The following is a 128,811-nucleotide window of genomic DNA, read 5'->3' on the forward strand; positions in this document are numbered from 1 at the left end:
AGAGAGATAATGTGTTATTAAGCACTCAAGGACTCAATAAAAGTGTTTCAAGTGTTACGTGTGATGATGACTGTGCTGGTAGTAGCAAAAATGATTAGGAAGATTTGGACCTAAAAACAGCCCTAGAAGAACAGAAACAATCCAATATTCTGTTTCAAAAGAAGAAAAGCAGAAACTTAGAAGCAAGACATGAACACATTCACATTTTCCAATTATTAGAACTGAAAGACATTACAGATAGTCCTCAATTTATGACAGTGGAGACCAGAGTTTCCATTGCTAAGCAAGGTGGTTGTTTTAAATAAGTTGTATCCAATGTTATGATCTATTTTGTTTAAAAGTCTATTTAACAGTTATTAACCAAATCACTGCTGTTGTTAAGTGAACCAGGCAGTTGCTAAGTGAATCTGGCTTTCACTTATTAACTTTGCTTGCCAGGCGACAGCTGGAAGGTAATAAATGGCAATCATGTGACTTCAGGATGCTGCAATCGTCATAAATGTAAACCAGTTGCCAAGTACCCAAATTTTGATCATGTGACCATAGGATGCTGCAATGCAATGGTGGGTTCCACTTACCTTTGCTACCAGTTCAGAACTGCAAGCACAAGTGCGCACTCGCTTCCCTCACACACGTCACTTCTGCACATGCACAGAACCTTCTGCGCATGCACAGAGCGTCTGTGATGACGTCCGGGCGGGTGGGCCGAGCCTCCCACCACTACCACTACTGGTTCACCTGAACTGGGGCAAACCAATAGAAACCCACCACTGCTGCAATAGTTGTTAAGAGTGGAGACCAACTGTAAGCTACTTTTTTTCAGACAGTTTTAAATTCAAACAGTCACTAAACAAATGGTTGTAAGTCAAGTACTACCCATATATTTCTGATACTGTGAGTAGCATAGAGTCATTGTGACACTGAAATCCTTACCATCCACAGAGTTGATGGTTTTTTGCTTGTTTGTTTTTTGTTCCTTCAAGTCAGTCTTGACTCCTGAAAACTGCCTGGACTAATCCTTGTGGTTTTCTTGGCAAGGTTTTTTGGCAGTGCTTTGCTATTTCCTCCTAAGATTGAAAGAAAGTGACTTTATGCCTAAAGTGGGATTAGAATCCACAGTCTCTTGATTTTCCGCTTGATGCCTTAACCCCTAGAGATGGCTATCTCTAGAGTTGTTTAATCATCCTTTAAAATAATCAAACCTGGCAGTTATCATTTCATTTTATGGCATAATTAATGTGTAAGAAAACTTTCTCCTGTTGTATTAGCACTTTCTTTATTACATAACTTCAAATTCTACTACAGAGGGAAAAAGGAGGTCTCCCTGTCCATTTATTCCACATCATGCATAATCTTACATACCCATACACATAAGACCAATTCATGTGTCCATCTCTTCCTAAGTTACAAAGCTCCGTATGTATGTATGTATGTATGTATGTATGTATGTATGTATGTATGTACGTGTACAAAATTATTAAGACTTATGGGGGATGAAGTAGACAATATATTTTTGTGTACCATGACTGATAGCTAGTGTCATCCAATTTGCAAAACAACTAGCCCACTATTGAAAACAATTATTGGGATAACAGGAAACGATTGAAATACTGCAGAAAGACGAAGTTTGGGAATAGGCATTTAATGTAATATATGTTCAGTTGAACCAAGGGGATACAAGTACAATGCGCAATGGATGATACCAGAAGAATCCCGGAAATAGCTTCGGCAAAGAGAAAGAAGATGCAACAACTGCAAGGAAGTCCTTGGGGAAAAAATAGAGAAAGATGGACGTTGCCATGGGAACTAGAAAGGATGTGTTCCAGGAGGGAAAAGACTATAGGCAAAAATGAAATGGTAAGCTCTAACAAGGAATGAGAAATGAAAAGTAGAGCAAAGTATGTAACAGCAGCTTTGACTAAATGGCATCAAGTACTGATTGTTCTTTTCTGAACCTAAATTGTAGAAGGCACTGGCCCCATTTTCCTGCACTGTGGCTTACTTTTCTTTTCATCTGGATATCCTAGAGAAGAATAAGTTCAGAAAGTATTTCTCCCATGTCTTGTGGAACCTTTTTGATTTCTGCTGCCTTCTGATTGTTATGAGTGAGTAGTTTTTGTCATTTCTCTTGACTGTGTAGATCATGAGCTTCTCTAGTTCAAACATGGTTCCAATTGCCTAAGCATAGTCATATAATCTTTTTATAAATATACTATCAATGCACATGATCTTGAGAGGACAGTCATATCAAAAATCATATCCATGTCCTAGGAAAGATGTGCTCAAGATGTAAGAAGAGGAAAAATAGGATGGGTGTCAGCCCTGGAGGCCATCTTTTTCTTTGGATCTTCAGGGCTGCCACACTTAGTGCTGTGGGAAAATGGGAGGGGGGGTTGCATAGAGTTGGTGGAAATATACAGCCATAACAACATTCCTTTCTCTGGGAGTCAAGGACATTCAGCCTGTACCTGGAGAGGCGTGACTGGGGGAACATCTCTGGTTGAAACAGGGAAGGGACTTTGACTTTCCTTTAGGTGGGGAAAACCTAATTGGAAGATATGCCAATATGACATCTCTAATAAACTTTGAGGAACTGCTGTCCTTCGAGTCTTCATTGGTTGGGGGTGTTACTTGGAACCCTGACAATGGGAGAGTCAGAAAAAGGGTGAAAGTCAATTGCAATCATTCCAACTTGGTGCTTTCCAGTTGTAGCCATTATTTCCAATCAGGAATTGTTAAGTGAAATGGTCAGGAAAAAAGCAAGGGAAAATCTGAACTACAGAAAATTCAAAGGTGAGCACAATCATGCCACATATAGGAAGCTAGAAGATTGTCCAAGGAAGGATCTTCTTAGCAGCATTGAAAAACCTTGCCTTGAGGATGATGTGATAGTACATGTGTATGAGCCAGACTGGTACAGATGGTCTAATGCTCAGGATACTAGGCTAGAAAGTGGGAAACCAAAAGTTCTAGTCCTACATTACCTATGAAAGTGAACTAAGTGGCCTTGGTTGGGCCAATCACTCTCTTTCAGCTCAATCCACCTCACAGAGTTGTTGCTCTGGGGAAAATTGGAGGAGACTATGTTGAATATGTTTGCTGTCCTGATTTATTTGTAAAATAAAGGCAGGATACAAATAAATAAATATAATGTGAAGTGTTTATAAGACCTTGGTAAGATACACTTGGAATAATGCATCCAGTTTTGGTCATCACAATATAAAAAAGATGTTGAGATGATTAGGGGACTGGAGGCTTAAATATATGAAGAATGGTTTCATGCATTGGGTATATTTAGTCTAGTGAAAAGAAGGCTAAGGATGACATGATAACAGTGTTCCAATATTTGAGGGGCTGCCACAAAGAAGGGTTCAACCTATTTGCCAAAGCACCAGAAGGCAAGAAGCAATGGTTGGAAACTAACCAAGGACAGAAACAACCTAGAACTAAGGAGAAATTTCCTGACAGTGAGAACAATAAACTAGTGGAATGGCTTGCCTTCAGAAGTAGTAGGTGCTCCATCACTAGAGCTTTTAAAAAGAGATTGGACAGCCATTTGTCTAAAATGGTATAGGGTCTACTGCTTGAGTAGGGGGCTGGATTAGAAGACTTCCCCTTCCAACTCTTGTTATACTGTTATTCTATATATTTGACTGAATAACTAGTTCCTTTTATAAATAGAAAACGGTCATCAGAGACCATGCAAGCATACTTCTCTTGTAATTGTTGTGATTTGCTTTTTTCTGACTTTTTCTGACATTAGGAGATCTGATTCCTGGGTTGTAATAACTTTCAAGTGACTCAAGCTGAAGTGATAGGACATTAAGACATAGCTTACGTGCAACCCATCTCAAATAGCAGAATTAAAAAGAATTAAAAATACTTTTTAAAAAAGAGAAGTATTATTTAGTTAAAATTATTTTGCAATATAAAAAAAGGGAAAATATTGACTTCAGAAGCAAACCCAGCAAATGAAACAGCACATTATATATTATATGGAGTTTAAGTAAATCAGGGACTATTAAGACAAAATTATTTCAAATCCCATGTGATTGTGATATGCAGAACCCATATTACATTATATAATTCAATTTCACTCCAGTGCTGTTTTCTAATCTATTCCATTCCATTCTATATAATTTATATTATTAACAGATTGTTATTGAAGATGCATGTAATGTAAGAAAAGTCAGGAAGAATTTGCAACTGAATATTTATTCAGTTTGGGGATTGTTATGTGTGTTGGACCTGGTCTTTGGGTGTTAAGTGAATTACGTTGTATGGGTGTATACACGTACAATGACAATAAAGTTGTTGTTGTTGTTGTTGTTGGTTAATCTTTGGTGAGATTCACAGCCTTTGAGGCTGGTTAATAGCTCAGCAGCTCGAGTCCTAACCAAGGACCTAGGAACTGTTAAGGTATCGTTGGAGGATGTAAGATATTCCGAGTAAGGTGGTTTTTTGTAGAGTCAAAATGTTCAAGTCCAGTAAATTTAGAATTTCTAAATAGCGAGGTAGCCCTTTGGGTATTGCTCCAAGGGCTCCAATTACAATCGGGACAACACACATTTTCTTTTTCCACAGTCGTTCAACTTCAATTTGCAAGTCCTGGTACTTTGTGATTTTTTCTTGCTGCTTATTATCTTCAATCCGTGCATCACCAGGTATTGCAATGTCAATGAACCATACTTTTTTCTTTTCAACTATTGTTATGTCAGGTGTGTTGTGGACTAAGTGCCTGTCCGTCTGAATCTTGAAGTCCCACAAGATCTTGAGTTTCTCATTCTCTAAAACTTTCTCAACCTGATGTTCCCAGTGGTTTTTGCTCTACTCAAATCCAAACTTCTGGCACAATTTCCAGTGAATGATCTTAGCAACGCGGTCATGGCGTTGTAGATAATCAGTTTGTGAAATTTTGCTGCATCCACTGATCAGGTGGTCGACTGTCTCATCTTTCTCATTACAGAGGCGGCATTTGCTGTTGGCGGTAACATGTTGAATTTTTGCCTTCATGCAGTTTGTGGCTAGGGCTTGTTCTTGAGCTGCCAAAATAAAGCTTTCTGTTTCTTTTTTCAGTACTCCTGATCTTAACCAGTTCCAAGTTAGTTTCTGGTCAGCTTTGCCTTCAATACTTTTCAAGTATTAGCCATGCAGAGCTTTGCTTTTCCAATTTTCAGCTTGCTGCTCAATTACTTCTTTCTTATATTCTGCTTTTGTTTTAGTTGTCTTTAAAAAGCCTCCTTTATTTACTTCCTTAATCATTGGTTCTTCACTTTTCTGGATGTAATCATTCAAGCTGGGTTTTTCTTTTTTTTATTATTATTATTATTATTATTATTATTATTATTATTATTATTATTATTATTATTATTATTCCAAAGAGGGATGCAAAAGGGATCTATCAACCCTGGACTTTCCTAGAAGAGGGAAAATAAAACCTCCACTGCCTGTAGTTTACAAAAGCAGGAAAAAACTAAAACCTCTAGCACTAGCATTATCTTCACCCCTGCCTACCACTAACTGAAATTAACCCACATGAAAACAAAAGCAAGCTTAACTTTTCAGGCAGGCAAATGATTCTTGAAACCCAGTTGGAAAGCTATTGGGATCTTGCTTTGGTATGCCAACAGACAGTTTTTCCCCATTCCCCTTGACCCCAGAAAATGGAATAGCGGGTCCATCTAGTCATCAGCTGAATGCAAAATTCAGGAGCCTGTAGTACAGTGGACTAAAGCACTGTTATTAACATCTGCTGCTTGCAATTACTGCAAGTTCAAATCTCACCAGGCTCAAGGTTGACTCAGCCTTCCATCCTTTCAAAGGTAGGTAAAATGAGGACCCAGATTGTGGGGGCAATAAGCTGACTTTGTATAAATATACAAAAGTATGAAGGCTATTGCTTAACGCATTGTAAGACGCCCTGAGTCTCCAGAGAAGGGCAGCATATAAATTAATGCAAAAAAAATTTTTTTTGAAGTGTTCTTGATTAGTACTACTGTTTAGATACAAAGAGTGAAGACTAAATAAAGTTTGATGTTTAATTAGATCCAAATTTGGCAATACAAGACAGGTGGATTAGAAAATATCTAACTATAAACCTGTGTTTTTAATTATTTGGAAAACTTGCTTAATAAGTGGATGACAATATGAAAAACATGATCTAAGTCTATTATTAAAAGCAGTTACATTTAAGTAATTGTTTATATATATTTGTACTTAGGAGAGAAGCATCTGCCACTATCTAGGACTGAACTTTCAACCTTCCTAGTGGAGAGGCTAGTGTCTTCATCACTAGGCCACCACACCACTCTCTTCAAAATTATGTATTTTAGAGAATATTGTAGAGAAATGAACTTAAGTCTTTAAGTTGTCATGGGACCTAAGGGCTGTTATTCAAACATAAACACTAAATATAAGACAACTAGTTTTGTATTTCTATTTTCTGCTTTAAGGGATTCCATCACATGTTAAGACAACCTGCAGATACCAGATCTCTTCCCCATCCACCAGAGCCGTTTCCCACACATGGATTTGACTTTGGGAAAATAAAAAAAATCTTTTGAAGAAAATTGTTGTAAATTTCTATTATCTCGGCGTCCCAGACGCTCCCTTTTTTTGTCCCCTTTCTTGTTTACCAATAAATACAACCAATCTTCGTTTGAAAGCATGACCATAAGTAAAGAGTGTAATTTTTAGAAGCCCCAAAAGACAGATAACCTGCCGTCTGCCTGGCACCGGTGATTGCGGAAGGGGGTGAAGAAAGCGGGGGGGGGGTGGCGCGGGAATCGACGCTTTGGGGCTAAGAGAAAAGAATCGTGCATCGCTCCCGCATCCGTCGCTCACAACATAATCCCTACTTGCTCCCCCTTCACTCCACCCAGGGAGAGCCCGGCCGGCCACCACGTGAGCCTTTGCCTAGGACGTCCTCTTCGTGAGCATACAGAGTAGCGGGGTGGAGTTTAGCCCGCTTTTTCTCCTCCCCGACGCCAGTAATGTCAGATCCGCTGCAGAAGCGCGGCAGACTCTGCAAGGGAGGAGAAGGAGGAGGGGTGCCCGCCGCGCGGCTGACTCGGGTTCCCCCCACTTCTGTTGTCGAAGAGGTGAGCTAAAGGGCAGGACGCCAGGCTCGTTAAAGAAGGTCGCCCTCTTTTGCGCCAAGAAGAAGACAGCTCTCCAACCCTTCCCTCAGCTCGCTTTCTTTTTTCTTTTTCTTTTTTTAAATCCCGAGCGTAAACGCCTCCAGTCCAAAACGGTCCCGGCTGCCGGCTTCCAAGCGGGAGAAGCCCGAGGAGGAACAAAGGAGAGGAAGGCAACCAGTGCCGCTTGCTACAAACGCGGTTGAAGAAGGAGCGCCGCTTGCTAGCGGGGACATTTTCCAGCAGACCGACATTGTCGAGCGGCGGAGCGGAGCGGGAGGGAAACTGCCTTGGGATCCCTCCTCTCCCCTCGCTGTGCTCTGCGCCGGTGGGTGGGTGATTTTTGATTCGCGCAAAAAGAAAAGGGAGGGGGTGTGTGTGTGGATGATTCTTGGATAGGATCCCGTTTTTATTTTCGGTCAATAAGACCTGAAGGTTATTGTGAAGGCGAGGGGCCTCCTGCGGTACCAGCAGCGTGCCTGCGCGAGTGGGCGGAGGTAAAGGGGGCTGCTGGGGGGCCTTCCCCTTCTTTTCAACTGGGGAATTCAATGGCCACGGCCGCGGAGCTTTGGTGATTCCGGGAAAGGCGCTTCGAATGCTGCAATGCTGCCGGCGGCGCTGCTGAAAGGAGGGATCTGAGCGGCGGGGAAAGAGGCTGGGGGAGCAATCCGGCCAGAAGTACCATCCAGACCGCATCCCCCCCTCCCTCCGTCCTTCCAGCTTCCTCTGTTTCGATCGGCTTTGGAACTCCGGGGGATTCGAGGTCGCCGGTTTAATTGGCTCGGACAGGTGGCCGATCTGAGGTCCGTTTTCCCCTTCCTGTTTTGCCTAGCCGCGTTTCGCCCTGCCGCTTCGGCGACCCCCCAAAGGCCGTTGGAGAATGGCTACCCTACTCCGGAAAATCGGGCTGATTCGTCTTCACAATAGGGACACGGAGGACCCCAAGCACCACCATCACCGGCGCGGCAGCCTCCAGCAGGGCTCCTCTTTGCGAGGCAAAAGCAACCATAAGAATAAGCAGCAGCTGCAAGCCACGCCGGCTAGCGGCTGCGGCAGCCCCAGCAGAGAGAGCTGCAGCAGCCGAGGCGGTAGCCCCGCTCGCAACAAGCCCAAGAAGGTCTTGGAGCTGGCGAAGCAGCAGCCGGCGGCCCACGACGCCGGGAAAGAAAAAGCGCAGCAACACGGAGGCGGCAAGGAGGCGGGCTCTGGGAAAGAGCAACCTTCAGGAGGGGGCAGCGGCGTTAGCCGCTCCGGCTCGGCCTTGGTTTCCACGTCTTTGGTGCCGGCCAGCCGGCAGGCGCACTGCACACAAGTGCGCACCCGACGGCTAATGAAAGAGCTGCAGGACATCGCCCGCCTGAGCGACCGCTTCATCTCGGTGGAGCTTGTGGACGAGAGCCTCTTCGATTGGAATGTGAAGCTGCACCAGGTGGACAAGGACTCGGTGCTGTGGCAGGACATGAAGGAGACCAACACTGAATACATCCTTCTCAACCTCACCTTCCCAGACAACTTCCCCTTCGCGCCGCCCTTCATGCGGGTGCTCAGCCCGCGCTTGGAGAACGGCTACGTCCTCGATGGCGGAGCCATCTGCATGGAGCTGCTCACTCCCCGAGGATGGTCAAGCGCCTACACCGTTGAGGCTGTCATGCGCCAGTTTGCCGCTAGCCTTGTGAAAGGCCAGGTAAGGAAGTTTCTCCTCGCTCCTGAGGAATACTTGCGGTGCTTGGGGGGGGGGGGGTAGGTAGGAGAGAAAGAGAGGTGGCCTTGGTGGAATTGGAATCTGGTCGGATGAAACATGGGAGCTTTCTCTGATGGGCCCTACAAGTAGTGCAAACGTATTCTGGCAACTTAATTCTGTTTGGTTTTCCTGTTTAGTAAGGGAGATTTGCTGGATTGGGAATGGCTTGATCTTTATGAGTGCTTGAGCTGGATTATCTAAAATGCTGCAGCAGCTCTCTTACACCATCTCCAGATGTGGCTCAGCTTGCTTTACTGCAGCATTATAGAGGACGCTCATCACTTCATTAGTAGATATATCAATATTGATGGGCTACAGATAAGCCCGCTGGTGACCTTATATAAGACATTTAATCAGGGGCTGGGTTCATAGAGTGTGTTAAATAGAACCATATAACTGGTTTGGCTTTGACTTTGGCTTAGTGTTTTGTGTAAGACCAACCCTTTAATGTTTATACATTGAAGTTTATGAAGTAGTAAATAGCACGTATCCAACAGGTGGAGTCTATAATCTATAAACTATGCTTGAGGTACTGATAGGTCAGGTCAAAAACTGGCACTATTAGGACAGAAATGGTACCTTATTGTTATAGGATATGAGAACAGATTCTTGAAAGCCTGTCAAAGTTTACCTTCTGTCTCCTCTCATACCAAGCAGAATCAAGGCAGGGTTGTTCTAAGTTTCTTTCTCATGTTGTCCACTTCCCCAAGACTAAATTGTCATTAAGCCTCTCTTAATGGCTCCTGCATATCTTCATCAAGATTATCTTCATACACCTCTACATTCTGGTTTACTTCATGCTGGCTGGCCTTTGCAATTACGGAAGTGGGAAGAAATGTCTGTTGTGATCCACCACTTTTTGTAAAAGGACAGGTGGATAACCTGTGTAGTTATTTTTTTTTTATACAATGCTTCAAGGATTTTTCTTTTGATTTAATTAAAAGGAAATTTGTGGCATACAGAAAGAACAAAAATATTGTAGTTATAATTAATCTGACACAAGTAAATAAAGACGAGTTATATACTTATCTCCTTTTACTTTCACTGTGTCTCAAAGCACAAGGATTTAGCAAATAAAGTTTTGATTGATGGAATATAGACTGTAGAAAAATAACTTACACAATTCTTTACCACAAGGTCACCACTACTGTGGTGGCTAAAAATGGGGGGGGGGCACATTCATGTGTACAGTTCTGGGCATAAGAACCAGGATCTTGAAATTAGGTGAAGGTGATTAGCTTCATGCAGTAAAGTAGTCATTTAATTGGTTCCTTTTGGAAGGACAGAGCCACAACATCTTTGCTCTAAATCGGGAATCCACAAATGTTTTCCCTAAGGGGCTAAATCTTCTCCCTTGGTTAGTAGGCCAAGGGGCACAGAAGCCACTGAACAGTGCTAGCGCATCAGCAAGGAGGCCGCTGGTAAGCCTCTGCCTAGGATGCCCCAGCCCTCAACCCCACCAATTACCTGGGACCTTGGTTGAGGCTCAGATCTGGAGAATTGCCTCTTTATCCATTGAATTTTTTTAAATCCATAACACAGATAAGTTTGTGAATAGGCATTTAGTGTAATATATGTTCAGTTGAACCAAGGGAGTACAAGTACAATAGGCAATGAATGATAACCAGAAGAATCCCAGTATAATGAATACTTCAGCTTAAATCCCATTGAAATGGAGGAAATGTCTTGGTGCAATCTTTTGAATTTTTTTTCTGTTACCTTTGTTTTTTACATATTTATTTATTAGATTTATATATCTCTTCAATTCAAGAGCTCACAGTATTTGAATACATAGTGTTTCTTCCTATTGTCTAGAACAATTACCCTGCAGGTTGAGCTGAGAGGGATTGACTCAGATTCCCACAATGAGTTTCTATGGCTGAGAGTGGACCACAAATTCAACTCTCCCCTGTGCCGGTCCAATATCTAAAGTGCTATACTAGACATTTAGCATAAGACTTGGAAGTTTTAACCTTTAAAAACTTCAATCTACTTACAAAATGACTATAAACAGGTGACTACTTTTAAATCGTTTTTTAAAAATTCTTAATTGTTAAATTAGATAGGTGTATTTTATTATATCTACTGTGAACTGACCAGAGTCTGAGTGGATTGAGGCAATGTATAAATTTTAGAAATTAAAAAAAACAATTAAAATAAATATTTAAATATGTTAAAAATTAAACTGTGTTAATGCACATTAAGCCTATTAATCTCTTAAGACTAAATCAGTTACTCTTTATTAACCTATTAAATGAAAGGATAGAATCTTAAAATTGCATTGAAATGCAGCTCTGGCTGCAGTCTTGTATTATGTATTATACCACCATGCAAGGAGGAGGTCATTCTTTTTGCCTTCACTCAAGTACCCTACTATGGCAATTTATCCCAAAAGTCCACAAATTCCCTGAAACATCTTTGGAGGCTTTAGTGAGAAGGCTGATTTCTTTGGTCAGCCATGTCTGTTCTGATGGCAGACACTACAGCAATCATCACTAATACTTTGTAATTTGTAATATACAAACATCTATTTATTTATTTATCTCATTAATATCTGCAGGATCTGCAAAAAAAAGTTGGCCCTCTGCCAAAGCTACCCTTATTAATACACTAGAGTTAAGGTTTGCATGTTAACTGGTAAGAATAGGATACCCAAACAGATATTTTCTCCTATTCAGTTATTCCTGGTTATTTACAGATATTCATTAGCATCAATCAGTAAACAGTTTCCCCCCCACTATGGTGCCTATTCTCCTAATGCTTTTTCCACTTACCCCTCATCTCCCCACACAATAAAATAAAGCATGCTGTGATTTGCTGAAAGCATCTCAGGATAATGCTGATGCATTGTTCGTAGTCATTGCTTATATTTGATATGTTTTATCATATTTTATATTATATTTATTTCAAGTTGATGTTTTACACTGAGCAGGATATTTTACATAATAGTAAATATTTAGCTAAAAAATTATAAATTACCTGAAACTCTCAATATATAAGATCCAGAGTGGTTATCTGAGGTGTTTTTTTTTCCTTTTTAACTACCTTGAATGACCTCTTTCATTTATGTTAATTTCCAAATGGAGAATTTAGATGATTGTTATAGATCTACATAGTATTTAACAGTTTAAGTTCTGTGTTCCTATGTATTCCAACCAGTTCGCCGGGAACTTTACGACTAGTATGTTGGGAGTACGGAAGACAGTACTCAAGAGTACTGTCATTGATTCCTATGTGTAGCCAAAAATCTTGCCAGATTATTAAGTTTACACCATAGCTCTCAAATTCTTTGTAATAGGGTCATTGTAGTCCACATAAAGGAAAAATCCACTGTATCTTATTACAGGCTTGGGTTATAATGGCAATTGGGACTGGAATTTCCATTGTTAATCAGTACAGTCATAAAGCATGACATCATGTGGTTGTGTTGCTCAGTAATAGCAATTTCAGCAGTCCCAGTTGCCATTTTTAAGTGAGAGCCGCACAGATTGTTAATGTGATCACGACTTCCATCTTCCTGCCAACTTTCCATTGACTTTGCTTGTGAGAAGCTGGCAGGGAACAATGGGAATAGAATAGAATAGAATAGAATAGAATAGAATAGAATAGAATAGAATAGAATAGAATAGAATAGAATAGAATTCTTTATTGGCCAACTGTGATTGGACACACAAGGAATTTGCTCTCAGTGTACATAAGGAGAATAAAATACGTTCATCAAGAATAAAAAGATACAACACTTAGTGATATTCAAGGTTACTAATAAGCTATTAAATCATAGTAGGAAACAAATAACAATATAATTGAAAGATACAAGCAACATGGTTATAGTAATAGGTGGGAAGAGATAGATACTAGTAAGGAAAAGAATAATAATAGTAATACAGTCTTAGTAAATTATTTGACAATGTTGTAGGAATTAGTTGTTAAGCAGAGTAATGGCATTCGGGAAAAAACTGTCCTTGTGTCTAGTTGTTTTGGTGTGCAGTGCCAAACTGTGATCATATGACTGCAAGAAAACTGCAACAGCTGAAACCCCAAGGACTGATCATAAGTACCATTCATTTAGGACTATCATAACTTTGAACAGTCGCTGAACAAATAGTTGTAACCTGAAGATTATCTGTGTATCAGAGTATCTCCAAGGTGGCCAGCATTACAAACCAATTTAAGCTCTCTTACGCCAGCCCCTTTTATGGCACAGAAGAGGTAGCCAATTCCCTGTGGTTGTTGAGAACTATAAAGATCAGGTCAGTCTCCCACTTGAAATAATGTTCTTCCATTGAGAGACAATGTCAAATGGTTATTGGTTGCCTTCAGCTTTTTAGTAGGAGGGTTATATAGAATTAAATCCAACTGGAATTAGTCTGTTAAAAGTAAAATATTTTCAAGTAATAACAAGAGAAAACATGGAATAATTGAATAATGACAGATTGCAATTTAATATAAATTCATTATATGTGTATCATTATTAGAAATATATAAGTTGATTGAATGTAATAACTATGATTAATTCTACTAGTTTTATTTGTATTAGAATGTATGACAACCCAGGTGCCACACTGTTCACGCACTGATTTGATAACTTTGTAAAAAATAAAAATAAAAAACTTGAAAAGTAAAATATTTTAGAAAATAACCTAAAAATTGAAACTAACTAGGCTACCAGGTGAACATACTACATGATAAATTACTAAGTTAACACTCTGAATATATTATTAGTGCACCAATAAACAACATTCCATTAAATAGTGGACTATGCACTATTTTCTAAGATGAGTAAAATTATCAATTCAGTCACCAAGACAATAATTTGTGTATTGATTTAAATCAAGTTTCTATTAAATTATAACTTTTCTGAAACAACTGTATGTATTACTTTAATTGGAACTGTATATCTTCCATACTTAAAAATATGAATACATTTATCTAGTTTTTGTCTGCCAGAACATAATGAAATTATATTCCATTAGTGAGAAAATACTTTTTTTGCCTGGTGAACAATATACAATATGAGTTTCTTAGATTTCAGAGTGATTGATATTTCATTTATCAAGAACTAAAAATGAAGCAGTGGGGTTTTTTTTGTCTCCCTTTATGAGAAAAACCTTGGGGAAATAGATTTTCAAGTTTTAGAAAATATTGTACGTTTGGTTCATAATATTCCATTCCTGCAATCCTTGATCCTCATCCAAGATTATGATAGATGCAAGCAATCCATGCTCATTTTCCACAAATTGTAGGACATTGAATACAATCCTATTTCTCCATTTCCAAAATTCTTCAGTAAAGAACTGTGGATTTTGTTTCCCTGATATAAGTATTATAAATATTTATATTCTGTAAATATTTATTCATTTTGGGGAGAAGTGTTTGTATATTTAATTAAACAAATGTATTGTGTCATATTTCATTACTTGACTAAATTCATATCCCTTTATAATACGTAATGTAAATTGGTTGTGCTTGAGTTTTTTATAGCCCGGCAAATACCGGTAGAAAATAGGCTTCTACTTAATTGCTTTCTGTGACTCAACCATTACTCTTCCAAAAACAGATAATGACTTTTGTGATACCTTAAAGATAAATTAACTTTATCTCCTTAATCTTAGCTTCAGTTCATGGCTTTTATGCTTCTTATTTTAATGAGATTATGCTTTGCACTGTATTGCCCAAAGAGATCAGATTCCATTGAGTCCCTGGGATCAAATAATTAGCTATCACTGAAAAAAGAGACTGAACTAATAAATTTACAATTCCTTAACAATGTAGTGGCTTACTCTTTTGTTGTAGCTTTACTCCATCTTTTAATGGAAGGTTATCTTTCACAAATACATAAATAAAGAATGAGCATTTTAAAATTAAAAATTGAATCGGATGGTGACTTAAATATGCATTTTTAAACATAAGCTTTCAATATTTCTTTAATCATTGGTAGAAGGGAATCGGAAATACTCTAAAGTTTATATGTTGTAACTGAAAAATACTTTCTTTAAATTAAAAATATTACAAACTAAAAACTCCTTAAAGTTGATCTCAACTGCTGACTTTTCATGGCAACAGTAGATAATTGATTGGCCCTTGCCTTCTGGGATATTTTTTTCAGCATGCCTATATGGACTACAGCTGTGGCCTTTTTTAAGGTCTTCTAAATAGCACAGACTGCTTAGATTTTCAGGATGAGGCAAAGTCTAATAAATAGAAGGCTTTTAAAGTTTATATGCTAAAGATGTTTACTAATGAAAAAGACTGCTTTAAATAAATGGCTCTTCCTTCGGAACAGACCAGAATGGCATATTCAGTTTCTGTTAGTGTTATTCACCCTGCAATATTTCACTAGAGAGTTCAATCACTGGCTTTTATTTCCTATATTTTTAATAGAAAAACCAGGTACCTGTTTTTATACAGTATTATTAAACAATCAAGGGAGACTAATGAAATACATTACTGCAAATAGGTACAAAATATTTTATTCTTACTAAAAATGGTATCAGTATTAAAAGTTCAGGGTGGTCAATGATTTCATGATAATCTGAGTAACTGCTGTCAAGCATTTAGAGCTGCTCTGTGTTATATAACGGAGATCATTTTGTTGCTAAGACAGGCTGTATGTACCAAAGCTCTGATCGGTGTGAGAAACACTGATTCTGTTACAACTCTCTTTTCTCATCTGCCAGGAGAGATGTTGAAATGTACAGTATTGTAGTCATTTTTGTGTTATCTTTGTAAGTTGACATCTTGCATCCCTTTATAGTATCTTTAGAATAATTTATCATCTTAATTAGGCAATGCTGATGGGTTTTTTTAAAAATGCATAAGACAAGAAGATCATTTATCCCAGGTTTTGCCAACTAGATACCTTCCTGAGTTTTGTATTTCACCTCTTAAAAGACTTCCCAGCCAGCACCATCATATTGGCTGAGAATTCTGGGTGGGAGCTGATGTCCAGATCATCTAGACTATAGATTGGGGAGATCAACATGCCCATCCAAAAATGGCCAGGTGTAACTGGGGGAGCTTATTACCAGGGCTCAAAAGAACCTAGTGATCTCCAGAAGTTCCCATCAGCTCTAGTCATCATATCCAATGAAAGAAGATTATTGTAGAAGGATTGTAATCCAGAACATAGGCAGAATATTATATAATTTATGATTGCCTCTTCCATGGAGTGCTCTCTTTGTTTAACAGTCAAACTATACTTGGAATGTTAAAGTGTCATTTAGTTATCGTGATTAACATTGGCCATGGTCAACAAGCTAATGCCCACGAAATTATCTTGACAGCAGAAGGGTTGCAATGCATGTATATTCAGAATTTCCATTTAAGTCTATGTTATTTCTGAATAAGTGTATAAAATAAGGAGTAAAATCTGGCAGGAAGTTCTCTGGTACAGGCAGCACTGAAATGAATGGAAATTACATAAAATTTGGTCTCTGGTGTAATATCTCCAGAGACCTCCCATAATACTTGCCAAGCTTCAGAGTCCATTAGATTTTGTTTTAGATTTTTTTAAAAGAAAAATATACTGGGAAGTTATAACATATGGCAAGGCAAAGTGCCAACTTCAAAAATAATCTTTATTTCCAGAATGCTTTTGGGTACTACAAATATCCTGATGGCTTTCTTTAAAAAAATAAAAATGATATAAGCCTGCAGCCCATTCTTTCACTAGGTAACCATTCCAAATCTAATTTTAGGATCAAGTCGTGGTTTGGTTGAATTGCAGGTAAAACTTAATGAGATTGGAGTAATGTCTCAAGGACCAACTTTGTAATAGCAATAGCATTTAGACTTATATACCATTTTGTAGAGCTTTACAGCAGTCTCTGAGCAGTTTACAAATGTCATCATATTGCCCCCAACAATCTGGATCCTCATTTTACCGACCTTGGAAAGATGGAAGGCTGTGTTGTAGCCTGTCAGGCGCAGGCCCCTCCAGCAGCCAAATCAGAAGAAGAGGCGGTGTGGGAGTCAGGGCCAGCTTCAAGGCAACCTGAGAGCTCTGAAGGGGAGGAGGGGATGGAGCAGTCAGAGATAGAGATAGAGGCAGAGCCTGGGCCGTCCATCAGCCCTCAGATGGAGAGTCAACACCCCCAGGTATGGAGATGGCTGATGGGGAAGAGGAGGAACAGCTGGGTCCAGTGCCTGACGCGTGGATGTACAGAAGGCAGAGGAGAAGAGAGCAGTGGAAATCTATGGGCCGATCATTGGGACGGAAGAGCAACTGCTGCTACCGAAGCCTGAGCCTAGCTCTGAGGATAAAAGGCAGAGAGCAGAGATGAATAGGTATGGCAGACAACTATTCATCTCCCTGCCAGACAGACTTGTTAGCCTGCTGTGAGAGGGAGAGAGACTTTTTGCTGGGGCTGCTGGCACTTCTGATAAAGGAATCATTGATGTAACTACAGAGGGCTTGTTGGGTTTGGGAGCCAGGTCAGAACAGGCTGAGTCAGCCTTGAGCCTGTCAGGATTTATTTGTTTGTTTATTTGTTCAACTTGTATGCCGCCTTTCTCCGAAGACTCAAGGATCAAACTCCAGGCTGTGGGGTGGGCAGAGTTAGCCTGCAATACTGCATTCTAACCATTGCACCACCAGCACTCCTGTAGTGTTGTTTTCTGCCTAAAAGGACTGTGTCATAATTAATTTATAAAGCAGAGTACAGAATAGAGGGGAGTAGAATCATTCTTCCTCTACAGAACAAAAAAAGGAATGCAGATAATGGTATTTCAAGAAAGAGCTTCATGGCTCAAGGGAGGGAACTATTTTATTTTTGTTTGTTTTTTTTCTGAATAAAGCTCCAAAAATGAGTAAAACGTCTATAGTAAGAAGGGTTGCAAGGAACATAGAAAGCTGATCAATTCAATAACATTTGTACATATAAACTATCATTATTATGCTTGGCTGAACCATGCTGAAAATAGCAGGATTTATACACAACTGATTATAGATAGGTTTTATTGGAATTAAAAAGAACTTGAAACTGAAAGAACTTGTGTGTTTGTATATGTGTGTGTGTGTGTGTGTGTTTGTATATGTGTGTGTTTGTGAATATACATGCACACACACATAGACATATACACAAGCACCAATAAATTCTTCTTACTTTCCTCATTTTCAAGGGCATAAAATTCTACACCATATTCTAGTAAATAATGAGCGTAAGCAAACATTTTTTAATTATTCACATTTTAGTATTCTGATCTTTCGTTATGTAGCTATGATGTAAAGTAAATTTCAGAACAAGATAAGATAATTTGGAAAAAAAAACTACTTGCAGAATCAATGAATCAAACCAGCCAATATATTTCAGGCAAATTGTTGAAATGTCATTGGATATGTGTATTGCTGAATCTAGCAAAGTTTCAGCAGTTTAAAAATGTTTAAATAGTTTGGGGGTCCTGCAGATGCCACACAAACAGAATTTGGGAGTTGTCTGATCTCAAGCTTTTAGCTTCTGAAGGTGGGTTTCTGAATAACATGAGTGTGATCAAGAGCCTTTCCAGCATAGGCTTTCTGATTAGGGGAATGTCATATCTTCCCTGTTGTACTTTAGATCAGGGGTCCCCAATTGGGCCGCAGCCCATTTGAAACCGGGCCGCACAAGCGGAGCAGAGGAGCACCCATGCATAGCTCCACCGCGTGAACAGTGGGAAACATGCATGCAACTCCACTCATGCACGAGTGACGGGCACTTGTGTTTGCACATGATGCTTCATGTGTGTTGTGGGCACTTGTGTTCATGTGCAAAGCTCCACTCGTGCGAACAGCAGGCACTTGCGTCAGTGCTGATTTGTGTAGGCACGGGCATCTGCTGCTTGCATAAATGAAGCTGTGCACATGTGTTCACGTGCTTACAACTTGCATGGAGCAGTCCCCTCTCCTCCCACACCGTGCTGGGCCACCAAGCCAGAAAGGTTAGGGATCACTGCTTTAGATTGTCTCTTTACCCTTTGCTTCCATGTTTTTGTTAAATACCTATGTTTCTAAACCTGGTTTTAAATAGATAGCTCAGATAGCAACAATCACATTTTATGTGTTATCATTTTTTTTAATAATAGTGTGTCAGTCCTTGTTCGTATATGCCTTACCCTATTTTGAACATGTTCAGGTAATTGGGGGTGGGGGTGGGGAATCAAGTTAATGCTGCAATCAAGTCAGAAATCACCAAAAATATAAGATTTACAATTCGCTTTAAATAGCAGGAGAATCAAAGTCTGACAGGACTAAGTAAGCAATTCTGCTTTTATGGAATTCTCCTTTTCAGATAACTTTTAAAAAGTTAACAAAGTTACGATAGAGGAAGCTGTAATATTTTTTTTTTAATTTAATTATGCATTCAACAGTGCTTAAATATGAATATTCAGCTGTTGTCAGCTATCCTGGAAAATTGCAGGTGGTCTGCTTAATGCATGGGCCTTTATGCAGTAACACTGGGAGTTACTACAAGTCATAACATCCTAGGAATAACCTGCTGAGAAAAGGGAAGTGGGGGGAGAGCGCAGACAGGAACACTTCCAGCTTGTTATTGCAAATTGGATGCAATGGGACTATTTCTGCAGGAACTGCCTTGTCATGTGAGTTCTAGGAATAGACTAATAAGGGGGAAGCAGTGAGAGAGAAATTGCTCCCAGCGAATGCTAGAAGGTATCTGATGGCCTGGAATTTGAGTTTATGAGCAGAATTGCCAAGAGGGTTTCATATTCAAATTAATAAGATTAGGGAAATTAAAAACCAAATTAGTAAATCAAGCCATCTTTCTGGTTCCAGTATATAACTAAGTGTATATGTGTGAACTGCTCAAGATGAAAAAGGAAGGGGCTTTTTAAACTATGCAATATGTCCTTTATTTTCAAGGATTAAATATTGAAGTCCAGGTCTTTTCTTATTCCACATAGTGTTTTATTATCAAAATCTTACTGCTTCATTATGCCTAAATAGAAATCTCATTTAAAAATTCATTTCTTCAGCAGAGAGCAGGGGATTTATAAAACCATAGGTAAAGGTAAAGGTTTCTCATGTCCAGTTGTGTCCAATTCTAGGGGGCAGTACTCATCTCTGTTTCTTAACCAAGGGAGCCAGCATTGTCCGAAGACCCTTTTCCATAGTCGTGGCCAGCATAATGAGGCGCACAGAACACTGTTACCTTCCCATCAAAGTCGTACCTATTTATCTATTCACAGTTGCATGCTTTCAAACTGCTTGATGGGCAGGATATAAAACCATACAGAAAAGCCAACACACATGTCTTTTGTGAAACAAGCACTTTTCCCATAAAGAACTTTATGATGCTAGGGACATATAAGCAGTAAAGTCAGTACATTTAAAATCCTGAACAGTGGTGAGTTCTTCCTCCAGTCAACATGCCCCAAAGTCAGTGCAATCATTGTAGAACCTTCTCCAGGATTTTCATTACAGATTAATTCACAGTTTGGTGAGAATAATACTTTTAGAAAGGTAGAATATTTCCAGTCAATCAAACAGCTCATAAGAATGCAGATCAGTTACTCCAGCCACTGCTTTGAAAAACAAAACTGACATTGAATTTAAGAGATTGAATTTAACATATGTTGGAAATGACTAGTACCAAGAAACAATGGGGAAACACCCTGGAAGAGTATATTTGGAAATAGTGGATTAATAGATAAACATATTGAAAAGGTAATACTTAAAACAAGATATGCTGGTTATCAGCTAAATAAAAGATGGAGATGTGGAGGAGAATAAGATGGAAATCAGCTAAAATAAATGATGCTGGTAAATCAGCTTAATAATTGTTGGGAGTAAGGAGGAGTATATGCTGGATATCAGTCAAAATAAAGCATGCTGGAAATCAGCCAAAACACTGGAAAATGCTGGAAATCAGCCAAATAATAGGAGTGATGGAGGAGAATATGCTGAAAACTCAGCCAAAATAAGTAATGCTGGAAATCAGCCAAATAATAGGTGGAGTTATGGAGGAGAATGCTGAAAATCAGCCAAAATAAATTATGCTGGAAATCAGCAAAATAACAGTTGGAGGTATAGAGGAGAATACATTGGAGAACAATTATTAATAAGGGGTGAAAAAGAAATTGTTGGATGACAACTAAAATGAAATGAAAAATTTTGAGATGTCTGTGTAAAAGTTCAAGATTTAAAGATTGGATGAAATGGTCTAGAAACAAGAAGAATAGAAAGAATTTTGATTAATAAATTGAAATAAAAATTGAGTTGTATACATTTGGAAATTAAGATTTGTGGTGATAAAATTGTAAGGTAAATATATAGATTAAGAGATTAGATCATTTTTGTGTTTTAATGTTGATGTTAAAAGGAGCAATGGAGAAAAATTTAGAAAGCTGTATTGAATTTTGATTTATAATTGAATATAAAAATGAGCAATGTTTAGTAGGAAATTAAGATTTATGGCGATATAATAGAAAGACTTAAATTAGGATGTTCGAATTTATGTTAAAAATATTTGTTTTTATCTGTAAAATCAGTCTACCTATTTGTGACCGGACCAAGACTTCGTTCTTGAAACATTTTTTTTTTTATGTCTATGTTTGAAAAAAAAAAACATTCCAAAAAAAGAAAAGAAAAACCAAACTGACAACTGTGCCATGAACAAGCAATTATCATAAAGTGATTATTTCACACCCACACCCACACACATGGCAATTCTAAGAGGGATGACAAGTTCTTTGAAGCATTTATCACTTTTGATGAGGTTTGTTTGATTTTGGCCTAATATGAAGTTGGAATTGGATCATTAAGTATTGTTGGTAAAACACAGTGTTTTTAATCTAGGATTATGTATGAATCTGGCATGGTTTAAATAAGTCGTTTCTGAAAGGTAAACCTTTTTAGGAAGTTCATAGCATTTGTTTATGAGCAGCCAATTTCTCTTCAAAGGTCCCCAAATATAGAGAATGTGAAAGCAACTTTCCATACTACCATCCCTTTTCTCTGATCCCTTCTATATCCAATCAATTCAATCCAATTCTACATCCAACCCATTGTTTGCTTCCTTATTAAGTCTCCCTCTTTTCAGCTAGGAGAGGAGTAGGTAGGAGAGGTGTTAACATTCAAACACCAGTCCTCATTCATTTCACTGCAAATTCTGAGTCACTCTTGGGCCATGTCCCTACTTCCATCTACCCACAACACTGACGCTCCTTGGCAACAGAATGTTCTCCCACATTTCCATGATGTCATCTCCAGCCCTTTGGGAAACAGCCTAAGTTATCATAAACTGAACTGTCACTAAACTAGTATTTTTCTCCTTATTCCAAACCTGTCCAACACCTTAAGTTCAACCTTAAGGGGTGTGTATCTATGAGGCTTCATTTCCTGATGAAAGTGGTGGTGCTGGGGGAATGTACCTGGGAAGAAACGGTACAGATTCACATTGAGGAACAGCAATTTCATGCCTTCTGCCAATTGAAGGATCCATGGATAATAATTTAATTCAGTAGTTGGAAAAGACCCATAGAGATCATAGAATACAGAGAAGCAAACAGAGACAAAGTGGTTTCATAAATTCAGAGTTTCCTATAGGCTTCTAAACTAAAACTACAGTGCCAGGGAAGATCAATTTTTGGTTTGGTGGGATTAAGCAGAGATGAACTGGGTTTGACCCTGGTCATAGCCAAAAAGATGGAGCTGGGAGGAATAGCCTCCATTTGTTTGTTCAATTTATTTCTCCATTATACTTCCTGTAGGATATTGCCTCATACAGGTAGTAATTTTGTGTGCATGTGTATGTAACATTTCTAATTTGTTGGTTGAATAAACTGGCTGTCAACTTTGCCTTACACTCTTTATTTCTTTGTTTGTTTACTTGTCCCTTCTCTTTGCCTCTTAACTGTATCCTACCTTTCTGAAATTCATGTCTCTGAACATCTCTCCTTTGTAATAGATTTACTAGGCATGATTGCACCTTAGACCTAAGGATAAGATTTTCTTGGGGAATTCTGGATACTGTAATCCTCTGATGCCAGGGGTCATTACAAAATTCTTGCATTCTAGCAAACAGCAGTTTGAGGTTTCTTTCAAAGTGGCATAAGACTGAAGTAGTATACATATATTAAACAAAGTGGGCTTTATATAAACCTTGACTCTTGGACTTCATGGACATGCCCAAGAAACACTTTTCCATTGCCTTTGTCCAGGATGATTGTTTAACTTCTCAGTCTACAACTTTTATATTTTCTGGAAATCTCCCATCCAAGTATTAAACAGACCCTACTGCTGTTTCAGAACCCAAACCAGGTTAGCCAGGTGCTGTTTCCTACTAAGATCTATTTATAATTGTATAGAAAAACAAAAGAAAACTTTAATCAATGTTGTTGGGATTTGCTGAGTCAGTCTAGTGTTTTTAAGATACCCCTCTCTACAGAAAAAGAGTTGTGTATTCTGCATCTCATACTTGGGTGTTCTTAATCTTTATATTCAAGGGTCTTAATGTTTTAGTTGATAACCAAATGGTGGCATCTATCTGATTTTAGTTGATCAAGAATGGTAATCGGGTTGGCTTTCATTAGTAGTGGATAAACCCTATCTGGAAGGTCCAAGGCTGCAGATTTGACAACATTTAAAAAATCCTGAAAAAAGGAGGTTGCAAGCCATTGCTATATCATGTGAAAAAACTTGAAGAAAGTTGATCAAGTTTCAGTTAAAATAGACTTCTTCCTTCACACCGCAAAAAATGGCTTACAAAGATATCAAGGGATGAAGAACGTGCAAAGAATAAAGATTGGGTTTTTTTTGTTGCTGTTATCATTCCAGCTGTGGGTCTTTTGCATAGAATCTTCCATTTCACAGATAAAACTGTCTTACGCTGCCCTTTAAAAATGACCAACTTTTTAAGAAGCCAACATTACAGTTTAAGAAATTTCACATATACTGCCAGCATTTGCACACAGAATTAGAGGATAGTGTATTTTAAAGAACTTTATCTTTTTCCAAATACAATTTTGAAGGAGCAAGAAGGGGATAATACTTTTATTACGCCTGTTCTTACATTCCAAGGGAGGAATAATGTTGAGTGGGTTACTAGCAGATGTAACATGGGTGTTAGGTGGGCAGAACATAGTGACATTGAAGCAAAGGCATGGAGGCCTGGAGATGACTGTTGAGGGTGTGACGTCTTATTTTCTCTAAAGACTTTCAGGACAGATGGTAGAACTATGAATTAATGCCTTTTTAGAAATATGGGTGAAATGTTTTTTAAAGTTCTAAATTACTGTGTTGTTTCCTTCTGATTCTTTCCACATAGTCTTTGACAATTGTGCAGTAATAATACAAAACAGTCTACAAAAAGATAGGCAACAGGGTGCATTTCCACCCAATTTCATGTATTTGGACTTCAAAATATGCAAATAAGAAACTGGCATAATACAAAGTAAAATAACAGTCTCCAGCATTCTTTTCTATTTATAATAATAGCTCTCTGGAAGACTTAGAAAGTAAATGTGGTAAATAGTTGTACTCCCATGCATTTTCTGACAGTTTCTCCAGGAAAAAAAAAAAAAAGGCAGAAGTGAACCAGAATCATAGAAAGTAATGGGTGGGACAACTAGAGAAATTTGTGGGGGGGAAAATCATCAATGCGTTTTCTGGTAAAGATAAGTTTTGCAAATAAAAAGCCCCAATATCTAATACATTGTGGTATTATTGCCAATATCTGTGGAATACCAATTCCTAATTTTCTTCTCTTGGTTATTTTCTTTCATTCAGGGCCGCATCTGCAGAAAAGCTGGAAAATCTAAAAAGTCCTTTAGTCGTAAGGAAGCTGAAGCAACTTTTAAGAGCTTGGTGAAGACCCATGAAAAATATGGATGGGTCACTCCTCCTGTGTCTGACGGCTGATACAACTTGCAACCCACTCATCAGACGCTAAACAACACAACTCAACCACAAAAATGAAGTACTTTTTGACATTTTCTCGATGCTGTATACCACATCCATCCTTTTCTACTTCAGCTTCTGTTAAGTATCATGAATGTCATGGAGACATCCAAATTATTTATGAGCAGATCTGTTTACAAAGGAAAGGAAGGGAAATGCTGTAGAAGATTATATTTTGAAACTGGTGAATGATCGATGGATCATCTTACGTCACTTTAGTGCAGATGCTGAGATCACTTGCCCCTATCAACCATGTCCCCCTTCTTCCATCTGAGCCACATTGTCACCTGCTTTTTCCCATGGCAGAGCAACAACAACTGGTGGTAGTGGAAATTCCATCCATTGATGCTTAATTCATTTAAATGTGAAATGAAGCCGTTAATATTTAATTAGGGAAACAGTGCATTGAAGATCCATGTTTGCTGTGCTGTTTTTAATCTCTTTTTTCAAGCAGGTCAACCTACCTTGAAGATGTGTTTTCTGTGGAGCTGTGGTCTGCTGTGGCTGAATTTTAGACCTCATTTGTGCTCTGTAACATGACCTTATGTTCATTTTTTTTTTAAAAAAAAAGTCAGGATTCTAGCAAAGACACCAAGACTAGTATTTAAAACAAAAAGCACTCCGTTGGTCAAAATATGCTAGCTACGTGATATGTGGAGTGCAATTGTTCACCAGTAAAATTGGTCTGATCCCATGAAGGTCAGGTAGAAATTAGAGGAGCCCATAAGTGGGAGATTGCAAGGAACTGGTGGCCAAATAATTCTCATCTTCCCAGTAGGGTGAGCATATTTTCCTGTTCTCTTCTGCAATGGCCAAAAGTAGATTGCGGAAGGCTTAACCTTAAATGCATGGTATTCAGCTTGAAATGGTAGACCTGTTACAAAAGCTAAGTCAGGTTGGTTTTTTTTTGTTTTTTTTAATGAGGCATCTTTAGGATTATTTGCATGCCTGGATTTCCTTTTGACAACATAAAAAACAAGTACATTTGAGTCCCGTGACAGAAACGTATATAAATGTCCAGCAGGTACTAAGGATTCACATTCCTTCTTATATTAAACTGATTTTTAAGACTTCCTATAGTGTTCTGAGGAATACAAAGGGTGAATCTGAAATGTGGAACCCAAATGGAAAATTGCATTGGACCCATTCTAAATAAAATCAGTTGAACCATTTGATTGTCTTGATATTTAAATCATTCTACTTTAAATCATTACATTACAGAGTAACGTTGGAAATGTTACAGCTATAATACTCCCTAATGAGTAAATTCCAGGCTGAGGCTTTGGTCTGCAAAAAACTTCATGTTACACAGATTGTAGCAATGCGTATGTAAAAAAAGAAAGCTTATGGCTTAATACCATTGCTGCTTTGATGATATTAATGCTGAATATTATTTCTTTCTGCTTGAACACCTAATTTCTTTTTATACTGGAAAAAGGTCTATAGCAAAGAAATTTAATTTTTTTTTCACTGCTCTAAAAGATATGGAGAGTAATTCGCTGCCTGAAGGGAATTGTATCCTCTTGGCTGATAGCCAGAAATCAAGACTTAACAAGCAAAGTGGGGGCAGGGAAACATCTGAAGAAATACTACCTCTAATCGAGCATGGAAGTAAACAGCATTGTGTGGTTGTGAAAGCTGGGTGACATACATACAAAAAACACTGCACATTACGGCATTTCAATTATATACTTTGATGTGAGCAACTTCAAAAGAAAAGAACAGAGTCTGCACATTACTGCACTCCTTTATATATCATAGGGTGGGCAACTTATAGCCTCCCCATGATGGTCTCCTCCCTTAAGATCACTGCCAATATTTGACTTTAATTTGAAGGGGGGGATATGGTTCTTGCTCTGTTTATGGGGTGGCGTGTTTTGCGATAGGAATCGGAACATGAAACAACTGTGAAATATAACACTCTCATCTCTGTTCTTAAATTCTCTCCAAACAAAGCTTGGAGAGACTGAAATGATATATTCAAATGATATTCCTGTATTGCATCACCAGAAAAATTGTTTCCAGTGATACTATGTATCACCTGAAAATCTTGGGTTGTCACCAGACAAAAATCTATCTTGTGGCCTCCAACACAGAATAAATGTAAATATCTAAAATAATATAAGCAAAATCTTTTCTATTTATTATACACAGAAAATTAGGTATACAAAAACACACAGTATCAACTGTATTCCTCCACAGCACATCAGCTTTTTCATCGGCACCACATTGGAAGCTGGGTTTGGATGAAATTCTATGATTTTGGCTTGGCTCCAGCCTCGGATTTTGAGCCCCAAGGCAGCATTTCATGTTCTCTGAATAAATTCCTGACTTAGGAAGAGAGAAGAAGGGGAAAACGTGTTGCTCCCTCCCCAGCTGATCCTATTTAGCTGCCCACAACCTCCTCTTGATGCAGAAGATGAGGAGGAAAGGGAACAGCCTGGTAATAATAGCAAAGCAGCAGAGCTGCAATGCTGGGATGTGCTTGTTTAACAGGCAGCACTGCCGTCAGTAAGAAGAGCTATGCCAGATGTTTGTCCATTAACTCCTCTATCTCAGGCCAGTTGCTGCCAGGCAGAGTTACAAAGCAGCAGCTGAACATATTCATCTGCCTAACTATATGGAAAGATGGGGTGGGGGGTGGGGGGGGAAGCATCAACATAACCAGTCTGCAAGAGAGCTGGAAGGGCCACAGTGGGTTGAACCATGTGTTGTGCAAGAGAACTATGTGCATAGATGGAGGTCAATACAGACTGTATAAAGTTGGACTGGGGTAAGGTTTATGGATATTGATTGATTTATTAAAGCAATACCCAGCTCCATCTGGTGTCTCTGGATAGGTTTGTAAGGATGCATTTGCATACAGTGAATAAATAATGGGAATAAACGTAAGCACATATGGCTAAGATCAGGATGACAAGCTTCAGTATAGAATTTACAGAAAAGGAGCCAGAGGCTGTATATGATTGAACTTTTTAATTGTAAGCTTCCCGGACTCATTCAGAAGTCAGGCAGCCTTGAAATTTGATAAATAAATTTGCATTTCACTCAGTTATATTAGAAATCCCCCCATGCAAAACTTGCATAGATACAGAATAAATGCAAAAAATAAATACAGGCAAGATATGTAACTAAGAACTAATATGTGGCACTTCATATCCTACAAAAAAAAAATGCAAGTACAGGAAGCAGTTTTTTCCCATTCATATATACATCCCTCAGTTATGTGCCGGTTTTTCAATAGACACCTTGTACATCAAGAAATGAGAACACTCCTTCTGAAGATGTCTACAGCTAGCCAAAGGGAACTGGGGCAGAGGTAGGGCAAGCTAGTAGGGCCTTGCACATTTCACTTCATTGTGTGACTGGACGGATTCACAGAACTAGTGTTGCTCATTTGTCATATGCTCCAGTTGGCTCTCTATTCTACTTCATTAAAAATAGTTTGAATTGTTAAAGGCACTGACATTCACCATGATTTTACTTCTTTATCCTAAGTTCCTTGAAATAGAATCCTACTATAAAAAGCAGTGACTAATCTCATTTCTGACCCACAGGCATACAAGTGACCACTACAGTGTTGGGCCAGGAACAAGAAATTGCCCTTCCTCTACCTTCTCCCCTACAGCACTTAGACTTGGGGAAAACCTTTGCCTTGGAGCCAATGGGGAATTTTTTTTTTCATTTCTAATTACTGTTGAAGCTGATGGGGAGTCACAGCTGGAGAGGGAGGTACTCAGCCTGCCAGTTTGCATACTGGCAAGGCTAATTTTGAACTGTTGATTATAAGTGTTGAGCCAAAAGTTTTTAGCAAATCTCAGTGGGCTGGAACAGAGAATAAAGGCAGAGAACCACAATCTCTTTAATAATCAGGAGTAAAATGTAACCATTTGAGCCTAGATGATGGATTTTTTTTTAATGGTTTGTTAAAAGCTTTTCTCTATATTCTTTACAGGATAGATAACTTTGGAGACAAGCCTTTTTTTAACCTCTCTTTTTTATTCCTTGTGGAGCTGCATCTATACCCGTGATGGCGAACCTATGGCACGCAAGCTGTTGTCCCAGTTCAGCTCCACCATGCATGCACACACGCCTCCCGCCAGCCAGCTGGTCTTTGGATCTGTGCCACGCATGTGCGGGGGTGCGTGGTGCGTGCAGGGTGCCGTGCGCGCGTGCACGGGGCAAGGCACATGCAGGGGGCCCACATGCATTGCATTTGGGGGGTTCAGGGGCAAGCGCGCCCTTTCGCATGCATACTAAAAGGTTAGCCATCACTGATCTATACTATTTGTCCTTTTAAGTGTTTTATTTCAAATCAACCCACTATACCAGCCATCCTAGCTGGCAAAGCAATTTAGATGTTCTTTGATTTCTATATATTAGCTCTGCCCAGTTTCTAATCCACATTTCCATCTTCAGTAAGCATTGTATTTCTACAGTCCTCTGCTCATCCACTATCTCCTGCCCATTATAATATTGTTGTTTCTGGGTCTTATGACAGTAAAAGAAGCTATCATTTGCCATGATATTTTAACAACAAGAATTCGTAAGGACATGAGGGTCCTAAGTTAATATGCTCGATACCGGCATAGAGGAATATTTTTATTCCTGAAATAGATAGATGTAGACAACTTCCAATGCCTCGAGGAATGCCTCTATACCTTTGCACTTCTGATATAAAGAGTTCTATTTCTGTGGATTAGTCCCATTAGAACAAAAATAGAAATAGAAATTAAACAAGGAGGGATGACATTTTGGATCTATCCCCTCCAGTCAAAATTAGCTGCATGGTCTATGCACACAATATTGTAGAAACAAAAAGAAGGAAGGAAGACAAGAAAACTCTTATTCTACTACAGTATTCTCAACGTGGGTGGCTTCCAGATATGTGGGCTCTCAGAATTCTCAGTAGTGGCTATGCTGGCTGGATAATTCTGGGACATCCAGAATTCTGCACATCTGGGAATTGTTAAGGTTGAGGAATCCTATTATAATTCTACAGTACTATAATAAAGAGCCCTCCTTGGAATCCCGGCATTGTCTATTTCTTGACCCTGCCTACCCTGAAGGGCTGTCATCAGTCTTGATAGCCTCTTTATGCATTTCTCTGCCTCATACTAAAGAAAATCAAGGTGGAATTATTTTGAGTTTCTTTTTCACACCGTACTCTTTCTCAGGACTGAGCAATCTTTTCTTAAAATTCCCTCTGAACGGTTCATTCGTTCCTTCTCTAGTCTGAAGGTTAATGTATATTCTTTCACACCAGGATAAGACACACTAAGTTTAAGCAATAGCAGGCAGGTGCTACAATTGCCACTTGAACTAAATCAAATTGTCCCCTTGAAATCTGAAGTGCTGCACAGCTCTAGGGGAAGCATTATCAGTCACAAACTTTATTATCATTAAATATCAAAGAGTTTGCAATTATCTCCACAATTGTAAAACATAAGATCTGAAGGTTGTAAAAAGATTAAGTTTATATAAACAATGGATTGTACCGTCGCAGAAGTAATACATGCATACATCAATATTTACATTTTGAAATACTTTGGTTTTAATCATTTTCCACTTTGGAGAACAAATTCTAAGTCAACTCTTAAACAAAAATACAAACAAATAATATCAGCTAAATCCATTATTCATCAGATTTAATTGCCTTTTTATATTTGTCTTTTCCACAACAATTTAAGTGGAACTGGTACAGTTCAGCAGCAACTAATTCACATTTAAAGCCAAATAATGGTTTGTTACATAAAATGCTTTGCTTGCTTCGCTGGAAACCATTTCTGTAACAATAGCAGAGAAAGTATGGTGGATAGAAAAGATATTTTAAGTCCCCTGTTTTCTGTTTTGTTTAGGATCCTCAGGGGTGTTGTATCTAAATCGAAGTTAGTCATTAATCCACCTACATTTTAGGATTTTAAGAGAAGAAAGCTGGGGGAGAAAAAACAATGGAAGAGACTTGCACTAAAAAGAAAGGCACAAATGCATATTAATCCTAGGTTTAAAACCGTTTCTCCAATCTGCTGTGATTATTTCAGCTTGATCTGCTCTCTCACCTCTGCTGCCAACTGATCAGTTCTGATGCTGTGTTCAGATAAAGGGCAAATGGAATAAATGGATTAGCCCTTTATAACCGCAATTCCTCACATCAGTTCTGCAGATCTGAAGCTTTTAAATTAATAAGCTTCTATCCAGCCATTTTCTGTAGGGCAATTTTGAGATATATACATAGGAACCTCTGAATACAACTTCTTGTCTTAATTCACAGTATGGCTCTACACATGTATTTGTTCTGCTGCTTTTATTCATGTGCAGGGAGGCTGTAGTTTAGAGAAAGAATGCACATGTACACAGAATGTAGAACAATTAGTCAACAAGAAAGCAAGTAGCACTGCCAAATAAGTACCTTTGCAGTAAACGACAGGGAAAGCTCTTTAAATCTCAGTTGATTTTGTCATCTGCCCTAGTACAATTCTATACTAACATTGCAATACATTTTATAATAATATGGTGTTCCCTCTCTCCCAAGTCTAAAAGGGTGTCATTGTTGGAGGTTTTCAATTGTTATTCTTTTTTTATTGCCACTACAGTTATATATGTCTTGTATGACTTAACCAGTGATAAGTCTTAAATTCGGAATGAGTGTGATAAAGGAATTTCATTCTTCTTGTCTACGTGACAGTGTAGAGCTGATTAATTCATTTTTAAAATGTAGGTAAATATGTGGGCATTGCAAATATAAAATATTTTAGATGTCTTTCTAAAAAATATGGAAGAAATTGTACAAGTCCATTCAAAAAGATAAGCTTCAATACTTCATTTAGCTACTATAGCAGAACAAAAGGCAGTGTGTATGGCCTTAATTCCTTATGCCCTTGAATTAAAACCACCTATCCTCATACTGAAAATTGGACGCCTACTGGTTAATTGATGACAACTTTGGCTGATTAATTTATTAAATTAATCCTGTGGCTAAGCTCAATTAATTGTTGTATCTTAGAAGCATTAGAATCTGAAAGAACAGAATGCTTGGAGATGCATTCACATTTAGCTCTGGATGTCTAAGTATGTGTTTGTGTCCCTGTGTGTGCAACCAGGCATATACACAACTCTTATTCAATAATACATTTTACTGTTTGAAAGGAAGGGCAGGTTCACTTCCTTTTCCACAGTGGCACAAGATTTGATAAGTGAAATCTTATCTCAACACAGAGGAAAACACAATTTCCTCCTAAACAACTGAGATCACCAAGTCCAGGGTATAGGGTAAGGAACAGGGTACATGGCAAATACAGCTGAAAGAAAGACATCACAAAACTTTACATTTAGAAAGCTGTCCTTTATTTTAAAGGAGCTCAATTAGTATAGAAAAGTGTTAAACAGTTGATTAGTCTTTATTAGTCAGTCCTAAGGATTGTCATATCAGAGTTGCAAAAACCCAGGATGCTTCTTAGGGTTTGCAGCAGGGATGAAATCCAGCAGGTTCTGACAGGTTCTGGAGAACTGGTAGCGGAAATTTTGAGCAGTATGGAAAACCGGTAGCAGAAATTTTGAGTAGTTTGGAGAACTGGCAAATATCACCTCTGGCTGGCCCTAGAGTGGGGTGGGAATGGAGATTTTGCAATATCCTTCCCCCAGGAGTGGGGAGGGAATGGGGATTTTGCAATATCCTTCCCCCAGGAGTGGGGAGGGAATGGGGATTTTGCAGTATCCTTTCCCTAGAGTGGGGTGGGAATGGAGATTTTGCAGTATCCTTCCCCTGCCACGCCCAGCAAGCCACGCCCACAGAACCGGTAGTAAAAAAAAATTGGATTTCACCACTGGTTTGCAGAATTACTACAGCCCTGATATGCAACCTAGACAATCCTCTCAGTAATTTTCGATTAGCAATTTCAAAATTCATCTTTATCCCACCTCCAATTTTTGGCCTAATTTTTTTTTTTTTTTTTTGCACAATAAGGTATCTTGCACTGATAAGATCACATAAAAGTGGATGAATGGGTACTGCTTTTTAATTTACAGAATAATTAGAAAACACCATTGCTCACAACAATTGCTCCTCAGCAGTTTAATACTGGAATTTGATTAGTATGAATTTCAGGATCTTTTGAAATAAGGTTCATGAACAAAACCCAAGACTGCACCCAAATGGATGGAATCACTGAAAGCACCGCCATTTTATTTACCTATTCTGACTCTTTATAAGTGTTGTTTTTTCTTCCAATTTCCTTTACTTCAAAGGAAAAGATTAAGAATACAAGTAGTGTACTTTCAAAGATAAATGAAACTAGGGCTTATGAAAGGTGTAATAAGTACATTGATGGCTATATTTTAAGAATACTTGTAACTCTAGAAATGGTATGGTTGCAGGTCAGATATGTACACTTAAAAAATAATAATAAAGACATCTAAGTCTATGTATATCCCAACAGAACCAGCTACATTCTATTAATCTAAGTTTATATTCTTTCAGGACATTTAAAAAATCTTCCAAATACTATGTAAGGGTATGGGAGATGGAAAGAAAGAGCAGTTTGAAGGGAAGGTCCTCCTCTGAAGTAGTCCTTCTGCAGCCTAAGAACAGATGAGAAACGTAGGAAACATTTTCCTGACGGGAAAATGTAGGATTGTGAGATGGTGGCATCAGGTGATTTATGTCCAAAGTACACGTTTGGAAATTTTTTTGTCTGACTGGTAAGAATGGATGTTTTTCTTTTCTTTTCCCAGAATAGTATCCACAGAAGAGAATGAGAAGCCCAACAAAGCAAATATTTAAAGATTCATTTATTTTCACTAGAAATAGTAATTCATCAGAGAAACCAATAATAACCTAGTGAGATGGAGAGCTGTCCTGTGTGGCATCTCTTCAAACAAAGTTTAAACAATCAATTCTTGGGGATACACTTATTTGAATTATGTACATTAAAGGTAAGGGCTGGATTTGATGGACCATTCCAGTTCTATGATGTTATATACAAATGGTTAAAAATATGCCGTTCATTTTATGTTGAAGGCAATCTCTAAAACAAATAGTGGATACTAATATGATCTCAGCCCCCTGTGCATACTTAAGCCTTTTGTTCTTTTTTACTTATTTAGCGCCATGTTCAGGGATTGCCCTTGTGCTATTTCATTATATGGTAAAATAAATATTAATCCCCTGCCAAGGGAGTGAATTTTTGAGAGGAAGAACTTTCACAACAGCCAAGTGATGATTTACTTAGCAATGTATATTTTGCTTTACTTCTCCAAGGATTTCTGCTATTTTTCCTATGCTGTGCCATGATTAGCAATTTAATTTCAGCTTAGCCCCATGGAACATTTATGCAATCTTTGTTTGCAATAAAATATGTCACTAACATAAATTGCTGAAGCCCTATAAAAAAGATTAGAATGAGGTGATTATTAGTTGAGGGACTCAAAGAAGCTTTTAATGAATTTTTCCTGACCATTCACCTTACTCATTTACTTACATATTATGCAGATTTATATGGATTCTGGGTGGCTAACAATGCATAAAACAGAAACACACAGTATATATCAAAACTATAGAAATAGACTTCTTGGAATGTCACTTTTACATCTTTAACCTCACCCATATTCTGAAGCTCAAGGTCATTTGTTTGCAGGTTCTGGACAACTGAGCAGACAGCCAGTTTTCTTTGGTACATCCTGTGATGGAACACCAAAGCAATTATTTTCTTGGTCCAAAGCCTAGAAATAGGGATTGTGGTTGTTGGAACTGGGGGTGAAATGACTAAATTCTTGCAGGACACCAGACCAGAGCATTTCCTATGCATATCCACTACTGGTAGATAAGAGCATTGGAGAGAAAACATGGATGTAGTTTACACTTTGCTCAACTATAAAGCCATAAGGCATGAAGAATAAAATACAAGTTAGCCTCTTTAAGTTGAAAGTGAATCTATCATAGCAGGATATATAAAATGTGTCACTGTGTTGGGGCACATGCATTCATAGGGTTTGGTGGATTGGGGCCTGCAGACCCATTACAAGTCTCTAACCCTGTTACTTATTTTGATCTCTCTTCTGTTATCATGTACATTATTTTCTCTATGTTCCTTAAGAAAATTGCATCAAGACCCGTAGTTCCCAAATATGATCTAGGAATTATCTCCAATATTTTAGGGATGTGCCATAGGATATTTTGTCTAATAATAGTTTGTATCTGACAACAGATAAATTCAAATGGTTACATGAGTATTACTCAACAACTCAGTTACATGAATATTGCCCAGTTACACCATATAGAACAGGGGTGTCAAACTCAAGGCCTGTGGGCTGGATCTGGCCCGTGGGGTGCTGGAAACAGCAAAGAAACGGCCCGTGGTGCCTCTGCCAGTGAAAATGGAGCTCAGGAGCTCTGCCAGCGTGTGCCCCCCCCCCAGCTCCAAATTCGCTGGCAGAGGCTGTAGGAGGTTGTCATGGCTGAAAATGGAACTCGAGAGCCTGTTTTTACAGGCATCCCTGACATGAGTGACCTCAAGCTGGCTATGTCCCCCCCAGCCACGCCCCCTGACCTTCCTAGGTCAAGCACAACCCTGATGTGGCCTTCAATGAAATTGAGTTTGACACCCCTGATATAGAATGTATTTGAAGATATCCTTGTTGATTACATAATAAACTGGCGAGCAAAAAGGAACAAGAGTTCAAACCAGATCCCATTCAAATTCCTACATCTTGTAGTGTCCATTGTATGCTGTTGACATGAAAGAGGCAAAGAAAAGAAACATAAAAGCAAAACATGTACATATTGGTGAGCACTGTAACTATCACACTATCCACCTTTTTTTCTCTTCAAATTACTTCCTAAACCTTTTTACCTGTAGTGAGGTTGGGACACCATTCCTCAGCACAGAAAGTGGGGAAACAGAAGCACCAGCAGTTTTATTATTAATTGTTCAAGCTAGATTGCCCCATCCATTTGGGCCCTAATTTGTACAGAGGAGGCAGGATCGGATAAAAATATTGAAGAATTATGTTAGATATTCAGTAAGCATGGATTGGCTTGCACATCTCAAAATTACAGATGCCTATGGGCCAAAAACAAATGGCATCTGGTTCCTTAAGATGCCATCACAACTTCAGGCCAATTTTTCCATGCTTGTGTCCCACAATTGTTTTCATTTAATTACCATTTATAAACAGAATGCAAGAGGAAAAATAATTAAAGACTGTGCTATAATATTTCATGGCAAGATAGATTAGATCAGGGGTGTAAAACTCATGGCCTGTGGGCTGGATCCGGCCCGTGGGGTGCTTAGATCTGGCCCGTGGGGCCAGCCTGGAAACAGCAAAGTACAGGCCCGCAGTGTTTCTGCCAGGAGCCTTGATAGTACAGGGGTTTAGTGCACCCTGTTATTAACACAGCTGCCTGCAATTTCTGCTGGTTCGAATCTCTCCAAGGCTCAAGGTTGACTCAGCCTTCCATCCTTTCTAAGGTAGGTGAAATGAGGACCCAGTTTGTGGGGGCAATAAGCTGACTTTGTATAAAATATACAATAGAATGAAGGCTATTGTTTAACGCATTGTAAGCCGCCCTGAGTCTCCGGAGAAGGGCGGCATATAAATCAAATAAAAAAAAAAAAAAAACAGGGTGCGGAAGGCCGCACCCCCTACCCCTGGGCTCCATTTTCGCTGGCTATCAAAACAAACCAAAAATAAAACAAAAGGAGAAATGTTTCCTCTTTTGCATTTGAGCATGCAAGAAGGGGCAGGAAAGGGAAAGAGGAAAGAAAAAGAAGGAAGGATGGGAAGAGAGTAAGGAAGGAAAAATAAGGAGAGGGAAGAAAAAAGAAGGGAAGGAAGGAAGGATTATAACGAGAGTGAGTGAGAATCTCAGGGAAGTCCTGCCTTAGCACTTGGCCACCACAGGTGCCCCTGACACGAGTCCCGTGTCACGCCCACCATGGCTACGCCCCATGCCCCCCCAGCCTCCAAGGTCAAACACAACCCTGTTGTGGCCCTCAATGAAATTGAGTTTGACACACATGGATTAGATAGACAGATGATAAGACAGACAGATGATAGACTCTTTCACAAAGAAGACTAGGAAGGGTGATCTATTGGGATGGCTTCTCTCCCTGTTTATAAAAAAACTTGAATAACATTATATTGGAATACCGGTATTCAATTATTTATTATTTTATTTTTTATTTTATTAATTTAATTTGTATACCGCCCTTCTCCCAGAAGGGACTCAGGGCGGTGAACAGCCAAAATTAAAAAACATACAAATGCAAAAGTTAAGATAATTACAAGAATTAAATCATTGGCTACCCAAATTTAAAACCCCAAATCCAAAAAATTTAAAATCCCAATTAAAAAACCATTTAGGCTAGGCCGGCTTGATGAAATAAAAACGTCTTCAGGGCTTTACGGAAGGTCCGGAGGTCCGGGATCAATCGTATTCCAGGAGGCAGCTCATTCCACAGGGCGGGTGCCCCCACAGAGAAGGCTCGCCCCCTGGGGGCCACCAGCTGACATTGCCTGACCGACGGCACCCCAAGGAGGCCCTGTCTGTGAGAGCGTATTGGCCGGTGGGAGGTTATCGGTAGCAGCAGGCGGTCTCGCAAATACCCTGGCCCTAAGCCATGGAGCGCTTTAAAGATGAGAACCAACACCTTAAAGCGCACCCGGAAGACCACCGGGAGCCAATGCAGCTTGCGCAGGAGAGGTGTTACGTGGGAGCGCCACGTCGCTCCCATAATCACCCGCGCGGCCGCATTCTGCACCAGCTGGAGCCTCCGGGTGCTCCTCAGGGGGAGCCCCATGTAGAGAGCGTTACAGTAGTCCAGGCGTGACGTAACCAAGGCATGAGTGACTGTGCACAAGGAGTCCCGATCCAGAAAGGGGCGCAACTGGCGTATCAGGCGAACCTGATAAAAAGCCCCCCTGGCCACGGCCGTCATATGCTCTTCTAAAGACAGCCGTGTATCCAGGAGGACGCCCAAGTTGCGAGCCCCCTCTGTGGGGGTCAATGACTCGCCCCCAATAGCCAGCGATGGCACCAGCTGGCTATACCGGGACGCCGGCATCCACAGCCACTCGGTCTTGGAAGGGTTGAGCCGAAGCCTGTTCCTCCCCATCCAGACCCGCACGGCCTCCAGACACTGGGACATCACTTCGAGGGCATCATTGGGGTGGTCTGGGGTGGAAATGTACAGCTGAGTGTCATCAGCGTACAGATGGCATCGCACCCCAAAACCACGGATGATCTCACCCAGCGGCTTCACATAAATGTTGAACAGGAGCGGCGAGAGGACCGACCCTTGCGGCACCCCGCAAGCAAGGCGCCTCGAGGTCGACCTCTGCCCCCCTGCCAACACAGACTGCAACCGGTCAGAGAGATAGGAGGAGAACCACCGCAACACGGTGCCTCCCACCCCCAGTCCCTCCAGCCGGCGCAGCATGATACCATGGTCGATGGTATCAAAAGCCGCTGAGAGGTCTAACAGGACCAGAACAGAGGAACAACCCCTGTCCCGAGCCCTCCAGAGATCATCCATCAATGCGACCAATGCCGTCTCCGTGCTGTACCCAGGCCTGAAGCCGGACTGGCACGGATCTAGATAAGACGGTTTCATCCAGGAACTGTGGGAGCTGTCGCGCAACCACTCTCCACAACCTTTGCAACAAAGCGAAGGTTGGAGACCGGACGATAGTTTGGCAAAACGGCCGGGTCCAGAGAAGGCTTCTTGAGGAGGGGCCTCACCACCGCCTCTTTCAAGGCGGGAGGCAAGAAACCCTCTCTCAGAGAAGCATTTATGATCCTCTGGAGCCAGCCTCGTGTTACCTCCCGGGTGGCCAGTACCAGCCAGGAGGGGCACGGGTCCAATAAACATGTGGTTGCGTTTAACTTCCCCAGGATCCTGTCCATGTCCTCAGGAGTCACAGGGTCGAACTCATCCCAGGTAACATTCTCAAGACCAGCCTCAGTCACCCCGCCGGGATCTACCCAGTCAGAGTCCAAGCCTTCCCGAATCTGAGCGATTTTATCGTGCAGATACTGTGCAAAATCCTCAGCCTGCCCTTGCAAGGGGTCTTCCCGCGCTCCCTGATATAGGAGGGAGCGGGTCACCCTAAACAAGGCGGCTGGGCGGTTATCTGCCGATGCAATAAGAGCGGAAAAGTGGTTACGCTTTGCCGCTTTTATCGCCACTAGATAGATCTTAATATGAGACCTAACTAGTGTTTGGTCGGATTCGGAGCGACTAGCCCTCCAACCACTCTCTAGGCGTCTTTTCCGGCGCTTCATCTCCCTCAGCTCCTCGGAAAACCAAGGGGCCGGGCAACCATATGGGAGCAACCATATCCTAGGGGTCCATATAGAAGGTCCAGGGGAGAGACATGGAATGGGAGTCTCAAGAACATTTTCAACAGGACCGGTCCACTGTCCCCTCACAACAGAGGACGAAGTCAAGTTCCAGGTCGACCACAGTCCAAGGGGGGGAAGAGGGAAGACCCAACCACCCTCTCACGGAGGTCCGATCAACCATTCGACCCCCTCTTGTGGTGAGATGGCAGCGATGAACCAATGCAGATAGCACAGCATCCGGGGCTCAGGTCCAAAAAAACCGCCCTCTCACGGCGGTTGGTCCGATGGTCAGGTCCCCTCTGCTGGCAGATGCAAGAAATTCAATATCATTAATCATACACTGGTCACATCTGGACAATGAAAATCCCAATTACTGCTAGATGGCAGGAAACAGAATCTTCACTGGTGCCATCGTATGAGGCCTATTTTTGTACCCCTGATATTAGGATCATATTACATATTATTAAACATAAAATATAATTTTGCCGAAAGACATTAACAGAAACCATCTTTCCATAAACAGCCACCAACTAACATACATTTTATTTTTGCATTTATTTCGGTTGTATAATATATTGCATTTATGCATAACCAACTATCCAGTAAAACCAGGGAAGCTTTATATCAGTACGATATATGCTTCAAATGCAACAGTTCCCAGTTTAAACCCTCCCTGGTATTTTCAGGTAAAAAAAGAATATTTCACGTGCTTGTCAGAGATTTTGAGAATCTTAGTGGATTCAATAGCTGTCACATGGCTTTGCTCTAAAGTGAGGTTTTTCATTTGTATGCTTTCTCCTCCATCACACTTAGTTTACTAATCAACATCTTATATGTCATGGATTAATGATGTGAAGTTATAAGAAGGCTCATTCTAGTTGAATGGCTCATTTGGTTCGTTTCTGGTTCATTTCCAAATAGTGTAATAACAATGTAGGAAGATGATGAGCTTCATGAAAAGATTGGAGTTTGGACAGTCAGTTACAGATACTTTCATGTGGATTTCAATCCTGTATGAAGCAACAAGAGGGCTTAGTACCCGGCAAAATCCCCTCCAACTCTGTGATTCTACAAAGAACACAATTCGCTAAACTGAATACCATTTTCTCAGCCAAAATATTTAATGGCAAGATCAAAACACAGGCAAACTGTATGTTCTTGTTAATTACAACTTTCATCCCCAAAGTTGTGATTTGAGTGTTTCTCTCAATTCAGAGCAGCAGCTATATACAGTACTTCATAAATTTTTTTAAAAAAATATTCCTGACTTGTGTTGTGCTGCCCTCTGCTGTTCTAATATGTAATACTTGAAATCAAGAATGGTAAAAAAAAAAACCCCAAACTCTCCAAAGTTGTTTGTATATAGATGAAACATCCTTCTGAAAAATCCCTGGATGTAGCCAACATTTCATTTCCAAGAGAAGGCTTGCTAGAACTAGAATTTTTAATCATGCTTTCCAATTACTATTTCTTATAGTCTTAGATTACAAAAACTATTTTAATTTGTAAACTGAATTTACAAGAATACTGGCTTGTCATTTTTAAATTATATCCAGATCTCTGATTCATCTATTTACTGTTGGGCAGATTAGAAATAGCAGATATAAATTACGTTTTTCTTATTTTACCCTACCTTCTTTTTACCGAAAATGTATGCCATCAAATGGGCTGTAGGCCAAAAAAAAAAAAATCTGTCATAATAAAAATTCCAGTCTTAGATTTTATTTTATATTTACTTTTGTTTGCTTTGCAATAGCAAATAAGTTTGGTAAATAAAAATCAACAGAAAGCAGTTTTATGAAAAATATTACATATCTTTTTGTTGATGCAATAGTGTTAAATTAGTCTACCAATTTAAACAAGTTGGCATAAACATTGATGGGTTTTATCTACGGCAGGATGGTACTGGATTTTACCCACTACAGCAAGGGTGTCAAACTCGATTTCATTGAGGGCCGCATAAGGGTTTGTTTGACCTCGGGGGGGGGGGGGGGGAGTAGGCAGGCCCAAGCACTCTGCCAGTGAAAACAGGCTTCCAAGCTCTGTTTTAAGCTGTGGTGGCCTCCTGCAACCTTCTGCCAGCGAAAACAGAGCTTAGGAGTGCCACCCGTGGCCCTTGCGAGCTCCATTTTCGGCTGCGACCACCTCCTGCAACCCTCTGTCAGGTGGCCCTCCCAAGCTCCGTTTTCGGCTGTGATGGACTCCTACAACCCTCTGCAGGCAAAAACGGAGCTTGGGACGGCCACACGCAGCCCTCCCGAGCTCCGTTTTTGCTGGCAGAGGTCCCACAGGCCCCTTCGCTGTTTCCAGGGCGGACCTGCGGCCCAGATCTCAGTACCCCACGGGCCAGATCTGGCCCCCAGGCCTTGAGTTTGACACCCTTGTACTAGAGAATCATAACCCCTTCTCTGATATTTTTCTCATGCCTAATTTCTGCCTAATCTGAGAATCCCTGCTCCTCCCCATGAAAGAATAAACAATGAATTAATTAAGGCATTGACAGTCACTCGATGTTTGGGGCATTCTGGGATGGGTAGCTGTAAAAAACTTGGGGCAGTGTTACACATGGTCCCAGGTTCGGCTTATGGTCTCTCACTCACAGCCCTGATCAACAGTTACACTGAAATCACTTTCAACCAAACACGGAGGCACAACCAGTTCTTTGGAATACATGGAGACTCAGTGAATTTAAAGTAACAGCAAAACTTTACTGGTTACTATGTACATTTGCTCTCTCACACACACATGCATACACACAACACACTCTCATCCAACTGTGAAGTCCTGATGAGCTATAAAATACCTCAAAGCCAACATGGCCTAACCCCAAATAATCACCTACATTTCATTTGTAGCATTTTTTTTTAACCAAAGCCTTTTGTGTTTGATTCAACTACACTCCCACAAAAGCTTAACACCAGTAGAGAAATAATTTAATGCAGTGTAAATAGCACTTATTTGTTATCGTTTACTTACTGGCAGTTTTGCTGTGATTGAGGATAAATGTGTGAATAGTTTTCCATTCAAATGAAGACACACAAAGAATTGATGACTGTTATTAAAATAAACCAGCAAACATTAAAACCTAAATGTCTAGAATGTCAATGTTAAGATACATAATTATTTGAAATGTACTTTAAACAGCTATTTCCATTAGCAATATCCTGGAAGTCCAATCTGGAGGGAATGGATTTAGAAAATATGTCTGGTAATGTTGTTTCATTTAATGAACTAAATTGTTCAAGAAATGATAATTCAAGATCTGGGGGGAGGTTATATTGTAGGCTAGAGGGGTTGAGGGTGAAGGAACCCTTAAATCTCAGAAATCAAAAGAACATGAAAAATAAGGTAGTACAACTATACAAATACAAAGAGGGATAAAAATATTATCAGATTAATCATTATTGTGGCTAGAAGTATTTGCCTGTATAGGCTAAAACCTGTATTTGATGAGGCAATGCAATATTTAACTCTGGCTTAGGTTTTGGGTGAATATAGCAAGATTGGGGTTTTAAGTATATCTTCTGAACCGAGACATTTAATTGTAGTGGTACAAAATCCAGGCAATCATAGCATCTTAAAACCCCAGTACACAACCTTAGCATTAATTTGGGTAAACAAAAACATGTTATTTTAATATAAACTGTATAACTCACTCTGGCAACCCAAAGTTAGTGGAACAAATCATTAAAAAAAATTGGCACAAATTTTGGATGAATATAGTGACATCAATTTTTCATGTTTTTCTGAATCCCAATCTAAAATCAATTATCAGGTGTAAAATCCAGATTTGGGGAAAAGAGAATGGTATAAAACTAATACATAAATTTGGAATGGAAATTGAAGTTTAGGACTTAAAATTACACAGCTCAAATCTAGGCTACTGTATACTGTCAACATGGTTCATTTTTATTGCATGAATTCAGAGGAACAATAACAATTACTAAGAGTGTATGAAAGATAAAATTCTCTCCCAAAGATAGAAGAAAATCATAATCATATTTATAAATTATATCAATATCTCAATAAAGCTATTTAATTTCTAGAATGACACATATCATTTTATGATTCAAAATCGATTGATAGAAACAAATTCACTGAAGTGATTGCAATATGCTGTTCATTTGGTTAAAAAAATTATACTAAAAAGATTGGGGAAAAACTCAAAATAATAATAAAATTATTTTATTATTTTATAATAATAAAATAATTGTGTACCACATTTCTCAACAACTGGAATACTTTCTTTATTACAATTATTTTAAATCCTTTGCAGTACATAATTATAAAAATGCACATGAAGTCAATGCAAATTGACTTTTTAGTCTTTTTTCCCCATAATGTCAAAATTAGTTTTGCTTTACATATTTTTGGTATTTTCATCTTTGTCAGTGGAAGAAAGGTTTTCTACTGTGCTGGCTTCCAATAATATTTTTTCATGCTGTCCATTCAATTCATCTTCTATTATTGTTGGTAATTGATTGGTGTTTTTGGTTTTACATTCAAGTTCCATTTCTTCTAGCACTTGCCCCGAAGTATCTATAGATGCTGCTTCCAACTGACCTTCTAAATTTTCTTCTTTCCTTTTTGCTTTGAATACCTCAAGTCCCATCATTCTCAGGTAATGCAATTTCTCATTCTTGGGCACGAAGGCACGAAGGGATGTCTTACCAAGCCAACCACATAGCAAAACAGAGCATTGATGGGTATCTTCTTTGCTACAAATAGACAAATGCACACTCTGTTAATGCTTCAGTTTTACTTTCTTCAAAGGATTCATTAGTAATTTTAAACAATACTATCGGCTTGTTTGTTCTAGGATCCTAGAAATCAGTTTCTTGAAAGCATTAAATTAATCCTTTTATGATTTCTGTTCAGTTTCTATTCAAAAGGATCTGTACATCCACATGCACATTTGCATAAACTGAATACAGAGGTCACTTACCTTTGGTCTGGTTCATATTTCAAGACTATGCTCCCCATAGCTGAAACAAAGAGAGTATAATGTTTTAAAGCAACAGATTATTATAATACAAATAACATTAACCCTTAGCAATCCAACCTATGACCCACAGTTATTCTCCATACAGTTTGTTGAACACAACCATCTTTTCTATCAAAGCAGATGTTGTTAGGAAATTATTAATATTCTTGAGCTACTATTAAAAATGTTGGGATAGTGATCTTCACCAGATAGAGGAATCTTTAAATTTCACTAGCTCTTATTCGTACAGTGAACTTGATTACTGGGTTATTTTTAGTCCCAAAAGTAAGTTTGGGCCCAACATCAGTCTCTGAGGCATTCTTAGAAAATAAAAATTATGGATGGTAACAATCTACAAGTCATTTCGGTCAAGTGAAAACACGAACAGTAACGATGGGATAGCAAAAAGGATTCCAGAGAGGTTCAAGAGTTACCTTCTGACAAATGGGCACTTATGAATAGTAGCCATCAGCTTTGACCATTAATATAACAAAAGGTAACCAGCTAGAAATCAACTTCTCTAAAACTAAATAAACAATGTAAATCAAATCTTGAATCTCAAATAACTACTTAGCAAGAATGCTCACTTACCCATTCCATTCAGCTGACTGCGTGATTCATTACTGAACCTGCTTAAGAATGGATTTTCTTCAGTTAACAAAATTTTAATATCTTCTATGCCAGCCTTAATACTTCTGGCACTGATGAAAGGATGCAATGTATATATGCCCTGGAAGTGAAAGATATGATTTTTAAAATGCAGCCATTTCTTTCAAAATTCAAAACAGAAATCTATTTTTAAGAAAAGTTTTTCAGCACTAAATGGAATATAATAAGAGACTGGAACTTTCTGGCTCTGTAATACAATAGTATGAAACAAAATATACAGGCAATTAATCGAATACATCAACAGTACAGTCTTCTAACTATACAGTGTGAATTAAAACATCCTCAAACTTGTTATTACTTTCATGTTAAAAATATACATACATACAGATGTGCACGAACATATGCATAAATTTGCCTAGACAAGTTCCGGCAGTTTCCTGTCAAGGTTTTTTTTCAGAAGTGGTTTGGCACTGCTTTCTTCCTAGGGCTGAAAGACAGTGATAGCCTAATGTCACCCAGTTAGCTTCACATCTAAGTTGGGACTACAATTCACAGTCTCCTGGTTTCTAGCCTAATGCCATAAATGAAATGAAGATACTTTAAAAAATCTAACACAGAAACCTCAAGAGATTGCCATTCCATTCCATCAATCCTACTACCCCAATAAAAATATACAGCAATTTAGGCAGAGATGGTATTCTCAGTTAGCATGTACAGGTAATCCTTGACTTACAACAATTTGTTTGATGACTGTTCAAAGTTACAAAGGCACTGAAAAAAATGACATACAACTATTTTTCACAAAATCATTGCAAACATCCTTTTCGTCACGTGATCAAAATTAAACAGCTTAGCAACTGACTCATATTTATGAAAGTTGCAGTGTCCCAGGATCATGTGATCACCTTTTGCAATCTTTGACAAGCAATGTTGGGGAAACCGGAAGCGTCGCAGTGAGACCGGCTGGAAAAATAGCAGGCTCTGAACAGCTCTGCGAAAATCCAACTAGACAAACCACTGTTGGGGGGTCTTCAGACCAGAACCGTCCTATAGGAATGGTGAAGAAGGAGAGGTGCCTCAGATGACCAAGAGGAACAGGCAAGTTCCTCGAAAGGTTGGAAGCTGCCCTTTGAACTGGCGGTGGGGGTGGTGGCCATTGAAAAATGACCACTCTGAAGCTGGGGCAACCGGACTAAGTTTTTTGTGCAGGAGTGGTGTCTAAACAGAGTTCTGGTACTGGATGAGTGATTGGCCAACTCACAGGTAAAAAATAAAATTTTTAATAACTTTAAAAAGTGTCCCGGAGCGGAAATGAGTGGCTAATTGGCACTTGGGAAAGTTAATGGAGGGAGAAGAACAAAGAGGAGGTTAAAATACCAAAGCCCAAGAAAGAACTTTTTACAGGATTTAAAATTGGATTTGGAAAATTAATAAAAGAAAAAGAAACCAGAGGGAAAGAAAAAGAAACCAGAGGGATTAAAAATATTTTTGATTGTTTTGACATTTGAAGGAGAGGAACAAAGAGGAAGTTAAAATACCAAAGCCCAAGAAAGAAAATTTTATAACTGGATTTAAAATTGAATTTGTTGAAACAAAAAATAATAAAAAAAAAGAGACCCGAGGAAAAGTACTCTTTATGTGGATTCAAAATATTTTTGATAGTTTTGATACTTGGTCTGAGAATATTGTGGATTTAAGAGAGACATCTGCTGGCGGAAAGAGAGAACTGCAGTTTTCGTTGGAAAAGAGAAGAGAAAATAGCAGCTGTGACCTTGACTAATAAAAGATAATTCAGAAACTGTGAGAACTTTTAAGGAGTATTTGTTTTTCTGAACTACTTGGTTTCGACTTTCAACGGTTATGGAAGATAATAAAGCTTTAACTTGGAGTGGATTGGATAAATATTCGAATTGGATACTATTTGGAATTAAAAAGAGACTATATGGACTTTAAAATGTTAATTAAATATAAATCTAAAGTTTTAACAATTTTTTAAAATTGACAATATGGAGTCTTGGATGTGTGAGGAATTAATTAAGATGTTTAAAAACATGCATGAATCACTAAAGAATAATAAAAAGTCAGAAATTTTGCTGGAACACACAGAACAGGAAAAAGAGAGCATGAATGAGGAGCAAGAAAAAAATATTGAAGGAAAAGGAATTGAATGCAAAAAGCAGTTAGATGATTTCACTGGGATTAACCGTGGCAAAAAAAGAGTGGATAGGGGGAATATCCTCCCAAAAAGAATCAATCAAAGGGAAAAGAAGGAAAGAGTGGAAAGAGATTAGGAGAAAGCTTGGGGAGAATTACTTGAGTAATATATCTAAAAGTGAGATATTTTTCAGGAGAAAAGATATAAATAAATACAAAAAGAAAAAAAGAAAAAGAAGAAGTTAAAAGAATGTGATAAAAGGAGGAAATTATTAAGAAGTGGAATTTTGGAGAGACTAAGAGAAAATGGTTAAAGAGGGGAAGAATAGTGGAAAGGAGGAAGGGAAATAAGATATATATTAGTAGATTTAAGGGAACTGTATTAATACTATTAATTGTGGGTCAAATAAGTTAAAGGGTTTCAATGTAAGAAGTGAATATGATGATGTATATTGCTTATAGCAAAACAGAATAGTAGATGAAATATGAAATGGCAATGGGGTTTAATTAAGTAGACAAGTTAAATTAAGAGATAAAACTGAAATGTTAAAAAGTGGGATGGGGATTTTGAAAAATATATACTATAAATGAAGAAATAAGAATTAATTGATGTTATTGTAAGAAATTAGGAATTAAGGACGGATAGTGATACTGTTTATGTATTATATATTAAGAAGAGATTAAGATAAGATGTGGATGGTTAATTAAGTTAAATGGTTTCAATGTAAGAATTGAATATGATGATATTTATTGTGTATAGTTAAAAAGTGGGATTGGGATTTTGAGAAATATATTCTGCAAATAGAGAAATAAGATAATTAATTGATGTTATTGTAAGAAATTAGGAATTAAAGGGGGGATAGTGATACTGTTTATGTATTATGTACTAAGAAGAGATTAAGATAAAATAAAGAAATATGTAAAAAGAATATTATGGCTGAAATTGGAAATATGTAAAATGTACTTTGGGGGGTGGGGGGGAGATGAAATAACAAGATATGGTGAAAAATGATAAATTTGTGTTAAAGAATTATATAAAAGGGATGAGTTTGGGAAGATTGGAATAGATTTTAAAAATTAAGATATATAAGATGTATAAGATGTGACCCAGTCAACACTCTGTTCATAATGAAAGATGAAAGATGAAAGAAAAATTTTGATGAAAGAAAAATTTTAATAAAACTTGTTTACAAAAAAAAAAAAAAAGTAAAAACAATCGTAATGAAGTGAATATAAAAGCATATGCAGCAATAACAAAGGAGAAATCTAAATACTGCAAGTTGTTGATGTTGTTTCAGGAGGAATATGAAAAAATATAATGTAATAATAATACATTCATTCTTACCTCTTGTGCTAATCTGAAGGCACAACCATCTCCATCATTATTGCGGCACCACACTTTAATTCCTGTATTAATAACCTATATGGGGTTTTAAAAAGTAGGATATTTCAGCATACCTAAGCATTATAATAACAATTAGTAATTTGAAGTAGTTTGGCAGGAGTCAGCACCAACAATGATGGAACAATATACCAATATATATTGATAAAATGAGATATGAGGTAGAACAGGCATTTAATAGAGTTCCATTAATCACATGAGGATTATATTCAATTATGTATTCAATACTATATTAAATATAATAAATATTGAAATACACAGAGAAAGGTATGATGCCTCAAAGTAAAAACTCAAAGGAGCATAATTTACTGAAAGATCTCATGAGGAAATTGTTACTAATGATCCATTTAGGGTCTAGATCTAGGAAGCTACTCAGAGGAAAAAGGACTCAGTGAAGACATGCAAACTAAATGCTAGCAGCTGCCCTCAAGAAATGTAAATCAAAAGCTCCAACAGGAGAAAGGGCTGCTGGGAGAAAAACTGCTCAAGTTTATTGCAAAGACTAGTTAGTCTGAGTGGAGTTCTTGCTGTCATCTTCCATTTTACTGAGGAGGAAATGGACATTTTCAAATACTGTAAGCCTATTCTCCCACCACCCGCTGGTGGGATTCAGCCGGTTCTCACTGGTCGGGGAAAACCATTAGCTAACTTTCTGAGCAGTTCGGTGAACCGGCTGTTGGAAGAAACAGCCTTTTGTTTTTCCCACTTTACAGAGTTAATCCTGGTAGGAAGGGGACATTCTGGTGTGCCTTTTACTGCCTGTCTGATTTTTACTGCCTTTCTGGGGGCATGTGATCTTTCCTTAAATGTGGATGATTTCCTTAGGATATCTTGTGAGGTGAGTGAGACCAGCCGGTATCTTTAAGTGGTGCAAATGGATCTAAGGATTGCTTCTCCTGGGTGGGAAAGGGTGCTTTGTCAGTTCACTGAGAACAGGAGTCTTTTTTGTCTATGGAGATTTGTCAGTCATCCAGGTCATGATTGTCCCAAAGGTGCTTTTTTCAAGAGGCAACTGGACTTTCTTGGTTTCCAGAAAGTCGTTGCCTCTTGAAAAAGAACCTTTGGGATAAGAGTTCCTTGCATTGCTTCGGAGTGGCCATGGTACATGATCGCTCACTGATAGTTAGATTTTTAAAAAATAGGAGGTAGGGGTGTGGATCCTCCCTACAATTCGTTTTAGTTTTCTCTCATGATAATAAGACTTAGTAATATGGCATCAGGCTTGAAGTTTATTTAGATATCTGTAGCATGTACTAATTTTATTATGATCCTGACAAACTTGAGAGGGCAGAGACTTGAACCTGGGTCCCCTATATACTTTGTTAATTTGTCTCTTTAGCTCGGCATTTTGTAGCTGAAGTGTGCTCACCCACTTTCTGGAGAGCTTAAATGAACTCTTTGCTAAAGGGTTTCATTTTATGAGCAAGAGTTGGCTGCTGATAGTTATCGTTGCATTTTAACTATTTTAATTCCTCAAGATGCTTTGATACCCTGCCTGATTTGTAACTCCGGGTTGTAGGTATTGCTGATGAAAAGGAAGGTATCAAGACAGAATGGTTTAGGCTTTCATAATGGCTGTGACTGTCATTGATCTTCAATGTGTATTATCCCATTTCTAATCTAATGATTGGTATTTAGGGCAGCTTTTTGCAAGCAAAGAAGCTTACAGGTGATCCTTGACTTACAATAGTTGATTTAGTGACCATTCAAAGTTACAATGGTACTGAAAAAAGTGATTTATGACCGTTTCTCACACTTACAACTGTTGTAGCATCCCCATGGTCACATGATCAAAATTCAGGTGGTTGACAACTGTCTCATATTTATGACAGTTGTAATCTCCCAGGGTGACTACAACTGCAGTGATTCACTTAACAAATGTGGCAAGAAAAGTCATGAAATGGGGCAAAATTCACTTAATAAATTTCTTACTTAGCAACATAAATTTTGAGCTCAATTGTAGTTGTTAAGGCAAGGCAAGGCAGGGCGAGGCAAGGCTGGGTGTGACAAGGAGTGGCTGGGAGGGGAGGGGTGAGGCGGGGCCAGATGCCCCTCAGTGTGTGATGTCAAGTTGGCCATGCCCCCCCGGTCACATGCCCACCCAGCGACGCCTACCCAGCCAGTCATTAGGGCAGAGAACCGGTTGTTAAATTATTTGAATCCCACCACTGCCACCACCCCATATTGGTTTTGTGTCCTGGCAAGAAATGTGTCTGCAAACTATTCATACATAGCTGGGGGGAGGGGAGTGGGCATGATTGTATCTTATGCACATGGTATAATTAATTAGTTAAGTTATACTCTAAGTTTATTCATCAGTAACTTGTGGCAATCCTGATAGAGAACAGTTTTTACCAGATGCTATTTATTTCTTCCTTGGTACCTTTGCTCATTGGCAATTCCTGACTGGAAGTGAATTGCTGGGAGAAAGCAGCATCTTCTTGAAGGGCCAATTACAACTTGAAATGAGTAAAGAGTGATTTAGCAAGGTGGCAAAAAACTGTAATGGCACCACTGCTGGGTTCTCACATTCTTACACCGCATAAAATTTTCTTCCTTTATATAATGTGAGAATATATCTCTTTATGTAGAATCTATCTGGGACTATTAGCAGTAGAGTGGGGGAAACTACTTCAAGATTGAAATTGTTGATAACAGTGCAACCGTTGGCACTGATTAATACAAATTAATCAAGTCAATGGCTGACGTTATTATCACAAAAGATATCAAAACTGTGGGAAATGTTAAATACCTAAAACATGCTACCTGAATATGCCTATGTACAGCCTTAACTGGTATTGATATTGCAACTTAAGATACTTGAAAAGCCTGTTCCCAAACCAGAAATCAAAGCTGAGAGGAACTGAAGTGCGTCTATATGTGATAACATTTTAATAACAACAAAACATCCTCCAAAGCACAAAAGAGACAGCATCTGATTCAAAGGGGAAGTTTATTCCTGCATTTGACACATTTTTCTAGCCTTCAAAATCATGACTATATGCCCAAAGCACATGGAACACTGTTACCTTCCCACTGAAGTGATATATGTATTTACCTACTCACATCTGCATGCTTCCGAACTGCTAGGCTGACAGGAGCTGGGGCAGGAACGGGAGCTTACCCCATCACACAATACTCAGGTCTCAAACCAGGGCTTTCAGTGTTGCAGCTGACAAGCTCAGCATCTTTAACTGCTGAGCCATCACACTTCCCAAAATACCCAAAGGCATGCTAAATATATAGCACTAAGATAACAGCATAGTTTTTAATGTAAACTCTAGCACAAAACAAAATAATGAAATATGCATACAAATATAGACTCTATCTCAACAGAGAAGGTTGTTTGAGATTCTATGCCATTTTATTGACAAAAAAACATTTGATATAAATTACATTAAGTCCTACTTATTTACTGTACCTATAACCTACTCCAAACCCAAACAACTGGATAACATATAAGAGTAAACAAAAATAAATATGCAACAATAAATAACTAAATACAAATCAATATTGAAATAAAAAAATAACACAAAAGAAAGGCTAAGGTAAGTGCCCACATTCAGTCAGCTGGGACTGACAAGTTAGAATAAAGCAGATTTAACCTGATTATGAAATTCCAGCCAGATGGGGTTACATACACTTCTCTGGAAAGTTTATAGAGTTTATAGGTGGAGAAACTGAGAAGACCTGCCCTCTGTTGAGCATGCAGAGCAGAGAAGGCATTCTATGTGCTCATTAATAAGCAATTCAACCTTAAAAAATATAGAGATACCTGCAGATACACATACAAAAACTATATGAGTAGTGTACAGACAACACAAGAAAAAATTGTCAGGACATGCCTAGTTTTGAGAAAAACCTTTCTATACAACAGCATTAAAATAGATAGGGAAAGTGCACCTTTGGAATCAAGTTGTAACAAAAGACAGCAATTTTCAAGAGAAGATTCTCAAGTCCTCTTAATAGCATTTTGAATAAGAATTTTTACTGAAAACATAAATACAAATCAAACCTTTAGCTTTTCACTGTTGTTCAACAGTACATCCCGTATCTCCTTGGAAACCATATACACCTGTCTTTTCTTTCCTTCTTGAGTACGAGTTAACAAATTCATCTTAGGAAATGAAGGATCCAGTGCGTAAAAGTTCCTGAAAATAGTTACAAGTATTAAATACAATCATCCTATTGTAATTTTACATAACACAGACAATTCTGTGGGGTTTTTTTTCAGAAAAGATTTTAATGGAACTTACTCAACTGTAATTGAATGAGTAAAAGCAGTATATTTAAAATAAGCTCTAAAATACATTCTACTTTATTGGGACTCATTTTCTTTCTTTTCAAAATGACATTATTTGGATTCAGTGAACACGAAGTACAGCATCCTATTATATGAAACAAACGTGCAGTACCATGAAAACTGGAAATGATGGGAGGTCATTGTACCTACATACCTGTATTGTAAAACTGTATTTTACAATATACTGTAAAATATGGAGACCAAATCGTCATGAAAGCTGCATAACAGATGTTGCAGTCTTACATACATGGAATGCAATAGAGAAAGGGTACTTTTGATGGCTAGAGAAATCTAGCAATAGGTTTGCCCAAATAGAAACTCTTATCTGATACATATTCTCCATGCTTTTTCTCAGAACAAATAATGCTTTTTTATTAGCAGAAAGGCATCTCTGGACACAGAGCTATGATCAAATAAAAAAAAAATCCTTTCAGAAATATTGACTTAGATGTTTAAAATTTTGTATCATCCTTTAGGATTAAAAGCACAAATTATGTATTTTAAAAATATTGGCTTATGGCATTTCATTTGTATATTTGTCCCTTATTATGTTTTTTACTTTCAATGTTTTATTGATGCTCTGTTTATTTAAAAAAAAAAATCTTCCTAGAATCACCCAGTCAACAGGCTGAATCTTATATGAAATAATTAAAAATAGTAGGACTATGGGAAGATTTTGATTTAATATATATTAAAAGACAATCAAGCCATCTTTAGATTTCAACCATATCTCCACAGCATACATCTTTAGAATTTACTTTCAGTTTCCAACAGATTATCCACCTATTTATTAGATTTCTACTTGCCTTTCATTCAAGGAGTTCAAGAAGGCATATACTGTACATTATGCCTTCCTATTTTTTCCAACAACCATCTTGTGAGATAGGTTTGACTGGTCTAAGATCACCCAATTAACACACTTCGTATAGAAATATTTACCGTATTTTTCAGAGTATAAAATGCAGCTTAGTTTTTGGGGAGGAAAATAGGGGGAAAAAAATCTGCCTACCAGGTATTCATCTGGATAGTGTCCTTAGTCTGTTCAGCTTCAGCACATTAGTTTGCTGGTTTTTATTCCCTGCTTCGGGATAAAAAACAGCTTCTAAAGCACAACTGATCTTTGGAGACAGAAGCAATGAGAAAAGCAGACAAACCACGAAAAAGCTACATTCAGAGTATAAGACGCACCCAAATTTTCAGCCTCTTTTAGGAGGGAAAAAAGTGTATCTTATACTCCGAAAAATACGGTATGTTCCATTCCACTTTATTTTCCTCAATATGTTAAATGACATTCATAAGCTCTAGAATTTAGTAAGCAAACTATTATAGAGAAAATAAAAATATATCTTACTGAATAGGAGGAAACAAAGGATCTTCTTCGGGAAGAAAAACAAATGGATCTTCTTTGTATCCAAAAAGCTTCATTTTTTTAGATGGTGGAGGACTGCAAGAAAAAACCAAAATGTCCATAGCTTACCATTGTTCTGGTATTGTTAAATAACTTTCTTCCCCACCTCTGCAATTCCCAAACATTATCACTTATTTCAATCAATAGAGGATAGCCTGTATACTCCATAGTAAACATTCATGGAAAAACCTTAGTATATTGAAGTTGCTTGATTCAAGCAGGTTTAATTGTAATATTTTTGTTATTATTTCTATTCCGAGTGGTAACTGCCAATAATATATAGTATAAACAACGTTAACTACATCTTTTTTCATGCTCAGCAGTCTATTACCATGGAATTTCCTAGGAATTCCTAGGAAATACAGAACAAAACAGTCTTTTAACATAGAGATTAGTTAGTATTGCTACAGATTTTCCTATTTCACATAACACTGAGTATTTAAATACATTACACAAGATCTGTTTACTCAATTTGTGTGAGTCACTTCATCCAATGTTCTTTGAACTATATGGTCAACTATGTATTTTCCAATGGATTACTTGCAGAAATCGGTGTGTGTGTGTGTGTGCACGCACACACACACACACACACACACACACACACACACACGCACAAGAAGACTTATGGATGGTCCTTGTAGTTGCAGCCATTGCAGCACAGCAAGCATCCTGCTGCCCATTGGGAGACTAAGGAAACTAAGTTTCGTAGGCCTTTATGTGTATTTCTCTTTAGCCAGGTTCTTCCTACGTAAACTAAGATTTTTATGCAGCCCTAGCAGGGTGCTTGCTGGCTGCCTGAAACAGATAGAAGGAGCACCTATGGGATCACCCCTCTCACCCGTCATCGCAAACCTATACATGGAACACTTTGAAAACAACGCTTTAGATAAATCTGAACATAAACCCAAACTCTGGCTTAGATATGTAGATGACGCTTTCGTAATTTGGCCACATGGAAAAGAAAAACTGGACAACTTCCTCACACATCTCAACAGCCTACACCCCAAAATACAATTTACTATGGAAATAGAAGCTAACAACCAACTCCCCTTTCTGGATGTCCTAATCTACAAAAAACCCAATGGCTCCCTAGGACACACCATCTACCGGAAAAAAACACACACCAATCGCTACTTAAACGCACAATCACCATCCTGCACAGATCAACTCCGTAGCCAAGACTCTCATCTCCAGAACCAAATGCCTAGCCGACAAAGACCACTTGAAAACTGAATTACAGACTCTCACAAACGTATTAATCTCTAAGGGATTCCAAAGAAACACAATTACCAACCTAATCCAAAGGGAGACACCCCCCAAGAACCAAGACACAGAACAGGACAACGGCATTGCCCTCCTCCCTTACATTCAAAGGCACCACAGATAAAATCAGCAAAATTCTTTACAAACACAATATCAAGACAGCCTTCTGCACTGACCAAAAAATAGCCAACATCTTAAGAAACCCCAAAGACAAGATCCAGCTAGAAAATCAAGGAGTCTATGAAATACCACGCAAAATCTTTCCAGCCACATACATTGGACAAACTAATAGGAGAATAAATGCACGCATTGCAGAACACAAGAACCCAATCAGAAAAGAAGGAAAAACTTCCTTCCTTTTCCAGCACTTTAAAACAACAGGACACGAAATTGACTTTGAAGGAACCAAATTAATCTCCAAAACTGAACACTTCCATAATCATGGAAGCCATCAAAATAGAGAAACACCCCCATAACATGAATAAACGCGATGATACCTCCCGCCCATCGGACATCTGGAAACTAGCCCTAGTCAACAGAAGAGTCCCAGCCACGAAGATTAACACCGGACCCAAGATAACACATGACACCACCAACAATCATCCTCACCAGATTCAAACCCAAACCCATCCCATAGACAAAATACAACCACTATCCAGAAGCTAGACCATGACAGCATCACCAGCTGCTTCACCCCCTCCGATCCCCACACAAAGCAAACTGACACACTCCATAACATATGGCAAGACCTCAAACTGGGAGCCAAACCAAAGCCCAGGATATGGCATCACAGCCATCTGCTCAGAACATTACATAAAAAAACTCAGGATATCACAATACTATAACTCAGGATGTTAACACACAGCCCATTACCCAGATCATTAAAACACAAAAGACTAATGGGCACACATCAAGGACCTCACCCACACAGGATGTTACGAAACAGCTGACTAATCTGCAAACATCAACTCCATCAACTAATCAAGATGTAACAACACAGGCAAACAACCCGCTCACAGCAACAAAGCCAGCACCCCACACCTCCTCACCAGTATTTATAGAGACGGCAGCTCCGTTCACGCTGGTGTCTTCGGCTTCGTGCACGTGCGAGCAAAGCGTGATCAGAAATGCCGTCTCTCTATAAATACTGGTAGGGAGGTGGGGAGTGCTGGCTTTGTTGTTGTAAGCAGGTTGGTTGTAACAACACAGGCAACCAACCCGCTTACAACAACAAAGCCAGCACTCCCCACCTCCCCACCAGTATTTAGAGAGAGACGGCATCTCCGATCACGCTTTGCTCACACATGCACGAAGCCGAGACAGGGAGCTTCACCTTTACCTTATGGTATGAAGTAGTGGGTGGAAAGAGGATGGTTGCCAGGGTAACTGAAGAGAGGGGTTTTAGACTGAAGAATGGTGACTTTCTTAATTCCAAGTTCTGCATTATTTTGGAGTGGGCAAGAGACTAACAAATAAGGAATCAGCTAGAATATGTTTCAGACATCCAGGTAAAACAAATCGTGGTTCAATGTGGTAAGTAAAGTGTATTCACTGTTTGTTTGGCTAAATCATTCCAATTATTATGGTATGTGATTTTAATGCCATTATTCTCAGACATATAGCATGTATTGCACCATCAAGGGAATTTAAAATATGCTTCATTTTCTTAGCAGAAAACCACATTCTTTTCAAAAGGCTAGACAGTAAGAACGTATCAATAATTCTATGAAATCTATTGTGATCTCAGAGTTTTCCTTAGATGTCTCAGATATCCAACAGTTTTCCTACCCTGAATGGTTAGAGTACCAGTATAGATCAGCATACTTCTGTCAATAACAACAGCTTTAGTTTCCAATTTCTTACCCACAAACTCCATCCTTCTTGTTCTCCACACTCTCAGTTACTGATGTCTCTCCATCTTTTGCATCTTGCTTTATAGGACCTTCACTTTCTAAAGGATCCTGTTCTGCATCTACAGGCATTAAATTTCCAGTCTTCTGAGGCTTATTCTGAACCTGTTCCAAAAAGGAACAATGTTTTAATTCCAGAAAAATCATCTCTATTTGTTATTTCCAAAATACATTTGAAAATTGATACAACCTCAGAAAGGATAAAAATAAATGGACTTATAAATACTGTTAAAAAGATCAGACCTTACTTCTTTATAGGGGTTTTTTGTGCTTTATTTCTTTTTCACTTTATTATTACTTTTCCCTATTCTTATTTTCAGTTCAAAATTTATATTTTTATTCTATTGAAAACTTGTTAAATAAACAAGACAAAAGCCATTTGAAAATTAATAGCAACTGATAGCATTGGTGAATGTTAAACATTTAAACATTGGTAAATGTTTACCTGCCCATTTAAGCATGCAATAATTTTAATAAAATGCTAAGAAATCATTCAAGTAGGAATAATAACAACTTGAAAATGATCACATTGGTGCTATATTCTAGGGTTTGCTTGCTTTCCTTCAATCATCTATTCTTAGTGAAAACAGTCTATTCTCCGGTGTAAATACTAGAATACAGTTTGTTAAAAATCTCAATGATTTAAAAGAATTACTATAGGAATAGCTTTCACAGATTACATTCCACTTCACTGAATGCATTTTATTTGCAACATTGCATAAAAGGTGCTTCTGAAAATTCCTTCTAGTTGCTTGGTGCCACCTGTTTTATTGGATCTTTCATTATCAGACAACTTTTGCTAGATGTTAACCAATCTCCAACTTCATCTCCTTGAACTATATTGCTAAAGTGCTTGGCAACCAGTCAGATGTTTCAACCAAAAACCATGCAGTTCATTTTTACCCAATGCTGACCAGTTTTTAATCTTCCTTGCCTTTTTTTTTTTTTAGCCAGGCTGCTTTCTACTTGAATTTCTTTGGATTGCCCCATTAGTGCGCCCACAGATACACTGTTTCTTCTTATCAGAACAGTGTCTCCACTGATGGATTGCTAGAAACAGTTCTGATTTGACTGAAATTGGAGATTCTGCCTATAATATGCAATTTGACCTTTTTATCTGTTGATCTTGGATATAGCTGTTATTTATGATTCTATTATTATTATTTATAATCTAACAATAAGGTAAAATACTATAGCTGCCTACACCCATCGATTCTGGCATGAGTTCTGCTGCTTGATTTATTTTTCATATATTTATCAAATTTAGAAACTGCCCATCTCACTCTTCTAAGGAAAGGTTCAATTTTCTGAATAAACATTCTTGTTTATTTATTTATTTATTAATCAAATGTATATATATAAATTTATATTTATATAGCCTCCCATTTCACTGAAAATAACTCTGGGCAGGATGCCTAAAGTCTAAAACCACATATAAAAAACACAAATATAAAAGATATAAAAATCACATTAACAGTAAAGAGGGGAAAGAGGGAATAAATCTAGCCAACTGATCAATGGAGCTATCTAAGCATGTCTCGAGTTCGTTGAAAGCCCAAGATCGGATAACATAACTAAGTTTTGAGGCCCCTCTGAAATATCAAGAGATGGAGCTAATCTAATTTTGGGGTGGAAGAATGCTTCATACAGCAAATGCCATAGCAGAGAAGGCATATCTCCTGGAAATAATCAAATGTAGGTCCGTAGCTGATGGCATCTGCAGCATTTTTTTTTTTTTTGGCCAGATCTAATTGGGTGGGCTGATGTAACCAGGGAGAGTCGGTCAATCCTAAGGCATGTAAGACTTAATAGTTCAAACCAGCATCTTGAATTGGAATTGGAAGTAAACTGGAAACCAATCAGCTTACAGATGGGTAACGTACTGTTCTAGGCGTGTACATTACTGTCCATGCTGCTGCAGTCTGTACCAGCTGAAGCTTCCAAATACTTTTCAAGGGCTGCCTCATGTAAAGTGCACTGCAATAGTCCAATCCAATAGTCCAAGGCATAAGTGATTGTAAGCAGGACCTGCTGATCCAGGAACGGGGCCACATTCTTGCATTGTTGTTTCTTATGCCCAAAGGAATTTGAGTTGAGCAAAGATTCAGTCAACACACCAAAGTCAGTGACAAAGACTGACTTTTTCTACGTGTGATCTGAAGACAAATTATTCATACGTCTATTCCCAACACACAATAGGCCACACATTTCTGCAACATTTACATCTGTTTCCTTTTCCTATTGTACACATCAAGAGCACCTCTCCCAAATACTATCAGGAAGAGTGATAATTTATGTTTGGTACCCTCTTTATGGCATCCAGTTGCTCTCAAGCACAGAATAAATGCTTTGTTGAAAGGGCTGCCTTTGGCCTTCCACAGTGCCAGTTATGCTTCTGCTCTGATGGAAGCTTCAAAGCAGCCTTTCTTTCTCTGCAGCTGTCACTAGTCGGCTAACACCAAAGAGGGCATATTCTCTAATGGTAGCTCAGTACTACTACAATTGACTTGTGGTTTGACTGTGCAGTAATAGTCAGATGTACTTCTTTTAATAAGCTAAGAGGAGAGTTTTGTTTTGGTGGGTCAAATCTGAGTCTTCAGCATATCATGACTACTGCACAGAAATTCAGATTCACTTCTAACACTATGTGTTGTTCATTTATCAGAAGAGAAGACCTGATTATAGTTATTAAGATCAGCTTAAACTCAACTCTGACCTGTAACAAAAAAGTATTTGGCATGCAGCTTTTGCAGTATTTGCAAAGACCAGACCATTTCTCCCCCTAACATAGGTAAGGTTCCACTTTTAATATATAGCAATGTCTTCATACTAAACAATGGTTTAATTATGGTGAAATGTATGCAAAACTATCCTCCCCCCAAAAACACCTTGACAAATTATTGTTTAGAAATAGCACTTACAGATAAAACCACACATTTATTACAATAAAGGAAAGAAGAAAGTATGAACCAGGGATGCCCTCCATGAGGAAAAATACTCTACACAGGGCTATGTTTTTTCTGCATGAAGAAGAAAAACACTATGAAGTACTAGTTTCTTTTCTGGAAACAGAATCCCCGTTTTTTAAGCCCTATTTCTTGTCTAAGGCTTAAAAATCTAGCCTCAGTAGACAAGGAAATCATATTTGGTTCTGGATTAAATCTGTCTATTTTTGCTTAAATATATATCCAAGGGCTCAGAATGCCCAATGGATTTTTTTGAGGTTAATTTTCCATAGATGGTTTCTCATCTCTCTCCATCACAAACTTCAATATTCAGCTGTGATCTAGTTTCCAAAGCAGTTTCCTGTGAAGCATGCTATTTGAAATTCATAATTATTTCATGGTATTTCTACACTCTTATCCTTTTAAAACATACTAGAAAATGTTTTTAATAATACCAAACATTACCTTGGGCTGACGCCTGTTCCATGGCATAGGTGATTTTTTAATTAATACAGCAATGAAGAAACCTCCAGTATTCTGATGATGTGGTAAAATTCTAAAACTAGATAAGCAACATGGTGTTTGTATCAATAGGCATATTCTTGAGCTCTACTTAAATCTGCGATCAGAAAATGATTTTTTTTAAAAAAACTTTAGTTAAATTTCAATCAGTCAATTTATTACAGTCTTAGACCAGAGACCAGAACAAATAAAAATGCTCAGTAAATATATAATTTAAAATTCTGATATAAAATAAGAAATAACAACTAAAATCTATAATAAAATCCAGTCTGTCAATTATGCATGGTCTAAGTATACTAAAATTACGATCCATAAACTGTGTGGCCCATTGTAGTTTCAACGCTAAAAGGGAAAAGACTAAGCAATGCAAAGGGTTTGCCACATTTGTTATATAACATAACTATGGTGGAGAAGACATGTGTTTGCAACGAATCCCCAGTGCTGCTGCGCAGAATCTGACCACCTGCGCTGCAGTTATGGACTGTTCATCCTTAAGCAGCCAATGAACACAGGTAGTGTCGGAATAGCTAGGATACCTAGCAGTTATTGCAGAATATGTTTTTTCCTAATCTCTGTGTAAAAGGAACATCTAAGGAGCATGTGACCCACAGTCTCCACCTCTCCTGAGCCACAGAAACAGAGTCTTTCCGTCAATGGTATCCTTTTATACTTGCCATACAGGACGGCCGATGGAAGCACATGGCACTGTGCGAGCAAAAATGCTTTCCAGTGGTTTGCTGACTCCAACTGACTAAGATAGCTGGTAGGAGCAACAACACATCTAATGTCATCTGGAGCCAGAGACAGCAGAGCTTTCCTTAAATCCTCCTGCCTCTAGCTTCTCAGCCTTTTGGCTAAGATCAAGTGTAGTGTAGTTCAATTAAATATTATAATTGTTTTGCATGATTTTGCTTGCTTTAGCTATGTATCTTATTAAAGAGGACTCAGGATCTGAAACTTAGTAATTACAGCTGACCTGTGGCCTCTTCCAGCCCAGAACAGCTTCATTCAGTAACATGGCCCCTGTATGTCCTTGGAATAGCACAACCTAAGTTTCAAGGGCACTGTGAGTGCTGAATCAAATAATTAAACATCTCTCATTTACCCTAAACCGACGAAGGACCTTTGGGTATGGCATAATGAATTACCATCAATTCCACTGAGGAGATACCTCAAAATTCCCTGATCTGAATGAGTTTGCTCTTATGGTTTAGAGGAGAGAGAAACAACTGATCATGTACAACTTCTCCTGTTTTGTATTTTGCTTCAATCAGAAAGACTAGGAGACCAAACTACTATTACATCAACCTTTTTACCAATTTTAACATTATTACTACTATTGCTAAATTCTGTATTGCCAAGGCTAAAATATGCTATTAAGTATTGTATCTTTGATTATCAGTTTGTTAAGCAGTTTAATGTGGATAATTGTTTGCAGTACTAATAAAGAATTTGGAAATTGCTGAAGAAAAGTAGTATGTAAAATATTGCACTCTACTCCACCCAACTTGTAAAAGAATTTGCATTCTTTTTGGCGAAACATCTCAGTGCGTATCTTCGAAGGAGGATACTGCAGGGTTCATTAAACTCTTAAAATGTATCTCTAGATCTTAATTTTTTTAATTGTATATGTCTCCCAGTTGGACACATACTTGGCAACGTTAAAGTGAGCTTGAATTCAACATCATCTTACAAATATGATGACGACTTTACATACCAGCGCTCTAAATGTAATGCTTTAAGTTTTTGTTCGTCTTTTAAAGGGAACATTGTGGGGCGGATCTGTGTATGCCTGCTAGGAGGTACTTCTTTCCAGTCTTCAAACCAATTACCATCTTTGGTCATTACCTAGGTGGGAAAATACAATGTCTTTCAAATCTTACTATTAATATGTTCATCAAAGCAGCACTTCTTCCCTTTCTCTCATGAAATTTAATGCTGAAATGTAACAAGGGCCAAATTATACAGAAATTGGTTGCCTTGTAATATGGTTAAACTGGTCTGTGAAAAGATATCTTGAGAAAATATACCTTCTTGGTGGTATTATTGCTAAAAGATCTCCAGCCAAGAGGTGCTTCCCACTCGCTCCTCCCACCACAGTATTTATATAAATGACCAAAGGCCTTCCCTATCCCCACTCCTTTTTGGGGGCAATTCACAATTTTTAAAAAAATTTGGTTCCCACCTGTGTCATTTTCACAAATATCTCAAAGCAGCGAGCATGTCCAACACATCTTCCTCCTCTTATTTTCCTCACATCAACCTTGTGAGGTAAGTTTGGCTGAGAGGAAATGACTGGCCCAAAGTCCCAGCTGGCTTTCATGACCAAGGCAGGACTTGAACTCATGGTGTCCTGCTTTTTAGCCTGCTGCCTTATCCACTAGACCAAACTGGCTCCCCTAAGCAGAAGCATTAATGCATCACTGTTTACAGCATGTTTAAGCAGCAAAGAAACCTTGATGAGACTTGAAAAGGGCAATTCATACCAATTATTTCATTCTGGATAACTAATGAACCTATTTACTTTTGGAAATTTAATCTGTTCACATCTGATATGAATCCCTTAATACAACAGATATTTCTATAAAATTACCTTCCATTTTGTAATGCCTGGCAACCTTTTCAACCCTGGCAACTCGGAAGAGACATCAGCAAGTTCTAAGGCACCTTCAAAAAAACAAAACAAAAACGAATCAACATTATATGCATTTTACTGGAAAAGTCATTTGACTGTTTCAAGCTGTGAAAGTTATTTTTTCAATATCTAGAATAACTTCATATCTTAAAAGTACTGTAAATCTGATATGAATTTAATTTGTATTGTAAACAATCCTAGGTTAGTTTAATACATGGATTTCAGTAAAGATTAGCCATAATCCTACCAATTGGTCAACTCAAGAGAGAGCTGCTTATAAGAGCCCCCAAGAGCATATTTTGTCACTGTTAAATTTGCAAGTAAGTTTGAAAATAACTATGCCCTGGTAGCCATTATATTACTTAAAGTTAAAGTTCTGATCATGATTATGGCTGCACATCTATTAAGACCTTAGAAGTCATTCAATCAAAATTTTAAAAAATTATAACATTCGCCCATCAATCAAAATTTTATACTTTAATATAGTTAGTTGCATTCCCTTTGGGGCTCAATTAAGATTCTGTTGACCCAATTCTGCCTGGGTAAACTTCCCTTCTCCACTTCATCTTGCTGAACAGGCATAGTTCTTTCCTAAAGTGATAAATTAACAATGATTTAACATATTGAGGCCTTTCCTCAATGCCATTTTCTCCGTTGGTTAGATAAACTGGCTGAACTGAAACAGAGAATTGGGTCTTAATTGTTCAGGCTAAGGACTTCTCATGATTTCTCTAGCGCAATTGCCCCCCCCCAAAACCCAATCCACCGATATCTATTCATATCCTACATGCTCCTTGTAGGAGGCTCTTTACTCTGACATATACAGGGAACTACCTATTAGAAGAATAATTAGCAGAGGCACTAACGTTCTGTAAAAGCCACACTTTCCTGTGCAAAGATGAAGAAGCACACGAATGTGCTGTTAAAATGCCCACTAACTACTCAATGATGATCAACATTCATAACTGTAATTGTCAGTAATTTTAACTGCTCCTGTGGGTATGAGATTAGTGCTCTTCTTTTATGTGATCAAGTCTCAGAAGGTGAGCTGCAAAATTCCCATCAATAGCTAGGGGTTTTAGAAGCCACTGGTGCTTCCTCTACTTTATTTTATCAGGGATTTTTCTGCTTTTTTTCTCTTTTATTCACCATATTTGCTGAATTTTGCTTTTACAATTGGTCTTTAATTACTCATGGATTGTACCATGTACAATATTTGTATTGTTTATGCTTACTCAGTTTCAATTTTACAGATTTTTAAAATCAGAATCTACCTTTAATAATATGGATAGAATTTACTGTAGTTCATAATCTAATTCAGTGATTCATATTGTTTTGATCCTGGTTGCTGAAATGCATACTTCGTCTAGATTTTGTAGTGATATTTTTGTCTTTTAAAATGATAGAATACATTCAGTTAGAGTTAATTAACAATACATTGGAAAATTAAAACCGCTGTGGATTTATAAATCCCTTGCTTATTTGAACTTTCTTATACCCCTTCTTTCCTGATTCTTTTTCTTGATTGTTTATACGTCCGGTTCAAATCTTTAGTATGCCTTGAAAAGTTAAACACTTCTGACAAAGTTGTCAAGAAGAGAACATATTGAAATTATTAAGGTTCCTCAAACACACCCATGAAGCAAGCAAGCACTGCGGACTGGCAACTATCCTTGGTACGTATGTTATCTCAACCATAGGGTGAGTTCAAAATATTCAAAATGAATATGATATAAAGTTTTCACACCTAATCTATATGGCTTCTTTAATAACACATTTGAATAGCATTCAAACAGCGAAGATCAGCTATCAACTATGATAGGTTATGTTCTGACATTTAAAAGCATCCGTGATGAAAAAAAATCAAGTAAATCACTTCCTACAGAGGCAGCATGGTTCATTTGTGATTAGAATCAGAAAAGAAACATCATACCAGCTGTATTAATTTCTAGAAAGATGACCTAGGAGCAGCTAGATTAAAATTAGAATTCCAACATAACAAATATTAAACTAACCCAGATTTCCAATCAACACACTGCCCTACAAGTTCAGGCAAAAGAGTAAGCTTTACTTTCTTTTTGACCTAACTAAAATACCATTTTCCCCCTTTAAACTATACACACCTTCACTTTTTTCCAGCAGAGAACTAATGACAGCTTCATTTTCAATAGGATTCAGTGAACAGGTAGAGTACACCATTCTACCTCCTTCCGCCAGCTGTTCGGCTCCACGAGTTGCAATCCTCAGCTGTAGTCTGCATAGAAAATATTGTTCAAAACTTAATTATCCAAGGCATGAAATCTGAAATTAGGAATTAATTATATTGTTTGTGTCCTTGGAACTACAGATGTCTTATTAATGTTCTGGGCAGGTAAGAACTGAACCAAGTTGTTCACTCTGAAATCAATGCATGGAAAGATTCTAGAGCAGATAAAAAAAACCATCAGGCTGTAAGTACATTGAACACACTGTCTTAACTACATGAAAAAAAAAAAAAGACTTATCAGGAAACTAACCTTGCTAAAATGATCTCATTTTTAACATGTAGGTAGCTTTTGTAGTAAATATAAATATAATTGTATGTGTTGATTTCAATAAAGCATTTCACAAAATAAAATTATGAAATTGTAATCAAGTAAATAACTGCTGTTGGATAGCATGAACTTTTAAATACACAGCATTGTCAATAATTGTATTTGAAGAATGCTCATAAAACAGTTGCTTAACGAACTAGAAAGAGCAGGTGCCACAAGGCTTAGTTCTAGACCTGTTCTTTCCAGTGCGGAATGTTAATGACCTTAATAGAATATCTACCAAATCTGTAAGTGGCATGCAATTGGGCAGGAGAGCTAATACCATAGAAGATAGAAATAATCTTACTAGATTACAGCATAGTTAACAAACGATTGAGTGGTTAGAGCCCACAACTTTGTCCTCCTGACCTTTTGGAGTTTCAGGAATCTATCTGGCTTGATTTTTCTATCTTTTGATGTTGGATGGGGCGATTGAAAGGGTGGGAATAGAAAAGGGAAGTTTCTTGGACAGAAGCCACATTCATTCCACTCATGACTCCAAATCACGCCACTAAAATTAACTAAATTTGTTAAACTGCTGCTGAAATTAAACCATTGTTCTGCAACGTAATATAAGGGTCACATACAGCCATTCAGAATGTCCATCCTACACTTAGACAAAGGGGCTAGAATATCAAAATTAAAAATATGAAATATAATGGATACATAAAATTATTCACTTAGGAAACAGAAATCAAATGCACAGGTAAACAGTGGAGAATACCTGTAAAGCATGTAAAAAATCTTGGAACAACATATTACAAACAGAATCTAAGTGTAATATGGCTAGACAGAATAAGACAAAAGTAATTTTAGATGTATCAACAGAAGCAAAGTTATAAATAATCAGAAGTAAAATGTTCCACTTTGTGTTGGTCAGTAATCTGTCCAGTTCCTGGCACCATGCTAAGAAGAGTTCATCCAAAGTGGAAGAAATAAGAGCATGAAAGCCAAGAAACAGATCTCTAAAGAAAGACTGAAGACTGGCATTTTTAGTCTTGAGAGAAAAAAAAAATTAAGGAATGATAGCTCTCTTTAAATACCCAAAAGTATGTATGTCATGCAGAAAATGATCAAGAGTATGGAACATTGTACACTGGATTTAAATTTAAAAAAACCAAAACTTCTAGCAATAAGGGAAGTTTGGGGGCACAACTAATTAACTAGAGAATAGCAATAGCACTTCGACTTACATACTGCTTCACGGTGCTTTACAGCCCACTCTAAGAGGTTTACAAAGTCAGCATATTGCCCCCAATAATCTGGTCCTCATTTTACCCACCTCGGAAGGATGGAAGGCTGAGTCAACCTTGAGCTAGTGAGACTCGAACTGCCAAACTGCAGCCAGCAGTCAACAGAAGTAGCTTGCAGTAGTGCATTCTAACCACTGCGCCACCACAGCTCAATAGAAGTGGCAGCCTTTCCTTAGCTGGATACATCAAAGCAAAGGCTGGAGAGTAATCTGCCAAAAATGCAAATAGGCTCTAATTTGGATTGCTGCACCGAACAGCAGATTGGATTCAATAGCTTAAATGGGCATTTCCCACATTAGAAATATTAGAATAAACTGTCTGGCTTTTGGGGTGGAATGGGAAATCAGAAAAATAAAAAGAAATTGAAATCTATCCAAAATACCGGTATACACTTTGGAATATACATATATTTTTTAAAGGGGGTCTGGCAATTCATACAACTGAGGCATAATTTTATGTCAACTTACTTATGGAGACCAGGACATTAAAAATTTCTATACATGGGGAGAACTGGGAACAATGCAGTCCGTAGGCTGGAGTTTTCCATACAGAATAGAGTAATATCAAAAACCCAAGTTTTTATTCTTGTATATAGAAAAAAAGTCAAGACATTAATCAAATTCTTTATTTCATTCCACAAGTTGAAAGAAATATATAATATTTTCCTACCCATGTAGTTGCAAACTATTATGTGTACTCCACTTTTTCCATATATCAATGTTTTTTCTCAGGGTTCCATCTCCACTAAAAGAAACATTTCCACATTAATTCCAAGACAGCATGAAAGTTATGCATTCTGAGCAAGTTGCAATATAACATTTTTATACAAATAGGTTGAAATTACAGTAGTACATTTTTAAGTAGTTGCATTTTTCAAAGTTAATATTTAATTATATTAGTGTAAAACACAAGTGATATTGTGTACAATAGTATTTATACAGCAATTAGGGGTTATTAAAACTCTGATGATATATAACTTACTTTTAAAGAGAAAGAGATAAAATTCATGACAATATTAACTGTAATTTCTAAAACGTTTAGAATACCATTCTCCATGATGTAAAAGTTAAGCAACCTAATGCTTATCAAGATTTCTATCTTTCCCCTTTTTCATTCCTCAAGCAGTTTGTAGTGTATGTAAGTGTTTAGGCTTCGTTAGAAACATATGTGCATTTTAACTGACACAATATAAATGAAATAGAATTAGCCCTAGTGTTGATTAACTAACTTGTTTATAACTTGGATTTCAATGGCCAGCGCTCTATGCAATTCTGGGTGGCTTACAGGCGTTAAAAACAGTGATATAAGAAAGCTTTCTTGAAGGCAAGCGGGTTCAGAGGAAAAATATTACTGAGAAGCAAATCTTCTAATCCAACAAGATGACATTGTTAACAGAGGAGATGCAAACCATGTCACAATCTTACTATACAGGCAAAGGAGACAGGCAGTCCTACAAACATTTGTAGATGATAACTAGCATCTTGATTAAAGCATCTAGCATCTTAATTGTATAGAGTAAAAAACTTAAAAGACTCAAGTTATAATTATTTGTGCAGCTGCAGTTTGGACTATCTATAACTTCCAAAAACCCTTCAAAGGTAGTCCTACATAGAATATACAGCTGTGATACTCATCCGTTTGGTGTAGTCACTATTTTCTTTTTATTCATGAGTATATTCTTTCCCAGTCACTTTAGCACAATGAAAGTCTTGCTAAACAACTTGTTTAATGATGGCAACTGAGGCTGCCAGAATTGCCATTGCTAAGTAAGGAGATCATGACACATCACACTTTATGACTGCATCAGTTTCCCCAAAAATAAGATCAGGCCTTATATTAATTTTTGTATCCAAAAGACGCATTAGAGCTTATTTTTAGGTGAGGTCTTATTTTTTCATGTACAACAAACATGTTGAACACAAGGCTCACAAGTTGGATTGGCCCATATCTGGCCCACGGAGCCACCCCGGAGATGAAGAGTACCAGCCCCTGCTGCCCTGGCCCCAGCTCAGCCTGGCACACACGCACACACACCCGCATGTGCACAGGAGGCACCACATGTGGGGGAGCCGATAGTGTCCAGCAGTAGCCCAAGGCCTTTGGCCAGTGCACTCTGGAGCTGCACAATCTGCACAGCACAGGTGAATCCAAACACTGCGACCTCAGGGCTGGCCCTCCAAGCAGCAGGCAGAGGCAAAGGCATAGGCATAGGCAAAGGCAAAGGCATAGGGCTAAGCACACAATCCAGCCTGTCAGATGCACTGCATGGCCCACTCCGTCCTGTTTGTCTTTGTTTGTCCACGGCTGCAACAGGGCAGGCAGCTTCATAGTGCGTCCGGTGGGCCAGATCACATGCCTCCCCGAGCTTCTGCTTCTTGGTGCTGCCGCAAGGGAATACAAGGCAGATGGCAGGGTGGGGGATAGCACCATGTCAGTCTCTGTATGCTCAGCCCTCGCTGTTCAACCTCATCCTCTAGCTCCGCTGCACACACAAGGCGAGCCTCCTGGCAGCCGCCCCACCCATAACAGCTCCCGCGAACTTGTGTGTTGCAACAGACATACTAAATGTGTCCAGCTGGCTGATGATCTTAACTGGGGCTTATTTTGGGGGTAGGGCTTATATTACGAGTATCCTGAAAAATCATGCAAGGGCTTGTTTTCTAGTTGGGTCTTATTTTTGGGGAAGCACAATAGCAAAATAAATTTCAGTTCCAATTACCTCATTAAGCTATGACTACCTGTAGTAGTTGAACTGCTGGTTCCAATAAGGGTTGTTAAATGAGGATTGCCTGTATAATCTGTAGAACATTTTGTACCAATTTTTCTTTAAGTTATAACTTGATGTAAATTTCATACATTTATTCCATAATTCTTCCTATTGTTGTGTTGCAACAGTTTATTTCTAGTGTTTACATCCATATTTGTTCATATTTGCTGTCTTAACAACTAGCATTAGTAAAGTATGCCACAAACAGCGTATTGGCTTAAAATTTAACATAGTTTAATTTACCTGCAAGGAACATCACATAATATTCTGTCATAGAAGAGGATCTCTTTTTTCCCATTTGTATTGATCTGTATATTAGGGATACTTGAGGCATCATGATTTATAACCATAATACAAGGACTGTTCAACCGCTTTGCCTGATGAACTAGCAGATAACAACGCTTGTTATCTACATCATTTGCGATTACAAATCCCTCTAGGAAAAAAAATAGAAAATCTTCTGGTTAAAAGAGAATCATCACTTGGGACGTGGGAGAATTACTTTTTTCAATTACTATTAGTCCAAATAAGATCAAAATATTAACTACATGGAATCAAGAAAACATAATTATTTTATACAGTTATCTTTAATTTATAACATTTTGTATTATCTTTTCAGAGGATCCAGGACACAAAATAATTAGCACAGAACAAAATTTGGCAACTTCAGTTATGAAACAAATTTAAAGCACAACTGATGCTCATCCAATATTCAAAACTAGATGTGAAACACCAGGCTAAAAAGTATAGTTTCTAATGTTTTCCTGAAAGCCAGCCAAGTTAAGGCCAAACACACCTAAATGTACAACATATCTCACAGAATGAAGACTTCTGGCCATATCCAAACATTTAGGACCATTTTATTCCATAGGATATATAACTGCTAGCAGTGATACAGCTGCCATTTTTCCCTGTTGTTCTGTAAACTGCCTTCAATCCAAAGAAATAGTATAAAAACGTCGTATAACTGGTAAAACGTGAGAGCATTAATATAGTAATATGGATAGAAAAAATGGATGGGACCAGGAAATCATAAAAGGAATTTACACCCACAATTTACAGAAAAAATTGTACGTACAGAAAATGGTGACAAATTGGAGAATACCAAAAATTTATCAACAAAAATTCTAAATCTTGTCCTTTCATGCAGACAAACCATCCATAAAAAAGACATTCTCTCAAATGACAAATTAGATCTAGCACAAACAAGTAATGAAAACAATGAACACATGTACACACTCTTATCTTATTAAAATGTATATGACAAGATCAGTGGTGGGTTGCTCCTGGTTCTGTCTGGTTCTTGAGAACCGGTAGTAAAAACAGCAGGAGGCTCCGCCCACCCGCCCTGACATCATATTTGGTGAACTGCACATGCGCATAAGCGCATGCGCTCCCATTGCGAACCGGTAGTAAAGATAAGTAGAATCCACCCCTGAACAGGATGCCCAATGATTGGTATGAATAACAGGTGAATTCCATGAATAAACAGCAATTGGATGGTGGTCTCATAAGTAAGTCTTTTATTACAGAAAAAGACAGCCACAACATTTATCATCTAACATTATGTGGCTTTTAAGTCTCCCTTTATGTCACCCTAACACAAACCTGGCTTTAGTAGTGTGAGTAAATATTATTAAAATGTTGTTTACTTACATTAGTGGCTAGTAAACCACCTACTCACATGGTGATTACTGGGGAAACAAAAGCTCCAGTGCAAGATCAATATTGAAATACGAAGGGATTTTAAGAGGAAGTCAATAGCCAATTCAGTAATCCTAACTACATTTCATCAAAACACCATAATTAAAATTTATTTATTACAGCTACTTTTATGCTGCTTCAATCTGGATTACTGAATTAAATTTTTCCTTCACTTACCTGGAAAAGGAACACTCATGTCTGCATGAAGCATCTCAATAAGTTGGGCAGTCTTGGACCCAGGTGCAGCACACATATCTAGAATCTATCAAGATTAAGATATTTAACAGAAAGAGAGATTGATATTATTTAACAAAATTAAAGCATGTATGTTTATATGTAACAGTATTTGTAGAGAGATTTGGGAAGGAAACTTACAGAATTAAGGGTCTTGCATCCAGCAAGTCAGTATTACATTCGTCAAGACATTATCATTTTTCAGTTACAGTACAGGCATTCTAATTCTGATTTAGTCATTATAGCTGAAAATAATTATCTCCAAGAAAAAAACCACAGAAATTCAAGTGTGTTTTAAAAGGCACCTACTGTACCTACATGTTTGTGGAATCCACAATTATATATTTTCAAGTTTAAAATTAATAAAATACTGTGAGACCACCCAATAATTTGACCAAATAGAATTATAAGTGTCTGAAACCTCCTAGTTTAGAAACTATATGGAACACTGTTTTTTTTTCCTTCTATGATCTCATCCTAACCCTAAACCAGAAAAAGCCAAGAATAAGAAAGAATGTGAGAAGAACGGGGGAAAGTCTGGGGCACATTTTTTCTGTCTTTTGGAACATAAAGCAAAATAGGAAGGTAGCAATAGGTGTACTGGAAAACTCCAGCCCTCTAAGGCATTATATTTTAAAAAAAATTGAATGTGAAATAGTGCTTTACATTAAAGGTTGGAGAAAAGACAGATGGAAGGTGTTTCAACACATGGATAATACAAACATAAAAATGAAACATCAATGAATTGTTAAATCAGGGAAAAGATAAGTGTAAAATTTTATTTTTAAATATTTAAAGCACAGAGAAGGCTACATTGCATTCTATTCTTTTACAATGAATTTTGAGTAACCAAATTAAAAAAGATATTCAATACTAATGTGTAGTATTAAGTATCAATGTGTTATGTTCCTTTATGCTTTTTCCACAAAATAATTTCAGAGATCATAATACAAGAATACCTTATGATGAGGCTGAATATTAAGAAGCAATGGAGGGATCATACTGACAGCTTCCTGACGACTAATATTTCCCTAAAACAAAATAAATACAGTGTACAATTCCACTTTCATCTTATATTTATATACACGGAAGAAAACATAAACCGTATCTACCCAAAAGACATCTTTATTTACTTAATTATCTTAAATTTAGATAATCCCCTGAATGAGGAACTTCCAAAGTTATAGACTAGACTTGTCAATTTTAAAAAATCTCTAAGAGGTTAAAAGTTCCATATACTTCTAAGAAAACTATACAGATGTTTCCAAAAAATGACTAAGAGATGAGTTCGACTTGTTGAGATGATAAAATAAAAATGATCAGAAATGAAATTTTATGCAATATTTTAGATACAATATGATCTTTTTTCATTGTAATATCCACACATAACAACCCCCATAAACAATAAATTTATAAGGTCTTCAATCTACTGAGTAACTGGTGCCATTAATTTGTATTTTCAATGCTGAAGGGCTAGTCTTTGAATAATAGGGTGTCGAAAATTCATTTCCAATGTCTCAGTTTGCATGCAATACATATGTTTGTTCATTTCTTATTTATTTATATTGCACCTTTTATTATTTTTACAAATAACTCAAGGTGGTAAACATTTCAAACACACCTTCCTCCTATTCTTCTCACAACATCCTGTGAGGTGAATTGGGCTAAGACAGAGTGACTAGCCCAAGGTCACACAGCTGGCTTTCATGGTTAAGCTGGGACTTGAACTCATGCTCTCCCACTTTCTAGTCTAATGCCTTAACCACTAAACCAAACTGGCTCTATGTAGTATATAGAAATAGTAGTTCAAAAGACTATGCATGTTCCCAATATTAAACCGTATCTCAAAGTCAGATTGTTATAATTACTTCTCAAAATAAAACTTTGACATCTCAAAAATGAAATTTAATAAAGCATTATTTACAACAAGGCTATCTCCTATTATGAACGAGCTATATTACTATATAGTCTGGTAGTCAAAAATGTAAGATATTGAAGTACTAATATGAACAAAAAAATTTTTTTTCAAATTTGAAAAAAAATTCAACGGTTAGGATTTAAAAATAATATGCAGGCTTTTTTACTGTTTCTAAAGAAATGATACTTCAATAGTGTTCCTATTCCAAACTTATTAGAAATATGAAAGGTAGCTTGCCCACAAACTCTGAATAAAACGTTTCTTGAATGCAAGAAGTCATACGAAGCCCATAATGAAAAGTAAAAACAGCAAGTCAGGTAATACTTACACATTCAGTTTCACTAACAAGAAAATGATGAAATTTTTCTAACTGTGGAGATTTCCGCAAGATTTTTCGGTTTAGGTTTGTATGCCATGCCAACTCCTCAGGATACCTAATAAAATAAAACATCTTGAATAAAGTATCCACAGAATCTCTGAACTGGCATAAGAGATTGCAACTGTATTTTAAATTGAATGCATAAAACTCTTCAATGTACTTAATTGTTTAATTTTCCCTACAGATGGGAAAATGAAAAAAAAATTAAGGCAAGCAAATGCCTGCAGCAAAGTAGAAGGTAAGTGCATAGATTGTTGCAAAGAATCATTTTTTTTTAAAATGATAATTTTACCCACTTAATTTTATGCTTGAGAGATTAGTCTTAGGAGAAGCATAAAAGTAGGTTGAATAAAGTCAGAACAAGTTATCTAAAAGTGTCTATGGTACATCACACATATTCTGCCCCCCCCCCCAAGTCCTGCTGTGCAGCCTAAGGATGGTAGAAGGATGAATGCAGGTGTGTATGCCTAGAATATGCATTTTCAGCAGGGTCACTCAAGGAGTTATGGTCATATTAGTTGCCTAGGTAAAACACTTTAATGACTGCCAAAGACAACCACTCACACAATAAATAATAAATTATTTAAAAATGTAAGCTACCCAACTTGCAACAATAGCAATAAAAAAAAATTACAACAGTGTATTTTTATCAAGAAAAATACATATTTATAACATAATAAAACTCTTTTACGACCCTGTAATGTCTTAATTCGGGGTAGAGTTGGAGCAACTAGATGGAGCTGAGCATTTACTGGTCGGATGTCCTTCCTGATACCGTGCAGAGTTCACAGATTTTTTTTCTTTGTACCCAGAAAGAGAAGTATCTGCCGCTAAGATTGAGCTCTCAACCTTCCGAGTGGGAGGTGAGCATCTTCACCACTAGACCACCATGCTGTTCTATGCATATAATGTAATATACAATGATTAACAATATTCTACCAGATGATGGACCCCTCAATTGGATGGCACGTAACATAATACTGAGGAAAATGTGAGGATTTTTCAGAGTATTTTCTGGGAAAGCTAGTAGTAAAGGTTGCAGATGATGACCACACAATCATGGAGTACTTGGCAACTGGTCATAAGTGCAAATGGTTTGTCAAGCACCAGGTTGTGATCACATGACTGTGGGGGCATTGCAACAGTGATAACTTTAGTGACCAGTCATAAGTCGCTTCATTCAGCTCCATCAAATTTTGAACAGTTACTGAACAATGGTGGTAAGAACCAAAATTGCCAAAGAAGGTAGAACTTAATTATAGCATTAAAGACATGGCCAAGTGCTAACTGGAGTATGAACAAATTCCAAGTTAAACTAAATAAGAAAAAGAAAGCCAATCAGTTTCCATGATCTGATCTTGAACGTACACTATTATCAAGGAGAACATGAGGTATCACTTTAAAGCCCTGAACCTCATTGATAGAAAACCACAGGAATTTTGCAATAAATTTAAGAAGATACTAAGTACGATTGTGAAAAGAAAATGCCAAAGATGAAGAAACAGAAAAACACAAGCTAGATATCAGAACAAACTGTGAACATTGTCAAGAAGACAAGAGATGCCAAAATCAAGAAAGATAAAAATTTCAAGGAGGAACTTAGCAAAGCTTTTCAGAGTTTTTAGAAGAGACAAGAAAAGCAGTATTATATTTGCAAACACAATGATGGAAACAGCACAGAAAATCAATGAAAGTTTTCCAAAAGATTTCTAAATTCAGGAGGCGATTCCAACTTCAAATTAGTATGTTAAAGTTCACCAATGGACAAATAACTGAATCAAAAGAGATCAAATAAAGATAAATGGACTATACTGAACTACAGTACATCTAAGAGTCCAATTCCTTAGAAGATATTCCTTAATTACTAGAGCTTCTAGTACAGGAACAGATAGAATACCCACAAAAAATATGGCAACAGAAGCAAAATCAGCAAAGATTCTAATCAAGAATGCCAGCAAATCTGAAGAACAACATAAGTGGCCATCATTCGAATACCAACGAAGGAGACTTAATAAAATGTGCAAGCTATTGCACAAGATCCTTAATTTTATATGCTACCAAAATAAGGTTTAGGATAATCCAATACAGATTAGAGCCCTACATGGAAAAAGAGATGTCAGATGTTCAAGCTGGCTTTAGAAAAGGCCAAGGAACATGAGATAGTATTGATGATGCTTGCTGTGTAATTGAAAAATCAAATACCAAAAAGAAGCCACTATGTGTTTTTAAGGTGATGAGAGCAAAGATGGTCTGCAAGGTTACAAAGTATCAAGATATAGTAAACAATATCAACTAGCTCTAGTTAGATTTCCTGTCTTTTTTCTTAATTATCTTTAATGCATTTTGTTTACTCCTTAATTATTTTCCAAGCTTGATATGATCTTTTCTAACGTGATGTGAATAAGTACAAGGAGTACTTGTACTCCTTGTGATGTGATGTGACGTGATGTGAATAAGTACAAGGAGTACAAGGAATACATGTATATTAAAGCCGGATTTTTTTCTACCAAAAAATGGGAATTGCCATTGTACTTGTCATTAGTTAATGATCGGTTTTTCATGTAATTTGGTTTTGATTGTAATAATAACTGACTAAATTTGGGACACTTCATCTTGTGGATAATTGTAGATACGTTCTTTCTTTTCTTTCTTAGTATTCCTAAAGAACTTAAATCTATCCACAAATTCAAAAAAACTGTTCAAGAAAACAATAAAGTAGAAATAAGGACATTTTGGAAATCTTTCATTACTCATTATTTAAGCAGAAAAACCTGTAAGGATAAACCAACATTTTGCCCATGAACAATTGTCCAGAAATGTCATTATTTTTAACATATTGCTACTTCCAAATACCTTACACAAAATCTATACAAAATTAATACTCAAGCCATATTACTAATAATTATGCTAGTCAATAATTAGATATACAAACTTACCAGCTTAATGGCTGCGGCATTTCGATTTTCTGACCATCTACCACCAGATTCTCCATTTCCTTGAAATACTTCTCTTTTAAACAACGGAGAATTTCGTTGGCATGGCTGCACAATGAAAAGAAACCCAATCAGAGCAAGGTGAATCACAGTCTAACCAAATTACTTTTTAACTTTACCAAATTCTTAATCTTATCTAGTTTCAGCTGCAATATTATGAAAAGCACATCATTTCAGTGGCTGCCCAAAATTCAACTTGAATTCCAAATTACCACAACATTTAATAATCACCAAATTTCTTATTTTTGTTACAATTCTGTGCTATTGATCTCTGCATTTGAGATCCTTTCCCTGCATATACAGATGGCTCTTCCAGCTGCCTCCTGTTTTTTGTGTTGATCACAATCTCGTAAAATTATCAAATGCAGTTTGCTCCAGCTAACTTAAACCCTTAAATAATAAGTTCCTTTTTATATTTTTCAAAACAAGTGTATTCACCCCCAAAAAACAAACAGATCTTACTTTGTAAAGTCATGTTTTTTATTTATTTTACAATTTTGAAACACACAACTGTAATTTTTAAAAATACCTGTACATATAGTTTGATTGAAAATTCCTTCTGCCTTTGAATTCTACGTACTGCATAAAGAGATATAAACTAACAAAGTACACTTTTAGGTGAAAAGCCAAGTTACAGTCTGAAAAAAAAAAATCACACCCTAATTCTCCTTTAAGCCTCCTCAAATATTTAAAACATACACACGCACACACAAACATACATGGCATCTCCCCAAATCTGCAAGGTGAGAGCGAATCTCATTCCAGTTGAACTGAAATTATGTATATATTTCATTTTTATCTCCAGCCATCTCACAGGAACCCCCTCCCTCCCTCCCTCCCAAAACATAGGAAAGCAATTTGCCATTGGTTTCTTCAGAGGCGTTTCAACTCTATTCTGGAAATTCTTACAGCCCTTATATGTCCCAATGGTGCCCCTGCTAGATGTCAACCAGGTCTCACCCATCAACGGGGGTGAACTTAGTGCCTGTCTCCTCACTGGTAAGAGACAGCTGCTCACCTCTTATAGCCTGTGATCCGCAGGGTGGCTGGCAGAGGCTCCCGCAGAGTGGCCAGGAAGCTCTCCCATTCCTCCTGAGGCACGATGCCAAGCTGCCCATAGTAGTGTTCAAACGACGCATTCTCCTTCACGATGTCCGGATACCCACCATCGGACCAGCCCTAGAGGAGGAAAACAAGCGAAGAAGGAAGCCTCAATCCGAGTCCCATTCTCACGACCGGGATTCCTCATCGGCGCAGAGCGGTGGCACACGCAGGTGTCGGCCTCGCAGAAGCGGAGAAAACACAGATGCTCACTTAGCCTTTCTTGGCCAAGACCAGAAGGTCTTCAAACTGGGCCGCTTTAAGACTTGTGGACTTCAACTCCCAGAATTCTCCAGCCAGCTATGCTGGCTGGAGAATTCTGGGAGTTGAAGTCCACAAGTCTTAAAGCGGCCCAGTTTGAAGACCTCTGCAGACCATCAGAATCAGACTCTGAGAAAAAACCGTGCACTTTTACCCGCCGGGAGGGGCCAAAAAGGCCGCAACTCACCCGGGAGCCTCCCTCGAGGCTCTGTTGCTGTCTTCGGCGTTGCCTTCGGCCCATCACAAGCCCCGGACGCTGCCGCCACAAGGCTTGGGGCCGAAATAGGCCCAAGCCCGAAGTCAGAATTCTCACCGCACGCCCAATGTGCTGAAACCGTTGCTTCAGCAAACTCCCCATTCAGTGATGGGTCGCTCGCGTGCGTGCGTGCAGATCCCGCGCAGGCGCTTAGCCGTTTCCTGTTCCTCAAACTCACTGATAGACGTATACACAGTCTCCAACGACCTCCAGATTCCGAGTTTCCTTTCAGAAATTAATCTTGCGCTCCTAAATCAAACCAATCCAATCCGATTTCGCGTGTATCGGTAAATGGAATAGAATAGAATTTTTTATTGGCCAAGTGTGATTGGAAACACAAGGAATTTGTCTTTGGTGCATACGCTCCCAGTGCACATAGAATAAAAGATACATTCATCAAGAATCATAAGGTACAATACTTAATGATGTTAAGTAACAAACACTTAATAAATTAATGTCTATATAGATTAACAAACACTTAATACATTAATGTCTATATAGATATTATCAATCCTTTAGGTCCCAAAGGTGCTTTTCCAAAAGGCAACTGGGTTTTCTTGATTTTTTTTCTTCTTTAAAAAAACTTTCTCTTTTCCTCCAAGAACTTTTTTCTGTTCTAACGGACTGGTGGGGAAAGGGAGGGATCGGTAGGTGACTTTTCCTTCTTCGACTTTATACTTTTTCTAGAAAAACTGGCAGAGTGAACATCGTGGTCACGGAACTAAATGTTGATTTTTGAAGTGCAAGTGATGAATGTTGTTTAACTGTCCTGATATTTGTTTTAACGTTCGGATTTTTATGTTAATGTCAGTGTATTTTATGTATATAGGATTTTCATATGGCTTGTCCTGCACATCGAGATTAAATAAATAATGTCCTTCTATTATAGGGCAAGGGACACAGTGGCTCAGTGGCTAAGACGCTGAGCTTGTCGATCAGAAAGGTTGGCAGTTCAGTGGTTCGAATCCCTAGTGCCGCATAACCGGGTGAGTTCCTGTTACTTGTCCCAGCTTCTGCCAACCTAGCAGTTTGAAAGCACGTAAAAAATGCAAGTAGAAAAATAGGGACCACCTTTGGTGGGAAGGTAACAGCGTTCCATGCGCCTTTGGCGTTTAGTCATGCAGGCCACATGACCATGGAGACGTCTTCAGACAGCGCTGGCTCTTCGGCTTTGAAATGGAGATGAGCACCGCCCCCTAGAATCGGGAACGACTAGCACATATATGCGAAGGGAACCTTTACCTTTATTATAGGGCAAGCGAACCACGGTCTTTGTGAAGTAATCCAAGTTAAAGTATTGTCAATGTAATCTTTCGGAGTAATACATTCCATTGCCACCTTTTTGTTAGAAGGGTTTTTGCTATCATTTTAGGGATATTTTGCGTCTTGTAACATAAAACATGGTTTTGTTTCCTGAGCTTTGGGATGATACAAAATTTTCTTTAGCATGACATCCTTCAATTTATCTGAAGGATGTGGAAGACAAAAAATACAAGTACATGAATGAGATTATAATAATTATAAAACATTTTTCATCAGTATTTGCCAAAATATGGCATGGATCTATGTATTGAAATTATATTAAATAATATAGGCACTATTAATCAGCCAACATACATGTATTAAATATATAATTAAAAATAGTTACATTGCTATACATTATATTTTATTTATTTATTTATTTATTTATTTATTTATTTATTTATTTATTTATTTATTTATTTATTATATTTCTATACCACCTTTCTCCCGTAGGACTCAAGGCGGTGTACAGTCAAGAAAAATATAGACACACAAACATCATAAAATTGCTAATTAAAATTATTACTTAGTTTGGTCAATTAAATAAAACCCAGAATTAGATAACATTTAAAAAATCATTCACATGTACGTATGTTTAGCCCCGCCTGTTGGAACATCAGGGTCTTGAGGGCATGGCGGAAAGCACGGAGATCAGGGATATTCCGTATCTCCGGGGGCAGTTCATTCCAAAGGGTTGGAGCCCCCACAGAGAAGGCCCTCCCCCTGGGAGTCGCCAGTCGACATAATTTGACTGACGGTACCCTGGGTAGTCCCTCCCTGTGAGAACGAACTGGTCGGTGGGAGGCTATTGGTGGCAAAAGATGGTCTCGTAGGTACCCAGGTCCTAAGCCATGGAGCGCTTTAAAGGTGATAACTAACACCTTGAATCGCATCCGGAAGACCACCGGGAGCCAGTGCAGCTCGCGTAGGAGAGGTGTTACATGGGCGTAATGAGCTGCGCCCTGCGGCTACGTTCTGGACCAGTTGGAGCCTCCAGGTGCTTTTCAAGGGGAGCCCCATGTAGAGAGCATTACAGTAGTCCATACGGGAGGTAACTAGGGCATGAGTGACCGTGCGCAAGGTGTCCCGATCCAGAAAGGGACGCAACTGACGGATCAGGCGAACCTGATAAAAGGCACCCCTGGCCAAATGATATTCTAAAAATAACCGTGAATCCAGGAGGACACCCAAGTTGCGGGCCCTCTCTGTGAGGAGCAAGATCTCATCCCCTATTGTCCGTGATGGTACTAGCTGACTATACCGGGACGCCGGAAGTCACAGCCACTCAGTCTTGGAGGGGTTGAGTCTGAGCTTGTTTCTCCCCATCCAGATCCGCACGGCCTCCAGGCAACGGGACATCACAGCAAGGGCATCATTGGGGTGGTCTGGGGTGGAGATGTATAGTTGTGTGTCATCAGCATACTGATGAACACTCACCCCAAAACCACGGATGATCTCGCCTAGTGGTTTTACATAAATGTTGAACAGAAGGTGAGAGGACTAACCCTTGCGGCACCCCACAAATAAGGTGCCTCGAGATCGACCTCTGCCCCCCTGCCAACACAAACTGCGAACGGTCAGAGAGGAAGGAGAAGAACCACCGAAGCACAGTGCCCCCTATTCTTAACCCCTCCAGCCGGTGCAGTAAGATACCATGGTCGATGGTATCAAAAGCTGCTGAGAGATCTAATAGGACCAGGATAGAGGAGCAACGTCTGTCCCGAGCCTTCCAGAGATCATCCACCAATGCGACCAATGCCGTTTCCGTGCTGTATCGTGACCTGAAGCCCGACTGGAACGGATCCAGCTAGACAACTTCACCCAGGTATCGGGGTAGTTGTCGCGCCACCACATTCTCAACAACCTTCGCAACAAAGCGAAGATTGGAGACTGGACGATAATTTGATAATATAGCCGGGTCCAGGGAAGGCTTCTTGAGGAGGGGCTTCACAGCCGCCTCTTTCAAGGCGGCGGGAAAGACACCCTCACTCAGAGAAGCATTTATAATTCCCTGGAGCCAGCCTCGTGTAACCTCCTGGGAGGCCAGTACCAACCAGGAGGGACACGGGTCCAATAAACATGTGGCAGCGTTAAGCTTGCCCAGAATCCTGTCCACGTCCTCAGGAGCCACAGAGTCAAACTCTTCCCAGATAATGCTCTCAAGACCTGCCCCCGTCTCCTCCCCTGGATCTACCCAATCAGAGTCCAGGCCTTCCCGAATCTGAGCGACTTTATCATGCAGGAATTGTACAAAATCCTCAGCTCGACCCTTTAAGGGATCTTCCCATACCCCCACCTGAAGTAGGGAGCGGGTCACCCTAAACAGCGCAGCTGGGCGGTTCTCTGCAGATGCAATAAGAGCGGAGAAGTAGCTAGACTTCGCCGCTCTTATCGCCACTAGGTAGGTCTTAATATAAGATCTCACCTGTGTTCGGTCAGATTCAGATCGGCTTGTCCTCCAATTGCTCTCCAGGCATCTTTTCCGACGCTTCATCTCTCTCAGCTCCTCGGAAAACAAAGGAGCTAGACGAGATCGGCATCAGATCAGAGGCTGCAAAGGCACAATGCGGTCCAAGGCCCCAGTAGCCGCCCTGTCCCAGGCGACCACCACGTCCTCAGTCAAGTTGTGAGCCAGAGTCTCAGGAAATGGCCCAAGCTCTATCAGGAACCTTTCGGGGTCCATCAGGCGCCTGGGACGGAACCATTTGGTTGGTTCCGTCTCCCTGCGGTGGGTGGAAGTGACTTGAAAGTCCATGTGAAGGAGAGAATGATCAGACCATGACAAGGGCTTGATGTCTATATCCCCTATTCTTAGATCATTCAGCCACTGATCAGAGACAAAAATCAAGTCCAGAGTGTGATTCCCCAAGTGGGTGGGGCCTTGAACTATCTGGGTCAGGTCCATGGCCGTCATGGAAGCCATGAACTCCCGAGCCATCTCCGACATCTCACCAGCGGATGGCAGGTTAAAATCCCCCATAACAATAAGTCTGGGGGTTTCCACCGCCACCCCGGCTATAATGTCGAGCAGCTCAGGCAGGACCGCTGTTACGTGGCAGGGAGCCAGGTACGCAATCAGTAGGCCCATCTTAATCCCCCGACCCCACTTTACAAGGAGGGACTCACATCCGGCTATCTGAGGAACAGTGGCCTCCCTCGGGCAAAGACTTTCTCTAATGATTGCTGCCACTCCCCCACCCCTTCCCTGAGTCCTTGGCTGATGGAATGCACGGAAACCTGGCGGGCACATTTCCACAAGGGGAACTCCTCCCTCCTGGCCTAACCAGGTCTTCGTAATCCCTGCCAGGTCAGCACCCCCCTCTGAAATAAGATCATGAATGAGGGGGGCTTTATTTACCACTGACCTGGCATTACATAACATCAGCCGTAGACCCAGGGTCTGAGACTCTGAACAACCTGGGAAACGAGCAGTGCTTTGGGGGTCGGAGTGGGCAATCGCTCGTAAACAACGAGTGCGCACTCCCGAAACATAATATGGCCCCCTGCAGCCATCATATCTGCCCCTCCCACTTACTATACTAATGCCCATCGCTTCATCCCCCTGCATCTCATTCTCATTTTGTGAGAAATATAAGAATTATTCCTGTAAAAGCATAACCTGAGTTACGCCATTTTAAAATCATGTTAAGGCTTTATTTTACCTTGTATAACCTGATTATATAATTTAGCTGACATTTAAGAACATGAGAAAGGAACTGTGTAATTCCTGTGTTCTTGAGAATATGTTTATCTTGCAGGAAATATGCTCTTGGGTCAACTTGCCCTCATTAATTAAAGGGAAGTACGCAATTGATGTTTTTGAGGGGTATTTCTGTTGGGAATTGGGGAATTTCCAGGGTGGATCATGTACTGCATATGTTATATAAGATATTATGTAAGATCTGAAACTGATTCCCAAGGGACTTTATTGACGTGTATTCTGATGTTCCTGAAGACTATAAAAACTCATGTAATCTGTTGTTTTTTCGTCTTTCATCTCCTCCAGAGAGAAAGGCCCTTTGCAAAGAATAAACTCTGTCCCAGGATTATTTTAGTCTCTGTCTCTTTAAAAGGGTAATGGGGTTTTCCTGTTGATCACATATTTCTTTTAGGAACATTGCTCTGGAATGACTTGCATCATTTATAAACAACTAATCAGTCTGGAAATATATCTTGCAATTAAAGAATATAAGAATCACTAGACTTATAATGTCTTAGCCTAGCTGTCATCTCATGTTTGTATCAATTATTGATTAGAATGCTATCTTTCCTTACTGGATCTTCCCCTCCCACAATTCCTAATAGTCAAAGTATCTTTGGAGAATATATCTGTCACTGTAATCATCCCATCTTGGCTGTATTTAATGCTATTTCTGTAGAGCAAGACTCCAGCACACAAATTTCTTGTATTGGGTTTTCTGGACAGTAGTGATATCAACACCGCAAGATCAATTCTATTGTAACTCCACAGATAATGGCATAATGAGTGTCTTGGCCAGATCAAAACTGATTCAACATCACACACTTGGTCAGGAATACCATCTTGGTTGATGCTGCTTCTATTAAATCTGTCCCCAATGCCTCTATCTGAGACATCACTAACATGACATACATAGTTGTTCAAAAAGCTAGCAACCCTACAAATTAGTTAAGAGCTTTTTTCAATTGTTCAAATGCACTTGGCACTCATTCATTCATACCACCACAATGGAGTTGTTCATCCAAGTTAGACCTGACAAAGATCCTGCAATTTGTCCCTACTTAGGCATGAACATCTGGTAGTAATAGGCTGGCACCTAAGTGTTTATCTAGTAGTGATGGGCCAGGCTTTGGAAGAAATGTAGCTTGTCTTCTAAAGGTAATAGTTCTATAATCCATCTAATGTCCAGATAAATTACCTTATTCAAGCCAATATAAGACTTTTTTTTACCTTAATAGTGAGTCTAACACCCCAGATGGATTGAAACCCAATTTCAGATGTTCCAGGTCCTTCTCAAATGATTAAAAAAAAAAAAAAATGGCCATGTCATTCACCCATCCATCCAATTTAGAAGCCATACAACTTCAGAATGATCCTGGGCAGCTTACATTCAAAAGAGAAAAATAATAAAACAGCATCTGGATAAACTACACCAACGACCATCAAGGGTTCCACAAATAACACCCCAAAACATAGAAGAACGGCCAACTATTAAAGACCTTTAGAACATCAATAGGTAAAGATAAAGGTTCCCCTGCACATATGTGCTAGTCATTTCCAGCTCTAGGGGGCGGTGCTCATCTCCGTTTCTAAGCCGAAGAGCCAGCGCTGTCCAAAGATGTCTACGTGGTCATGTGGCTGGCATGACTCAACGCCAAAGGCACACAGAGCGCTGTTACCTTTCCACAAAAGTGGTCCCTATTTTTCTACTTGCATTTTTTATGTGCTTTCAAACTGCTAGGTTGGCAGAAGCTGGGACAAGTAACGGGAGCTCACCCCGTTAGGCGGTGTTAGGGATTCAAACCGCTGAACTGCCGATCCTCTGTTGGACAAGTTCAGTGTCTTGCCCACTGAGTCACCACATCCCATTAGAACATCAATAGGGTGGGTCTAAAGAGATCTCCAGGTTAGGGGGACAGTATCATTCTAAAGGGAAGGTACTGTGATAGAAAAGGCATGTTAGATATTATTGTTTAATCAAGGGGTCTTGAAGCACACCAACTCTCCTTGATCTTACCAGTCATGCAGAAAGCATGGGAGATAGACAGTCCCTCAGATAACTTGACCCTAAACCATGAAAGTTTTTATAGGTGATCATCCTGTCTGGAAAACAGGGACTTTGATGAGAAATTCATTCAAGGGATCAAGTAGATTTCTACATCTCAGCAAATGAACATGTTATCAATGGAGATTTCACTAAACTATATGAGTTTCAAAAGGTGTAAGACAACCATTTTCCACTTATCTTCATTGCTTTTTATTTTAATCTTGTAAATTTTGAATAGAGATATTAGAAAAAATGAAAAAATAGTTGGTATTAAAAAATTAAAAATTAAATATATAAACTGATTTTGCTGATGATTTAGTTTTGTTTCTACAAGACTGAAAAATGTTATATGGAATATTTAATGAAGAAACTAAAAGACTTGGAACCAGGGGTGAAATGCTCCCGGTTCAGACCGGACCACCCGATCCAGTAGTGATGGAGGCGGGTGGTTCGGAGAACCGGTAGCAAAAATCCCCGCCCCCCCCCCCACGCCCAGCTGAGCTGTGCGATCATCAGAGGATTTTTTTTTTTACTTTTAAAAGCATTTTTTCTACAACTTTGGCTGAAAAAATGTTTTTAAAAGTAAAAAAAAAAAAAGCCTCTGATGATCGTGCAGCTCGTCAGGCATTTAAAAGAAATGCTCTTTTAAATGCTCTGACGATCCAAGCATCTCTGATGATCAGGGAACTCAGCTTGGATCGTCAGAGCCTTTTGAAAGCATTTTTTTACAATCTCTTAGCCGAAGAGGTTGTAGAAAAAATGGTTTTAAAAGTAAAAAAAAAAAAAAGGCCACGCCCACATTCCCCCCAAGCCACGCCCACAGAACCGGTAGTAACAAATTTTAGATTTCACCCCTGCTTGGAACCCTAGCTGATTTTAAAATAAATTAACAAAAAAGAAGCTAGTTAAGAATATGACTTTCCAAGACCATGAAACTTTGGTGAGAAAATCATGTTTGAAGGTGAAAAAAATATGCTGATTGCAGCAAGAATTTTATATGTGCAAAAATGGAACGATATGGCAATTCCCCCGATGGAAGGATGGATGGAAGAAATGATGGAGCTGGCAGAGGTGGCAAAATTAACTGTGTTAATTAAAGGAAAGAATGATCTAGCTTTGTTTCTACTTGGAAACCACTTCTAGACTTTATTTTTGAAACAGAAACAAATGAAACTTTAATTAATTTGTTGTTATCGAAATGTCTATCCAGTTATATACTAAATATGTAAAGTAAAAAGCTGAGACTGTAACTGCACCAAGAAAAGTTGGAAGTCATTTTTCTCGTTCCAAAGATCAAATGGGACTGTGTTAAATTCAAACAAATCAAAATGTGTGATGAAAGCTGACTTTTCCTTATCACTGTCTACCAAAGACATCTTTCAATAACCTTTCATCAAGTCTGGTGTGAAAATGTTCCTGACTCTCAGTGGTGGGTTGCTCCCGGTTCTATCCGGTTCTATAGAACCGGTAGTAAAACCAGCAGGAGGCTCTGCCAACCCGCCCCAATGTCATCAAGGGTGATCCGTGCATGCGCAGAAGCGTGCACGCGTGCATGAGCTCCCGTTGAGAACTGGTAGTAAAGGTAAGTAGAATTCACCCCTGCTGACTTTCCTAGGTGCTTGAGCCAGTCATCAATGCAAGATGTAGGAAACAAGTCTGTTTTTATTTTCTTCTGATGTTCTCCAAAGTCTGTGCAGAAATATTATTTTCCTCTAGGAATGGGAATCCGGACAATTGGGAAGGTCTAATACCCTCATTGCATGCATCTCCTCTGTCTGCTTTTTGATGGCATTACACTGCTAGGTGGGGCTGTTGAATGATACTTTTGACATATTGGCTTACTCACCCCTATGTTTAGAGTGTGGGTTGCAAGATTTGGAACTCCAAGTTGTGCTGTTAATTACTGAGCATATTTCTAGCACACCTACCAGGCATCATCCTTTTGCCTAGATATCAAGGTTGTTGATGGGATTTCTTTTCTGTTCCTCTATGGAAAATTCCCAAATGTGGATCAGAAACTTACCTACCCTGTACCTTATCCCAGATGAGGCTAAATATCATAAATTATAGGTTTGAACCTGGTTTCTGGGAAATTGAGTTGCTTGTAAAAACAATAAAGGTGAGATATAAATAAATGAACAAATTCAATAATGTAGTTCAGTTCTCCCAAGTTCTGTCTAATTTAATAATCACTTGACTAGGCTGCTTGACTTTTGCTAGCATATACAGTTCTGAGAACTAATTCCTGATCTCACTGTATGAAGGGGTATTTTTTTTTTAATTTGATTTATATGCCGCCCTTCTCCGGAGACTCAGGGCGGCTTACAATGCATTAAGCAATAGCCTTCATTCTTTTGTATATTTTTATACAAAGTCAGCTTATTGCCCCCACAAACTGGGTCCTCATTTCACCTACCTTAGAAAGGGTGGAAGGCTGAGTCAACCTTGAGCCTTGGAGAGATTCGAATCAGCAGAAATTGCAGGCAGCTGTGTTAATAACAGGGTGCACTAAACCACTGTACTATCAAGGCTCTTTGGGACATATGTATCATAGTTATGTTTTTGTCCACTGTAATCAATAAAATCTTTTATTGCCATGGTCAGTCTTTATATCACTACACAGTTCGATCTGATTTCTTTAATATGCATCAAAATTTCTCCTATAAAATGCCAAATTTAATTTTTTGCTTTAAAAAATAGAATAGAGGAAGAGGATGTACGTTAAATAATTATAATTCTTTATTATAGAACTACAATGAAATTACCATATTTCGATACCAAATTTAGAGGATGTACTGAGCCACCTTATAACAAGAAAGCTGTTCACAATTTGGATGAGAAATTGTGACTATTTGCAAGGACAAAGAATGAATCAAATTGTGTACTTGACAATGAATCAGTAAAATTGTATACTTCATTCTGAAATAGGCGTTGTTTTAATCATGAGCCATTGTGGTATAATTCAGCTAATGAGATATTTCAGCATTTCTGGTTGTTTAGTGACATCCAAGGATTTTACTGAGAATAGAATCATACTGCATTTGCAATTCAGGAGCATGAGCAGATTCTGAAATAGGAGTAGGAAAGGATTCATGAGTTAAGCTTAACAGTAATGAAGAACCATTTTTGGTGTTAGCGTAAGATAATATGGGGCATATCATCTCTAAATATGGAGTTGGTTCAGAAGCTGCTGTAGGACAATTTACCAAAGAAGTCCAGCACCCATGGATTAAAAAGGTATTCAGACCCTTTTGAAAATGCTACAAGATTTTTTAAAAAGTATATAACAAATAGATCAGTGCTAGCAGGACCTCCTAAAACAGGAGTATCCATCCCATAATGTGGCCCCACAAGAGTGTAAACTGTTAAAGGAAATTTGTTATTTATATACCTTAACTATATTACATATTGTATGACTGACCCAATAAAATCCTTCTTCATTCAATGTAGCGCAGGCAAGCCAAAAGATTGGACACCTATGTCTTAGAACAAGGGTGAGGATCTTTTATGACTTGTGGACTTCAACTCTCAGAATTCTGGGAGTTGAAGTCCACAAGTCTTTTTTTTTTTAAATAATTTTTTATTTTGAAACAAAAACAAAACATAAAATCATCATCATTCCAAACAATTACATCGATCCATTAACATTCTTTTGTGCTTAATCCCATTTCCAATTTGTGACAAAAGCTTATTTCTCATAAGAAAGAAATTCACATATTTTATCTTTACATCAACCTCATATTTCATATTTCATCTCCATGTTTTATTGTCTATCCATTGATAAAACAAATCCCATATCAAATAATATTGTTTATCTTCCTGTTCTCTAATTTCAAATGTCAATTTACTCATTTCAGCACATTCCATAATTTTCTTAATAACCTTTTCCTCAGTAGGTAACTTCTCTCCTTTCCAATTTTTAGCAAATACAATACTAGCCGTTGTTAGAACATTCACAATTAAATATTGCAATTCTCTATTATTTGTTTCTGGTAAAATCCCTAATAAAAATATCTCTGGTTTAAAGTCAATGTGTTTCTTTATCATTTTTTCCAACCACGTGTATATCTTAGTTCAATATCTCTTAGCTTCTACACATGTCCACCACATATGGTAGTATGATCCTGGAGTTTGATGACATTTCCAACATTTCTCCGATTTATTCTTGAACATTCTGGCTATCCTCGTTGGGGGTAGATGCCACCTGTAAAACATCTTATACAAGTTCTCCTTGTATGCTGTAGACATTGTCATTTTATAATTTTGCGACCACAATTTTTGCCATTTCTCTAAATCAATACTATGACCAAAATTTTTCCCCCATGCTATCATTGGTTCTCTTGTTGTTCTTCCAATTTTACCTCTAGCAAATATCGATATAATTTTTTAATTACATAGCCATCAGAACCCATTAAAATCTTATCTAAGTTAGTCATAACATTGTAAAAACCTTCTTGCTTAAGATCTTCATGTCTAGAACGTATTTGCCAGTAAGAAAACCAATCCATCTTAAAACCTTGTTCTTCCAATTCTTGTTTCGATTTAACTTCATCCTTTTCATCCATTAATTCATTATATCTAACAATTTGTTCCCTTCTAAATACTACTGAATATGAAAATGCTTCTATTGTAGATACCCAGACTGGAATTTTCAAATAATGTTGCTTTTTAATCTCCTCCCAATTCAGTAACAAAGCTTCACGTAACTGATGTCTTCTAAAATACCCCTGTATTTTTGTTCCTTTATACCACAAGAAAGCATGCCACCCCATCAACAAATCATGCCCTTCTAAATTCAATAATCTAGTATTTCTCAAAGTTATCCATTCTTTAATCCACATCAAACTTGTTGCTTGATAGTAAAGTTCCCAATTAGGTAAACCAAAGCCTCCCCTCATTCTAGCATCTTGTAGCAACTTTAATTTTATCCTCACTTCGTTCTCTGCCAATATATTTCAACACCATTCTATTAAAGCAGGGGTGGGTTCTAAATTTTTTTACTACCGGTTCTGTGGGCGTGGCTTATTTTGTGGGTATGGCTTGGAGGTCATGTGACTAGGTGGGCATGGCTAGCTGGTCAGTCATTTCTGGAAGGTCCTCGCACTTACGACCAAGTCCTCGCACATACGACCCGACTCATTTGTTTGCTTTTAACACTGATCAGCTGTAGGACGGCCCTTTGAAGCCCCCCCGCAAGAGTTTAAACAGTTTTTTTTCCCTCTAGTCATCAGCTGGGACTCAGGAGGCAGCAATAGATTGGGGGTGGGACCAAATAAAAGGTGGGTGGGTGGGTGGGAGGGCGGGGGGGGGGGAGAACCGGTTTGGTGATGTCATATCGTCACCGCTACCGGCTCGGCCGAACCGGACCGGACCGGAAGGAACCCACCACTGTATTAAAGTCTTCAAAAAAGTCTTTTCCCAGTTTAATTGGAATTGTCTGGAATAAATATAAAAGTCTAGGCAAAATATTCATCTTAATAGTTGATATCCTACCAATCAAAGAAAGCTGCAAATTTCTCTATTTTGCCAAATCAGTCCCTATTTGTTGCTTAAGTTTATTATAATTATTTTCTTTAAATGTACTGCATCTCACTGTCAAATATATCCCCAAATATTTAATCTTATTTGTAACTTGCATCTTGTATATCTCCATCAGTTCATCTTTTTGCTTTGTCAACATATTTTTAGTCAAAATCTTCACTTTATCTTTATTAATTTTCAAACCAGCTACTTTCCCAAATTCTCCAATATTCTCTATCAATTTATTTATTGATGTTAGTGGTTCTTCAATAATAAATACCAGGTCATCAGCAAATGCTTGCAGTTTGTATTCTTCTCTTTGAATTCTCATGCTTTTTATATCTTTTTCTTCCCTAATATTTCTATTTAAGACTTCTAATGTCAATATAAACAACAATGGGGACAGTGGGCATCCTTGTCTAGTACCTTTTTCTATCTCAATAGAATCAGTCAGTTCTCCATTTATCCTTACTTTTGCCATTTGCTTATAGTATATAGCTTCTATTGCTTGTATAAATTTTCTGCCAAAGCCCATCTGTTCCATTTAAAGCAACATAAATCACCAGTTCACATTGTCAAAGGCTTTTTGTGCGTCTAAAAATATCAAAGCCATCTGTTTTTTGGGATGAGCTTCATAGTATTCCAAAGTATCCAAAATTATTCTAATATTATCTCTAATCTGTCTTTTTGGAAGAAATCCATTTTGATCTGAATGTATAAAATTATTTAAATATCTTTTAAGTCTTTCTGCCAATATTGAAGCAAAAATTTTGTAATCTGAATTCAGCAGGGATATAGGTCTATAGTTTTTGATCTGTTGTGAGTCAGTATCTTCTTTATGGATCAATGTAATATATGCCTCAGTCCATGACTTGGGTATTTTCTTCTTCGTCATCACTTCATTCATAACTTCTAGTAATGGGAGACTTAAAGATTCTTGTAATGTCCTATAACATTCTACAGGCAAACCATCTGACCCAGGTGCCTTTCCATTCTTTTGTTTCTTAATTGCTTCTATTAACTCCATCATCTTTATATTTCCCACTAACACAGTGGTTCTCAACCTTCCTAATGCCGCGACCCTTTAATACAGTTCCTCATGTTGTGGTGACCCCCAACCAAGGGTGGGTTCTAAATTTTTTTACTGCCGGTTCTGTGGGCGTGGCTTATTTTGTGGGTGTGGGTTGGAGGTCATGTGACTGGGTGGGCGTGGCTAGCTGGTCATGTGACCGGGTGGCCATGGCTATATGTATAGGGACTACTCAGAGGGCTGAAAAAAGTCATTTCTGACAGGTCCTCGCACTTTTGACTGGTCCTCACACTTATGACCATCCTCACATTTATGCCTGTGCAGCATTCTTAACAACCATGTCACTCATTTCACAACTGCTTCTCTTCACCATGATGACAAGATAGGGCAAAAAACGTAAAATGTGAGGACAGTCGTAAATTCGAGGACTGGTCAAAAGTGCGAGGACCAGTCAAAAATAATTTTTTCAGCCCTCTGAGTAGTCCCTGTGCACCAAAGGACTACCCAGAGGGCTGAAAAATGTGATTTCTGACAGGTCCTCGCACTTTTGACCGGTCTTCGCAGTTATGACTGGTCATCATTTATGCCCATTGTACCATTCTTAACAACCGTGTCACTCATTTCACAACTGCTTCTCTTCACCATGGTGACAAGATAGCGCAAATACGTAAATTGTGAGGACAGTCGTAAGTTCGAGGACTGGTCAAAAGTGTGAGGACCAGTCGAAAATAACTTTTTCAGCCCTCTGAGTAGTCCATATGCATAAAAGGATACAGCAGTAGAGAGGGATGAAGGAAGGGAAGGGAAATTAGAGTAGGAGGGAGGGTAAGAGAGGGAGGAAGAGAGGAGGAGAAGGAGAAAGAGGAAGTAGGGAGAAGAAGAAGAGGGGGGAAGAGAAAGTAAGAAAGAAAGAAAAGACAGAGGTGGTAAGTTTGAGGAGAAAGATTGCTGTACAATAAAAAAGATGAAAGGGAAGAAAGCCAACCCCAAACAAATATTAAGATATTAAAATAAAGAATGAATTGTTAAACTTTAAAGAATAAAAGAGAACAAATAGCAATAAATAGCAATAATTAGAAACACACATACAAACATACAACGTATTTTCTTTGAACAGAGTATTTGGCCAGTTCACAAATTTGAACAGTTGTAGGAGGTTAGCACCCACCCCTTTCCTAGAAGAATGAAATATTTTGGGAAATATTAAAAAGGCAAAATATTATATTTCCCTACCTGGATGAGAAATGGAGAAGCATATTTTACAGACAAAGCAGCTCCCACCTTCCTGTCCCCCACCCTTTGTTAATGGGCCAGAGGCAGAAAGTCAATCCTTTGTCAAAGGACATTTGCAGCACAATAGCAACAGAAACTAACACAATGGGCCCCATCAAGCCATGTGATCCTGTCCACCATTAAACCATCTTTCCAAGCAGTCTCCATGTTTCCAGTGTCTTTTTCCCCACTTGGAGCAGAACCCAGAAGAATATTTCTTCCAATACAGTATTTAGTCATTTTAATTAAATTTACAATTTCTATATTTCCTTTTTACCATATTTATTCCTCATCTATTTTTTAAAAAAAACAATATTACCCTTCATCCTCATCTCTAATCTTAATCAAATTCAATTTTTCCCTTCTGTTCTATATTATACCCCTTCGCATTGTCATCTATTTTTATATCCATCCTCACATTGGTTAATTATGTAATACAGTTGTTTAATACAAATTCAACATTTTAATATAAATCAATTAGTTATATAACTATCTTTTTTGTATATTAATCAATATGAACATGAATATTCCAATTATTTCCATGCAATCCAATTTCTTACAAATCAATTAATTATATTTACCAATAATAATAAACCAAATAATTTCCCCCATATATTCCTCCAAACCACAACTTAACCAATTAATAGTATCTCAATTATTACAATTCCCTAGTTAAATAGAGCTTTTTTTCTTTTGTGTTTTAAAATCTTGGAACTCTCCTCTTTTGCCCTAAATTTCCCATTGTTTGCAGTTTTGCACCTACCTTTTTTGGTGAGGAAAAAGAAAAAGAAATCTCTCTGCCTCATTTTGTCATGTTGCAGCCTGCTTACTTTCAATTTTGCTTTTTCAGCATAGCTAGAGGGAAAAAAATTTGCTCCAGGAATTTACCTCTTTGCAGCTAGCTCTTTGAAGCCCCACAGCAAGAATTTAAAGTTTTTTTTCCCTCTAGCCATCAGCTGGGACACCGGAGGCAGCAATAGATTGGAAGTGGGCGGGGTAAGTGAACGGCGACCGGGCGATCCAACAGAGGCAGAGGGTGAGGGTGAGTGAAGGCAGGGGGGGAGCGGGAGAGGGCTTTGGCGACCCCTGTGAAATGGCCGTTCGACCCCCAAAGGGGTCGCGACCCCCAGGTTGAGAACCGCTGCTCTAACATCTCCTCAATATCTTTGGGAATTTGAGGCAAGTTTGCTTTTTGTAAGTATCTTGTCACATTTTCCTCCTCTATCTTTTCTCTCTCATAAAGTTGTCTGTAATATTCCTGTATTATCTTTCCCATCTCTTTGTTTCCAAATTTACTTAGCCCTTGATTATCAATTAATTGTGTTATTTTTCTTGATTCTCTTTCTTTTTTCAGTTTATATGCTAACCATCTTCCTGGTTTGTTCGCATTCTCAAAATAGTTTTGTTTAGTGCTTCTAATTTTTTGGGCTAATTCTTCTTTCTCCAGTAAGTCCATTTTATGCTTTATAGTATCCATTTTCACTTTAACATCTTTTATATGTGGACATTTCTGGAGTTCCTTTTCAAATCTCTTATAAACATCTTCCAATATTTTGTAGGTTTGCCTTTTCTTCAAATTTCTCTTCCTTGTATAGTCCATTATTAAACCTCTTGCATAGGCCTTCATCGTATACCAAAGGTTTTGTGTCGATGTATCTTCCACAAGTCCACAAGCCTTAAAGGAGCCAACGGATGCATCTTGGTACTGGGATCTCCACAGCAAGACGCATTGTGAGTACAGGCTGTAATTGTTCAGGTATGGCATTCAGGTGTGGCCTTATTTTGATCCCATTTGTCTTTTGACATTCTTGTAGTAATGGCTAATTTAGATTTTGCAAGATCCTCCCTCGGTGGATCCTATCCACACTACTTTCCTATTAAGAGGCAGAAACAAGGTAAGTGCGACTTCAGTGAATGATCGCACAACTGAACCGGAACATTAAGCAAGCCAAAAGAGAGAGCTGCTTATGGTTCGCTTCTGGGTAGTACTAAGGGTTAAAAATCTTCCCTTCTTGTAGAGCCGGAGCAACAACAGCGAGTGGATAATAATGCGAGGTGTTGGGTGTCTTGCTTTCTCGTAGGTACGGCAGAACTCGAAGCGGCATCACCAACCGTGAAAGGGGAACGAAGGGAAGCGATGCTAAACCAAACTCTTAAACGGGCTGAGCTGACCTTTCCTAAGGTTATTATTACTTTTTCACATCCCGGAGATAAGCACCGCCCCTTGAGTCTGACTTTCCCGACTGCCTTTATGACGCTCCCACCCCACCCCACCCCGAGGATCGCCCCAGATCTTTATGTAACGGCCGGAATGTTTTCTGACCGTCTATCAGCCCAGCCTGGAAAGAGAGAGAGAATAACAGGCGTTCTTGTCTTCCAGAGCAGCCGAGGTGCTGAAGGAAAAGCTGGGCGGCGTTAGCGCTTTCTGCACCCGTTTTCTTTCAGGGCGGCGATGGAGTCGGCGGCGGTGGTCGCGTGTACCTTCCTGTGCTCCGAAGCTTTCTGGCAACGCGTCTCCGGCCCGCAGGAGGAACAGCTGCTGAAACAGATGAGCTACGCCATGGTGGGCTTTCTAATTCTGGCGATAATGTTCGTTGTCCACCGGGCCGAGGCACCGTACGGCCGCTACGCTTCAAACTCTTACGGCTATCCTGTTCCTGCCACCCTGGCCTGGATGGTGCAAGAATCGCCTGCCTTTCTTTTCCCTGTAATGCTCGTGCTGTGTAGCGATGGTGACCGTCTCAGCTTCTGGCCCAACCGCTTTCTGCTGGGGCTCTTCCTCGTCCACTACTTTTACAGGTTGGCGGGACTATTTTTTTTTTTTTTTTTTTTGCGGCGCGCAGCTTGAAAAACCTGTTTTTTAAAGGAACTTCTTGTTTTTTTAGGAGATTGTCTTCGAATGAGGTTTAAACAGGAACAGGACTGTTTAATTAGGTGCTACAGAGGTCAGTTTTACATAAAAAAAAAACAGCCAGTATAACCGCAGCCGATGAGGCTCTGGCCAATTATTTATAGACAGAATTTCAAAACGGCACCTTTGACCAGAGAACATAGATGACAACATTTATGATAGGTGGATTTGGTTAGGGTTGAAACTATCAAGCTCAACATCTGAAGTTAAATACTGGCTTTATTTAAATCTTTGTTGATTGGAATAGGATCATGCCTTTTTTTTTTTTCTTGATTAGATTACATCTTCATCGTTGTCATTTTATTCTTCAAAACTATAAAAAGTACAGTTGAGAGAAGAGTTCAGTCATCAAGAGATGCATATAAAAACTCACATTTTGAGTGGGGGGAACTGACAAAAGAAATTCTGGATTGGGTCTAAGTATTGCACTAATTCATTGGGGCTTATTTATTGGATGGCCTTCTATGGAATCTCACAAATGATTTAAAATTTCAAGGCATAATACTATAAGTGCCATTTGCAGTTTATTAGAAGTTTCAGCAACTATATACTTGGCCCTCTGATAAAATTTTAAAACTCAGTTCATTCTTGTATCGTGCATATGAAGATTGATAACTTCATATTATTTATTTGTTTGTTTGATTGATTGATTGATTGATTTCCATAGCCACCCTTCTCAGCAAATGCAGCTAAAAATTAAAAAAAATATTATAATTAAAATCTTTAAAACATTTTAAAACAATAAAAACAGTAAAAACCATTAAAACAATAAAAGGCATTGTTTTAAGCATTTAAATGTTCTTAATTATAAAAGCCCTTTTTATTTTTTTTATTTTTTTCATCTCATTAAACATACATTTGGAAAAACCTTTCTGTAATCACCATCACAGTATGCAATATCTGAATCAGCATTTCCTAATTCCTTTTTGAAATCTATGATAAAGCTCTCCCTATTCTTTATGATTCTGAGCACACAAAAGATGCAACTTTTGAAGTAAGGTAAAGCAGTTACAGAAAGGAATCTCATCTATAACTTTTTTTTTTTTAATTTGATTTATATGCCGCCCTTCTCCGGAGACTCAGGGCGGCTTACAATGCGTTAAGCAATAGCCTTCATTCTTTTGTATATTTTTATACAAAGTCAGCTTATTGCCCCCACAAACTGGGTCCTCATTTCACCTACCTTAGAAAGGGTGGAAGGCTGAGTCAACCTTGAGCCTTGGAGAGATTTGAACCAGCAGAAATTGCAGGCAGCTATGTTAATAACAGGGTGCATTAACCACTGTACCATCAAGGCTCTTTGTTTTCCACCAACACACCAACACTTTGTTTTTCACCAACACAGCTGAATTAAATTCTAGAATAGCTGATTACAAGATCATTTATTTCCAGTACAAAGCACTTTAAAGATAGCATATACCGTAGGGGGAAAAAAATAGTTTGCCTGCCAAACCTCTTAGATTTTTCAGATTTATTTGAGAAGAGAAACTACATTCTTGATAGTGATTAAGTAAAAACATTCCTTGGAAGTACCATAATTTATTTCTGAGTAATTATAGTGTTAGGAGCATAGACTGTTGTAATCAATTTTGCACAATTATGCCCAGAGTTAACATACAGTTTTGCCTCTCCTACAGAGGCATGACTGTTCGTATTGCAAATTAGGGCATGTCAAAATTTTCAGCTTTCAATTTTCAAACATTAGGGGTGCTCAAAAGTTCTGACATGCCTTGTGGATTGTAAAGGTATTGGTTACTTTAATATAATTTAAATGTGCTTGGTAAATATAACTTTTGAACATTTTGTTGTTTAACTTGCATCATGAGTATATTAGAGTGAGTAATGGTACAAACCCAAACATAAGACTGATACCTGGATTTTGCAACTATACTAAATATGTTATATAGCCAATTGCTCATATGTAAGGTCCTTCTTCAAGATATGGTGGATTCCTCAGATGTCAAGACTTGGGTGAAATTTCCACAGTTCCAAACATCTTTACTAATGTTGCTCAGCTTAGTTTCCTTGTCTAGTTTCCTTTTATGTTGTCTTTTTTTTTTTTGATCAGCAAATTCTTTAGATTACATGGAATAAACCATGCCCTCTGAGGCCTCAGTAATTCTATTATCTCCTTTTTTTTGGCAGCCAAAAATGTTTGTTTTGCCTCCCAGCTGACCTATTTCTTTTCATAATTCCTCTATATGTAATTTTATGACATTTTTCTGATTCTAAATTTTCCATGCTCCTCTGTTAGTATTCTAAAATGTTTATACTGAATTTAGAGAAATTATTTATAAATTATCTATAATTGAATAAATATATAATATTAATGATCAGTGATATCTATGATTACAGAAGTTACAATAAATCAAGGAAGCTAACCACCAGATTTCAAAAATATGAACAAGCACTTAAAGGAGGAAATCCAAACTCATTGGTAGACTTACATTGCAATAAACAAGGACAGACATTCAATTTTAAAGCTACTGCAATTGTTGGCTGAGCAGGGACAAAAATAGCCAAAGAAGTGATTGAAGCCAGGGAAAGAAGCCCTTGGTCAGTCAATAAGAGTGCTGATTTATTGTTGAAATTTCAGAATAATCTATATACATAATGGAATATAAAACAAAAATATGTATTGTGGATTAGTTTAGATTAATCAGTAAAAGGTAAACATTTTTTATTCCCTTTTCCTTTCTATCATTATAATTTATATTTCTTGTATTATTCATTGTTCATATCACAGTGTGAAAATAACTCATTTTCAGGTGAAGTAGCTATGTTAATCTTTTGTATGGAAAATTAGGAAAAGTTCTTGTACGTAAAAACATAGTTTTGTGTTGTTCATTTTATTGATTGTAGTTTTATTGATCAATGACTGAAATAGTTCTGTCAGTCTGGTCTACATGTATCAACATTTTGACGGTAATACTACTATTGTAGTTACTCCTGACAAGTTATTAAGCATGCCACCCCAAACAATACATTCAATCATGAAATTGTAAATTGTGGGTGCTCCATCACTGGAGGTTTTCAAGAAGAAACTGGACAGCCATTTGACTGGAATAGTATAGGGTCTCCTGCTTGTATAATATGCACGATATACTTCAGTAACTTAAATATTAGTGCAAAGTGTGTGTGTGCATGCATGTATGTATGTGTATTTACTATTAATGTTTCATCTTTTGAGTTTTTTTAAATGGAAAGTGAGTGACCTAATAATAGAGTTCTGCTTTTGAAAATATGCCTGTGCATATGTATGGATTACTGTATATTTCTGCAATGTTTAAAATTGTAATTAAATAAAAAAAATATTTTTCATATTTCAGAGCATTCATATTCCCTTTCTTAATCCGTGGAGGAAAATCAGTTCCATTTTTTGTATTTGTGTCAGCATTTATATTCTGCTCATATAATGGGTATTTGCAAGGCCGAAGTTTAACTAATTACGCAGAATATTCATCCAACTGGCTAACAGAACTACGTTTCATTCTTGGTAAGCCATTTCAAGTAATATGTATATGTCAGATTGCCAACAATTGATCTTTGTTTCTTATCCTGAATGGCTTAAATCCTCTTTGTGTTAAGCTATGTTTTTTTTCTTTTGCTCAAGCTGAAATGGTATCTTCTTGAGAACTGCATTCCCATTTACTACTGTAATGAAACAGAAGTCCTGGAGAAAGAAGTGATTCATTATTTTTTTAGCTATTTAAATCAACAGAACATGTAGTCACAACATATTTTCCCAATATTATTTCTTTTTGTGTTTCTGACCTACTCAAAATGGCTTACATGGCACTGAAAATTAAGATACAGTTAAAATTATCTCTAAAACAACCACTGAGCTAGACTTTGTTGAATGAGAACAACTAATTTAAAAAATTCAGTGAGCGAAGAGAATGGGCAAGCAGTTGTATCTCTTAGCTACTATCTAGGTACTATCTAGTGAAAATTAGCATTGTTTATGCAAGATGCCACAAGTAGATCAGTCCTGCTGAAATGTTGAGAAGGGCATTTAGTTGGGTGGATCAATATGGCAATTCTAATCTATAGGGAGATCTTGCTTAAGGACCACAATTAGGACTAACAACTCTATGGCTAAGTGGTATGGTTGTTAAGAGGGACATCACTAAGTGTGACTTGCAATTTTACTGTAGGCTATTCCTTTTAATCTGCTTGTTGGAAGCTGGCTTGTTAGAACTGTGTGAATGGTGATCGCATGACTGCAGGACACCGCAATGATTGCAAACAGCTGCTGGTTGCAAAATGCCTGAATTTCAATCATGTGACTGCAGGGATGTTGTGAAGTGAAAGATGAAAGGACTGATCATAAAGTTTTTTTTTTTCCCAATGCCATTGTAATTTTGAATGTTGCAAAACTGGGCCACCATTAAGAGATAGTATTTATTGACCAAGGGTGATTGGACACACAAGGAATTTGTGTCCGGTGCGTAAGCTCTCAGTGCACCTACAAACAACAAAGTGATAAATCATAGATCATAATCATAAGAATGAAGACAAATATACGGGTCGGTCAAAAATCATAAGCTACAACAACTGATAAATCATAATGTACCAATAGGAGAAGGTAGTAGGAAAGATGAGAGATGAGAAGATGAGGAGGATTATGTAGACAGGAGGATTACCAATATTGAAAAGATAATGTGAATGAAGGAAGCAAGAAACCAAAGAATAGAATAGAATTTTTTATTGGCCAAATGTGATTGGACACACAAGGAATTTGTCTTGGTGCATACACTCTCAGTGTATATAAAAGAAAAGATACGTTCATCAAGAATCATAAGGTACAACACTTAATGATAGTCATAGGGTACAAATAAACAGTCAGGAAACAATATCAATATAAACCGTAAGGATACAAGCAACAAAGTTACAGTCATACAATCATAAGTGGAAGGAGATGAGTGATGGGAACGATGAGAAGATTAATAGTAGTGCAGACTTAGTAAATAGTTAGACAGTGTTGAGGGAATTATTTGTTTAGCAGAGTGATGGCGTTTGGGAAAAAACTTTTTTCTCTGGGAGCAACAATCAGTGGGACCTCTTGCCAGGCATGTAGTACTACAATTCAGAGACAACTCCTCTCAATTATATATGTTAAACAAGTATGGGCAAATGTCAGTTTCAGGACTTTGCTTTAAGTTGCTCAATGAACCAGTCCAGTATAAAAAAGGGGAGGAAACGGCTGCAGAAGCTAAAGTTTTCATCTCCAGATTACGGAACCTGAAGCAAAGCTTGCGCTGTTTCATCTTCAGGAGGGTACTGAGATGAAGGTAGGGACAGGCTTGGAATATAGTTAGTGGTCTGTTCTTGCTCTGGGGAAGGAACCTCAGATTTTTTTAATAGCCTGAAACTTCATGCATGCATTCTTTTGAAATGAATGGCCTTAAGTCTAAGCCATGACAAATTTGTTTACAAACTATTTGCTTATCTTGTTTCATTACAAAAACTAATCTCTACAAGACTGTTCACTTGGTTGTTTAACTCCTGTAATTCTCATCCACACCCTCAGAGTAACTACTACTTTTCCATGTCATTTAGATAGCAATCTGTATTGATTTCTGTGCATGTGATGTACTTATTGTGAAAAAGAACCTCACCTACCGAAATCCTGCAGTTTTTGCGTCTCTGCTAAACTGCATGGGAAAACAAGCAAATGGCTCCAGTTTCATCAATATCTGGTAGGATTGGATGAAATTTTCAGGCATATCATCAATTCTGAGTTACTCATAGTCAGTTCTGATTATTAATCGGACGAGACTTTAGAACTACACAGTAGCATTGTATAGAGAACTCTCCCCAGCCTGGATCTTCAATCAGATTGAGTAGAGCCAATATAGGTACTCGTTGCCTTACAACTATTCATTTAGTGACCATTTGAAGTTACAACAGCGTCCCCATGGTCACATGATCAAAATTCAGATGCTTGGTAATTGGCTCATATTTATGATGGTTGCAGTGCCCCAGGATCATGTGATCCCTCTTTGTGACCTTCTGACAGGTAAAGTCAATGAGGAAGCCAGATTCACTTAACAACTGCAGTGTTTCTCTTAACAACTGTGTCAAGAAACATCAGAAAATGAGGCAAAACTCACCAACAACTGTTTTTCTTAGCAATGGAAATTTTGGGCTCAATTCAATGAACCACTTTCTCTAGCATATATACATATTGACTACTTACATTATTTTTTTTTTTAAAAATAAATCCTACATTTCAATTCATTGCTTTAAAATGTTTATTCTAGGGATTGCAGCTTGGCTAGGTGGTCTCCTGATTAACATGCACTCTGATTATATTTTGAGAAACCTAAGAAAACCAGGGGAGACTGGATATAAAATCCCAACAGGTAATCGTTGCATATGTTAAATTAAAATATAAATATTTTTGCATTTAAATATTCTAATTATTATTTATTTAATAATTTATTTTTATTGTTTGCCAGAGCTTCAAACCTTGTATCCCAATTTTTTTGTTAATTGTGATTGCTACAGAAGTTGATTAAATAATTAGAAAGTATTATGCTTGCCAAGCAGAATCACCTTTGAGTTAAGCTCTGTCCCTTGTGACCTAGATAGATACATCCGTGTTGTTTTTCTGGTATGATTGCTGCTTCCAGAACGGGCTCACAATTTGGGTGTCCTCCTAGACTCACAGCTAAGATTAGAGCAACATCTGACAGCTGTGGCTAGGGGGACCTTTGCACAGGTTCGCCTGGTGCACCAATTGCGGCCCTACTTGGATCGGGAGGCTCTCCTCACAGTCACTCATGCCCTTGTCACCTCACGGTTGGACTATTGCAACGCACTCTACATGGGGCTACCCTTGAAAAGTGTTCGGAGACTACAGTTGGTCCAGAATGCAGCCGCACAAGCTATCATGGGTGCACCTAGATACACCCACATTACACCAATTCTCCATGAGCTGCACTGGCTCCCTATTGGTCTCCGGGCACAATTCAAGGTGTTGGTTATTACCTTTAAAGCCCTTCATGGCTCAGGGCCAGGTTACCTTCGAGACACCTTCTACCACATAGCTCCCAGCGACCGGTAAGATCCCACAGAGTTGGTCTCCTCTGGGTCCTGTCAGCTAAACAATGTCGGCTGCCGGGCCTGTGGGGGAGGGCCTTCTCTGTGGCTGCCCCAGCTCTCTGGAACCAGTTACCTCCTGAGGTCTGGATCACCCTCACCCTATTGGCCTTCTGAAAAGCGGTGAAGACTTGGCTTTTCCGGTAGACCTGGGGCCATTGATCTCGATGTTGCGATCTTGTGAGATCTGGCCATGAATGGTGTGAATGGGTGTTAATGTTTTAATTTTTAAATGTTTTTATAATGGTTTTTTAAATGCATTGTAAGCCACCCTGAGTCTTCGGAGAAAGGCGGCATATAAATTGAACTAATAATAATAATAATAATAATAATAATAATAATAATAATAATAATAATAATATTACAATTTTCTTATTTCTGGCTACCTTGTCCCATAGGATAATGAGTTCACAATATAACCCTGAAAAAAAGAGTTGAAATCTCTCTTGAGTTCATTATAATCACACCAGTATTTTCAATATAATGTAGATACAGATAGTCCTCGTCTTATAACAGTTTGCTTAGTGCCTGTTCAAAGTTAAATGGATCTCCCAAAAAACATTTATGATGTGGATTCAAAGTTTTGACAGCTGGGCTCCCGTAGTCATGTGATCACATTTTGGGCAATCAGCAGCCAGCCTGCATTTACAACTGTTTGCAGCATTTAATGGTCAATTGGCAGGGATTTACAATGCATTATAGCTGTTTGTAGTTAAAAAAAAGGCCATTGCAGAAAAACAATTTGCTTAATGACTACCACAAAATGTCATAAAATCGGGTTGGTCACATAATGTCCCCCCCCCCCAACCACCAGCTTAACATATGACCATAATTTCAGGCTTAATTGTGGTTGTAAGTTGAGGACTACCTGTAAGGCTACACATGTAATAGATAATGTTACACGTTTTCCAAAAATTTACCCATAACAAAGATCGGTGAATATTTGATCATCTTTGGTCTATAACTCCAGTTTCTTCCAAAATGTATGATGTAAGTTTATTTGGACTCTTCTTAAAGAGATACAAGGTGCATTCAATGTACTATATTTTCAATATTGCTGGATTCAGGCATAACACTACACCATGATTTGTTCATTAAACAATTGACTAGATCCACATAATTTGTTATAAACCATAGCATACAAAACACAGTGTTTGGGTTAGTTAGATAGCAAGCCAAAACTAAACTGCATTATTAGATGCATGAGCCAATTTGTCATTTTTAAAGGTATTGTTGCTGACTAAGAAAAAGCAACTTAAACTAAATATGGAATTGCAAGAAATGCTGGTAGAAATAAGGATGTAGCACAACACTTACCCCGTCAAACCATGAGGAATATTCATCAGCTTTCTGAACAAGATAATCTTTATCTGTTAGTGATGAAAAGGCTACTCTGTGTTAAGTCTCATAATTTAGTAAGAATAATTTGCCTCACTACCATTTCAAATTTTGTCCTGAAAAGCTCAGCATTTGTGTTCTGCTTTGTTTTATCAATACAGTTTTAATCAATATTTTTCATGGCAAGACCGTGAAGAAAACCTGGAACATAGCTGATAAATTCCAGGCTTCAGTAGCCCTGCCTGCTATTGGTTTCTTGAAAGATTAGAATATAATAAGGCCTTGTGTTTCTCTGGTTTTGGTGGGAGGAAAAGAACAACAGTTCACTTGCTTCTGGTTTGACCAAGCAGATTTTTCTTTCTTTGCTTTGCAGGTAAAAGGCCAAATGGTGGGTGCAAGGAGTTTATTACCTAGGAATTAGCTGAAAGCTGCCTATTTTTCCACCAGTTTAGGCCAAACTGAATGAAGTTCAGGGTTTTATTAGAGCAGGTTTGGTAAAGAATGATGCAGCAGATAGGAAAAAAGCAGATACAACAAACCCAAAATAATATGAACTACAGTATGTCTCCTAACCGCATTGCTCTTTGTCCAAGGGCTTGGTTATTATCCCATTAAAATAGTGCAGAATTATGTTTCTTGGAGACAGAGGATGAAGCCAAAAAGGGGGCAGGGGGAGCCTTCTTCCCCAAACCAAAATACAGTTATAATTGGCAAAACTATCTGCTAACAGAATTTAATCTAATGCATTTTAAAAGGGAAGTACCACAAAACTAGGGAGAATTAGGATCTTGAATGTTTGGAATACAAATGATAATCGTATGGTTATTTCTTTTGTTTTAAAGGAATGGTTCCCACTCCTTTAATGCTTGAAAATGGTAGTGTGACTAATTTCCTTGATTTATTTATTTCATATTCATTACAGACGTGGTTGAAAAATATTCAAGACAATTCCAGTTTGCCTTTGTTGAAATATATAAAACTTTATTTGCAAAGTCAATAATTGCAACTTTTTTTTTCTGTAGGAGGAATGTTTGAATATGTAAGTGGAGCTAACTTCTTTGGGGAGATTGTTGAGTGGTCTGGATTTGCTCTTGCATGCAACACACTAGAAAGTACAGCTTTTGCCACCAGTACATTACTGGTATTAGGAAGCCGAGCGTATGCCCATCACCAGTGAGTTTCCCAAAATCTTAATTTCTCTTGAATGTTCATTTGAGTTTATATGGTGATTGTTGCAAATATCTGCTGCCTATATATCCTGAATTTATTGTAGACATTAATGGCTGCATTTATTTTACAATTTGTTAAAGAAAAAAATGGTTAAATCTAAATACTGGGTTCATCTAAGTTTGTTGATTGGTTTTTTGAAAATTGTATTTTTTATTAAAAGTACATTTGAATAAAGATCAGTCATTACGTTAAAAATCCAGCTATATAAAACCAGCTATATAAAATCCAGCTATATGAAACCAGAATAAATCATTGTATAAAACCTGAAACATCACTAGAAGCCAGAACGACAAGGCTCGGTCTGATTTACTTTGTCTATGTCACGCGTGCAAATTCACTGGATAAATCAATGTTGCTAAGAATGGTTAGTGGATCAAGGAAAAGGGGCAAGCAAAGAACTTGCTGACTTGATACCATCAAAGTTGATACAAAGATGAACATCTAACTACTGAAAGAAGCTGTGCTTGACAGGGCAGCATGGAGAGCATTTCCCTATAAAGTCGTCAAGAGTTGGACACAACTGAACAGTTAAAACTACTACTAATTACCTTAAGAACACCATGTAATTTAAGTAGATCATTTGCAAGAAAGTTCTTATTAATATTCCAAAGTGAACCTGCCTGATTTCATACACTTTTAAACTTTGAGATACATACCACAATCACAACATACCACAATCACAAAATACTCCTGGAAACAGTGGGACATGGATGTGCCCTGCCCCTTCCGTGGGTATTGTACGGGGGAAATCAGTAAACATTTATCCAGAAAATGTCCCTTGAAGCAGTAGAAATGATGTTTTATTGATGGATTTGTGTGGACATATTTCCAAGTAAACAAGCTTGTCAAACAACCAGACTTTTGGTTTTGCTATAAATATTTTTAAAATAATTAAAAGCCAGCCATTGACTTCCCTTGTGAATTTGTTATGTTCTGTGCATTTAATGTGGAGGGAATGGACTTATATAGAAACATATGAAAGAAATGTGAACTAGATTTATAATGATCTTTTCTGAAATTTAAAAATTTTAAATTTTAAAATTTCAGAAATATCTACTTTAAATTGATGTTCCAACTTTCTATGTTAGATTATATTCTATAATTTCAGATGCCTGAGAACTGAGTAAACATTTTCTGGTTAACATTAAAAATACTTTTACAAATCTTTGCAAATATATAATACACCAGTTGTAACATATTTTAAATCAGCTATCACAGTTGCCTGTATTATTTTAGTTTTATTTGATTATTTTAACTGTTTTCATTTATACCTTCTATCTCTGTCCTTTGGCTATAATAAGTATTCATTCATTCATCTATCTCTGTTTTATTTACTTTTTTAATATTTGAACTTTCGAGGCAAAACTTTCGAGGAACTTTCGAGCTTTTTAAATGACACTGGAAGGATTTTATAAACTTCATAAATAATTTGGAAGAAACACTTTGGATTTTGGCTAAACTAATATCTTTCTGCTAGTAATATCTTCTGTTTAATGAGTTGAACCTTTAAAGAAGCACATCATCAATTGAACTCTTAAAAGCAGATGCATCTTTTTCCAGTTCTTATAAAAATCTGAAAAGAAGCGTTCTTTTCAGATTTTTATAAGAACTGGAATGATGTGCTTCTTTAAAGGTTCAACTCATTAAACCAACCATATCCTTTTTTTCAAAAGTCAAAAAATCAGGCTTCTTAAAAATAATAGTTTTGGCGATTTATACTATTTTTTATTTGACTGTTAGCTCTTTTGAATGCCATATAGACAGAAAGATGTAAACTGAAAATCATAATAATTTGTATTTAAAAAATAACTGATTTTTGTTATTGGTAAGAAACAGGGCCGGATTTAGATGAAAAGAGGCCCTAGGCTATTCCATTTATGAGGCCCTTTCACCTATAGTGAAAGTGTAATTTTAATTTTGCTAACAATTTGAATGTAGGCCCCTCTTGATCTTGAGGCCCCCTCTTGATCTTGAGGCCCTAGGCTGAAGCCTAGTTAGCCTACAGGAAAATCCGGCCCTGGTAAGAAACATTATACCTTAATGTTATACACATAACATGAAAAAAATAGACTTATTTACATTTCTTAAGAATTTGACATGTTTGAGTCAAACCATGTGTTCACTTACTTTTTCTTCTTCTTCTTCAGATGGTATCTCAACAAGTTTGAAGACTATCCATGTTCCAGGAAAATCTTAATTCCATTTGTATTCTGAATTCTCTGTCAGACTCTGCGCTTTGATTCTGTATAATGCACTACAATTGCAGGGGGCCAGGGAGCTAAAACAGGGTTTTAATAGATATTTTTAGGTAAATTCATCACAATGATAACATGGCATTGAGTGATGAGATGATTAATTCTCCTTTTTTAATATTAAACTCTAAAACCAGCAGAAAACTCTCCTGTTGATTATTACTGAATTTTGATAAGCTCATGTTGTTATAAACATGATTTAGAAAGCCATATCTGATATCAGAACATAGATTTTAAGATGGAATGTTTATTGGAATGGATAGTTATATTAAATCTAAATAAAAATAATAATATTTTGCAAACAGTTAATAATGAATATGCACAGTACCATGCTTCTTCAGTTTGGTAAACTGCATGGAAAATCCAGGAACAAAACCCAGTTTTCACTTTTAGCAATGTGTAAGCAAAATATCATAGCCCAGTATTATCTGTAATGGTCTCTACAATATATATATTTTCATTTCGCAAAAAAAAAAACCACCCAGTATATATTCACTCTTAAGTGAATCAATATATCTAATCACCCTTACTATTCCACTCTGCAAAATGCTGCTAAACCAAATATCACAAAAGGTACCAATCTGGTTCAGAGATGATATCCTGATTTCAAGTTGTTGGAATCAGGAAAAGCTGCAGTTATAGTGATGAAAATGTTAGAGCAGCATTTCTATAAATGCTTATAGTATAAGCATTGAGCAAATTGATCATGTATTGATCATAGCATCTGAATTCAATAGTAGTTCTCTAGCCAAGACAATATATTCTAATTTATTATTGTATGTTTATGACCAGTGTCCCAAAGGTGCTTTTACTAAAAGGCACTCTGGACTTTCTTGGAATTCATATAAGAAACTCCACTGCCCTGTACCTTATCCCAATGAGGTTAAACAACATAAACACTAGGTTTCAACATGGTTTCTGGGAACTTGACATATTTGTAAAAACAATAAAAGTGGGCATATACAATAAACGCAAACAAACTCAATAAAGATAAAAGATCCAGTCCCTGTCCAGTCTTGTCCCACTCTAGGGCACAGTGCTCATCTTAATTTCTTGGTAAGGGAGCCAGCATTGTCCAAAGACATTGTTCATGGCCACATGGTTAGCATGGCTATATGCCAAAGGTACACAGAACACTATTACCTTCCAACCAAAGTGATACCTATTAATCTACTCACATTTGCATGCTTTCAGGCTGCTAGGTGGGCAGGAGCTGGTGCAAGGAACAAGAGCTCACCCCATTGCATGGGTCTCAGATTTGGAACCCGGACTGCCAATTTTCCAGCTCATAAGCTCAGTGTCTATAATCACCAAACCACCATGCCTCCTCTAGATTTCAACCTGCTTTCCAACCCCCTTATTTGTAAAAACAATAAAGGTAGGATATACATACATACATACATACATACATACATACATACATACATTCAATAATATAATTCAATTCTCCTAAGCTCTGCCTAATTTATACTTGACTAGGCTGCTTGGCTTTTGCTGGCATGCACAGTTTTGAGAACTAATTCCTGATCTCACTGTATAAAGGTGTATTCTCCTATCATAGTTTGTCCCCTGAAATTAATAAAAAAAAAGTTATTGTCATGACCAATCTTCATATCATTACACACTTTATATAATTTCTTTAATGTGCATCATTTTTCCACTATAAATCCCAAATTTAATTTTTTGCTTTATATTCATCAGAATAGAGAAAGATAATGTATATCAAATAATTACGATTATTTATTATAGAACTATAATGAAACAGCATATTACGATACCAAAGTTAGAGGATGTTATAGCAAGAAAGCTGTTCACAATTTGGATGAGACAGATGACTATTTGCAAGGACAATGAATCAGTAAAATTGTGTGCTTTTACTTCATTCAGAAGTAAGCTTTACTTTAATCATGAGCCTTGTGGTATAATGTCAGCTAATGAGATATTCATTGTTTGGCGACCTCTAAGGGGTTCACTGAAAATACAATCATAGGTGCATTTGCAGTTCAGGAGCAAGGGCAGGTTCTCAGACAGGAGTAGGAAAGGATTCATGAATTAAGTTTAACAGTAATGAAGTGCTGTTTTTGGTGCTAGTGTAGGCAATATAGGACATATTATCTCTAAATATAGAATTAGCTCAGAAGCTGCTGTAGGACAACTGATCAAGGAAATGCCAGCATCCATGGATTGGAAAAGTATTTAGGCCCTTTTGAAAATTCTACAAGATTCAAAAAAAGTACATAACCAATAGGCCAACGCTAGCAGGACCTCTTCAAACAGGAGTGTCCATCCCATAATGTGGCCCCACAAGATTGTAAATTTTTAAAGGACATTTGTTATTTATATACCTTAACTATATTACATATTGTATGAGCGGCCAAGACAATCCTTCTTCACTCAGTGTAGCCCACACAAGCCAAAAGTTGGACACTCATGGCTTAGAAGTTTGTTTAAATCTCCTACACCTGTCTCCAGCTCTACCTCCCCCTCCTACCTCTGGTGATTTTATAAAACAATGTGCGGGCCTCTTTCATAGACAAAAGATCAGAAAAGCACCAGGCCAGGGGTGAAATGCTCCCAGTTCGGACCGGATCGGCCGATCCAGTATCAATGGCGGCAGGTGGTTCAGAGAACCAGTAGCAAAAATCCCTCTCCCTCACTCATACCTACCCAATTGCCTGCTTGCCGCTTCTTTTTAAAAATGCTTTTAAAGGTAAAAAAAAGCTCTGATGATCCTAGCTGAGCTGCCTGATTGTCAGAGCCTTTTTTTTAACCTTTAAAAGCATTTTTTAAACAACCTATTCGGCTGAGCACGCATGCACAGCCAGTGAACTGGTAGTAAACCAGTTCAGATTTCACCACTGCACCAGGCCCAGATGGAGTAACTCCCTCTTGTTTGAAAACCTATGCTGATTAACTGGCCCCCAGCTTCCTCCACATCTTTAATAATCACTGGAGAGGTACAATGTCTCTTTCCTTCAAATGCTCTGGTATCATCTTGATTCACGAGAAAACTTCCAGCATGGAGCTAAATGACTACAGACTGGTTGCTCTGACATCGGTAGTTATGAAGACCATTGAGAAATTAGTGCTGGTCCACCGGAAAATGCTTCCACGACACCTCTCCAGACACTACTTCAGAGGAAGATGAGCCAGTCACATCAGGAGGAAAGGCAACTGAAGGCTATGAGCCAGGTGTGAAGGGGCTGAGCACAGGGGAGTGACTGGATGAGCAGCCAACTGAACTAGGAACAGGAGAGGCACAGCTGCAGCTAGGAAGCCCAGAGGCTTCAGGTGGAGAAGGCTCAGAGCTGCAGCTGGTCAGTGCAGATGAAGAACTGCCTCCTCCTCCCGATCCAAGAGCACATAGGGATGAGAGGAGACAGGCACAACAAAGGTCAGCCAGGCTATTTGTGAGGCTGCAGCCTTATCCCTTTTAATGGGCTGCACCTGGAGGCATCTATTTGGCTCAGCAAGGGGAGTAAAAAATGGTGCTGAGAACAATGTGTCTGTTTCCTTGCTGTGTATTTTTCAGCTGTCATGATTCTTGTCTTGAACTTCGGATCATGCCTCTTGAATTCTGGATTTGCGTTGTGGATTTGCCTTTGCCTGGGGGACTTGCCTTGTCTAATTCAGGCTTGGAATCCTTAATAAAGTCTCCTTACACCTTACAAAAAGCAATTGGACATTCTTTGTTTTTCCTTGAAAACATTTATCTTCTCATCCAAGAAGCTTCAAAGAGAAACAAAGAAAGGAATTGAAGATTTTTTTTTTTCAATCCTTCCATTCGCCACCATCTAGTCAGAGCTGAAGAAGCTTCTTGGATGAGAAGTGAAACGTTTTCACGGAAAAAAACCCCAGAAAGTCCAGTTGCCTCTTGAAAAAGCACCTTTGGGACAACCATGACCTGGATGACTGAGAATCTCCATAGACATGATCTGGATGATTGAGACAGACACAGACAATTTGTTTAGCTATTTGAATAGTCAGTACTTGTAGCCACAACATATTCTTTCCCTATGTTATTTATTTTTGTGTTCTGATGTGCTCTGAACACCAAGATGGCTTGGTGTTCAGAGGCAGCACTTGGCATTGTATCTTAATTTTACCCCTAAAACAACCTCTGATGTAGGCAACTAGTCTAAGTAACCCAATGAGCAAAGAGATGGGAGAATAGGCAAACACTTATATCTCTTAGCTACTATCTAGTGGAAATAGTATTGTTTAGCCAAGATGTAACCAGTAGATAAGTCCTGCTGAAATTTTGGAGTTTGAAAAAGGTGTTTAGTTGGGAGCAAGAGTGTGACAATTCTAATTTACAGGGAGTCCTTGCTTAAGGACCATAGTTAGGATCAACAATTCTGTGGCTAAATAATATGATGGTTAAGAGGGATATCTGCCTGAATTTGTAGCGATCCAGCCAGCACACAAGCTAATAACTTAGCAGGATTCATCATATAGAAGAAATTTCTTTATATACAAGAATATAAAACATGATGTATGTATACAATACCCATGCAGCTCTTGCAACATGGTAGAGAGAAGAAGCAGCAGCAGCAAGTACTCTCAAGCAAAGACAAATGAACTCTCACAACACAGAACAGTTAAGCTAAGCCATGCCCAGGCTCCAAGCCGTCTCACATGGCTCAGACAACAAATCCTGTGTTTCAGTCACCAAACAGTTCCCATTGGCTGACTTGTTGTTATGGCTATTCCAGTTCATAAATTCTTATACACTGACACTCCTCCCTTTATGACTGGAATAGAAATAAAACCAAATAACTTAATATTCTTCCCATGGTGCACTCCATGGCTTGGTCATTATATCTGCCAGACTGTCTTCTAAAGAACAGTGAAGCAAGCTAATTAATTTACATTTGATGGCTTCTCTTACATTACAATATTTAATAGCCACATGCTTGCTTCTATTTTTTACTCTGTCACCTATTGCCATTTTAATGCAAGCAGCATTATCTTCAATTATCATTACAGCTTCATTTGCCTTTATGTTTAAATCCTTTAACAGCTGTACGTACCAAGTTACCTCTGAACAAAATTCAGATAGAGCAATAAATTCTGCCTCCTCAGTAGAAATGGCTACAGTTGTTTGCTTTCTAGACTTCCAATCAATTAAAGCCCCTCCAAATAATACTACAATCCCAGAATTAGACTTTCTGGTTTTTACATCATTGGCATAACCATTGTCAACATAACATTTCAACTTTAATTCTTCAGAGACCTGTATTTGAAGACCCAAATTCACAGTTCCCTTCAAAATACCTGAGAATCATTTTTACACGCATCCAATGCAATTGCTTTGGTGCAGCAGTAAAGCGACTTAAGATGCTTACTGCACAAGCTATGTCTGGTCTGGACCACTGTGACAGATATCACAAGCTCCCTATTGCAGACTGATATATCTCTTGATCACAGGCTTCACTTTTGTCTTCACCCAAATTCTTGTGAAAATCTGTGCTCATAGGTGTTGGAGCAGAATTACAGTCTCTCATGTTGTATCTCTCCAACAGCTGTTCAAATTTTCTTCTTTGACTTAGAACATAACCACCTTTCTCATTTTTTTGCATCTCTATACCAAGATAGTTTTGTATTTCATCCAAATTTTTGTAACTTTTTGTAAGGGCCTACAGACAAGGCTTTGCCAGTCAGCTTGGAGCCCCAGTGCGGGAACTCTGCTATGGAGGTGGTTGGTTGAGTAATAACAGATCCTACCTTCCCTCACTCTGTGCCCTCTTGTCCCCATGTATTCTTGGTTTTAATGTTTGATTTTAACTTTTTTTGTTTGTTATGTTTTTATGTTTTACTGTATATGTAACTGCAAGCCACTTAGAGTTACCCTATAGTAAGATGGACAGCCAACAAATTTTATAAATAAATAAATTAAAAATAATATTTTGCAAATACTTAATAATGAATGTGTATAATACCATGCTTTTGGTAACCTGCCTGGAAAATTCAGCAGCACAATATAGTTTTTAGAAATGTTCTAAATACATTTAGAAATGTATAAGAAAGAGATCATAGCCCAATATTATCTGTAATGGTCTCTACAGTACATATTTTTGCATTTAGCCAAAAAAAAAAAAAAAAGTGTGTTCGCTCTAAATGAATTAATGTATCTAATCACCTTTACTATTCCATTGGAAAAATGCTGCTGAACCAAGTATCACAAAAGGTACCAGTTTGGTTCAGAGATGATATCATGTTCATGTAAGGTCAAGTTGTTGGAATCAGGTAAAGCAGCAATTATAGTAATGAAGATGTTAAAGCAGCATTTCTTTTTACAGTTTGATCATGTATTGATCATAGCATCTAAATTTGATAATAGCTCTTATCTAACCAAGATAATATATTCTACATTGTTAATTGTATATTTATGACCAGTGTCCCAAAGGTGCTTTTTCCAAAAGGCACCTGGACTTTCTTGGAATTAAAAGAAAAAAAAAAACAAGGAAGTCCAGCTGCCTTTTGGAAAAAGCATCTTTGAGACACCCATGGCCTGGATGATTGAGAATCTCCATAGACTTTTATGACCAGTATTACAAAGATTTGTCCTCCAGGGTCAGAACTAAGTCACCTGATAGCAGGCTTACCAAAATAGGAGACAGACAGAAACTAAACCTACCGGCCAGAAGAGCATCTAATCAACTGTATCACTTGGGAGGGGAACAGAGGTACAAAAATTAAACTCAAATTCACTATGAATGGGGCTCACATTTGATACAAAACAACCACTGGGATTATTTTATAATGATGTTACCACTTTTCTATAATAAACCTAGTCATCTGAATTTTTATGTCCTTTGAAAACTATTCCTGAGGGGATTTTTTGCAATGACAGCTGATGAAAGCCTGAGAAGTATATTGAAAAGTTAAATAAATGATATTCCAAAAACAGCATGTTTTCATGGATATGAATGACAGATGTTTTTTTTTTCTGTTGCCTCAGGTGCCTAGTGTTTGTTGCTACTTTTGTATTATTCAGTAACACAAATCTCTTCTGTTGTACAATAATTTTAAAAGAATCTATAAAAGTATGGAAGCAGTGCTATTTAAAGAATAATGAATAATAATTTGACATAGAAGTGTTGAACATTGTTCAACTGTCTAAATGGAATATTACAATATAATGTGATTGATTTCGCTACATTTAATCATTTAATCAGGGATGGCATATATATTTGTAGTTTAGATATTTCACAGATATTTAAACCATCACAAAATGGCTACCTTGGGTGTGTGGCCAATTACAAGCCACCTGTTTCCAGAAAGGCAAATTAAGACTAAAAGGCAAATGAACTAAGAACCTGCCTATAAGATAGAGGCCTAAACCTCAAAATAGAAACCCACAACTTTTTCTTTCAGATTATTTTCTTCTTTATGAGAACACACACAATAGTATATATAAGCAAAAAAATCTTCCTTATTCACTCACCCCTACCATCATGTCCCTTTGCAACCTCCTTCACATCTCCCATTGCTCTCAAATTCTCCTCTACTTCCCATATTTTTCAGATTCTGCTTTTCACCATAGTATGTTGTGCTTTTCCAACTTGGATGTGTTATTTTTTCCTCACTAACATTGAACAGGCTTCAATTCTTTTCTGGTGTATTTCTAAAGCCTTTCCTGCTAACATCTCTCTGCAGGAAGAGCATTGGAATTAGTCACTGCTCTTTCCATTGGTGTGGGTGGGATGCTGACTTGTTCCAGTCCAACATCTTTATCTCCTAACAAGGTTTAAAATTCACATTAAGCCCAAAGTAATTCTGTGAATAAAGTCAGCAACAGCTGAAGGATTTGAAGCACTTCGGAATTATTTAAGAAAAAAAATAGGGGCCAACAGGAAATGTTCAAATTCAGGAGAAGAAGCCTTTATGTGCATGGTATCTATCCCAAATCTAAATTCTGCATGATTTTATAATCAATTATAGGGGAGAGCCAGTTGGTGATATGGTTAAGGCACCAGGCTAGAGGCCAGGAGTTTTGGTCTTGCCTTAGGCCAAAACCAATTGGATGGCCTTGGCCAAGTCCCTTTCTCTTAATCCTAGGAAGCAGACAATGGCAAACAACTTCCAACCCCTCCGCCCCTCAAAAAAAAAAAAAAAAAAAAAAACCCTTGTCAGGAAAACAGCAGTGGCTAGTCAAGGAGTCAAAAACTGATTCAAAGAAACAACTTAGGAAAGTGTCAAATTGTTTCTGACTATAAGTGTAGATTTTTTTCATAGATGCAGTATTTTTCAGATAGGTTACTCTATTGCAGTAAAAACATCAACAAGACTAAACAAGATTCTTCTGGGAGTTTAAAGGCAAATATTTATTAAGGCATTAGCTTTTATGCAACAGACTAGCCCTTAAATACTTTTGCCACAATAAATCTGTCAACGTTTTAAGTAGGAACTTAAATTTTGTTTCTAAATATTTCTTGGTTACTGTTACATCAATTGCAGGAAAATTTTCTCTCAAAATTTCCCTAGAGTTAATTTAAATCAGAGACGAGCACACAAATCCATTGAAGCATAGATTCCTTATTGCACCATTGGAAGCATCCAAACAAATTCTAAAAGGGACAGAGATGAAAACTCTCTGTAGTTATGCAAGTTAGGCTTATACCTGTAATCTGTACAGGACAATAACTTATTTGGTGTAATAATAATGCTAAGGTAAGGCTGGGGAGGTAATGATGGAGGTTTATATTGCAAAAAACAATACTGGGCAAAAGTTGTGTTCTTTGAATAAAAGTTACCATTGGCATGATAGTTTCTCTAAGTGTTTTATTTTAGAGGTCTGGCGATATTTCTATTCCTGATCAACATACCAGGAGCTCCTGTCTTGGAATTCTATTGCGTGGTTTCTGTATATTTCCCATTTCCTTGCAGGTGATTTCCTATATATATCATCCACATGGAATACCTAAGAGTATTCAGAATAAATCAAGATTAGTGCTACAAATTCCTGCAGAATTCCACTCTCCCCCCAAGTGTCTAAATTAGAAAACAGGGATATGAGCCAGAACCAATCCCAAAATCTATTAGAAGTGGTGGTATATTCTTCCTGGAAAAAAAATTAATACCAGTGTTTAGAATCAGTGCATTCTGTTCTAGGTTTCAGGTTTTATCTACATAAAAACAACAGCTCTTATGACAGGGAGATACTTTCCCTTGGACTACCATCATTAAATCCAGAGCTCTGTGATTTTGAAACATCATTCAAATGATATCTCTGACACATTCCTATTGAGACTGAGTGGCTGTGGGTACAGGTGTTTGAACTGCCCAGATTTGGGGGGTACTCTTTGATCTTGGATGATGTAGCAGCTCCCCCTTCAAGGTCTGTAGACATTCTGTAGGTCTTCCTGGACTTGTAACACCTGCTTGAAGAACAGGTGACAGCTGTGGTTAGGAAGGCCTTTGCAATTCCATTTGGCAGGCCAGTTGTGCCCTTTCTTAGATTAGGGGGCCATTCAGACAGACACATTCTAGTGATTTTGTGACTTGGCTACTGCAATGCTGTCTACATGGTGCTATCCTTGAAGGCTTCAAGTGGTCCAGAATACAATGGTTTGAGCAGCAACAGACATGCCTCAGTATGCCCGTGTAAGATCTCTGCTTCATGAGCTGCTTTGGTTGCCAGTTTATTTCTGGGTACAATTTAAGGTGCTGATCATTACATATAAAGCTCTAAATGATATAGGGCCTGGATCAGTGGTGAAATGTAAAATTTGTTACTACCGGTTCTGTGGGCGTGGCTTGGTGGGTGGGTGGGTGGGTAATGTGACTAGATGGATGTGGTCACATTTTTTTTTTTTTACTTTTAAAAGCATTTTTTTGGCTGAAGAGATTGTGGGGGGGGGGCAGGGATTTTTGCTACCGGTTCTCTGAACCACCCACCACCATCGCTACCGGATCGGGTGATCCAATCTGAACCGGGAGCATTTCACCCCTGGCCTGGTTGCTTTAGAGACTGCCTGTCTCCCATAACATCTGCTCAGCCAATTTGATCCTATAGGCTTGATGGTCCCTGGGTTCCATCAATTAAATAATGTCATCTATCAGGACCCTGAAAGCATGCCTCCTTGGAAGCAGTGCCTACCCTCTGGAAAGCAGTTCCCCCTGTGATCCAGATGGGCTCCTTTCTGCTGTTGTTTAAAATCTGGCTCTTCACCCAGGCCTTTGAGAAATGAAAGTAAGACACCTTGCTTCTTTCCATCTGGCTTGTTGTTCTTGCCATCTTTTATTAGCTTTCTTGCAATCGCTTGTTTGATTGCTGTGAGCCTCTCAGTCATTGGGCATTGGGTGGCATACAAGTTTAATAAGTCATCATCTTTTTATATAGCTGGCTGACAATTTATTTTTCTTGGGAAAGCAGATTTAGGGAGGGGGTTGTTGACTTGCCATATCAAACATTATTTTCTTTTTTCTCAAATAGAAAAGGTGAGACAGAGAGATGAAAACAGAGGTGGTGGGGTATTTGTGATACATAATACCATGTTCTTATGAAAACACTTCTGTTTTATTGGCTTGGGACGAGCTATTAAAGCAGAGGAAGAAGCAAAAGGATTGTACTTTTTTGCTACATCTCCAGTAAATGTTTTCTTTCTTTAATTAAGTAAAGAACTATTCCCAGCCCACATTCTGACCTGGTTTGTACATTATATTAACAGCTTTCTTGCATGAATAATATATAGCATCTCTTAAGGGCTTCATTGCCCCACCTCCCCTGGATATTTGCATGCCATTTACATGATGTAGTCCTTCATGTGTGTGTAAACTGGCTTTTCCATTTCCACTTACTGAAGTTAAAGAAACAGCATTTTTCCAGAAAACCACACATCTATAGTATTATTCAAAGACCCAGTGATTTAAAAATATTTTTATTTTCTTAGAAGGCAGTATCTGGGGTCAGATATAATAAGATCAGTTTTAAAGCACATTGTAATTCCTTCCCTTCCCTTCCCTTCCCTTCCCCTATAACATTCTCCAAGAAATCTAAGTTCTCCTCCCATCACACTCACACAAAAACTCACCCTTCTTTCTCTTTCAATCCCTTTCAGAGTTTAACTGAGCCAAATGTCAAAGTCTGCTGTCCATTTTCTCCTCTAATTGCTGTACAGGTAGTCCTCAAGTTACAACAGTTCATTTAGTGACCGTTCAAAGTTACAATGGCACTGAAAAATGTGACTTATGACCATTTTTCACACTTATGACCATTGCAGCATCCCCATGATCACATGATCAAAATAAAGAAGGTTGGCAACTGGCTCATATTTATGACAGTTGCAGTGTCCTGGGGATCCACATGATCCTCTTTTGCAAGCTTCCAACAAGCAAAGTCAATGGGGAAACCAGATTCACTTAACAACTGTGGCAAGAAAAGTCGTCAAATGGGGCTAAAAACTCACTTAAAAAATGTCTCACTTAACAACTGAAATTTTGGGCTCAATTGTGGTCATAAATCAGGGACTACCTATAATTATAACAGGATTGCAATTGTCACTTCCGGTTTGCTTCTTGCCGCTGCTAGACGATCCCTTGGGATCGCCGCCCCATTGCCTGTAAAGAGCCGCCTTTACATCTGAAAGGCGGCTCGAAAAAACTCCATTTCCATGTGGAAATGGAGATAGAGCCGGCGGGGGCAGGTAGAGCTCTCTGCATAGCCCCAAAAGTTTCTTTTTTTTACTTTTGGGGACGAAGCAGATGACGCTCCCTTTTTCCCTTGCTGCTGCTCCGGGCGTTGGGAGACCTCTGCTTATGCAGAGCTAGGCGACAAGATCAAGCCTACAAAAATTAACAGACCAATCAAAAAGGATATGAGCTGGACCTGTGACCCTGAATCGCAAGTATTTTACTTATTTTACAATAGTTATTGAAGAAGGAAAAGGAAAAGGAAAAAAAAAGAATCTTTAAAAATGGCGACTGCCGAGGCTTGAGAAGGGGCTGAAAGGGAGAGTCCTTCCGTTTCCTATTGAGATACAAAGTAGCGGAATAAATACTTTTGGCTACACTTGAAAATAAAGTTTTACTTTTGTGTTTTTCTCTTCCTGGAGATCTGATATTGATCTTGGTTGGAAAGAAGTTTTTTTTTCTCTTTTGCCTCTCTTTTCTTCTTTTTAAAATAGCTTGTTTGTGTGGAAATATGGCATTAAAGCTTGCAAAGCCGGACAAACAAGCAGTGGGGGGGGGATTCCCCCATTAATAAATTACGTGAACAAGTTTTAAAGCTCCAGTCTCAGAAAACTGATTTTAATATAATTGAATTTCTTTTGGAGGAGATTGTAAGAAGGGATGAGATTGTGAATCAGAACTTTGAAAAATTTAAGCAGGAAATTAAAGAATTAGTGCAATTAAAGTTTGATACTCTGGATCGAAAGATTATAAAAATGGCTGATGGCTTTGCAGAATTTATGATCAAGTTGCATGAAAATACTAACTTATTAGAGTCTAAAGTGGAAGAAATTGAGGACAATTTGGACAATAGAATACAAAAAATTGAAAATGATTTGACAAACATTCAAGACAATAGCTCAGAAGAAAAACCTAAAATGGAGGCTGATGCAATATAATTTTACTGAATATGCAATTAGACTGAGAGGTTTGCAGGAAAATAACAGAGATGATTTAAGGAAAATATCTTCTGAATTTCTGGCTGGGATTTTAAAGGTTCAACCTGAGGAGGTGTTTTGTAGGATTGACAGAGTTTACAGAATAAACTCCTGGATTGCAAAGCAAAGGCAATTGCCTAGAGATGTGGTGATTTATTTTACAGATAAAGAAATTAGGAATAATATTGTGCAAAATTCCTTCAATTCTACTTTGCAATTGTATGGAAGAAAGATTTGGATCTACAAAGAGCTCCCGCCCAAGATGTTAATGGAAAGGAAGAAATTTGGTTTTCTGGTGACTGAGTTAAAAAAAAGAAATATTCCATTTAGGTGGGATGCCCCAGTTGGTATAATATTGAGATATCAAGGAGAAAGATACCAACTAAATACTGTTGAAAAAGCGGAAGAATTTTATCAAAAAATTTTGAAAATGAACTTAACATCTTTAGGCACAATACAGGATAAGCAGAAGGAGTTGGAAATAAAGGGAAAACATCGAATTACAGAGGTTGCGGTAGACAAATTGCCTTTGGATTCTTTAGATACCCCAGCTGGATTATCTAAAAACATGAGAGAAGTGGCATCTGACTCTAACGTGATGATTCATCAAGTCAAAGACAAGTATGGAAACCAATTAGCTGATATACAATTGGCAAAAAAGAAATATGAGATACAAAAACAAAACCAACAAGATCAAGTTATAAAGCAGAATGAATACCGATCAGCTGATATACAACTTGTAGAAAGAAAACCAGGATGGAAATTAAACCCACAAAAAGAAAAGAAAAAAAGAAACAGGTCTCATAAAAATAGAAATTTCTAAATCAAGCAACAGTGAAGCCAGTGATTTTAAAAAAATATGAATGAATATGTGAAAAGATAGTGGAGGCAAAGTATTGGTTAATATTATCCTGAGGACAGTGACAGACCTCTGCAATGCCGTAATTTTGGGGTGTGAAAAGAGCCTTAAATTGTTGGATTTGAATTATCTACTTTGGATTTCTTTCTTTTATCGATAAATATATTATAACTATCCTGAGTTACAAGGCAAGAGAGCTACGCTGGGGCATGCAGAAGATCTGGTTGTTACCCACTAGGATGATGGGAATTAATAATCCTGATGAAAGCCACAATTACAACTATATGGAATATAATCATAATGTCACTCGGGTGGTTGTTTTTACTTTTATATATATATGAGGATATTCATTACTGATGGGGGCAGATGATGATTGAAGATTTTGAACCAACTGTTGCACCAGGATGCTATGTTACCCTATTATGGATGATGGACTTAACAATCCAGTGGAAAGACATCAAAGAAGATATTATATGGATTATAAATTTAAAGTCATTGTCTTTTTTTTTAATATAACGAAATATATATATATATATATATATATATATATATATATATATATATATATATATATATATATATATATAGATAGATAGATATATAGATATATATATATAGATATATATATTCTCTCTAGCCAGGTTTTACCTATGTAAACGTAGTTGTTCTTCAGCCCTAGGTTCTGTGAAATCTCATTCACAAGTTCTTGGGCCCTTTTTCTGCTGACAAACTGCAACTCTGTGTTGCTTCCTGGGAGACCCAGATAGCTATTTCTGCCTCTTAAGGCGTCCTCGGTGGGCCACACCCACTTCCCAATTATCCTCCCTGTAAAGGCATAATGTATCTTTTTTCTTTTTTCATAGGCTTTTATGTGCATATTCTCTCTAGCCAGGTTTTACCTATGTAAACGTAGTTGTTCTTCAGCCCTAGGTTCTGTGAAATCTCATTCACAAGTTCTTGGGCCCTTTTTCTGCTGACAAACTGCAACTCTGTGTTGCTTCCTGGGAGACCCAGATAGCTATTTCTGCCTCTTAAGGCGTCCTCGGTGGGCCACACCCACTTTCCAATTATCCTCCCTGTAAAGGCATAATGTATCTTTTTTCTTTTTTCATAGGCTTTTATGTGCATATTCTCTCTAGCCAGGTTTTACCTATGTAAACGTAGTTGTTCTTCAGCCCTAGGTTCTGTGAAATCTCATTCACAAGTTCTTGGGCCCTTTTTCTGCTGACAAACTGCAACTCTGTATATATATATATATATATGCGATATTTTGCAATCAGGGTTTTTTTCCTATGTTGAAAGATGTTAAAATGGCCATGGTGGGATGAAATCTCTATTCATCGCTTTCAGGCCTGACAGACATTTTATGTTGTTTCTTCTGAGACTTATGGGAGACTGGGATAGCACTATTTCGGCCTTCTTGGACCTCTTCAGCCAGACACACCCATATTTTATGACTCCTCCCTGTAGAGGTCAAATATTTATTTCTTTTAATTCATAGGTATAAATGTGCGATATTTTGCAATCAGGGTTTTATATATATATATATATATATATATATATATATATATATATATATATATATATATATATATATATATATATTAGCAGAGTGGGCAGTGGATTAAAGATATTAAGAATTGTTGTGCATGGCAATTTTGTACGAAAGTGGGTGGAAATAGGTTAGTTTACTGATTGATTAGTTTAAGAAAAGGGATGTTTAAGTGATATATTTAGGGGAGTGGAGGAAATGGATAGATTGAATAAATGTTAAATTAGGATTTATGGGGAAGGCTGCTTTGAAATGTTATATTAATATACACAAAAGATTAAATGTTAAAGTAGGATTTATTATATAGTCTTAAAGTGGAAGGTTGTTTTGAAATGTTGTAATAATATACAGATATAAGTTTGGGGGAGGAGAAAAAGGGCAGATTATTGCTAAATTGGGAGTTATAATATTATTATGCTAAATTAGAAGTTATCATACAATGTTATAGTAGAATGCTTTTTTTGAAAAGGGGGAAGTAACAATATTAATAATATTTTTAATAAGTAGGTCAGTATTTAGAGGAGGGAGTAAGGGGATGGTAAAATATTATGTAATCTGTTATGAATTAGGTTTTTGTTGTGAAGAAGTCACGGGGGGAGGGGTGGTGAGGGAGGGTTAGGGAGGGGGGGGAGAAAAAAAAAGGGGGTAAAATTTGTATTTGAAAACTTTTTCAGGATTGCAATTGTAGTAAATTGGGAATTTGGGTGAGGGAAAAACCAGTAGTTTGTATCAGGGGTGAAATTTACTTACCTTCCCTACCGGTTCGGAAGTCACATGTGCATGGGGACCATCTGCATATGCGCAAACCCTTCTGCGCATGCGCAGAGGGTAAAAAACAGGTTACTTCCTGGTTAAAACCAGGAAGTAACAACAACTGGGCGGGTGGGTGGAGCCTCACACTGCCATTGCTACCGGTTCTCCGAACCATCCACTGCCATTGCTGCTGGTTCAGCTGAACCAGTAGCATTTCACCCCTGGTTTGTATTTTCTTTCTTTCTTTGGGATAGTTGTATTGCCACATACACTTTCCTTGTTTCTCAAATCTTTTTCATTTTTTTTTTTGGCAAACAACTAATTGTACAAATATACATTAACCACTTGGCTGGCATAGTAAGCCTGGCTTGGAATGGAGGACAGATGTTTTCATGAACTGATCAGTTTTGGAACAATTAAGGGCTAAACTTTGCTGGAATCTGTCCAATGATACAGACAAAAATAGAGTAGGCCACAACTCAGGATGTTCATAGTTGTATAGAATGATCATTCCTAAAGGATGCCCGTTTTATTCTGCTTCATCGAGGGCTGGGTAGTGGTTGGACACTTGTGTGTAAAGGACTAAGTGACTGTGTGGTAAAATTTAGCATACTGGCTTAACCTCAAACCAAAATGTTAGCTAGTTTTCAATTAGCATGGTTAACCCTTTTAAGTTTTTGCACAGTTACAATTAAAATCAAACTGGGAAGCATTTAACAATGCAAAGTTTTAAAAAAATGAAATGATTATATTCCAGTTTTGGAATTCATTTCTTAATGAATAGAAAAAATAAAACTAATCCTATTGAGGGACTATTTCTAAAATTTGGAAAATTAAAAACAAATAAGCATCTCATCTACAGACTGGATTGTGAATCCTATCAGAAACTACTAATAACAGGATATATATCATTTCACAAATTATTTGCAGGTATATAACTTACAAAGCATACTAGAATTGACCTTGCTAACTTCAGAAAACTTCCTGTTCTTGTTTTTTTCTTGCTTCTGTCATTCCCGTGTAACTCCAAATCACATTTAATTTGACATTATGGAAATCTATTCTAGTATTATTGCCATTGATTTTCCTAAGTTGTGAAATAGAATACTTTTTTTAAAATAATTTTACCAGAATTACAGTAGTAAGTATCCTTTCAAAGTTAAAAGTACCAATAGGCTGTGAAGATCTGGATGGGATAAACAAGCTCAAACTAAATTTTATCAAGATGAAGTTGTTGGTCATCCATTGATACAAAAGTAATCTACTAACATTGGGTCTGATAGTTGCTCTGAATAGGATTATACACTTCCAAAAGGAGTTGCTTTGTGACCTAAGGTTCTCTCTCAGGCCCTGTTTAAACAGCAAATAGAAGTAATGGCTAAGATAGCCTTACACAGCATAACTGATTTACCAGTTGCTGCCCTACCTGGACCAAATTGTTCCAGTTACAATAACATATTCTTTGATCAACAATTAATCAATTCTGCAACATAAGCTACATGGGGTGCCTTTAGAAATTGCCTGAAACTACAACTGACACAAAAAGTTTTGATTAAACTTCTGATAAAATTATTTTGGTTAAAATAACACCTTTTTTAGAATCACTGCATTCATTGCCAGAATTCAGAAAAGTAATAATTAACTTGAAAGCCTTTAATAGTCGTTTATAATTTCAGGATATATCAGGTAAAGCCTTAACAAAATTGAACATTCCTGTTTGGTCTGATCATCAAGAGAGGGCCTGTTGCAGGTTTCCTCTCCTTGCAAGATACATGAGGGTTAGGCTTGGCAATAGGTCCTCATTTTATGAATTCTCTCTGCCAAGAGATATAGATGGCCCCTACTCTAGTGGTGTTTTGAAAACAAGCCAAAGTATAATTGTTCCAGTGGGTACTTGGCTCTTTCATTAGATAAACTGGGGGCAATAAGCTGACTTTGTATAAATATACAAAAGGATGAAGGCTATTGCTGAGCACATTGTAAGCCGCCCTGAGTCTTCGGAGAAGGGCGGCATATAAATCAAATTAAAAAAAAAAACAAAAAAAAACTGAATGGTGCACATAATGTGCTAGAGTTTCATTGATGATTTTTTTAAAATTACCTGGACTTGAGTTTTATAAATATTTTTTTATCTCTGGTCATATTTTATCCTAACCAAGTCCATTTGGATTGGAACAAGCTATACATATTTCACAAATACATGAATAAACCATTCACCTTTTTCTCTACATGATACATGTCTGAAACAATGGATAGAAGCTAATCAAGGAGAGAAGCAATTTAGAATTAAGGAGAACCTTCCTAACAGTGAGGACAATTAACCAGTGGAACAGATTGCCTTCAGAATTTGTGGGTGCTCCATCACTGGAGATCTATGAAGATCCTCAGTCATCCAGGTCATGGTGTCCCAAAGATACTTTTTTCAGCAGGCAACTGGACTTCCTTGTTTTTCTTTGAATTCCGCACCATCCGGTCAGAGCTGAAGAAGCTTCTTGGATGAGAAGCAAAACATCTTCAAAGAAAAAACAAGAAAGTCCAGTTGCCTGCTGAAAAAAGTATTTTTTTTTATCCCTGGAGGAAGCAGTATACCTGGACCCGTACCAGTACCAGTCAGGTTTCAGGCCCGGGTACAGCACGGAGATGGCATTGGTCATGCTGGTTGACGATCTTTGGAGGGCTCGGGACAGGGGGCATTCCTCTGTCCTGGTCCTGTTAGATCTCTCAGTGGCTTTTGATACCATTGACCATGGTATCCTACAGCGACGCCTCAAGGGGTTAGGGGTGGGAGGCACTGTTTTACGGTGGTTCTCATCCTACCTCATGGGTTGTTCACAAGAGGTGTTGGCGGGGGAGCAGAGGTCGGCCCCGAGGCCCCTTACGTGTGGGGTACCCCAAGGGTCGGTCCTCTCTCCCCTTTTGTTCAACATCTATATGAAGCCACTGAGGGAGATCATCCGTGGTTTTGGAGTGGGGTATCATCAGTATGCTGATGATACCCAACTTTTTCTATCCACCCCGAATCAGCCCAGCGATGCCCTTGACGTGATGTCCCGGTGCCTGGAAGCGGTGCGGCTCTGGATGGGGAGGAACAGACTTTGGCTCAACCCTGCCAAGACAGAGTGGCTGTGGGTACCGGCATCTCAGTTCCATGGGGATGCTCCACCGCTGGTTATAGGGGGTGAGGTGTTGCCCCCTATTGACAGGGCATGCAATTTAGGCGTCTTCTTGGATTCATGGTTGTCTCTGGAAGACCATGTTACGACCGTGACCAGGGGGGCATTTGCCCAGATTCATCTGGTGCACCAGTTGCGCCCCTACCTGGACCGAGATGCCCTACGCACGGTCACTCATGCGCTGGTCACCTCCCGGATTGACTACTGCAATGCTCTCTACATGGGGCTGCCCCTGAAGACCACTCGGAGGCTTCAGCTGGTGCAGAATGCGGCCGCACAGGTAGTGATGGGAGTGTCCCGATGCTCTCATGTTACACCCCTCCTGAGTGACCTGCATTGGTTACCAGTTGCCCTCCATGTGAGATTCAAGGTGCTGGTGATTACCTATAAAGCCCTACATGGCTTAGGACCGGGGTATTTGGCGGACCTTCTGTGGCCAGTAACAGCTCCCCATCGCCCGGTGAGTTCCCACAGAGAGGGCCTACTCGGGGTGCCGTCGGCCAGTGTCAGCTGGCCACCCCTAAGGGGCGGGCCTTCTCTGTGGGTGCACCTACCCTCTGGAATCAGCTCCCTCTGGAGCTCCGGATGGCCCCCGACCTTCGCTCTTTCCACCGCGAACTAAAAACGTGGCTATTTCGCCTGGCCAGCCTGGACTGATGGGGGTTTTTAAAATGGATTTTAATTGATTTTAGGGATTTTATGTGTAACTTTTAACCCAGAGTTTTTGTTTTATTTTTTTGTTTTATTGTTGTGAGCCGCCCTGAGTCCTCTTGGAGAAAGGGCGGCATATAAATCTAAACAAACAAACAAACAAATAAATAAATCTTTGGTTCATCATTGGAGGTTTTTAAGACAGTCACTTGTCTAAAATGGTACAGGGTCTTCTGCTTGAGCAGGGGGTTGGACTAGAAGATCTCCAAGGTCCCTTCCAGCTCTATTCTTTGTCTTCTCATCTTTTGTGGGAAATGGATGCTATATAGTCAGCATTAACACCCTTTATAATAATATCGCTAATGGGTTAACAGAAGGGAAGAATTTCCCTGCCTAATTCAAAATCTTCCCATCTTCCATCTTTTATTCTGAAAAATCTAACACAAGTGCAGAAAAAGGCATGACAACCTTGCAGGCCATTTCTCCAACAAACAGCTGTGTGCAATTTAAAGGACCACTGGAATTGGGCTCCCAGAGTCTGTAGGTAATAATTTCAGGGACTTAGCCTTCCCCAAATACGGTCTTCCAGATGTGTTAGAATCTAGCTAGGAATTTGGGATCTCGTATTTCGACATATCTAAGGTCGTCAGATTGAAAAAAGGAATGCTTTTTGCTCTTTTGTTAAAGCGTATTGGGACGTCCTGAGCACGTTTCAAAGTTTACCTAACTTTTCGTTATGAAAGAAAGAACCGAGTTTTAAAGAACTTGCGATTGCATTCTTTTCTAATACTTTCCGATCATTCTGGCAAAAAAAAA

The 128,811-nt window shown here is 38.1% G+C and overlaps 3 protein-coding genes and 1 pseudogene across 4 annotated transcripts; 3 read left to right on the top strand and 1 right to left on the bottom strand.

Annotated features, from left to right (window-relative positions):
* Positions 1–7,549: 7,549 nt before the first annotated feature.
* On the top strand, positions 7,550–25,835 carry UBE2QL1 (ubiquitin conjugating enzyme E2 QL1). Its single transcript, XM_070939116.1, has 2 exons — positions 7,550–8,820; positions 24,599–25,835. Exons 1-2 carry the CDS (start codon positions 8,017–8,019, stop codon positions 24,728–24,730), a joined length of 936 nt encoding a protein of 311 aa, XP_070795217.1. The 5' UTR covers positions 7,550–8,016; the 3' UTR covers positions 24,731–25,835.
* A 17,214-nt stretch (positions 25,836–43,049) lies between these two features.
* Positions 43,050–78,786, bottom strand: NSUN2 (NOP2/Sun RNA methyltransferase 2). 2 transcript variants are annotated; one of them, XM_070939118.1, is made up of 19 exons: positions 78,616–78,786; positions 78,085–78,245; positions 77,010–77,114; positions 74,023–74,128; positions 72,736–72,807; positions 71,720–71,804; positions 70,082–70,274; positions 67,741–67,815; positions 65,369–65,499; positions 63,204–63,277; positions 62,328–62,458; positions 60,554–60,650; positions 57,097–57,248; positions 53,914–54,006; positions 52,275–52,410; positions 48,203–48,277; positions 44,686–44,824; positions 44,056–44,095; positions 43,050–43,828 (listed from the first exon to the last, which is right to left on the bottom strand). In XM_070939118.1, the coding sequence occupies exons 1-19, from the start codon at positions 78,784–78,786 to the stop codon at positions 43,471–43,473; spliced, it is 2,394 nt and encodes a 797-aa protein (XP_070795219.1). In that variant the 3' UTR covers positions 43,050–43,470. The 2 variants fall into 2 exon arrangements, with proteins under 2 accessions (XP_070795219.1, XP_070795220.1); XM_070939119.1 differs by lacking the exon at positions 72,736–72,807 and having other exon boundaries at positions 78,616–78,748.
* LOC139316048 (U2 spliceosomal RNA) lies at positions 61,445–61,605 on the top strand (annotated as a pseudogene).
* Positions 78,787–95,833: 17,047 nt separating the features above from the next.
* On the top strand, positions 95,834–108,525 carry SRD5A1 (steroid 5 alpha-reductase 1). The gene is made up of 5 exons (XM_070939120.1): positions 95,834–96,354; positions 99,796–99,962; positions 102,733–102,834; positions 105,934–106,084; positions 108,289–108,525. The coding sequence occupies exons 1-5, from the start codon at positions 96,008–96,010 to the stop codon at positions 108,353–108,355; spliced, it is 834 nt and encodes a 277-aa protein (XP_070795221.1). The 5' UTR covers positions 95,834–96,007; the 3' UTR covers positions 108,356–108,525.
* Positions 108,526–128,811: the final 20,286 nt, after the last annotated feature.

The sequence above is a fragment of the Pituophis catenifer genome, unplaced genomic scaffold, assembly GCF_029215685.1.
Source record: "Pituophis catenifer annectens isolate HBS135680 unplaced genomic scaffold, rPitCat1.0.hap2 SCAF_3, whole genome shotgun sequence".
Lineage (NCBI taxonomy): Eukaryota > Metazoa > Chordata > Lepidosauria > Squamata > Colubridae > Pituophis > Pituophis catenifer.

Coding starts and splice junctions, on each gene's coding strand:
- UBE2QL1 (XM_070939116.1), top strand. CDS start 8,017: ATGGCTACCCTACTCCGGAAAATCGGGCTGATTCGTCTTCACAATAGG. Junction 8,821..24,598: donor CTAGCCTTGTGAAAGGCCAG/GTAAGGAAGTTT, acceptor TCTTTCATTCAG/GGCCGCATCTGCAGAAAAGC.
- NSUN2 (XM_070939118.1), bottom strand. CDS start 78,786: ATGGGGAGTTTGCTGAAGCAACGGTTTCAGCACATTGGGCGTGCGGTG. Junction 67,816..70,081: donor TTATGTGATGTTCCTTGCAG/GTAAATTAAACT, acceptor TGTTTCTTTTAG/TGGAGATGGAACCCTGAGAA. Junction 48,278..52,274: donor ACAACAGTGAAAAGCTAAAG/GTTTGATTTGTA, acceptor AACCCCATATAG/GTTATTAATACAGGAATTAA.
- SRD5A1 (XM_070939120.1), top strand. CDS start 96,008: ATGGAGTCGGCGGCGGTGGTCGCGTGTACCTTCCTGTGCTCCGAAGCT. Junction 99,963..102,732: donor AGAACTACGTTTCATTCTTG/GTAAGCCATTTC, acceptor TGTTTATTCTAG/GGATTGCAGCTTGGCTAGGT. Junction 106,085..108,288: donor CGAGCGTATGCCCATCACCA/GTGAGTTTCCCA, acceptor CTTCTTCTTCAG/ATGGTATCTCAACAAGTTTG.